Raw genomic sequence first — 143606 nt, forward strand, 5'->3', positions numbered from 1 at the left:
CATTATCTTTAATCCTAGCTTGCACCTGGCAGGCAAGTAAAAACACACACTGGGCTCCAAAACCCACACATTCAGTGCTCACAACGATACTGACTTATCCGAGTTTCCTAGAATCAAAGGTTTCTAGCTCACCAGACTTATTCATCTCTGTTCCCCCATCTCCTTCCTTCTCCCTGCACATACTCTGCACATACTGGCTCCTCACTCAGCACTCCACCATCTTGGCTGCTCCTCCTGGCCTCCTTCACTTGGCCTCTCTGCTCACCTCTCTGCTCTCTCCTCTAATGCTAATCTCAGGAACCAAGAGCACAAGCTCCTGGTCTGTCCCACTTTATAGTATAGAAATCAAAACCTTTAATCCAATATACAAAATAGGGAACTCTCTAATACACAGTCACTTATCTGAGGCATGATGGGATTGTACCAGCCCACGTCAAAAAGGGTGGGAAAGGCTTAGTCCTAAAACTAAACCCAGGCCTGACCTGTGGTGGTGCAGTGGATAAAGCATCGACCTGAAATGCTGAGGTTGCCAGTTCAAAACCCTGGGCTTGCCTGGTCAAGGCACATATGGGAGTTGATGCTTCCTGCTCCTCCCCCTTCTCTCTCTCTCTCTCTCTCCTCTAAAAAATGAATAAATAAATAAAAATAATTAAAACCAAGCCCCAGGCTACAAGGATCCTGCCTGCCCATAACCTGTCCCCAACACACATTAATATAATTACGCCCATTTCAAGCATAAGGGCAACTAATATCATCACCTGGGAGACAGGCTTCCACGTGGACAGCGCCATCTTTATTTATTTTTTATTTTTTTGTATTTTTTCTGAAGTTGGAAACGGGGAGGCAGTCAGACTCCCGCATGTGCCTGACCGGGATCCACCCGGCATGCCCACCAGGGGGCAATGCTCTGCCCATCTGGGGCATTGCTCTGTTGCAACCAGGGCCATTCTAGCACCTGAGGCAGAGGCCATGGAGCCATCCTCAGCGCCCGGGCCAACTTTTGCTCCAATGGAGCCTTAGCTGCGGGAGGGGAAGAGAGTGACAGAGAGGAAGGAGAGGGGGAGGGATGGAGAAGCAGATGGCGCTTCTCCTGTGTGCCCTGGCCGGGAATCGAACCTGGGACTCCTGCACGCCAGGCCAACGCTCTACCACTGAGCCAACCGGCCAGGGCAGGCAGCACCATCTTTAATAAAGTGAGCATAATATATTTTATTTGCCCCCCAAAAAGAAAACATCAACTTCCATATGTGCCTTGACCAGGTAAGCCCAGGGTTTCAAACCAGTGACATTAGTGATCCAGGTTGACGCTTTATCCACTGCGCCACCACGGGTCAGGCTAGAACAGAACTCTGGATCAGGGTGATGCTAGCATGGAAACCAGCTGCCATCCATGGGATGGTGGGGAACTGAGTCCTAAGGATGCTAAAGTCTGTGCCTGTTCTTTCTTTTTTTTTTTACAGAGACAGAGAGAGAGTAAGAGACAGGGATAGATAGGGACGGACAGACAGGAACGAAGAGAGATGAGAAGCATCAATCATCACTTTTTTTTTTTTTTTTCCTGAAGCTGGAAACGGGGAGAGACAGTCAGACAGACTCCCGCATGCGCCTGACCAGGATCTACCCAGCACGCCCACCAGGGGCGAAGCTCCGCCCACCAGGATGCTCTGCCCCTCCGGGGCGTCGCTCTGTCACAACCAGAGCCACTCCAGCACCTGGGGCAGAGGCCAAGGAGCCATCCCCAGCGCCCGGGCCATCTTTGCTCCAATGGAGCCTTGGCTGCAGGAGAGGAAGAGAGAGACAGAGAGGAAGGGGGGGGTGGAGAAGCAAATGGGTGCTTCTCCTATGTGCCCTGGCCGGGAATCGAACCCGGGTGCCCCGCACGCCAAGCGGACGCTCTACCGCTGAGCCAACCGGCCAGGGCCAATCATCACTTTTTTGTTATGACACCTTAGTTGTTCATTGATTGCTTTCTCATATGTGCCTTGACTGCGGGCCTTCAGCAGACCAAGTAACCCCTTGCTTGAGCCAGCGACCTTGGGTCCAAGCTGGTGAGCTTTGCTCAAACTAGATGAACCCGCACTCAAGCTGGCGACCTTGGGGGTCACGAACCTGGGTCCTTGGCATCCCAGTTCAATGCTCTATCCACTGGTCAGGCCTGTGCCTATTCTTGTGGGTATGTTTTCAAGCTATTTCCAGAGGCCTCATTGTGATAAGGTGCCAAAGAACTGTAAAACTTAGTATTAGCAATGCCATTTTAAAGAGGAAAATTCAGGCCTCTTACTTCCTCCTTTCTGTGGAGAAAGGAAAGAGAAGAATGCAGGAGCTTCCTGGCTTACAAGGGCAGCTGGGTCATCTAGTCATAGTTTAGCTAATTCCTAGAATTCTCTGAAAGGGTGCCTTAGGGCCACTTGTCATACAGAGAAAAGAAGATACAACTTATCTGAAAACCTTAGAAAACAATGTTTATGTACTTTAATCAAAAATTCCTATACTCAGACTCACCCTAAAGTCATGAGAGTAATGCAGGGGTCCCCAAACTACGGCCCGTGGGCTGCATGCGGCCCCCTGAGGCCATTTATCCGGCCCCCACCATACTTCCAGAAGAGGCACCTCTTTTCATTGGTGGTCAGTGAGAGGAGCATAGTTCCCATTGAAATACTGGTCAGTTTGTTGATTTAAATTTACTTGTTCTTTATTTTAAATCGTGTATTTGTTCCTGTTGGGCAGATAAAATGTATTATGCTCACTTTGTTAAAGATAACAGGAGGAGGCCGTCGCCCAGGTGATATTAATGTGTGTTGGAGTGGGCTAAAGGCAGGCAGAATCCTTTAGCCTGGGGCTTGGTTTTGGGATTAAGCCTTTCCTACCCTTTTTGATGTGGGGTGGTACAATCCTATCATGCCTCAGAGGGTGACTTTGTATTAGAGACTTCCCTGTTTTGTATATTGGATTAAGGGTTTGGATTTCTACACTATAAAATGGGGACGGAATGAGAGTTTGGCCTCTTGGTTCCTGAGATTATCATTAGAAGAGAGAGCAGAGGAGAGCAGAGAAAGGCCACGTGGAGGAGGCCAGGAGAAGCAGCCAAGATGGTGGAGTGCTGAGTGAGATGCCAGTTTGTGTAGAGTTTGTATCTGGGATAAGGAAGGAGATGGGGAACAGAGGAGAATAAGGCTGGTGAGCTAGAAACCTTTGATTCTAGGAAACTCGGATAAATCAGTAGCTTTGTGAGCACTGAATGTGACTGGGTTTTGGAGCCCAGTGTGTATTTTTACTTGCCCGCCGGGTGCAAGCTAGATTAAAGACTATGGCCCACCAGTTTTTGGCTCCATTGTTTCTTTACCGACTGTCCGAATCCTATGCGAACCTGCATGGGCCAGGCGGCTGCCGTGATGGTGGCCTTGGCCGTGCCTGCTGGCTTTACAGTTGCCGTTTTGTTTTTTTACTTTAAAATATGTGCAGTGTGCATAGGGATTTGTTCATAGTTTTTTTTAATGGTCTGGCCCTCCAACGGTCTGAGGGACAGTGAACTGGCCCCCTGTGTAAAAAGTTTGGGGACCCCTGGAGTAATGTATACCTCTAGACAAAGGGATCACAAGCCCCTCCTTACCACTCCAACCAGTACTTGGTTTTGTATAAAAGCAGGCTCAGAACTGTATTACGCCCTACATGATTTGGGATTGTGCCTCTTGTAGCTAGCCGGCTAATTAATAAAGCTCCTCCTAAAATTTCTTCTGTAACCTGCATTGGTGTCTCTATGTAACCTATAGATTAGATTATACTACTTTATAACATAGTAACCAGAAATCTACACAGATAAACAATTTCTAGGATGGCATGTGTAAAGCCAGTAGCCACAGCCACTATCAAAGCAGCCTGGCCCATGCAGGTTCGCATTGGATTCGGACAGTCGGTAAAGAAACAACGGAGCCACAAACTGGTGGGCCATAGTCTTTAATCCTAGCTTGCACCCAGCGGGCAAGTAAAAACACACACTAGGCTCCAAAACCCACTCACATTCAGTGCTCACAATGATACTGACTTATCCGAGTTTCCTAGAATCAAAGGTTTCTAGCTCACCAGCCTTATTCTCCTCAGTTCCCCATCTCCTTCCTTATCCCAGATACAAACTCTACACAAACTGGCATCTCACTCAGCACTCCGCCATCTTGGCTGCTTCTCCTGGCCTACTCCACGTGGCCTCCTTCTGCTCTCTGCTCTGCTCTCTCCTCTAATGATAATCTCAGGAGCCAAGAGAGCAAGCTCTCGTTCTGCCCCCATTTTATAGTATAGAAATCCAAACCTTTAATCCAATATACAAAACAGGGAAGTCTCTAATACAGACACTTCTCTGAGGTATGATTGGATTGTACCGCCCCACATCAAAACGGGTGGGAAAGGCCTCATCCCAAAACCAAGCCCCAGGCTACAGGGATTCTACCTGCCCACAGAGACACACATTAATATCACCTAGGCGATGGCCTCCTCGTGGGCAGCGCCGTCTTTAACAAAGTGAGCATAATATATTTTATCTGCCCAACAGCATGTCAACTGTGCTCTTTGCCATAAAAAGTTAGTCTTTGTAATTAATGGTTTTCTTTTTAGGCCGAAGAGATACTGAATAAATAACAACTTCAGCAAAAACTAAAGAACGGGGATATATTGTTCTTCTGGATGTTTTAGCTGATACTTTAATCTTGACTCCCTGACCTCCCAAGTCTCCTTGAGATACCCACCAATGCTGCAAGTGGGAGCAGCCAACCTCATATTTTCTCCAATGGCTAAAATCCTACCAACAAAGATGTCACACTTCTCTTTCTGTTAAGATTTAAAGAAGCAGATTTGTAATGTTGGATTGACCAATGAACAAGTGTCCTATTGTTACTAGGTAGGGACTGGGCCTGGAGCAGGTCAACTTTGGGGCTGTCAGTAGCGTATGGGGTTCTTGATTTCATGCAGGAAAGATTTTACAACCTGAGTCCAGGTAATTTTGAGAGTACGTTTATTACAGCTGGGGACAGTGTAATGAAAGAAGGGCTTAGGGTAGAAGAAACAGAAACTAGGTGGATAGGATAGATAGAAGGAGAGAAACTAGGCAGGGCTGCTTTGGCATTCTAGAAACGTTATAGGAGAGAAGTGGGCCATGCTGGGCTGCATGAACTCACTGAGAAGTAAAAGTCACAGCCCTGGCCGGTTGGCTCAGTGGTAGAGCATTGGCCTGGCGTGCAGAAGTCCCGGGTTCGATTCCCGGCCAGGGCACACAGGAGAAGCGCCCATCTGCTTCTCCACCCCTTCCCCTCTCCTTCCTCTCTGTCTCTCTCTTCCCCTCCCGCAGCAAGGCTCCATTGGAGCAAGGATGGCCCGGGCGCTGGGGATGGCTCCTTGGCCTCTGCCCCAGGTGCTATAGTGGCTCTGGTCACGACAGAGCGACGCCCCGGAGGGGCAGAGCATTGCCCCCTGGTGGGCAGAGCGTCGTCCCCTGGTGGGCGTGCCGGGTAGATCCTGGTCGGGCGCATGCGGGAGTCTGTCTGACTGTCTATCCCCGTTTCAAGCTTCAGAAAAATACAAAAAAAAAAAAAAAAAAAAAAGAAGTAAAAGTCACAGTGACAGGAGTGAGTCATGGCAGGACTGCTGTTAGTTCACTCAGAAGTCAGAGAGAAGAGGGACCTTGGAGACAGGTTCAGGGGGTTAACCCAGGATGAGCTATTGCTGCCCACTGCTCCCTGATTGCAAATCTTATGGGGACTCTTAAAAGGTTAGGAGAAAGAGAGCAGAGATACAACACTTCTAAGGGAGAAAGGCATGGGTGTGCCCTAGAGAGCATGCCCCTGGGTCCTTTGTCTTGAAGCTTTTTATCTTAGCCGCTTGGAATCCTAGTGCTCAAGCCAATGACCATTGCTTGAGCCATGGGAGGGTCTTAACAGAAAATTCATTAGCTTTCCTGATGTGTCCTTCAATATATCAATTTATCAAAATGTGCATATAGAGGAATCAGGGTTATTTTATGGTTAGTTTCATTTTTAAAGAACATGATTAAAGAGGGACAAGGACCAAGGCCAGTCTGTTTCAGGACAGTCTGGAATGTGCAAACCATTTGCTCCTAAGCGTCCTTGGTTAGAGAAGATAAAACCTGGTGATTCATTAGCTGGCTGTAAATTGCTTCAATTGTTTGGCCTTGTTTAATTATTTTGTCTCCGTTTCCCTTATTCCAGTTGTCAAGGAATTTCCTTAGCTTCTCACTATCCTGTCTCACTATGGTCATTCTAAGTGTCAGCCTTTTGATTCTGAGAAATATAAATATTATATAAAAAATGTTAGCCTTGCCCTGGCCAGATAACTTAGTTGGTTAGAGCATCATCCTGATACGAAAAGGTTGCTGGTTTGATCCCTGGTCAGGGCACATACAGCAACAGATCAATATTTCTGTTTGTCTGTCTCTTTCTACCTTCCTATCTCTCTAGAATCAATCAATCAAAATCTTAAAAACAGAAAAAGTTAGCTACATTGGGTGCTGGGACTATAGACCCATATAATCTATTTTGATTAGGTCACTGATTTGTAACTTCCCCACCTGGATTACTCTGCAGGACAGATGCTAGATCCCAGCACCTATGAAGCCGTAATTAATATAGAGGACATCACTGGCTGCTACCACATCCATTCTTCTCCTTGAAAAAACCTGATACTGTTTGAAATCCACCAAATGACTAAGGGAAGGTGACCCTGTCCTCAGATCTAGAGGTGGGCCCTGATTAGTCTAAGCTAGGGTGTCTCTATCTTGCACTCTTGACATTTTGGGCTGGATAATTCTTTGCTGTGGGGTGTCATGTGTATTATAGGATGCTGCATCACATCTCTGCCAGTAGCACCTCTGACTCAAGTTGAAACAACCAAAAATGTCTTTAGATATTGTCAAATGTCTCCTGGGAAGCAAAAGCACCCTCAACTGAGAATCACGGTGTAAGCCAACTGTGATAATCCTATTTCTCTTTCTAGATGACTGTATTAGAATGGGTATGTGACAATTTGGCTAAAGAGGGGAAAGAAGGCTGTGGGGAAGTTTAGGAAATGTTTCTTCTTTATAAGGAAGAGACCCAGAAGAAGACAGTTTCTTTTCCTTTCTCTGGATCTTGTAGCTTGTGGATGAAATCTAGACACAGTGCAGCCATCTTGCTATCAGCATGAAGATGAAGCCACCTCAGGAGCAAAGGAGGGCCAGGAGAGCCTTAGGAAAGGAGGGCCAGAGCCCTGACGCACCTAGTGTGGAGCCTGGCTCACCACTAGGCAGCTTTTTATTTGAAACAACAAATATATTTATCATCGTTAGAGCCAGATTATTCTACTCCTTGCACCTGAAACCACCTGAACTGAAGTCATCAGTCGAGAGTGGCACCAAGAGGCAGGGCTCTCACTCCTTCCTGCTAGGACAAGCACCCTCTTCATTATACGCACTGCAATACATTTCCCATCATCAAAGTATTGAAGTGACAGGAGGTTAGGAAGTTTAGCTGGGTTTTTGGCAAGTTCATAATAAGAGAACTGAGCTCCTGCTGTCGAGAGGGAAGGGAGGAGGCCACTACAAAAGATAAGGACCAGATGCTGCTGAGCCAGGAACAGATACAAAGATCAGAAAAGTGCAAGGGAATTAAGCTGGTGCTTAGCAGGAGGAAGAGTCAGATTTAGAAGCTAAGACCGACACAGGGCAATTCCCAAGACTGAAGCCAAAGCACCCGGAGTCGTACTACAGCTGTGATTTTTACCATTGAAAGCACATTGGAATTTTAAAAAAATACTTATCCCTTGGTCCCCCCCCTGAGACATATTGATGTAATCCAACTGGGTGTGGCCTGGGTATTGCTTTTTTCTTTTTTATTTCTTATGGATTCAGGTGTCTAACCCTACATCCTTTCTATTCTATTGTGTTGTGTTTATGCCAGTAATTCTTTTTTTTCTCCTCATTGATTTATTTGGGGGAGGGAAAGAAAAGGGAGAGAGAGAGAAAAAGAGAGAGAGAGAGAGAAGCATTAACTTGTTGCTCCACTTAGTTGTTCCATTTCCTTGTGCACTCATTGGTTGCTTCTTGTATGTGCCCTGATTTGGGATTGAACCCATGACCACAACGTGCCAGGACAACGCTCTGCCCACGGAGACACCCTGCCAGGGCAGCAGTCCTTTTCTTAATTGTATTCCTCTTTTTGGTGAATAGATAATACTTGTACCTGATAAAAAAAAACCCAAAAAACTACATAACAAAGTCTCTCCCACACCTGTCCCCCAGTCACCCAGTTCTTGTACCTAGAGAAAAGTTTATGACTATAAACAGGTATATGTTTGTTTTATTTTCACGTTCTTTTTGTATGCTAATGATGACTTTGTATGCACACTGTTCAATACTTTGTGTTTTTGACCTAACTGTATCTTGCAGATTATTCCATATTACTACTTAGAGAGCTTTTAAAAATATGCAGACAAGTTATTCCATTGTATAAATGTGCTTTACCCTACTTGACTAGTCTCCAGATGATAGGATTTAGGTTGGGTCCAGCTTTGCTATGACAAACTATATCCTAGTGAACAACCCTACACAACATGTGAAGGTATACCTGCAAGAAAAATGGGATTGCAGGGTCAACAGGCAGGTGCACTTGTAATTGATGGAGAGTGTTAAATTTGCCTCATGGAAGCTGTGCTCCCCCATCAACAACATGCTGGGAGAGAGTGCCTCTTTCCTCCTGGTAAGGTAAGGGGTATTATCATTATTTGATTTTTGCCAAGCTGATAAGTGAACAATAGAAGATTGGTATATTTTAAATTTTCATTTTTACTATTCTGAATGATGTTAATCATCATTTCATACATCCATCATTTATTCTTTTCCTGTGCACTCTCTGTATCCTTTACCGAAGGGTTCTTGATTTTTTTTTTTTTTTTCTGAAGCTGGAAACAGGGAGAGACAGTCAGACAGACTCCCGCATGCGCCCAACCGGGATCCACCCAGCACGCCCACCATGGGGCGACGCTCTGCCCACCAGGGGGCGATGCTCTGCCCATCCTGGGCGTCGCCATGTTGCGACCAAAGCCACTCTAGCGCCTGAGGCAGAGGCCACAGAGCCATCCCCAGCGCCCGGGCCATCTTTGCTCCAATGGAGCCTTGGCTGCAGGAGGGGAAGAGAGAGACAGAGAGGAAAGCGCGGCGGAGGGGTGGAGAAGCAAATGGGCGCTTCTCCTGTGTGCCCTGGCCAGGAATCGAACCCGGGTCCTCCGCACGCTAGGCCGATGCTCTACCGCTGAGCCAACCGGCCAGGGCTATTTTTATTTTTTAATTACTAGTAATTCAAAAAAGATCTTTAGTAAGAAAATGAGCCTTTTGTAACTGATATATGTTTTTGTCTACGTTGTCTTTTGACTTTACTTAATAGAGACTTTTTTTAATGACATTTATAATTCTAGTTTTTCTTAGTAAATGAACAAGATTATTTCCATGATTTGCAGAATTTGGGGTGGGGGAGGATAGTCTTTTTTATTTTTTTATTTTATTTATTCATTTTTAGAGAGGAGAGAGAAAGAGAGAGAGAGAGAGAGAGAGAGAGAGAAGGTGGGGAGGAGCTAGAAGCATCAACTCCCATATGTGCCTTGACCAGGCAAGCCCAGGGTTTCGAACCGGCGACCTCAGCATTTCCAGGTCAATGCTTTATCCACTGTGCCACCACAGGTCAAGCTATTTTTTTTTTTTTTTGCTTTTTTAAAATTTATTTATTTATTTATTTAGTTTGTTTGTTTGTTTTTACAGAGACAGAGAGAGGGATAGATAGGGACAGACAGACAGGAACAGAGAGAGATGAGAAGCATCAGTCATTAGTTTTTCATTGCGACACCTTAGTTGTTCATTGATTGCTTTCTCATATGTGCCTTGACCGTGGGCCTTCAGCAGACTGCATAACCCCTTGCTCAAGCCAGCAGCAACCTTGGGTCCAAGATGGTGAGCTTTTGCTCAAACCAGATGAGCCCACGCTCAAGCTGGTTACTTCGGGGTCTCGAACCTGGGTCCTCCGCATCCCAGTCCGATGCTCTATCCACTGTGCCACCACCTGGTCAGGCCTTTACTTTTTCATATGAACAGTAAAATCAGCCTCTTTTAATCCATTATTTTTAGGTGGATTACATTTAAAACTTACAGGTTTACCTAAGAGGAAATGAAATTCAGAGCACTGTCCAGCCTCTTTATTGCTCTAGTCATTTGAGTTCCTTATACATTTAAGTTCTTAGACGTGTTGTTATTTTGTTCACCATTATAATAGAAGAAAAGATACCATTTCTTGATAGTTGGTATGGTATCAGGGTTTGTAAAAGCTTTCCAGCTGATTCTAATATAGTGGATATGTAAGGGCAGGAAGGTGGGATGCAGGGAGGATCGTCAGTTCTGGTCTAGGATGGTATATTTTGTCACTGGTATTGTTTAGAATTGCCAGCCCATGGTGATAATTTAAAAAAACCAGACTGACAGGTTTTATTATTTTTTTCTAAATTCTCTACAGCAAGGCAGGCTTCATAGCCTGTACCCCAGGTCCACCATCTCCACCGCCTGGTACACTGCTTTCTGGAAGAACAGCCAAGGGTGAAGACCATTGTCTTGGAGTCTTTTCTGTCCCCACCCCTCACATCCAATCATTATCACATCCTGTTTGGGCTACCTCTTATTTTTCTCACTTCTTTCACTTCTCTGTCCTTCTGCAATAAGCCTAGTAGAAACTTTTGTTTTATGTATGTATGTATGTATGTATGTATGTATGTATTCCAGAGACAGAGAGAGAGTCAGAGAGAGGGATAGATAGGAACAGACAGACAGGAACAGAGAGAGATGAGAATCATCAATCATTAGTTTTTTGTTGTGACACCTTAGTTGTTCATTGATTGCTTTCTCATATGTGCCTTGACCGTGGGCCTTCAGCAGACTGAGTAACCCCTTGCTCAAGCCAGGGACCTTGGGTCCAAGCTGGTGAGCTTTGCTCAAACCAGATGAACCGGTGCTCAACCTGGTGACCTCGGGGTCTCGAACCTGGGTCCTTCGCATCCCAGTCCGATGCTCTATGCACTGCGCCACCACCTGGTCAGGCCTAGTAGAAACTTTTAGTAGCATCTTTCCCCGGCACTTGGTCTCAGTTCCCACCAACCTATGCTCCACATTGTATCCAGCCTAGGAGCTGAGCCTTTGAGTGCTGATGGGATTATATTACTTTCCTTTAGAGACCGAGCCTTCCCTGTCTACATGCCCAGCTTCCCTCTTGTCATTCCCCTGAAACTATCTCTCCAGACCAGAGCACTGCAGACCACTGGGAACAAACCAAGGTATTCCATGTCCCCAAGACTCTGCATTTGGTGTTCCTGACATCTGGAATTTTCTTTAACCACTGAGTTCTTATTGCATAGAAGACTTGATATAATGAGTGATATGTTCAGGAAACTGGTATTCAGGGTCTACTACATACTAGGCTCTGACCTAAAGGCTTTGCATATTCTGTCTCACAGTCTCCACTTATCAGAAGAAGATACTGAGGATCACAAAGGCCCAAGACTAAACAGTGTTCTCGTGCCAGTGTCAGCATACCACCATGCTCTTCTCAAGCAAACTATGGACCTGTGGCCCTCAGAATGACAGAAGCAGGCACACTAGTCCTCAATGACTGGAAGCGCATTGGAGGAGGGCCTCCTGGCAATATTTCATGTGGTATTTTCCTCATTTACTGTGATACTTACTACATCTGTGGGCAGGCACTGGGGTGGAGTGTGTGTGGAGAGGGTGAATCATCCAGCCCATGTCAATTCATTGATAATAAATTTTCCTGGTGTCATTTAGCCTACCAACTACTTTCTCCCTAAGTATATGTCCCATCAAGAGCAGATGTCCTGTTTTTTAATATTTTCGATATATTTTGGGATTTTAGGAAGCCAATTTGTCTAAAGGCACTTTAAACTTTATGATGCAGCATATTCAGTGACTATTGGGTGGGTGGATGTTTGTCAAGCTATGGGCCTGCTTAGTCTCTTTGAATACCTTTCTTGTATTTGTGGACTTCTCCAAATTGTGATTCCTGACTTTCTGGGCCTGCTTTCCTGCTTCCCTTGCAGCTAGGGCATGAGCATGTGGCCCAGGCTTTGGCAACAAGCTGCAAAATACCAGTTTGAAAGCAAATACCTTAATGACTGAGGTGCTGTACAGAATTCCTTCTAGCAAAGCTGCTGAGAGATAGGATCCAACTGTCAGGTGGCTGTGGCATGTCCTGACTATAAAACTATGTCCAGCATCAGGAGTGTGGGCAGAGATGCCTAAGCCCAGTGGCCACAGTAATAGTATTTCACTAGTGGAGTTTAATGGTATAATTTGGACATATTCTTAGATGACTATCCTCTGAGCCTGACTCTCTGGCTTCCCTGAATATTCTGAAAGGGACTAAATATTCTTTTTTTTTTTTTTTTTTTTTTTGTATTTTTCTGAAGCTGGAAACGGGGATGCAGTCAGACAGACTCCCACATGCGCCCGACCGGAATCCACCCGGCATGCCCACCAGGGGGCGATGTTCTGCCCATCTGGGGCATGGCTCTGTCGCGACCAGAGCCACTCTAGCGCCTGAGGCAGAGGCCACAGAGCCATCCTCAGCGCACGGGCCATCTTTGCTCCAATGGAGCCTCAGCTGCGGGAGGGGAAGAGAGAGACAGAGAAGAAGGAGAGGGGGAGGGGTGGAGAAGCAGATGGGCATCTCTCCTGTGTGCCCTAGCCGGGAATCGAACCTGGGACTTCTGCACACCAGGCCGACGCTCTACTACTGAGCCAACTGGCCAGGGCCAGGGACTAAATATTCTTTAATAAACTTTCTTTCTGCTTCAACTAGCTAGAATGGGTTCCATTTGCAAATCTGGCTGATAAAATGAGGTTGTTGTGTATTCCATGGCTTCCATTTTTCTATTTTAACTGTTTTCCAATGACTTTATTTCCCAATCTGCCAAATTCATACATTATAATTGAACTATGAAACTCAATACATTATGTAGCTCATTAGTACCCAATATTAACGATAACATCATGTGAGGAGTCCTCAGTATTTACCTTTAGGGCAGGCCCACCCTCAGTCTTCAAATCTCTATATAATCCCACATTTATAAGATGCTGCATAATTAATAAATTCTTTTTTTTTTTTTTTTTTTTTTGTATTTTTCTGAAGCTGGAAACGGGGAGAGACAGTCAGACAGACTCCTGCATGCGCCCGACCGGGATCCACCCAGCATGCCCACCAGGGGCGACGCTCTGCCCACCAGGGGGCGATGCTCTGCCCCTCTGGGGCATCGCTCTGCCGTGACCAGAGCCACTCTAGCGCCTGGGGCAGAGGCCAAGGAGCCATCCCCAGTGCCTGGGCCATCTTTGCTCCAATGGAGCCTCGCTGCGGGAGGGGAAGAGAGAGACAGAGGAAGGAGGGGGGGTGGAGAAGCAAATGGGCGCTTCTCCTATGTGCCCTGGCCGGGAATCGAACCCGGGTCCCCCGCACGCCAGGCCGACGCTCTACCACTGAGCCAACCGGCCAGGGCCATAATTAATAAATTCTAATTAGTAAAAGGAATATTTGGCAGATGAAGGTCCTTAGTAAAAAAGCCTCTTTTGCCTGGCCAGGTGGTGGCACAGTGGATAGAGTGTCAGACTGGGATGTGGAAGACCCAGGTTCGAGACCCCGAGGTCGCCAGCTTGAGCGCGGGCTCATCTGGTTTGAACAAAGCTCACCAGCTTGGACCCAAGGTCACTGGCTCAAGAAAGGGGTTACTTGGTCTGCTGAAGGCCCATGGTCAAGGCACATATGAGAAAGCAATCAATGAACAACTAAGGTGTCGCAATACACAACTAATGATTGATGCTTCTCATCTCTCCATTCCTGTCTGTCTGTCCCTGTCTATCCCTCACTCTGACTCTCTCTCTGTCTCTGTAAAAAATTAAATTAAAATAAAAAAAAAGAGTTAAAAAAAAAAAAAAAGCCTCTTCCCAGGACAGCTCCTCGAGGCCTCGTTGCCAGTCTCAGATTGGTCCTATGTGAGGCCAGACCCAGACTGGTACAAAGGCTGCCATTTGTATTGATCAGACCACCCTCAGCTGATTCTGACCTGTGGCTCTGTCTTTTCCTCCTCGAAAACTCCGGCACATCTAAAGAAACACACACGTTTGGTTCTCAGTGATAGGCTTTTCCATTCTGTAATCATTGCTTTATGTATGGATTTTATATCTCTGATTAAAAAGTTAATCCCTGAGGGGCAAGAACCACATCTTGTGTTTCTTTTGCATTTCTTACAGCACTGAGCAGACTGTCTATACACTGTGTTTGTTTAATAAACATTTGCTGATTGATTTCCCTCTTGGGGCTATGGGGTCTAAATTACACTGATGTCTTTATCACCCTTTAATGAGAGAAAGAGAGAGAGAGGGAGAGAATCAATGAAATAAACTCCAGGCATGAAGTTTGGAGTCAGAAAAGCTGAAGATACAAGTCTCAGCCTTGTGTGAGTAATCCGCATTAGTTCGTCATGCATAAATTGGAGCTAAAGCAATAGCTACTCCAACCACCTCCTAGGATTGGGAACTTTGTAAGAAATAATAAGCACTTAAAGTATTCTGTGATTATAATCTGGTCCATATGAAATGGGACCAGAGATAAAAATGGAGAAGGGACACTAAAAATTAGTGTGTAGAGAAGGGGTTATAGCTGACATGACCCATTGGGTTGGGTCTTAACTGACTGGGATCAATGGGTTTTGGAGCACTGGATTATTGGGTTTCCAAGTACAGCAGGGAGGAGAATCCCCCTCTTCATCAACCACTCCCAGCCCAAACCATCAATTCTACCTCAGACTTTAAATTACTTAAACCCATTGCCTGATGCCCTGCCACCCTTCCCTGGGTCCACACCCTGGTCCTCCCCTCCAGCTAAGCTGCTTTCTATCTCTAGTCTCTGACCTTCACCCCCACTCACACGCAGGCAGTTATTAAGAAAGCAAAGCTGATCACCTTACTCCTTTAAGCTTTGTTGTTGAATATTTAGATCTATATATCTATGGTGTTTCTATATCTATTTTTTTCTTTTTATTTATTTATTTATCTATCTATTTACTTATTTATTTACAGAGAGAGAGAGTCAGAGAGAGGGATAGACAAGGACAGACAGACAGAAACGGAGAGATGAGAAGCATCAATCATTAGTTTTTTGTTGCGCATTGCGACACCTTAGTTGTTCATTGATTGCTTTCTCATATGTGCCTTGACCACGGGCCTTCAGCAGACCGAGAAACCCCTTGCTGGAGCCAGCAACCTTAGGTCTAAGCTGGTGAGCTTGTGCTCAAACCAGATGAGCCTGCGCTCAAGCTGGCAACCTTGGGGTCTCGAACCTGGGTCCTCGGCATCCCAGTCTGTCGCTCTATCCACTGTGCCACCGCCTGGTCAGGCTATATCTAAAGGGGGAGCACAGTTATGAGGCTGTTGCAATCAAGTGAGAGATACTTGGTGTGTGAACCAGGGTAGATGGAGAGGAGGGAAAAGATTTGAGAAATGATATATAAAACTATAAACTCTTTCTTGTTAAATAAACTGTGAACCATGGTTATCTCTAAATATTTTTCTGTTCAATTATCCCACAAATATTTATTGCAAGCCTACCATGTGATAGGCACTGTTCTAAGTACTGTAGAACAGTGCCTGTCACACAGAAACAGATCCTGCCCTCTTATAGCTCACAGTCTAGTGAAAGAGAAAGAATATACAGAAAATTAATAGGAAATCTATCAGGGCCATGTGATAGTGACTTGGGGAACTATTAATACTTGAGACAAACTGGTCAGGGGAAAATCTTTTGAGGAGGTTATAATACTTAAGCTGAACCTCCATGAGGAGAAAGAGTGAGTTGGACACAGAGCTGGAGAATAATATTCCAGACAGAAGGAAAAGAAGAGTTAAGGCCCTTGAGAAAGTTTGGCATTGTTAGTCAAATAAGTTTGTAAATATGATATATATGTTTGCTCGCTTATAGTTTTCATTGGGTGTGGGAGACAGGCTGTAACCTGGCAAGGTCCTTATAAGCCTAAGGCTTAGTTTTAAGACTAAGCCTTTCCCACCCTTTTAATACTAAGATCTTTTCAACATCCTTCTAATACTAAGATCTTCTCAAAACTAAGCTTTCCCCCACACCCTTGACTATTGAATGACAGGGGGTGGTGCACTCTTCAGAGACTTCCTTATTTGTATGTTGACTCAAAGGCTTTAATTTCTACACTATAAAATGAAGCAGACTGGGGGGGGGGCGTGCTCTCTCTCGCTTAGATCCTGCCATCAGCATTGCAGAGGAGAGGCAGCCAAGATGGTAGAGTGCTGAAGGAGAAGCCAGTTTGTGCAGAGAGGGGGATGGGGATCAGAGGTGAATAAGGCTGGTGAGGTAGAAACCTTTGATTCTAGAAATACTCAAATGAGTATTCATTAAAGAGTGGCTTTGGGAGCCCTGAATGGAAAGGGAAGTGTTTTTCCACTGTGTGTATTTCTCGCCCACTGGGTGCGAGCGAGGATTAAAGGTAATGGCCCAGCCCTGGCCGGTTGGCTCAGTGGTAGAGCGTCGGCCTGGCATGCAGAGGTCCCAGGTTCGATTCCCGGTGTAAAGCCAGAAGCCAAGGCCAGAGCCACTATGACAGCAGCCCGGCCCATGCAGGTTCGCCTTGGATTCGGACAGTCGGTAAAGAAACAGCGGAGCCAAAAACTGATGGGCCATAGTCTTTAATTCTAGCTTGCACCCGGCGGGCAAGTAAAAATACACACTGGGCTCCAAAACCCAGTCAATTCAGTGCTCACAAAGCCACTGACTTATCCGAGTTTCCTAGAATCAAAGGTTTCTAGCTCACCAGCCTTATTCTCCTCAGTTCCCTACCTCCTTCCTTCTCCCTGCACAAACTCTACACAAACTGGCATCTCACTCAGCACTCCGCCATCTTGGCTGCTTCTCCTGGCCTCTTCCACGTGGCCTCCTTCCGCTGCTGGCTCTACCCTCTCTGCTCTCTCATGCTAACCTCAGGAACAAGAGCCCAAGTTCCCGCTTCGTCCCCATTTTATAGTGTAGAAATCCAAACTCTTAATCCAATATACAAAATAGGGAAGTCTCTAATACAAAGTCACTTCTCTGAGGCATGATTGGATTGTACCACCCCACATCAAAACGGGTGGGAAAGGCTTAATCCCAAAACCAAGCCCCAGGCTCCAAGGATTCTGCCTGCCTTTAGCCCACCCCAACACACATTAATATCACCTAGGCGACTGCCTCCTCGTGTTATCTTTAACAAAGTGGGCATAATACATTTTATCCGCCCAACACCCGGCCAGGGCACACAGGAGAAGCGTCCATCTACTTCTCCACCCCTCCCCCTCTCCTTCCTCTCTGTCTCTCTCTTCCCCTCCCGCAGCGAGGCTCCATTGGAGCAAGGATGGCCCGGGCGCTGGGGATGGCTCCTTGGCCTCTGCCCCAGGTGCTATAGTGGCTCTGGTCACGACAGAGCGATGCCCCGGAGGGGCAGAGCGTCGCCCCCTGGTGGGCGTGCCGGGTGGATCCTGGTCGGGCGCATGCGGGAGTCTGTCTGACTGTCTCTCCCCGTTTCCAGCTTCAGAAAAATACAAAGGGAAGAAAAAAAAAATAAAGGTAATGGCCCACCAGTTCTTGGCTTCGTTGTTTCATTACCATCTGTCCGAATCAAATGAGAACCTGCATGAGCCAGGTGGTTGTGATGGTGGCTGTGGCTACTGGCTTTACAAGCATTTTTGAGGAAAACATGCCCGTGTGAGTGCCAAAGAGAGTACGGGGAAAGTATAATAGTATGGGGTGGAGAGTGAGGAGGGAGTAATTTCTATATAAAGAAAATTTTCTATATAAATATTGTGAGGGGTTTGAATTTTCTTTTAAGATTGGAAGCCATTAGTGGCTTTGAGCCAGGGAGAACTATAGAATGGTTTATATATTAAACAGGTCACTTTGGCTCCTGGGTGGAGGAGACACTATAGGGGTCAGAGTAGATGTAGGCATGAATGAGTGTAAGGGGCAAGGTAGGACAGTATAGTATTGGCTCTGCCTGAGTGGCTGGTGACTTGACTAGGAGTTGTCCAAGGACATGGAGAAAAGTGGTCAATTACAGGATCTATTTTATGGGTCATAATGACTGCTTGCTGATGGAATGACTAGATATGAGGGTGAGTGGCAGGAAGGAATCAGTATGACTTAAGGGTAGAGGGTGATGCCATTTGCTGAGACAACTGGGAAAAGAATAGATTTGAGAAGAAAAGTTGAGTTCGTCTTCAGACAGGTTAAGTGAGAGTTGCTAGCCACTTTAGTGGAGATGACAAATGATAGCTAAAGAAATATGTCGAGCTCTGGGAGAGGTCCTCACTGTGGATTTATATGTGTGAGTCATCAGCATGTAGATGATATAACAGTCACGGGGCTGGGAGGGATTACCAGGGAGAGAGTATAACTAGATCAGAGAGGGTGGAGGACAGCCTTCCTTGCCAGTAGAAAAAAACAAGGGCTGATTTACCTGAAGAGTGAGGTTAGAAAGAAAGCAGGAGGGTGGAGCTTCCTGGGCTCCAACAGAGGAAGGTGTGTCCAGATGGGGAATGCAGTCAACTGTGCTCAACATCACTGAGAGGTGGAGTAAGACAAGGGCAGAAAAATAATGAGAAAACAGGATTTGGCAATCTGTAGGTCATTATGGTGACTATGACAAAAGCAGTTTGGAACCCAAGAATGATAAGTACTGAAAGGTAGGTGTGAAATGTATAACTTTAAAGATGTTTTGCCGAGAGGCTGGAGCATGGATGCTTTAGCCTTTCCTGTTTGGATAGTCTTATTTTCCAATGATGACCATTTATTACTTGTATAATTAAGGTGACCAACTTTTTTACAATAAAAAGGACACAAATAAATGGAAGAAAACAATACCGTAAATAAAAGAAACATTTTATTCATTGTAACAATAATACACTATAATTATGCTTACATGCCTATTAATTTTTAATGATAACTAAGAAAATATCCATTGAATGAATATTTTTTGTCAATGTATCATCTTGTAACAATATATTGGAAATACCTGAACAAGAAATATCCTTCATATTGAATTTTATGTGAATTGTGCTTACTTGTCTATGATTGAATATTCACTGAGAAAGAAATAATCGTGAGTCTACAATGTCGTATGTGCCATGTCGTGTTTCAGTAATAAGTATATAAAGCCATTTGAGCGTGCGTTATATCGTGCACTCTCTCAAGGTCTCCCGTGTGGAGCACATGCATCTCATAAATGCCTCTGGTCGCACTGTATTGATCCTTGATGAGTCATCATGTCAAATACAAATACGTCACATCACACGCAATGGATCAACTTTGCATGGATCGAATATGGACATTTACAGATTAGTCTTCCAATATCAAAAAGGAGGACATGTAGGAGGACATTTTGCGAGGGAGGACGGAACTTACAAAAGAAGGACTGTCCTCCCTAAAGGAGGACGATTGGTCACCTTAGAAGGAGAAATTCCTAGTAGAACATGGCAGACCTTCATCTTTGCTCCACTGCAACCTCTCCAACTCCAGGCTTGTTATTCTCCACAAGCACCAATCCCTTGTCTGCTGCAGTTATTATTTCATTCTTACCAGCTTCCACCAAATATATAAATTTGGGAGTCTGGTGCTAGGCATCAGCTGTGGCTGTGGCTCCCATCCTCTCAGCATCCTTTGGTTACCCATCAACTACACACCAAATTTCACCCACACATCAGTCCCACAGCTGCAGACAGTTAATTTCCTCCTGCCTTCTACTTTCCTGGCTGGTAGAATGGGGTAATAAGGAAAAGAATAGTGTCTTAAAGTCAGATGTACACTGCTCACAAAAATTAGGGGATCAGGGAACGTGCAGATACTCCAGTACTTTCAGCCTTTTGTATAGTGCATTTTCACCAATGAAATAAAAGTTGGTTTTGCATCTCATTTGCATAATCAAACTGTTTGACTTGTCCTTTGCTTTTCTGACATTAATAAAAAAATTAAATGCTTTTTTTTTTAATCACTTCACATTCATTTTGAAATATCCCCTAATTTTTGTGAGCAGTATATATGGGTTTCTTTTTCCATTTACCACTTATGGGCAGTATGACTTGTGTAAGTCTATCTGTTAACAGCTCTGTGCCTCAATTTTCTCATCTGTAAATGAGATTAGTAAAAGCCACATCCTATGAGTTTTGTAATGCCTGGAATTAAGTAAGCAGCAGCTGCAGTGTGGCTCACTTTGCATCAGCATTGGAGGATAGTTGAACCACGATATACCGCATGCTCACAAGGTGCTTCAGTTGGGACTCGCCAGTGGGGTCACTCACATTACCGCGAGAAGCCAGACGGTACCTCTCTCTCCATGAACAGGGCGTGTGCTGGTCGGGTGACCAGTCTTTCCAGTTTCCCCACACACCGGGTCTGTGATCACGCGCCCCCCACCCACAGCTGAGCCTGACGCATTAGCGGCTCATGCGCCTTTCCTCCTCAGCCTTTTGCCACGGACTACACGTCGCATCCCTGCCGCCTGGTCCCGCCTCCCCCCCTGCCGCGCCCCTCGGGCTTGCGGGCTCGGGTGTCTGAGCGGCCGCGCCCACGGACCGTGCGCGCTGACTGGCTGAACTGCGGCGGCGGGCGGCCCGGGGCGCACACACCCTCCACGCGCAGCCAATGGACGTCGGCGCGTCATTGACTGGGCGGCTCGCAAGCCGGCAGCTTCTCAATAAGCCACATTGTTGCACGAAACTCTAGTTCAGGAGTCTCCGGGCGCCACTAGCAACGTCAAGTCACTAAGCCCAGAAGATCCGCTGGTAGAGCAGTACGCGTGTGAACTGGACAGGTCCGATCATCCTAGTGGAGTCGGGCTAAGATTCTTCCTCAGTTGAGTCTTAGTGATCCTGTAGCTTAAGCTAGAGCCTTGACAGCAGGACAACCGGACACGTCGCCGGGAGTGATTTTTGGGAGGCTTCTAGCAGTTGTGACCCGTTTCTAGAGACCCGAGATCTTTCTGCTGGGCGCACCATCGCTGTTAACTTACTTTGTGGGCCGCTCAGACTCACCGGTCCCGGCTGCGCTGCCAAAGCTGTCTGACCGCGCCGCCCTACTTCCCCACACGCGCTGCAGACTTGGTTTCTCAACTCCGCGCGGTCGGGCAGTGGCAAAATGATCGCCTCGCATCTGCTCGCCTACTTCTTCACGGAGCTCAACCATGACCAAGTGCAGAAGGTAAGTAAGCGCGGGCGGGGGGAACTTACCGAAACTACCCTTCACTCTGAGGACACTGTTCTTTCCCATTTGAGGCGGAGGACGTAGATAAAGTTTGGGCGGCCGGGAAACTCCTGGACACGAGGAGCCACGTCCGTTAGACTCGGGCAGGCTTGTGCGCGCGTGCGAGGCACCGGGGCTCTCGCTCCGCACCGCTCTTCTTCCCTGCCATCCCGCGCGCGCTTGTGCTTTTTTTTTTCTCATTGAGAGGCGGGTCACCTCGTTAGTAGTCGTAGACTGATGGCCCTTGTGAGATGAGACCCTCTTTCGCAGCCGGTGTTCCGGCGAGAGCACGTGGGGAGAATCGTGGTTGGGGGAGGAGGCCCCGCCGCCGCGTGGGATTACCGGGAGGCTCCCGCGCTGAAGGACAGCGTTCTGGGGACTTGCAGTTCCCTTTAGAGTTTCACAAGGTCTTGCGGAGAGACCGACCCGAGACGGAGAGGGCAAAGAGACCGAGGAACTCCGCCCGCCGCGCCCCCCTCCCCGGAACTGAGGTGTCCGGAACTGAGCCTCCGATAGGGGCGTACAGACCCACCTACCCGATTACCCCTGCCTCGGAACCGCCCCGCCTTGGGCCCCCTCGGCCCGCCTCCAAGTAGGGGGGGCGGGTTTGGGATGTTACTTCTGGTACTCCCGTAAGTTACTCGCAGAGAACCAACTTACCCCGTCGTTCCTCCCCGCGCCCTCCCCTCCGTCTTTCTTGAGATTTTTGTGTTTCCGAAAACGAGCTTTTTCTTGCCCTTGGCCCTGACCTCTTTGTGCCCATCTCGTTCCTCCCACCTCCGCCACTACCCAGCCCGAGTTCGATCTGCGGACGGTCATTTACATAAGAAAGAGTCTCTGGCTGGGCCGCGAGCCTAGCTTTCTGTGCCTCCGGGTATGGGTTGGGGGTGGGGCCTGGCTGGGCCCAAGGCGCTCTCACTCTGGGGAGAATTGCTTCTGAAATGTTCGGGATTTCAGGATTGGCTCCTGGCCTTGGACTTCAGCTAGGATTTGAGAAAAGGGAATGGGCGGGGGCGGGGGGTGTTCAGTGCTGTGAGGAAATGACCGAGTGTTGCCCAATTACATACTTGAAGTTTTTGTGTTTTGGTGGAAACGCAGTTTTGGAGAAATATCTTGACATTATCTTTTGCTTCGGCAACCTACTCTACTCCCATTATGGGTATCCTGAGCAAAGGATAGAATGGGGGGGGGGTACCATCTTGGTGTTTTTAGAGCCGTGTCAGATGAGCCCCGAAATAAAGCATGACGTTACTCAGTCTCAAGCTGGAGTAGGGAGTAGCAGGCGTCTGTTTGAGTTGAGTTTTACTCTGCTTACCGATAGCTGTTACTAACGGATTCCTGGGATGTGGTCCTGCTCTGCACTTTAATTCAGTTTCTTTAAGAACATGTCTGTGAACTGGCAGGATCTTGGCAACTTCTTTGGGCTTCTCTGCTTAAGAAGTGAGTTAACACTTGGGAAAGACTGTCATCCCTTGGCAAGTTCTAAAATGCAAAGCTGTAGTATATTTAATCCAAACTGAAGTTCTTCTTTTACAAATTAACTCTTCCCCTATCTAGAGGAAAGAGATTAGGAAGGGCACTGTGGAGTCGTTCCACCCTCCTGGCCTGGAAGGGGGCCATCTCTTTGGTCCCAAAGTGGAAAGAGAATCAGCCAGGTTTATCTACAAATGAGTTCTAATCTCTGTTTTGTGTTATTTTTAAAACAGAGGACCCTGAGTAGGCCACTTTGCCTGTTTGGACTGTTGATTTCTTTTTGTACAATGAGAATGACAACAATGGCCTTGTCCACTCTATGGACTTGTGATGATTAAGCACAGCCATGAAAAAAAGTCTCTCTTGTGGGCTTCTCCAAGCTTGCAGCTTCCTTTTCTGCCTGTGAAGTGTCTGGGGGACATTTGAGTGTATTTCCTCTAAATTTTCCAATGGGGGCAGAATTGAGTCAGGCCTTTAACTCACCAGGTATCAGAACCTGGGATTTAGCCTCCTGACTTAGATAAGCATAGCTGTTTGATTCCAGCTATACATAGAAAGTAGGAAGAGAATCAGAGAGAATATTTTGAAAGCATCTTTTCACGTTGCTGCTGGAAGGAGGAATTAGGAGAGAAGGAAGACACTTGAGTTTAATTTTAGAGGTTTTTGAAAAGGCCTTGATTTTGACTCTTCAGAAATCCTCATCATCTAACATCTTCTGGGTTTTGTCTGAGGCATAGAAAGCTGAGATTCACCTGCCCAGAACTATTGACTTTAAAGTTTCTTGATGGACAAACCCAGAGTTTTGTGCCATTAGAAGGGGAGAAAGGGTTATTTGTTCATTTTTTGTTGAATGGCACTGAAACTCAAGAGCAACACATATTACATCTACTGTGTACCAGGAACTGTTTTAAGTTCTTTACATATGTTAGTTCATTAATATTTACAACAACGCTATGAAGTAGATAACTATTATAGTAAATCCTCACTTAATATGACTTTAAGTTAAATGATGTATTATGTAGTTAAATGAGGAATAATTTGTCACATTTGTTCAACTTGTAACTTAATACTTAGTATTAATGCTAATACTAACACTAATACTGTCCCTTCACTGCTCAGATGATAGCTGATGGTGGTAGGAATATTTTGTAGCTCCTGCTAATCATTCATTTGTTTTGTTGTCAAACTTCTATTTTAGTGAGCTCCAGGAAGCACTTTTTTCTTTACCCTTGAATGAATTAAAATTTCCTTAGAGGCTCCTCAGACAAAGCCAACATTTTTTTAAAAAACATTTTTATTTTTCTAAAGTTAAACTTTTTTTAGCACCCTGAAGAGTTTGAGGGCAGTTAGGGGGCCTTTTCCAGGAGGGATCAAAACAACACAAACTGCATCAGTTTTCTTGAAAAATCTGGCAGTCAGAGTAATGAAATCTAATGTACTAAAAGAACTTGAGAATCCCAGAAAACTGGCTTCCTTTGTTCAGATAGTTCTGGTTTAAAAGACAACTCTTGATAATGGGTTTCTCATTATCATTGTTGAGTTTTGAAGTCACAAGTTTGGTTTGTTTTCCAACACTTGATGCTGTCTGTCTTTGCCTTTCCAAAGCGATGGGGTTGGGATGGGAGTTGGCAGATCAAGTCCGTTAAGATGGACTACGTCTTAACATCACATGCCATGGACCACAGGCATATTTCCTTGCACTCAGTGGCTGTTTCTGCTACCTTCTAGAGCAGGTCTCTCCACTACAGTGCTATTGACATTTTGGGGTGGCTGATCTTACATGAGAGGCTATACCAGCCTATCTTAAATAGCAGGAATTTCACTTTACTGCAAAATATGTTTCATTTTAGTCTTCTTTTAGAATAGTAGTTTTCAACTACTAGTGATTTGCCCCCCCCTCCCCCAGTGAACTTTCTCAATGTTTGGAGACATTTTTAATTGTCACAAGGTAGGTGGGTGGTGATGTCTTGCTGTATCTAATTAGTAGAGTCAAGGGGTACAGCTAAACATCTTATAGTGCACAGAACAGCCCCTTCACAACTTCTGGCCCAAAATATGTATAGATTGAGAAACAGCATTAGAAGAACATGGTCCATCCTCCTTCAGTTTTATGGTGTTCATAAAGCTAGTTGGTAGCTTCAAGTAGGACCATAACTCTCAGCTCTCAGTGTGCCATGTCATGGATCTGTCATGGTGGAATGGCCTTTTACAAAAGGTGAATTTAAGGTGAGGCCTGCAGATGTATAGCAGTCAGTGGGTGCCCATTACCTCTGGCAGAAGGGGGCTTACTTGGATTACTATTTTTCTGTCCTCAACCAGAAGAATGTGAGCTATATACGCACTCTGGGAAGTCAATGGAGGGAAGTCTGCTCAGTTGTCCTGAGGAGAGTCTCACCCTGCTATTGCTGGGGTTTGCATGGAGGCCAGGCATCCACCAGCCTTCTGAATAAGGCAGGCATATGTGCTGGATGAGCATGAGCTCAGTCACTTCCACAGCTGGGAGCAGAGGATAGGGGCCATTGACACCCACTGAGGGCTATAGTCCAGAAGTTACTGGGGAGGCTGCATCGTGGGGTATATAACCAGGCTTCCTGGGGTTGAATCCTGGTTCACTAGGAAACCATCTGTTGCACTTAGGCTGGTTAATTTAACCTTTCTAGGCCTATTTCTTCCTCTTGTACAAGATGAAGTGTTAGTCCTGGCTGGATAGCTCAGTTGGTTAGAGCATCGTCCTGAAGTGCAGAGGCTGCCAGTTCAATCCCCGGTCAGGGCACATACAGGAACAGATCAGTGTTCCTGTCTTTCTCTTTCTGTTTCCCTTCCTCTCTCTCTCAATAAATAAAATTTAAAAACTGGAGAATGTTTGGATAACACCTTAGTAGGGTTGTTGTAAGGATTAAAAGGGAGTTAAGTATGTGAAGCTCTCAGAGCTGTGCCTGACACATGATCAATACTTTATGTGTTCATTATTAGTACATAGAGAAAGACACACTTAGATACTCTTGCTCTCCACCTGGTCAGGAGTAAAAGATATCCTACTTTTTTCCTAAGGGCTTTTAGGGCTTAGAGGTTCTGGCCCGTTTATGTTCTCTGATGTCAGATTAGAGTAGAAGACAGGGAGGGCAGAAGAGTGGGAAGTTCCTAAAGGAAAGATAGAAGGAAGCATCCTCCTTGTCCCTTCAACCTCTAAAACCTCTTTCTTGGCCAGAGGAGACCCATCTTTGAGCTCTTCCTCAAACTTGCTTTCCTTCTGGTCCTCTGGGGAGGTAGCACCCCAACGAGGGAGTCTCTGGGATGCCTTTGTCATTGGTGCACCTCAGATTGCAGCGTCCTCTTTGGGAAGCCAGGAGGGTCACAGCTGCTGAAGAATCACACCTTTAGTTCAACCCCTTTTCACTGTAGAAACCTAGTTTCTTTCTCCCTCTGGAGAGAAGCCTGGCAGGACAGAGGCTCCCGGGGCAGTTGCTGAGGCCATTTTTGCCAGAGTTGGCCAAAGAGACACTTGCTCATCCTTCATCACATCTGCCTCAGACTCTGGGCTTCCCATGGGAGAAACCGTTTGAGCTGCCCTGTGCAGTCATAGGTCCAGTCACAGTAGGTTTTAGTCTCACTGACCTCTGGGGTTTCACTGAAGGGACTGGTCATTTCCACATTCCTTTGGCAAATTGGGTGGAGGGTCCCTGGCCATTTTGGGCCTCAGCAGAGAGCTTTTTGCTCCTCATATATAGACTCTGTTCTGTCCAGTGTGACTCCTCCTGACACTAAGAAGCTTGGGGTTCTTTTTTTTACAGATACAGAGGGATAGATAGGGACAGACAGGAAGGAAGAGAGATGAGAAGCATCAATTTATAGTTGTGGTACCTTAGTTATTCATTGATTGCTTTCTCATATGTGCCTTGATGGGGACAGGGGGGCTACAGCAGAGTGAGTGACTCCTTGCTCAAGCCAGAAACCTTGGGCTCAAGCCAGTGACCTTGGGCTTCAAGCCAGCGACCATGGGGACATGTTTATGATCCCACGCTCAAGCCAGCGACCTGTGCTCAAGCTAGTGAAGCTAGTGAGCCCACACTTAAGCAAGCCTGGGGTTCTTTTTTTTTTGTGACAGAGACAAAGGGAGTCAGAGAGAGGGACAGATAGGGACAGACAGATAGGAAGGGAGAGAGATGAGAAACATCAATTCTTCATTGCGGCTCCTTAGTTGTTCATTGATTGCTTTCTCATATGTGCCTTGCCTTCAGCAGACCGAGTAACCCCTTGCTCAAGCCAGCGACTTTGGGTCCAAGCTGGTGAGCCTTGCTCAAACCAGATGAGCCCGCGCTCAAGCTGGCAACTTTGGAGTCTTGAACCTGGTCCTCCGCATCCCAGTTCGACGTTCTGTCCATTGCGCCACCGCCTGGTCAGGCAAGCCTGGGGTTCTTGACAAAGCCAACGGCACCCTCTTTGTGGAACCCAAACTATTCTCCTCATCCTTGTACAGCCTTTGTCTTGTCTAAACCCAGTGAGGTCTCTTGCCTTTGTTCCTGTGGGAACAGGAGCCAGAGAATCCTGTTGCCCCTGGAGTGCTGCCCTATATTAGTGGTGGCCATGCTTTCTGCACTTTTATCTGTATCTCTAAGCATGTCCTTGATGTTCCTTCCTTGGAGGGACTTTGATTATCTTGGAGTTAGCGAAGAGTGAATCAGGACTGAGAGCCTGGCCTGGGATCCTATGGCACCCATGCACTCACCCAGCCTTCCTGCCCCTCCTCACTCTCGCCCTCAGCTCAGCAACCCCTCCCCAGAGGCAGTCCCTGTTCTTGGGCCTGTTCCCAACCTCTTCCTTCTGGCATCTCCATATCCTCTGATAGAGGACTGAAGCCAGGTAAGCCATTGGGCAGCTTTACTTAGGGTTAAATGAGGGCATTTGAAGCTGCCACTTATCCTTTCTCCCATTTGAGGGACTTTCCCCTCCTGCTTCCTGCTTCCTCCCCAATTTCCCTGTCTCAATGCCTCCCAGCCATGTCCCATCAGTTCCTTTCTCACCTCAATTCCAAAGGTCTAAAGACAAACATTGCACTAAGTTCCAGGCCCCGTCTATGTACTTTACTATAACTCAGGCCTTATGAAGACACCCAGGCATAGAAAAGAATGGCACCTTGCTCAAGGGCAAGTCAGAATTCAAACGTAGGTAGTTTGATTCCAGAGCCCAGGTCCTAAACCCCAGCATGGGGCTCCCCAGGACAATCAGAGATGGCCATTTGTGTTTCAGTTTCATGGGGTTATGAGTCAGGCGGCAGTTGAGAAGGATGACCTTTGGGGATATCTAGTCCAAACCCATCATTTTACAGATGAGGGAAAGGGTTCCTTACTGCTGTGTATTTGGGGAGCAACCCAAGCTTGCACAGGACAAGCTCCAGAGCAAGAACCCAGTAGCTTGATCCCCATCCTCTTTCCTTTCAGCCCCATTTGCCAACGTGAGTTCTTCTCATCATTCAGGTATGGGCTCTCTTAAGAACAGAGTCATGGTTTGCTTTGTGGCCTGTACCCAGGGTGACCCTTGGATTTATTGTTCAAACTCAATCACTTTTGAGAGTGAAAGGGGGCTCGTAAAAATTAGGGGATATAGGCCCTGGCTGGTTGGTTCAGTGGTAGAGCATTGGCCCAGCGTGTGGAAGTCCTGGGTTCGATTCCCGGTCAAGGCACACAGGAGAAGCGCCCATCTGTTTCTCCACCCTTCCTCTTCTCCTTTCTCTCTGCCTCTCTCTTCCCCTCCCTCTGCCAAGGCTCCACTGGAGCAAAAATTCACCCAGGCACTCAGGACGACTCCATGGCTTCCATCTCAGGCGCTAGAATGGCCTGATCACAACAGTGGCCTGGCCACAATGGAGCAATGCCCCAGATGGGCAGAGCATTGCCCCTGGTGAGCATGCCAGGTGGATCCTGGTCCGATGCATGCGAGAGTCGGTCTGCCTCTCCACTTCTAACTTCAGAAAAATACAAAAAATAAAAATAAAAAAATAAATTAGGGGATATTTTATTGCTTCATATTCTTTTTGTGTGTGTGTGTGTGTGACAGAGAGAAGGACAGATAGGGATAGACAGACAGGAAGGGAAAGAGATGAGAAGCATCAGTTCTTTGTTGTGGCACCTTAGTTGTTCACTGATTGCGTTCTCATATGTGCCTTGACCAGGGGGCTACAGCAGAACAAGTGACCCCTTGCTCAAGCCATCAAACCAGATAAGCCCACACTCAAGCTGGCAACCTTGGGGATTCGAACCTGGGTCCTCCGCGTCCCAGTCTGGCACTCTAGCCACTGCTCCACCGCGTGGTCAGGCTGCTTCATATTCGTTTTGAAATATCCCCTAATATTTGTGAGCAGTATAGTTACACTGCTATCACAGTGTAAACTGAGATTGTCCTGGGCTAATGGACCTATGGCTGCGCTGCCTATAGTGGGCACAGTTGTGAGGTGGGCGGGCAGACTGGGAAGGTCTAGGGCTGAACATGGTGCAGAAGGACAGCCCTGAAGGGATTTGGTCCAGCAGGTGGACTGTGGGTACCAGACAGGTGTGGGGCTAAGAGAGGCAGAATCTGATTCTTAGGAGACCTGGGGTACTAGCCAGGGCTGACGGGTGTGTGGAGAGGAAATTGTGCTGCTGCCAGTTTCACGGACAGCTAGGAGCCAGGCCTGAAGACCAAGGTCAAGCTCAGATCCCCTGGGCAGTCTGGAGTAGCCAGTTCTTCCCTTTCACCCAAGTTACTACTTTCCTTGACATTCCTATGGCCCCCTGTATGTAACTAACAAATATGTCTTGAGTACCTACTGTATTTCAGTACTGAGATAGTTAGCTGCTGGCCTCACAAATATGAAATTGGGAACATGTAGTTAGTGTCTTTAGTCTTCTGGGACCAGTGAGGGTGACAGTCACAAGGCATCAAAAGTGCATTGGCATCATGGCTGGGGAATTTGGAAAGGCATTTAGGAATGGGGGCCATTTATGCTGGGCTCTGAAGGGCAAGTGGGAGTTTGTTAGGCCAGAGGAGAAGAACATTTTAGGTATGGGGTTGGCACAACACATTTCTAGCCTTTGCAAGGCAAACACTCCTCAGGATTGTATTGATGTGTGTGACTTAAATTATTATAAATCTGTATTTTATACAGGGAAAGAAACTGTCTACTCTCTTCCTTTACCTTCAGTTTGTAATTTTTTGCGGACATATTTGCCTCCCACCAATAGACTGAGCCCCTTGTAGGCAAAGACTGGGGTCTCCTTGATGCCAGTGTCCTCAGGGCCATGTACATCTGGGACACATTCCTTCTTTGCACTGCTGCCCCACACTTGGAACAAAATATTTGCAGACAGGAGGGTCCCAAGACAGGTGTCCCCAATGCTCATCTACTGGACTTCTGACAGATGCTGCTGCCCAAAGTCTGGCTGTAATTTGATGCAGCTGAGAGCAAGAACTGGAAGAACAGGAAGCCCTGTAACTCACAACGGTGCAACAGGATCCTGGAAGAAGGCCTGTCGGCCTACACTCATGCTGCCATGCCAGGCTGCGCAGTGCTGCAGAGCTGGGATCTCCCTGAGGTGGCATGGTGGGCCCTAGTCCCCAGTCAGGGTCCGCCTTGTCCCATCTGAAGCAAGTCCTGTGGCAGATCTGTGACTTTTGGTTTAACTGCATTGCAGAGGACTGGAGCCTTGAAGAATCCAGGAGCTGCTGTTTCCTTTCCTCCGCAGCTCACCTTTTCGCTGCGCTTTGCCCAGCCGTGGTCTTCTCAGGTGTCTGTGAAGGCGTTATTATTAATGAGGTCGCTGACAGCAGTTACTTGGCTTTCTTGGCCTGGGCACACCAGGTGAGGACACTCAACTGTCTACAGGTTGTGTGGGTCCTGCCAGGGACTTGGCCTGCGGTTTGAAGAAGCTTCTCCAAACTTTGGTTTCCTCATCAAAGATTTGTGGTAAGACACTGGCAAAGGAAGAATGCAAAAATGAAATTCTTTCAAAACTAAGCTGCAAGCAGGTGTGAGCACATAGTCACTGGACGGCTGTGTGTGGTTGCATTTAGATTATGGCTCTTTCCTCTAGTTTGACCTCTTTTAAAGTCTGATCTCCTTTGGCCCTCTGACCATGGTTGGTGGGGAGACTAGGTCCAATCAGTGCCTTGCCATTTTTTTTTCTTCCAATATTTTTAAATTAAAGTATGCCGGCCCTGGCTGGTTGGCTCAGTGGTAGAGCGTCGGCCTGGCGTACAGAAGTCCCGGGTTCGATTCCCGGCCAGGGCACACAGGAGAAGCACCCATCTGCTTCTCCACCTCTCCCCCTCTCCTTCCTCTCTGTCTCTCTCTTCCCCTCCTGCAGCCAAGGCTCCATTGGAGCGAAGATGGCCCGGGCGCTGGGGATGGCTCCTTGGCCTCTGCCCCAGGCGCTAGAGTGGCTCTGGTCCCGACAGAGCAACGCCCTCTGGTGGGCGTGCCGGGTGGATCCCGGTCGGGCGCATGCGGGAGTCTGTCTGACAGTCTCTCCCTGTTTCCAGCTTTAGAAAAATACAAAATAAATAAATAAATAAAGTATGATATGCACAGAAAACTTCATACACCAGGTAACCACTACCCTGATCTAGTCACAGATCAGCGCCAGCACTAACCACCACTTAGTGTAAGCGTTATGCTGACGCGTACCAGCATAGGTCTATTTCTGTACTTAGTTTAAATGGACTTAAATGCAGTGTATCTCCCATTAGGTCTGCCTTCTTCCCCCCAACTTTATTTCGTGGGATTCACCTCTGCATGTTGTTACAAGTGGTGGTAGGTGATGTGGCCCTGCCCCTTGTGTTGTAGCCGTGCTTCTATGTCCTAGGCCCTGATGCTTATATACTTGGGGAGTTGCCTTTTTTTTTTTTTATTACAGGGACAGAGAGAGAGAGTCAGAGAGAGGGATAGATAGGGACAGACAGGAGCGGATAGAGATGAGAAGCATCAAGCATCAGTTTCTCGTTGCGACACCTTAGTTGTTCATTGACTGCTCTCTCATATGTGCCTTGACCGTGGGCCTTCAGCAGATCGAGGGACCTTAGGTCCGAGCTGGTGAGCTTTTTTTTTTTTGCTCAACCCAGATGAGGTTGTGCTCAAGCTGGCAACCTAGGGGTCTCGAACCTGGGTCCTCCGCATCCCAGTCCGACGCTCTATCCACTGCGCCACCACCTGGTCAGGCGCTTTTTTTTTTTTTTTTTTTTTTTTTAAGTTGGGCTTTGACCTTTATTCCTTATAGTCAGAACTCATGCGAACCCTGACCTCTTTGCCCCAATTCTTCTGCCCTGGGCAGTACTGGGGGCTCTTGGAGAGGGTGAGGAATAAAGAGCTACCAAGACAATGTCAACAAATGCCAGGAGATCTTGGGATAGGAAGGAGATGAGAAGGAAGTAGAAACAAGGAAGCAGAAACAGGAGGTGGGTGGAGGGGGAGTTGCTTTTTATTGGACTGGGTCACTTGAGTTTATCTTTCTACCAGGAGGGTGTGTCCTATGGAAACAAACATTTGCTCCATCATGTATTTTCTGTCTGCTTACTAAAAGGATTAGGTGATATGGTTCAGCTTCCATTAAAAAAAGATTTCTAGCTCTGGCTGGATAGCTCGGTTGATTAGAGCATTGTCCTGAGGCTCAATGGTTGCTGGTTCAATCCCCCATCAGGGCACATACAGGAACAGATCAATATTCCTGTCTCTCCCTCTCCCTTCTTTCCTCTCTCTCTAAAATTAATAAAATAAAGATAAAAAAAATTAAGCCTGATCGGCAGTGGCACAGTGGATAGAGCGTTGACCTGGGATGCTGAAGTCTAGGTTTGAAGCCCCCAAGGTTGCGGGCTTATCTGGCTTGAGCATGGGCTCACCAGTTTGTGCGGTTGAGGCTTGAGCATGGGATGGATCATTGACATGATCCCGGGGTCTCTCGCTTGAGCCAGGGTCATTAGCTCATCTGGAGCCCCAGGTCAAGGCACGTATGAGAAGCAATCAAGGAACAACTGAAGTGCTACAACTACAAGTTGATGCTTCTCATTTCTCTTTCTTCTTCCTCTCTCCCTCTTTCTTGAAAAAAAAAAAAAAAGAAAGAAAGAAAAATTTCTAGAAGAGTCATCGAACAGCAGGGATGATTACCAAAAAAATTAAGACTGCCTGACCAGGTGGTGGCACAGTGGATAGAGTGTCAGACTGGGATGCGGACGACCCAGGTTCAAGACCCCAAGGTTGCCAGCTTGAGCGCAGGCTCATCTAGTTAGAGCAAAAGCTCACCAGCTTGGACCCAAGGTCACTGGCTCGAGCAAGGAGTTACTCGGTCTGCTGAAGGCCCGCGGTCAAGGCACATATGAGAAAGCAATCAATGAACAACTAAGGTATCGCAATGCACAACGAAAAACTAATGATTGATGCTTCTATCTCTCCGTTCCTGTCTGTCTGTCCCTGTCTATCCCTCTCTCTGACTCTCTGTCTCTGTAAAACAAACAAACAAACAAACAAAAACTTAAGACTAAGGGTAGTTCATTATACAGAGCTGTGGGCTTTCTGACAATCAACAAAAAGGACAGCTGTCCTTGAATCAGTCATTTCAATTTCATTGGCCTGTAGCAGGAAGCACAGCAAGTCTAGGCAGCCAGACTTTCTCTTGGCACTAACCCTATGGAGAGTTGGCTGGTGAGTGAACAACGCAGCCACCTTACACGGTGGACTGATCTTTATGATCCTTCTTTCCCATGATCCCTTGATTAAAAGCAGTAGGATTAAATCATACTAATTATGAAGGCATTGCATTTAGTAGGTAATGTTATATAATGATGATGAGTAGCTTTCTGGTTCTAGAATTCATAATCTTCTAAGATCTTGGGCTTGCCCATACCTTCTGAACCTTTTCATTTGACCTCCCTACTGTCTGTAGGCCAATATATACACTTACTTTGTATATGAATGTCCTTAGCCCAGAAGCAAGTTCCCCTGAATGCTGATCTCATAGCCCACAGCTGTTATACTTCCATGGGCTGCCTGGTATTGTGTTCGCCTTTCTTATCCACTGAGACTGATCACTTCATTCATTTCAGAGACCTTTATTGGGTCTATAATATGAGCTGAGTTCTGTGTTATTTGTGAAGTCCTAGAGAGCACAAATCTTGATTTTCTTAAAAAATTTTTTGACATTGTGTGAGTGTGTATACGTGTGCATACATGAGTGTGTTTTGTCTTTGTATAACCATTACAACTATCCATTTCCAGAACTGATTTTTTAAAAAATTATGTTCCTGTACACCATTGTGCTTTGCATAAACTAGTTTTCAATAAAGGCTATGAAGTGGGAAAAGCTGGGATTCTAGCACTGTTCAGAGACTCGGGGGTTAAACAGTATGAATCTTAAAGGTTTAGATGTTGAAATTTAAAGTTTCTTTTCCACTTCCCTTTGAAACCCCCTAAGGTATTCCAGGTAGGATTTGCAGTAATTTATATAAGAAACTGTCAAGTTGGAATAGTGTTCTCTTCTACAAATAAATAGTTTGATAAGAACAGTCTTCCCACTGGGACTCAGGAACCAGGCAGTAGCCACCAGCTGTTCAATCGGAATTGGCCTGCAGAATGACAGAGGCCCTTCTGGACTTGTAGTAGGATTGTCATTTGTTTTCGTTTTTGGCAATGGAGTAAAGTGTCTGGGGATTCAGATTCTAGTCTCAACTGTGTGGCCTCGGTCAAGACTTCTTCCTGGCATCAGTTTCTCTGAGGTCTCTTTTCATTCTTGCCTCTAGGCCATTCCCTCCAGGGCTTCTGCCCAGACCTGGCTGGGGCTGAATCTGACCCTCCCAGGCCACTGTCCACTTTGAAGTGGAGCCTCTACCTGGGTGACCTGCTCCCTCTGTTCTTTGCATCGTTACTATGGCATGATTTCCTCTCATTTTAGGGTTTGCAAGTCTGGAGGAAAATGTGGGCCCTTAAAGAGACGGGCTTCCCATGTGGGGTATTAGCCTGTTTCAGAGAGTATGGGGTTAATGTCCCTTTAGAGTCCCTCTCTCCTCTACCTGTAATTTTGTAGAAGTGGGCATGTCAGAGTGGTATGTTATGGTAAGAAAAAGAACTAACCAAAATTGTTCCATGAGGAAGGTCTAATCTCCTCAGGATTGCTAAGTAGATGCTCTCTGAAACAGTTTTCTCTTTCTCTTTAATACACACCCTTGCCAAGCGGGCAGGTGGCTTTCCATACCTCAGTCAGGCTTTGCTTCTGGCCTACCTGTTTCCCAGCCCTAAATGACCCCTTCTTTCTCTTTTTGTACCCAATAGAGATTTATAAATTTTTTAAAAAAATTTTATTTATTTTTTACAGAGAGAGTGAGTCAGAGAGAGGGATAGACAGGGACAGACAGAGAGAAATGAAGAGAGATGAGAAGCATCAATCATTAGTTTTTCATTGTGTGTTGCAACACCTTAGTTGTTCATTGATTGCTCTCTCACATGTGCCTTGACCGCGGGCCTCCAGCAGACCGAGTAACCCCTTGTTGGACCCAGCGACCTTGGGTTCAAGCTGGTGGGCTTTTGCTCTAACTAGATGAGCCCGCGCTCAAGCTGGCAACCTCGGGGTCTCGAACCTGGGTCCTCTGCATCCCAGTCCGACGCTCTATCCACTGTGCCACTGCCTGGTCAGGCCCCAATAGAGATTTAAAGAGAACGACCACCACAGAAAGGGATGGGATAATTTAGGGAAACAGCCTCTGTTTTGTTTCACTGAATGTGACTAAGTAGAGTTAAGAAATATCCTTGATCCTCCAAGGGTGCCACTTGGCAAGGGGACACTAAGAACAAGAGGAGAAAGGCGCAAAGAAAAGAGGGGTTGTAGAGCTTTACATTTGTCACCAATCTGTGCCAGTGACTCTGTTGTGTGGGGCTATTCATCCTATTTACAGGGAGGCAACAGGCTCAGGTGGAGAGCAACTCAGCCAATGTCACACAGCTGTACAAATGCTAACGCAGGATTTGAACACTTTTTCTGGTGCCACAACCTGTACGTCACTACCAGCAGCTACAAAATGAGGGTTGGCCTGAATGTTTCTGCTTTGATAATTTTCAACAAGTATAAGGCTTGTCTTTTCAATTCTCAGTATCCATGATCAACCCAGGTCAATTTCACACTTAGCCTAATATATTAACTACTGACTTTGAAACATCCCAGGCAGAAAAGTGGTAAAAATGACCTTTAAAGAATGTTGATCAGATCATAACCTACCATTATCACATTACTGGCATGGTAGATATCAGCTCAAGGGGAGGGAAAGATGTGTTAGCACCCAGACCTAAAGGTGTCAATTCGATTAATCTGGAGTGGATCTTTGGAATTCTTAATGATTTTTAAAAAACTCCTCATGTCATTTTGATGTGCAGCCAAGTTGGCAATACTTATCCCAAGTGGCAGAATGGGGACTAGACAGAGGTTATCAGAAAATAGATCTTACACTGAAGAAAAGCTTTCTAACAACTAGAGCTGACCGCCAATAGAAGCTAACCAATTTAGCAAAGTAGTGAGCCTGTCATGCTTAGAAGTATTCAAACTTAGGTTCGATGACTTCCTGGAGTGAGAGAGACAAACTAGACAAACTTGAATGCTGCTTGTGTTCAGTGGAATTAAACTGGTTTCCCAAGGGCCTTTCCTTTCTAAGAGTGAGTATTTTTTAGCCCTAGTCCTACTGTCCCAAGTACATTTGGTATCTCCTAAATGACTTTCTCCCATGACTTTGTGCCTGCTGCTGCCTCCCTCTGGCTGCACTGTGGCGGAAAGTTGGCAGGATTCTGCACAGTACATTCACTTCCTTCCCATTCTGGGAAATCTTTCTTTGTATGGAGGCTGCTTTTCGTTTCTGACTCCTGCCTCCCTTACCCCTTATCCAGCAGAACAGTGTCAGCCAAGGCTGGGTGCGCCCCAGAGGTGTGCTTAGGAAGCTGTGGCATTAGGTGATTAAACATCCCTGCCCAATTGAACCTAATAAACTCAGGGTGGTGGATACACCATCATTCTTACAAGAGGGGAAGTTTGGGCCAAGTTGCCAAAGTTGCATTTTTCACAGCTGTTCTGTACGTATCCTTTCTCTTAATCTCATGTGATAGAGAGGAAATTGAGGCCCTATGGTCATCCCAGAAACCACAAGGCAAAGAGTGTTTGTCCATGCTAAGAGGGCTCACAAGAAAGGTGAGGTTGTTGGTTCCAAGGATCTGGCTTTAGAGCCAGACACACCTCTCCTCTAGCTCTGCCCCCTCACCACCAAGTGACCTGTTACAAAAGGACAATAGAGGTCAAGGCAGTAAAGCCATAGGTTGGTGTCTTGCAGGTTAGAAACGCTTGCTAAACGTTTAGCCGCTGTAACTATCGGCATCATTTTCATCTGTCATTGAACACTGACAGATGATTATAATCAGTTGGGTAAAGAGCACTATGACTGAGTCAAGGTTGACTCTTTAACTTGTTAGTCTTTGAGGGTTAAAGATGAGAAGCATCAACTGGATTTCCAATGGGCCTTGTCACAGCTTAAACACCAAAGTTAAACTAAGAATGACCACTGTAGAATTGTGGCCACTCCACCATTGCTCTTTTGTGAATGTGACCTCACACCCCAAGGCGTGATGGTACAACCTCTTAGAAGGCAGTACAGGCTCTGCTCTCCCATGCAAGAACTCTCCTGCTTCTCGTGCAACACCCAAGGCCCTCTATGGAGTGGGGAGTGGGTAGGAGCAAGGCTACCCTCTAGCCCTCTTCTCTCTTTGGGAGAGTAGCAATGTGGGAGCTTCAACTTTGTCATATGTCAAACCCATGATAACGTCCAGAGACATGTCTGCTTCCCCTGTTCCCTCTGACTTGCCAGGCCAGCCCCATGGGCCCTGCCCTGCCACTGTTTGCCCTTCGTGTCTGCTTTGGGGAATGAAAGGAAGAGAAGATGGCTAGTTGGATGTTCTGCAATGCCATTTGGCCTCTGTAGATACTGCTGTTCTCCAAGAGAACGGGCATTTATCTAGCAGAATGGACAAGAGCACAGGTGAGCCAGGCTGCCCAGTCTAATCCTGGCTTGGCCCTTTGTATTTGTGTGACTTTGGGCACATTTCCTTCCTCTTTTGGTAGAAAGTGGTTATAACACTACTCAGCTCACAGGGCTGCTGTGAGAATTAAATAGGTTAATGGGTATAAAACCTTGAGAACAAGGTCAGAGCCATGTAAGGGTTTGCAGTTATTATGTTGCCCACAAGGGCATCCTGACTGTTCCTCGATGTGGCCTGGTGTTGGCCTCTGATCTGGTGGTCCCAGACGTTGTACATTCACACCAAGATGCGTAAGCCATGAGGCAGCGTTCTTGGACCAGCCCAGCTGTCCTTGGATCTAGAACAGGCAGGCTCTGCAGTGATTAAAATTGTCCTGAGCCCAGGGTCACCAGGGATTTGTCTCCCACTCACTGTACCAACAGAGAGAGGGGACTTGTCTGAAGCTATACCCTTTGATCTCCTGGGGAGACTCAGACAACACTGTGGGGAGTCAGGAGGCCAGGCCTCCTTAGGAGCATCCTGGCTCCTCAGTGTTAAAGGAAACTTACATCAGTGACCCAGCTTGGGCTCAGGCTGGGGCTGGTGCCCAACAGCCTGGGAGGCTGAGGCAGACAGTGGGCTCAAGGCAGGTAAGGTGCCAGGAACCTGAAATCAGACCACAGAATGGAAGGTTGGACTCTTCCTGATTCAGACAGGTAGACTTAGTCTGGGGCAGCTCTTTAGTAAAGGCTGGCAACGGGGAGTGCTGGGGAATCCTCATTTCTGCAAATTGGAAACCCAGCAGGACAAGCCTGATTCCTGCTGCTCACCCCTCCCCACCCTGTGGGAGGAGCTGTCTGCCGGTTTTGATGTATTGTAATCACGGGGCAGGAGGCAGTCGTAGAGAGGGGTGGGCCCATTCATCAGACTCCTTCCTCTTGCTTACAGCTGCTTTCAGCATTTCACTGTAGACCCTGGTCTTTCACCTCTTGGGATTTTACAAGAATGCTAAAAAATGAGTACTGCTCAGGATATTTGAAATGATCTCAGGAGGGCCGGTCTCATTATTCTACAGTGGCAGAAACAGTCCCAAAGAGAAGGACGTGCCCCAGACCGACAAGGAGTTAGGATATAGACGTGAAGAGAGACATGTAAGGAGACACAAAGGAAGACACTGGGATTGCCCTTTTCTTAACCCTTTGAGTAGTGAGTTTTTCTCATGCTTGCTGACCCCCGGGAGTGAGTTTTTTTTTTTTTTTTTTAAAGAGACAGAGAGAGGGATAGACAGGGACAGACAGACAGGAACGGAGAGATGAGAAGCATCAATCATTAGTTTTTTGTTGTGACACCTTAGTTGTTCATTGATTGCTTTCTCATATGTGCCTTGACTGCGAGCCTTCAGCAGACTGAGTAACCCCTTGCTCGAGCCAGCGACCTTGGGTCCAAGCTGATGAGCTTTTGTTCAAACCAGATGAGCCAGAGCTCAAGCTGGCGACCTCGGGGTCTCGAACCTGGGTCCTCTGCATCCCAGTCTGACGCTCTATCCACTGCGCCACTGCCTGGTCAGGCGGAGTGAGTTTTTTTTTCCAAAAAATTAATTCCAGTTATAGTTTTATTAACTTAAAATCATCTTTTTTAATAACCAATTTATGGAAACAAGAAGAACATATATTTGCCTTTAAAAAATTTTTTTTTACTATTTGCCTTTTCTAAATGTTGCCTTACACATTTTTAAAATAAAAATTTTTGTTACTTATGCAATTCTCGTGTACCTCCAGCTTGAAGTTTAAAGACATACATGTACGATTGTACTCTGGATGGTCAGGAGGCATGAGGACAAACACGAACTTTACAACTCAAAAAGAAAGGATCAGACACCTCTTGCTGTTTCTCTGGAAATCCTAGACTGCAAATTTGGTTAAAATAAAATCCAAGAAGACCTGACTCAGAGTGTTGGAAAATATCATAGGCTATAATATTAATGAGAATATATGTCTGGGAAAGGTAAAATTTATGCTCCTTTGTCAGCATTGGGTAAGGGCAAAGATAGGTGGGCGACTGGTTTTACCCACAGAAACAACAGGGGTGGTGGTCATCAGCCAAGCTTTGCCTGTGGGAATCTTGGAGTTTTGGAGCTGGAGGAGCAGGGGCCCTTTTGGTTCCATAGTTTGCTGATAGGGCTGGGAGGACCACAGTCTTCACACCTTGAGGGCACAGGGGGAGCCCAGCCCAAGGTTCCTGATTCTCTCTAGCCCTGCCTTCATGGCCAGCAGCCTCCCCTGTCATAGACACTACTGCTGAGGACAAGGATATTGTGGGAACTTGTGTGCCTTCTGGACAACTTTTGGTCTGATCTTTCCCTAGCAGGAGAAAACTGGGAATATTTATGGGCAAGGCAAATGGGTGCTTCCAAGAAGGAAACTGGCTGAGAAGGACTCCTAATGCTTCTGGTATTATATCTGGGAAAAGCTCATGTAAATTTATGTTGCAAACAAGATCAATCAGGCTGTGTGTGAGGCTCCCGGGGTTCAGGGAACAAATAGCCATGGCTCCTTTTGCCCTTGATGCTTATAATTGGACACTAATAAAAATATATTTCCAGGCCCTTGCCGGTTGGCTCAGTGGTAGAGCGTCGGCCTGGTGTGCGGGAGTCCCAGGTTCGATTCCCAGCCACGGCACACAGGAGAAGTGCCCATCTGCTTCTGCACCCCTCCCCCTCTCCTTCCTCTCTGTCTCTCTCTTCCCCTCCTGCAGCCAAGGCTCCATTGGAGCAGCGTTTGCCCGGGCGCTGAGGATGGCTCTGTGGCCTCTGCCTCAGGCGCTAGAATGGCTCTGATTGCGGCAGAGCAATGCCCCAAGATGGGCAGAGCATCGTTCCATAGTGGGCATGCCGGGTGGATCCCGGTCGGGCACATGCGGGAGTCTGTCTGACTGCCTCCCCGTTTCCAACTTCAGAGAAATACAAAAAAAAAAAAAATATATATATATATATATATATATATATATATATTCAAATTGCAGATGGTTTTGTGAAGGGAATAGTCTGAGTTCTTAGAATAATGGGAGGCCAATTTTATTGGGAGGATCAGAGAAGGCCTCCATGGAGAGAGGCTTGAAGGATTGGTAAGAGGTCAGATTGGCAGATTGGCAGTGGCAGATACAGAATTGGATAAGGAGCTGTAGGGCCCTTGTGAATAGGCTCCGAAGCAGGCAGGGAAAATTGGGTGAGTTGGGGACTGAAGCAAGGATAAGGTCTGCACAGGAGTGTAGAGGCATGCAATGAGATTAGTAGATGGGAGAGGCCAGGTCATACAGGGCCTTGGGAGGATTTCCAAGGGGTTTGGTTCTAATGGAAAGCCATGGAAAGGTTGAGGGTAGAAAATGGATGGAAGAGGAAAAGATAGTTAAAGCAGCTGGGGATTGTGTGATCCTAGAGATGGTCGCTGCTTGGCCTAGGTCGGGGGGTTGACATGACTGGCCTCGTGAGGTGTGTGTGGGGGAGAACAAGAGATGAGGGTCAGTAATGAACTCTCAGAACTCTCATTCAAGGATGTCTTAGCCATTAAGACTCAACCTTCCTGAAAAGAATGCTCCTCTTCCCTAATAGGCCTTTCCTCTAGTTTTACCATTTCCAGAAATAAAAGTAATCCTACTTTTCTAATTTTAATTTTTAGCTTAGTTGTTGTTTTTTTTTTAAAGACAAAGTCCTGTCAAATAGATTCTTGTTAAAAGGTCTTACATAACCTTCTGTATATAACAGCGTTTATTTGTTTGAAGTGCTGAGTGATGTTCCATGACCGAGATGCATACCATGATGTGTTTAACTTATAGGTCTCTACTCTTGTTTTCCCCCTTGCGCAGGTTGACCAGTATCTCTATCACATGCGTCTTTCTGATGAAACCCTTCTGGAGATCTCCAAGCGGTTTCGCAGGGAGATGGAGAAAGGGCTTGGAGCTACCACCCACCCCACTGCTTCAGTGAAAATGCTGCCCACCTTTGTGAGGTCTACTCCAGACGGGACAGGTACTGCTCAGTGGGGCATGGAGGTGGACGGGATGGCTCCAGCTGCTCCACAGCTGGTGGGAGATTTGGGTGGCTTTGCTGAGGGACCTAAAGAACTGTATGACAGTGAGTGTTCTTCCGTGTGAAGCCTCAGAAATCAACCCTGGCTCATTTAGGCATACAGAGAATTGGACGAAGTCTGTGGGAGAGATTAGACCGAAGACTGGGGAAGCTGGTGGCCTTGGCAGTCAAGGTAGAAGTACATCCTTGTCAGCCCAACCAGGGCCTCACTGCCAGGCATTTGCTTCCCTCTCATGTGCTGAGAAAGGCTGCTTGGCTCAGTTTGGGATTTTATGGTCCTGCTGGGATTGCACTCAGTGATGGTGATGAGCGACAAAGGTGCATATGATGGTCACAGCCAGGGACCATGGCAGTGTCTTGCCCACCTGACTGGCACATTCCATAATCTTGCTAGAGTAACTGGTACAGATTTTCCTAGGTCCTTGAACTCCATGAAAAAAAGAGTATTACAAGTCCAAATAAACTTGGAGAATGTGAAGAGCATATTAAGGAATTAAAGACTCTGAAGTTGTGCAATCAGAACCTGTCAAACTGTTTAATCCCCTTATTTGGATACAGAATTCCTATCTCATGGTGTCCTATCCAGCCAGTCATTGAATCAGACCAGAGAAAAGGGCCATGGTGGGGACTGAAGTGGAGGGTGGGTTGGGGCTAGATCACGGAAGGCCTTGCATGCCTACTTAAAACAGTTTCTTCAGTAGCCATTAGGGAGTCACTGGCAGGTTTTGAGGGGGGCGACAACTGTCTGGTGTAACAGGTGTCCTCAGTGTTATGCAGAGTGAAGGAGGGGTGATGGCAGTCGGCCAGTGGCCCGAGTGGACTGTGGTGAGCAGGGCTGAGAAGATTCTATGGTGATGCCAGGATGTTGTTTCTGGCTGCCTGGGGGTAGCAACAGCCTGAGAGAAGGGAATGGGGCCAAGTTGTGTCACACAGCTTGTTTCATTTAAGCCTCACAATAACCCTCCATTTTAGAGGTGAGGTATCTGTGGGGCCATGAGGGGTGAAGGGTGTGGGACAGATACCCATTCTAGAGGGGGAGAGAAAAGCCCGAGGGGCAACTGCTGGGGCAGTGGAGGAACCACCAGGGCCAAGAACCTGAGGGAGGAGAGAGTGCCAAGGAGCTGGCCACCAGCAAGGCGTCCACAGAGAAGTCCTGGGAGCGGGGTTGGGAAAGGGCACGGGACAGGGCTTGTTCACATGCCACATGCCTTCAGTATTTCCATCATACCTGTATCCTCGAGGCTTCCCTGCCAGATAGCCTCTGGGGACCTGATTTGTCTAACAAGACTTTGTACCTTTCTACGATTCCTAAAATAAGTGTGCTGAAACCTTGGGACCCAGTCTGGACTCAAGGGTGTGACCTTGTTCAGGGTTGTTCTCTCTCTGTGTGTGTGTCTCAGCCCTTCAAAGAGCTCCTGGAGGTGAGGGGCCTCCCCTAGTTCTCGAGTCTCCCTCATATGCCCTCTAGTTTATCACATTTATTGTACCTGACTCCCTCTGACTCGTGGCCATACCTGTTTCTATTGTTCCTACTTGACATTCTGATAATTTACCAGCTTTTTAAGGCCAGAGACCTTGTCTTTATTTTAGGCACTAGTACTGAGCCAGCACCCTGACTATTTACTAATGTATATTATGGGTAAGGGCTTTTCTGAGCTCCTGTGTGCACTAAATCATTTACTTTTCACCAAACCCTACAAGGAAGTAGGTACCAATTTTATCTCTACATATTTTTAGAGGAGGAGTTCAAAGCTTGGATGGTCAAATAACTTGCCTAAGGCCACATAGCTAACGAGAGGCTGAGTCAGGATTCAAACTCATCTATGCCGAAGGTCGGGCATCAGGACTGCAACGCTGCATTATGGGTGTGTGAGCACTGCCAGAGCACGCAGCACATGCTCAGCTGAGATGTTTTTGAAATCAGGTTGGGTTTGGATGTCTGGCTTATCCAGGCAGGTGACTAAGTTTGCTGGAGAGAATAGGTGTGTGATGGGCTTTTTTCCTTCTCATCACTTTCCTGACATTGGGGGCACAGGGACCTCCCTCTGTCTCTTGTACTGGTTGCCTCACTGCATGGTCACTGAGCCTCCTTCCCTGATCTCAGGGCAGAGGCCTGGGAGCCCATTTGCGTCCCACTTCTCCAGCATGGAACAGCAGGTATGCTTTTGACCTCTGTGAATGAGTTGCTGGGACTGAGGACAGGAGCCAGAGGCCGACTCCTGCAGCCTTCTCGGGCTGAAGGGTCTGGGACAGGACTTATCTGCCTGACCTCCTTTCCATGCAGAGACAGTAAGACTTTACATGACCTTTGTGAAACCCAGAGTGCCTCTTTATAATCGCACATTCTACAGTGTAAGCGGAGACTGTCTAAAAGGAATACTGTGTATTGAATGTTTTATTCACTTAAGCAGAGCAAGTGCCCATTTAAAGATGTGGAGACCAGACAGTAGGAAACCTGGCCTCTTGGTTTCTCACGTGCTGGAGGGCTGAGCTCCTTACCCCAGCTCTCTGGGACTCAGCCTTTTCTCTTTTTTAAGATGGGAGGAGGATCCAGCAGACCCAATCTGTTCTGCACATATACTAGAACGAGTGTGTTTGTGAATTTACACACAAAGTTCCTTGAAATACTATAAAGAGGGGAAAACTGAATATTCATCAGCTGGGCTCTGGTCAATTAATTTGGAAACAGTCCTGCAACCTACCCTAAAGCATGAAATAGATTTATGTGTATTTATATTCTGTAAAGTATGTATATATGTGCGTGGGCACAGGTGTAAAAAGTTCCAGGCACATATACTGAGCTACCAATACTGGTTGTCCTGGGATGTGATGTTGGCAATAACTAGTTAAGTTGAAAATGTGTGTGTATGACAACCCAGCAATTCCACTTCCAACTATACCTTGAGCAAGCTCCCATATGAACTCGAGGTGACGTGTCCAAGAATGCTCACAGTGGTGTTGCTTATAATGACAGCAGTTTGGGAACAGTTTATGAAAGAGCCATGTGATGGCACTGGTACATCAATAAACATATATAAATATGGCTACATCTAAAAAAACAATGAGTGATACATTATAGAAGAATGTGAACCTCATAGAAGTTGAATGTCAATGAAAAGAAAAACCCTTCAGAGCAATGCTATCCATTGCTCATGGCCATGCACACATCATAAGAGTATTTGACTGGGAAAGGTATACTGGATAAATGTCAGGGGTTGCTTTTGGAGAGAGAAATGGAGCTGCGGAGGGGAACATGAGAGTGTAATCGAAAGTGTCAACATCAAGTCTTTCAGTCTTACGTTTCTTAGTGGGATTCTTTGAGTTATGAAATGACAGCAAGGACCAGGGATGCTTCAGTGGATGGCGCCTATCAAAAACGAAAATTCTGAAGAGTCTTAAAGAGAGATCAAATAAAGTAGAAGTGCCTCTGGGGCTAGAGAGGGATTTTCCCTGTACCTCCCATTAATGAAGCATCGTCACTCATATCTGTTTTATATATTGGACACGATATTTAAAATAAATTCAAATTCTCATTTGTTATTGATTCCCCAGTAAAGTACTGAGAGGGGCAGAGTGTGCAGGAGCTGTTGCCTTCCCCTGGATGTGGTGACACAGCCTAGAGGGCCTTACTGGTGCATCTGCTCCCTGGCCAGGGCTGCAGTCTGGACTCTGTTGCTGTTATTGCCAATTCTCTCCTGCAGAAGGCTAGAGGCCTTTGCTCATGTGGTGTCTTCATGCTGCCCTCAGAACCTTTCTCAGCCCATTGCTTTTTAGCATTGCTTTTTTAAAAAAAATTATTTATTTTTTACAGAGACAGAGAGTGAGTCAGAGAGAGGGATAGATAGGGACAGACAGACAGGGACGGAGAGAGATGAGAAGCATCAATCATTAGTTTTTCATTGCGCGTTGTGACACCTTAGTTGTTTGTTGATTGCCTTCTCACATGTGCCCTGACCGTAGGCCTTCAGCAGACTGAGTAACCCCTTGCTGGAGCCAGCGACCTTGGGTTCAAGCTGGTGGGATTTTGCTCAAACCAGATGAGCCCGCGCCCAAGCTGGCAACCTCGGGGTCTCGAACCTGGGTCCTCTGCATCTCAGTCTGACACTCTATTCACTGCACCACCAGCTGGTCAGGCTAGCATTGCTTTTTAAATCTGGTATATTAAACCTCAGATCTAAACCTGTGATCTAGGAACCTGGTCTTTAAATCGGTGGCTTTCTAACTTTTCTGGATTGTATATTCACAGCAAGAAACACATGTATACATATTGATATACAACTGATACAAATTTCAGAGATCAACACTTATTCTTAAATGTGATGCAATCAGATCTATTACCTTCTATTCTTTCAAAAAGTTACTAATTACGGCCCCCTACATTTTTTCAGCTTGCAGTGGAATGTCACTCACTGCCTTCAGTGCCCCTCACCGAGTCTTGTACTAGATGGGCATCTGTAAAACTGGCTACTTCTTGCCAGGCATGAGAGGTGCTTTCAGGGCAGTGTGTGGTGAGAGGTAAATTATGTAATTCCAGGTTCAGATGGGGCTGAATTCAAGCCGCGTGCCCCAGAACGTTTCATTGATGCCTCGATCCTCCGCTTTCTTAGTTGTAAAACGGAAACATCAGAGGGTTGGCTACATTGAGAATTAATTGAGAATCAGATATGTGACCTGTAAACAGTCCTATGTAGCCACAACTCACCACAGCAAGAGGTGTGCCCAGCACCAGTTTCATGGAGAGAGGTCACTGAGCTTCCCAAGGTCCTTTTGGAAGGAGCAGGTCTGAGAGTTCAGCTCTATCCCCAGAGGCTCTGCAATTTGAAGTGAGGACCAGGCTTTCTTCTATACAGGTCTTAGCTATCCAATGGTTAGCAACATCCTGGTAGAAAATGTGGGAAAGATGCCAGGAAGTTTCAGGCCATTCATTTATATCATAAAGGCCTCCATGACACTGAAGAAAAATGAACCCCCATTTATGATGTGAGTTCTTGGTGGGAAGGAAGGGAATGTCAGCAGCCACTGAGTCCTGTGGGGCTTATTCTTAAATACCTGCGCTTTATAGATGTGTGGACTACTCAGTGCAATTAAACATAGTTGGTGCAGGTAAAAATGAAACATATATAAATGGTCCAAGAATATCTTACTTAGATGACTGAATTTCGGGTCAGCCGGGGTATGTATATAAAAAGTGCTCCCTATTTTTTTTCCACCAAAAAGTTAAAGAAAGGTTGAAGAACTGTGTGATGAACATTTCTATTTGGACTACTGAGATTTTACCTTGGCATTTACTAGGTTTGTTTTGTTACACTCCTCCGTCCTTCCATTCACCAGTCCGTTTTGTTTTATTTGAGGCATCGCAGAGTAAATTGTAGAAATTAGTTCCACCCTAAAACTTCAGCATGCACATAACTAACTAGAGTTCAGTGTTTTTTCTTTTGGTGCAAAATTTCATACAGTGTGATGGCAAATCTCAAGTACCATCTGAAGAATTGACATATATACGCCTGTGTAATGAAGCCCCCATTAAATAGAGAACATTACCATTGGCCCAGGAAACCCCCTCATGCCCCTTCCCAGGCAATCTCTGTCCCCAGAAGCAAGCACCATTTAAACTTATCCACATGTTCGTTTTGCTTGTCCTGGAATGTCCCACAACTACAACCATATAGTATCTTCTCTTTATGCTAGGCTTCACTTACCCATTACAATGTAGGCTTTATTCATGTTGTGTGCATCAGTAGTTTATTCCCTTTTGGGTGTTGAGTCCATGATATAATTGGAATCCTCTATGACATGGACATTGATGTCCAATTTCTGTCTAGATCGGCTATAAACATTCTTGCACGAGCATGTCCTCTTTGTGGACGCATGTTTTCATTTTCTTGGGTGAATAAGTAGGAGTGACATTTCTATGTCATAGAGTTTGGGGTGCACTTAATTTATAAGAGACTTCCAGATGTTTTCCTAAAGGGATTGAACCATTTTCCAATCCCACCAAGATGTAGGACAGATCCACCTGCCCCATATCACCAGTATTTGTTGTCTATAACTTCTCCCACCCCACCCACTGCCCTTTTGTTTTTTGGCAGTACAGAGTTGAGTAAAGAAATTGTTCCTTTGTAGCTGGTTGACTCAGTGGTAGAGTGTCGGCCCGGCATGTGGAAGTCCCACATTTGATTACTGGTCAGGGCACACAGGAAGAGTACCCATCTGCTTCTTCACCCCTCCCTCTTGTCTTCTATCTCTGTCTTTGTCTCTCTCTCTCTCTCTCTCTCTCTCTCTCTCTCTCTCTGTTTCTTTCTCTGTTTCCTGCAGCCATGGCCCTATTGGTTTGAGCAAAGTTGGCCCTGGGTGCTGAGGATGGCTTCATGGCCTCATGTTAGGTATTAAAATAGCTCGGCTGCTGAGCAGTGGAGCAATGGCCCCAGATGGGCAGAGCATTGCCTGGTAGGGAACTTGCTGGGTAGTTCCCAGTTGGGGTGCATTTGGGACTCTGTCTCTCTGCCTCCCCGCCTCTCACTTAATAATTAAAAAAAAAAAAGAAACTGTTCCTTTGTGTTTGCCTGGAACCACATCATCTTGACCTCTCTTTAGGCAGCCCTAACCTAAGCTGTGACTATGCAGGTGATTGTGGTGCCAGCCCCAGCCACAGTCCTGTTGAGGGTGGGAGGTGGGCACCACACACATCGGCAGTGACCTGGCTTTCTGAGGACAGTTTCATCTTAAGAGGAAGTGTGGGAATAATTGACACCACTAATGAGCACCCACAATATCTGTACTAGGCTATTTACATAAATAATCTGTTTTGCTCTCTATGTAAACTCTACAAGAGAAATATTCCTTATTTAAAAATGAGGCAATATTGAGGGTTGGTGTCACTTGTGGCCAGTTAGTGGCAGAGTTTGTATTTAAGCATAGGTAACCCTGACTCCATGGCCATAAAAGTCAGTTTACATGAGCTCATGTTGCTGAACAAAAGTTTCTAGAGCAAATTAGATCATTATCTTTTTAAATACATCATAGGCCCTGGCCGGTTGGCTCAGCGGTAGAGCGTCAGCCTGGCGTGCGGGGGACCCGGGTTCAATTCCCGGCCAGGGCACATAGGAGAAGCACCCATTTGCTTCTCCACCCCCCCCCCTCCTTCCTCTCTGTCTCTCTCTTCCCCTCCCGCAGCCAAGGCTCCATTGGAGCAAAGATGGCCCGGCCGCTGGGGATGGCTCGGCCACTGGGGATGGCTCCTTGGCCTCTGCCCCAGGCACTTGAGTGGCTCTGGTTGCGGCAGAGCGATGCCCCGGAGGGGCAGAGCATCGCCCCCTGGTGGGCAGAGCATAGCCCCTGGTGGGCGTGCCAGGTGGATCCCGGTGGGGCGCATGTGGGAGTCTGTCTGACTGTCTCTCCCCATTTCCAGCTTCAGAAAAATACAAAGAAAAAATAATAATAATAAATAAATAAATACATCATAAATATGGGTTGGCTTTGTTCCATTTTAATAAGAAGCTCAAGTAAAACCCAACTGAAAATCTTTAAATAGTTCACTGTGTGTTCCAAATTAGAAATAAATTATTTTTGTAGTGTTTTTATCCCCCCTATCTTGGCCTGACCTGTTGTACCACAGTGGATAAAGCATTGACTTGGAACACTGAGGTTGCTGGTTCGAAACCCTGGGCTTGCCTGGTCAAGGCACATATGGGAGTTGATGCTTCCTTTTCCTCCCTTCTCTCTCTTTCTCTCTCCATCCTCTCTAAAATGAATAAAACTATATCCCCCTTGTCTTGACATTTAAATATAACAATATCTTACAGGCAGAGTGGGATGAAAGCTTTGCTGTATCCATCATTTGATGCTTCCCTACTTCTCTGAATTATGAATTATTTTCACTTATAAGTGTATCTCCACCCGTTAGCCAGACTTAACCCCTTAGGGAGCAGGGAATGATAATGGTGATGATGATAATGATGACAATGAAAAATTGTAGGCCTTTAAAATGCAAGGTACTGTGGGAAGTGATGTATATGAGCTATTTAATTCTCACAGTGACCCAGTGCTAGGCACTTTGAACCCCATTTTACAAAAAAGACTAGATTTAGAGAGATTAGGCAACTTGCCCAAAGTCACATAGTGAGCAAGTGGAAGAAGTATTGGGATTTGAACCTAGCTAGCTGTGTGCCAGTGCCTGGGCCCTTAGCCACACCATTAGTGGTGCATTTTATGCTTATCTACTTCCCCACCTCCCACTGCTAACACATTGCATTGATTTTTCTATTAGGGACTCAGACCTAGCTGTTCAGTTTGTTCAATAGAGACCCCTGTGAGGCTGGTCCTCTGGTTGGCAGCAGTGTGCTGAGCTGCCCTGTGTCCTGACTGCCTTTGAAGATGGAAAGCTCCTGAGAGATAAGGCTTACACAGATGAAATAATTACAGAACAATATGGGTCATATAATGCAAGCACATGCTATGATAAAGAGACTAGGCTGGCGACTGATTGCACGTAGGCTGGTAAAACTCTGAAAAGAGCCCTTATCTTGGTTGCTCAGCATATCAATAGCCAGACAGTGGAGACAGATCAGTAGTACACACGGAAGTTAATAAGTGGATTTACATGGTGCCTACAATATAAACTGAAGATTGTATTGACAAATGACCTTCATACAGTAGTAGGTAGAGTTTATCAAACATTTACATGCACCAGGCATTGTGCCAAACACCTTATTCCTTCTTTGCATTGAATTTTTTTCTTTCTTAAATTTAAAACAATTTTTTAATTTTAAGTGAGAGGAGGGGAGACAGAGAGACAGAATCCCACATTCATCCCATGGGGATCCACCTGGCAAGCTCCCTACCAGGCAATGCTCTGCCCATCTTGGGCTCTTTTTTGGCAACTGAGCTATTTTTAGTGCCTGAGGTACATGTTCAGATGACATTTGAACCCAGGACTGCCTGCCTGAAAATTGTAACACAGCTCCCAGGCCAAGTCTCTCCAATCAATTGAGCCATGGCTGTGGGAGGGGAAGAGAGAGAGGCAGGGGGAACAGGAGGGGTGGTGGAGATGCAGATGGTCGCCTCTCCTGTGTGCCCAGACTGGTAATCAAACCTGGAACATCCACACGCTGAGACAATGCTCTACCACTGAACCAACCAGCCAGGGTTGTATTGAATCTTGACCAAAGATTGTGTGTTTATGTGTTTCCCTGTGTCCTGGGAGTTTGGGGGAGGTACTGACTAGACAGACAGTTATTACTTTCTCATTTTAGCAGGTGATGAAATCTAAGTATCAAATTTTTAATAATTTACCTAATCATATGGTTAATACATGTTCAGATAACATTTGAACCCAGGTCTGCCTGCCTGAAAATCTTAACACACTCAGCACCTACACAATATTAAAATGTAATCATGTTTTAATCCTTTAAAGCATGGCTTCACGCCTGGGGAGCTAATGAAGAGCCTCCCAGTGACTGGCGCATATTTTGAGCTTAGGAAATATTTCCTGATATAAAAGCACCAGGATGGTGCATTCCGATGAGGTTCTGGATGCTTTGTGGGGGCACTTAGAAAATGTTTATGTGCTCCAGGCCCCTTCCTTCAATCAGAGCTGTGCAATTTTTTTCTATCTCTAAATTTTGGCATTTGGCATCCTGTTGCTTAAAATAGTTTGCAAACCAGTGACGTAGAAGATCAAATTTCCCCTGGCAGACATCAGCATTAACTGATTGTGTGATTTGATACCTTTAATAACATGGAATTGCTTTATTTCTTAACTGTCGAGTGGAGACCGGCACTGTATTATAATGAAGTAGCTGGGACCTCTGAGTTTAAATGAAGCTGCCAGATGCAGTGCTGGCCATGTGGCTCCAGGTACGTGGGAAACGTATGACTTAAAACCTGTGTCTGGCAAAGTTAGTTTTGCTCGATTACCTACCCAGGACCTGGAGATTTATCTTTTTGTTCTCCTCTTATTTGGAATCCATACTGTACATTCTTAGAGCAGTCCATTAATTTTCCAGTAACCTAAGGATAAACAAGGTCTCCCTCAACTCAGGAAGATCAGAACATTCAGTGCAGTCACTTGGAGCCCCTTTTGCAGGGTGGTAGGAGCAGGCCCCTTTGGGAACACTGAATTATTACAGAGTCACTTCAGGAACTCGATGTAAAAGGATGGCTGTGTGTCTTTGCCCTACCTCAAAGTTCAGGCTGCATGCCTGGGGCAGCGCATGACCGGAAGGGCTGATGCCCCAGTGGTTGGATCTAACACGTCTCTCAGGTGTCCAGCCATCCTGATTTACCCAGGACTTTTCTAGTTTTAGCACTGAAAGTCCTATGTCATTCCATTGCCCACCAGAGTGGTTGACCCCTCTTGGTGGCTCTGGAACCCAGGCCTTCATCCTGGTTGGCTCGACTAGTTCGCAGCAGTCCACCCACCAGCCCACTAGACCTAGCATCTGCAGTGCCACTGGAGTCTGCTTGAAAACACAATCTGACCTTCTGCTTAAAAACCAAAGTCCTTGTCATTTATTGCATTCTTTTTTTTGAGAGAGGCAGGGAAAGAGAGACATAGGAACACTGAGCCTCTCCTGTCTGTGCCCTGACCTGGGAATCAAACCAGCAACCTCCACGCTCCAGGATGATACTCAGCCAACAGGCTATCTGTCTGGGGCTTAATTCTTTTTCTTTTTTTATTGATTGATTTTTAGAGAGACAGAGAAAGGAAGGGGGGGGGAAGAGAAGTGTTAATTTGTTGTTCCACTCAGTCGTGCATTCATTAGTTGCTTCCTGTGTGTGTCCTGACCAGGGATCAAATCCACAACCTTGTTGTTTTGGGATGACACTCTAAGCCAACTGAGCTAACTGGCCGGGGCCATTTACTGTGTTCTTGTAGCCATGTCATAGGAGCCCTAAGGTGTAGCCATCCTGGATGTGGCATTCCTAGAGCATGCCATGAAGTCCTAACATTGCTTCCATAGAAGCCTTCCTTATCCAAGCAGAAGCAGTCCTTTCTTCTGTAACACTCCTGTCCTTGTACCCGCCACAGTGCTTCTAACTGCTCCCTGTCTCCCTGTCCAGTCAGGAACTGGGTTGCATACAGGCAGCTTAAGAAGCTTTTAGTAACTGTCTACAGTGCTCAGTGTCAATAGCTAATCAGAATGGGAAATATTTGGTTGGTAGGTCCTAGAACAGATTCTGTGTTTGACTCTCAAAACAGTGATTTAAAAAACATTTTTAAAATAGTGGGCCCCACTTTTAACAATTTTTTTTTATGTTAAATGCCATCTGTAAGATAGTTAAGAATAGGGAAAAGAAATAAAATTGGGAGTAAAGAGGTGGGAGATGAGGCTGTGCCTTAATTGGCCAAACTTAACCCTCCCCAAGACAGACCCTGCCACCTTTTTTTTTCCATGTCCACAGCTAGACTTATCCCCAGGTCCCAGGGCAGGAACCCAGAGCCCATGAGTGGTGGAGCTTGCTGTGGCAGCCATCTGGGCCACCCCTGCTATGGGGGAGCAGGGGCTGAGTTTGAATTTGACTTGCCTGCCACCTTTAAGAATCCCCAGAACTCTGGGAACTCTACGTAAAAGTTACTTGTTTAAAAGAAGGCTTCTGGAGCCTGTGGTTCTGAAGAAGTCTATTTAATCCCCTAAAGCAGCCGTGGGGTGAGAGAGGGGGCTCTGGCTCCAGCTGTAGCCAGGCAGAGCCTGACACTTGTGAGCATAGTTGCCTCTGACAAAAGGGCACTCACTGCCACTTACAGATGCAAAACCAAACGGAACCTGGTTGCAAGTCACTCTTAGAGCTCTGGCTGGCACACTGCTCCAAGTGCCTGATGAGAGGAACAGGTGGAAGTCTATTTTAATTAGTGACAAGTACCTAATGATTGAAAATAGACCCTATTGGAAAAATTCAACTGGCCTTGTCCCTCACTCCTCCAAAATTGCATGGACATTGTCAGGTACCAAGCTACGCGTTAGTGTGTGATATTAAGAGTACTGGAGTTATGGCCTGCTCAAATTCATTACTGAGGTTGTATCAACTACGATGACAGTGACTGTCATGCTCAGGCAGTTAATCAAGTGCCATTTGAGTCCTCCTCAGAGACAGGTGTGTTCCCAGGAGAAATTGAAACCCCTTTATCTTGCTGACCTTATGTATTTGATAAGAGCTGCACTGAAAGTGGGCAGAATGGTAATTCAGGATGGGAAATGAGTCAGCAAAGTGACTAACAACCTGAATCTTAACTGTTGGGCACTTTGATGGAGGGCGGCATGACCTAATACTCCTGTTGCTCGTTCCTCTCTTTTTTCTGTGTGTGTGACAGAGAGAGACAGAGAGAGGGACAGATAGGAAGAAAGAGAGATGAGAAGCATCAATTCTTTGTTGTGGCACCTTAGTTGTTCATTGATTGCTTCTCCTATGTGCTTTGACCAGGGGGCTCCAGCAGAGCCAGTGACCCCTTGCTCAAGCCAGCGACCTTGGGCTCAAGCTGGTGAGCCTTACTCGAACCAGATGAGCCCGTGCTCAAGCTGGCGACCTTGGGGTTTCAAACCTGGGTCCTCCACGTCCCAGTCTGATGATACCCTATCCACCGCTCCACTGCCTGGTCAGGCTTGCCTGTCCCTCTTAATGGTGGGCCAGCATCACTTCTCTGATTGCAGTTTTCTTTTCATAGTGGATTGGTACCTTTTTTCTCATATGTTTTTGGAGGTGTATTCTTTTCATTAGAAGGACCTTCACCTGAGAGGGCTTGGAGAGTGAGTATCCAATGAGGCAGGAACAGTAGTTTGGTATAATTGTATGAGATGACACTTATTTGTGGCTGCAAAAAAAGCCTGCTTTAGTAAGTCATGGGTTTCTCTGGGGAGAAGGATATGTCACCTCCCCCTTGAGTCTAGGAAAGTTTGGCTGTCCAGTAGGCCCAGGGCAATGGGCCACAGTTGCTGATAAATGGTAGGGTATCTTTGCTTTCTTTTTCACCACTTTATGGCTTAGTTGCTTCCATCCCGGATTCTGTATTAAGTCATCCTCAGCTTCCAGGAACCAGGGCCATGGAGATGTGGGTGTGGTGTAGGCATGGGGTCAGGCTTTGGGGTCAGCCAGTAGTCATTGACCCCTGCATGATCTTAACTTAATGACTCAACTTGTGAACCACAGTGTCACTTCCTCTGCCACCTAGGCAGCTCGTAACCTTTCAGTTTTACGCTCTTGGCATTGCCAGTGAGGAATCCTATATTCCAGGACCACAGCTTTCCCTTGAGCAGTCTCCTTATGCATCTCAATGGATAGCTTTGCTGGAGAGCCAGACTTGCATTTTAAAATTGGTTTTCCATAAAATTAGGAGTATAATGCCCAACAGGGTTGTTGAGGTTTAATGAGATATTTATTTTAAACTTTTTTTTTACAGAGGCAGAGAGAGAGTCAGAGAGAGGGATAGATAGGGACAGACAGGAATGGAGAGATGAGAAATATCAATCATTAGGTTTTCGTTGCGCATTGTGACACCTTAGTTGTTCATTGATTGCTTTCTCATATCCGAGTGACCCCTTGCTCGAGCCAGCGACCTTAGGTAACCATCACTTAACAAATGCTAGTTTCTCTTCCATTAAGAACATCTGCCTGATGAATTAAATTGCCCTCACACCATTGTTTTATCTTCCCCTGTCTTCCATTGTTTTATCACAATAATGCAGATGTCAGTGAAAAAGTCTGAATTCTGTCCTAGAGATGAGAGAGACGAAGACAGAGTTCTGAGTTTCATTTTTCAAAACAGTCATATAAAGTTAAAGATAAATTTGATCCTTAAAACACACCTATGGTGAAACCTTTCTTTCTGCCTTTATTTTAGTGATGGTGGTGACCCCATGAGGAGGACTCCGATTTAGAAAAAGTGGTGAACTAATGTAATCTTCAAAATTTCTTGGGACACAACATAAAATCCAGAAACCAGAAATATTTTGACAACATAAAAATTAAACATTTCTGCATGACTGAAATACCACAAACAAAATAAAAAGACAACTATCACTGGGAAAAAATAATTGCAAATATATAGTCAATCAAACTATTTTCCCTAATATTCAAAGAGCTACGTAAGGTTATTAAGAAAATAATATTTTTTAAAAAGGCAAAACATAAGAATAGAAAATTCACAGGGAAAGAAATTCAAAACTCCAGTCAATAATTCAAAATGTCTAACTTCACAAAAAAGAAAGAAACCAAGTTTTAAAAAGATACCACATTGACCAAGGGGGTTGGCAAAGGTTACTTGCGGCATACCTGGGACACAGGTAAGAATGAGTCTTACCTGTGGTTTGTGTGCAAACTGGTGAGAACTTTTAGGAAGATAATTTGGCAATATCTTCCAAATTAAAAACACATTCTCAGAACCAGAGGTTCAAACCCTTTTTTTTTGGAATATATCCGTTTATAGCCTTCCCTGTCTTGATAAAATAAATGTATTTAAGGACACTCTACAAACATTAATTGTGGTTACTGTCTAGGTGTTGAGAAGAAAAGAGATGTTTGCTTTTCAGTTTTCCACTTTTGTCCCATTTGAACTTAACAGATGTTTGTATTTTATAATTTTTAAAAAGTTAAAATTGAGGTGAACACATGTGGTGTCCAGAGATGTGTTGTAAAATTAGGCACCTGAAACCTGTATAATTATGTTAACTAGTGTCACCCTAATACAGTAAAAAAAGAAGTTAAAATTGTTTCTCAGACACAACAGCATGCTTAACAATAAAAGAAACCTTACCTCTGACCTTTGGGTTTCATATAGTAAATCCTATAGTAGACACTTAAAAATTTTATTTAACAATGACCAAAAGAGATGCTTTCTTTTTAGAGAATACTAATTGTAATCAGTCAGCAGCACGATCTCTCTGGACCTCATTGGGTCCTCCACACGTGACCATGTACCTTCTTAAGAAACCTGCGATTGACATGTTTTCCTGCTCCAGAGACTTGCTCCTTCTCATCCAGACGTGACTGTCCCGCGCCTGGAGATGTGATCCTCCTTCACACCCCGTCATACATGCACTGTCTGCTCTGGGCTTCTGAGTATCCCGGGAGGGTCACAGTGGAGTAGAAATAGATGTAGGTAGGGATCGAAGGGGTTGAGAAGAACTAGGAAGGGAGCTACATAGTCACACAAAGGAATAATAATGATGATGGTTGGTGACAACTTACTCTGTACTATATATTCACATATAATATGTTCTGTATTACATGGAAGCTTCACAGCCTCCAGGAGAAGTTAGTATTATGAGTCCCGTTCTACAGGTGAGGTGACAATGCTCAGAGAGGCCACACAGGTAGGGAAGCAGCTGAGCAGGAATTCAAAACAGAACCTGCCTACCAGTCTTTAAGGTTCAGCTTTTAGCTGCTGTTCCATGCATGGCGTGGAGGTGAGCAGTGGGAGAGGGTTCTCTTCACTGTCCCAAAGAGTTGCCTTAAGACTTATCTCCATCAATCATGGTGCTGGGCCTGCCTCAGAGATTCTGGGCTTTGGAAAGAATATAGCCCTTGACTAGTAGTCATGCTCTGCGTTTGTAGAGGTGGAGCTGGGGAGGATGGATGCAGAAGATGGCTGTTCCAGCCAAGTCTGGAAAGCAAGCAAAGCTGACATTCCATCCTGGGAATGGAATTACCAGCAGTACTTTATTCTGTGATTTTCCTTCAGTCCATCAGAAAACACGACTGCGAAACCGCCATTCTTTTTTTTTTTTTTTTTTTACAGGAACAGAGAGAGAGATAGGGACAGACAGACAGGAACAGAGAGAGATGAGAAGCATCAATCATTAGTTCCTCGTTGCAACACCTTAGTTGTTCACCGATTGCCCTCTCATATGTGCCTTGACCGTGGGCCTTCAGCAGACTGAGTAACCCCTTGCTCGAGCCAGCGACTTTGCTGGTGAGCCTTTTGCTCAAGCCGGATGAGCCCACACTCAAGCTGGCAACCTCGGGGCCTCGAACCTGGGTCCTCCGCATCCCAGTCCGACGCTCTATCTGCTGCGCCACCGCCTGGTCAGGCTAAAACTGCCATTCTTGATGGAGCTGGTAGTGAATTAAGCTGGGCTGGCCTGCATCCTGATCAACCAGTGGCAGCCTCACTGCCTGAGTCCTCCGCGGTTGCTGATTCAGCGGATTGCTGGTGTCCTGGGCTGCAGAATGCTGATGCAGGCAGTTCATCTGTGATTTTCTTTTTTATCTTTATCCCTCATGACAACTGCCAAATAGCTTTACCTACCATCTGGCTAAGGTCCCACTGCCTGGGGAGGCTCAGAACTAGAGTGCCTGAAAGAATGGCCCATGGCCACAGGGGAGCAGAGTCTCCCCAGGTGGGGCTGAGGTTGTTTCAGCTCCCTAACAACTGTAGCTATTAAAGCAGGTAGGGAAGCAGCTGAACTGGAATTCAAGCCTCCAGATGCCTGAGAAGGTCCAGATTGTTGGTACCCCTGTGGAGGAATGATGAAATCACTGGAGCAGATTCTGGTGGCTTTTCATAGGCAGGACTCTTCAGTCTCTTCCTGCAGTGCTGAAGTTGCTTTTCAGTCTGGGAGGAAGCCCTAACACTGGGCCGGAGGGCTCAGATAAGAGTGACTGACCGGCAGTGTTTGCCAGGAGCCTGGATGGAAAATTACTTAATGAGCGTGTCCTAAGTTCTTGGCACTGTGCTGGGTACCCAAGGCACATTTTCTAGTTTTCCCCCTCATGATGTATGACACTCCCATTTTAGAGATGGGGCTGTGGAGGCTCAGGGGCTCAGGAACTTGCCATGGCCAAAGAGTGGCCAGCATTCTGAGCTAGGTAACAGGGCTCCAGTTCAGACATTCTCTGTGTATTGAGCCACCAGACCCTGGTTGTGCGGTGCCAAGTCCCAGTGGAATCTTGGGTGGATGAGGTCTGCCCTAAGTTGCCCCTCTGGACTGTCGGGGATGTACGGGGTGCCCTTGGGAGTGGGACAGACATGGCTTTCTCATGGCCTGAGGGTGAGCTGCTGAGGCAATCTGGCACAGAGTAAACCCTGGCTGATAAGAGCCTTTCCCTGAGCCCTTGGCCCTTTCCACCTCCCCTCAGGGCAGTTTCCCACCGGGGGAGAGGGCTGTGTTAACAAACATGCCAATAACTGAATCCCCAATGAAATAACCCTGTGTCCTTTGATAAAGTGTGATGTAGCTGGGCAGGAGAAGACTGGAGTAGCCATTACTGGTTGAGGCGGCTGCGGAGGCGCGAGCCTACCTGCTTCCCCAGTCCTGGCTCTGGCCTCAGCCCCTCGTAGCACTTTGCTGTGCTACGAGGGGCTGCAGGGACAGTGGAGCATGTCCCTGCAGCCGGTGTATTACCATCTGGAAGTGTGCTGTCTGCATGACCTGTTTCCTGGGGGGCAGGGGCCTGAAGATCTTGATTCACTGTGTCTGTGAGGAGCCCCTCTCCCCTTTCCGCCCCAGCTCTGTGGCTTGACTGAATGGAATAGCCGGCTGGCCTGACTATTGTTTTATATGCTCTCATATTTTTTTTTTGAGTACCTACTTAGCTTATTTGCTAGGCCCCTTAATTTATAGCCATTTGGACCCTAGTCCACCCATCGCACGGCCCTATTATACATTGTTATCACTACAGGGGTAGTCAAACTTTTTATACCTACCGCCTACTTTTGTATCTCTGTCAGTAGTAAAATTTTCTAACCGCTCACTGGTTCCACAGTAATGGTGATTTATAAAGTAGGGAAGTAACTTTACTTTATAAAATTTATAAAGCAGAGTTACAACAAGTTAAAACATATAATAATAATTACTTACCAAGTATTTTATATCGGATTTTCACTAAGTTTGGCAGAATAAATCTTTATAAAACAACTTACTATAGTTAAATCTTTCTTTTTATTTATACTTTGGTTGGTCTGCTACCGCCCACCATGAAAGCTAGAACGCCCACTAGTGGGCGGTAGGAACCAGGGTGACTACCACTGCTGTAGGAGAACATGGAGAGTAAATTTTGTACAAGGATCAGTTTGGCAGAGGCCCAGGGGCCCTCAGGCCTGTCACAGCGTGCTGGATGTCTTGGGGGTATGAAGAACAAAGCAGGCAGGGACTCCTGGTGCAGGGCTGGAGGGGCCCCATCAGCCTGAGGGGGACTTGGCTGGAAGCCCCTGGGACAGAGCTCTGTGAGGGGGTAGGTGCCCATTATTGGATGTGAAACTGTCTCATTGTTTATATGAATTCTAAAAGTAATATAAAAGTGCTGAGCATTAAGAAAAAGAACCAGATAATACATATATATGTGTAGAAAAAGTTAAGACCCACTGGACATCCTATTACCAGAGATGGCCAGTATTTATGGCCTCATGGGTTTTAAGGACTCTTGTTTATGGCAGGACTCATGGATTTTAAGTCTAGGCCTCTGTGAAGCTCGTTGATCTTGTCTTTCCCTAATTAACAGTGCCCCTTCCTGTCTGCAGAACACGGAGAGTTTCTGGCTCTGGACCTTGGAGGGACCAACTTTCGAGTGCTTCGGGTGAAAGTAACAGACAATGGGCTACAGAAGGTTGAGATGGAGAACCAGATCTACGCCATCCCTGAGGACATCATGCGAGGCAGTGGCACTCAGGTTCGAACCTTCTCTCAGAGTGGCCATCGGGGCTCTGGGCCCCACAGGAGCTGATGCTGCTCCTCCTCTGTCATTTGGAGGGAGGAGATCCTGCCAGAAGCTTGGGTAGCCTGACTTCTCTGCATGGTACTCCCCCTCCATGCCTGGAAGCTGAGTGGCGGGCCTCCATCAGGAGAGATGCACACGGGCCGGAGAGCAGCGAGCATGTGCATGAGGCTCTGGAGTCTGGATGTGTTGTGGCAGGAGGTGTTCCTCTTTGCCCTCTCTTTTGAGGTCTGCTTGCACGTGTTGATTATAGAGGAAAGCCTGTTGTCTGGAGGCTGGGCCTGTACTCCTGCCACCTGGTTGTTAGTGGTGTTGCTGAATGGCGAGTCAGCAGAATACACGATTGTGGTTTCACACTGCCACCTGCCACTGTGGTCACTCTGCAGCCCTTTTAGCTCACAGTTGTTATCATAGCACTGCATGAAAATGGAACCTGCCCCTTTGCCTTTGTGGTTATTTGCTTAGAATACCCCCCCCCCCCCCCCCCCCCGCTGCCCAAAAAAAAGCCCATTAATTTTTTTTTTTTTTAAAGAGAGAGAGAGGCAGACAAGAGGGAGATAGATGAGAAACATCAGTTCATAAGTGTGGCACCTTAGTTGTTCATTGATTGCTTTCTCATACATGCTTTGACAGTGGCAAGGAAAGGGGTTCCAGCCAAGCCAGCAACCTTTGGGCTCAAGCCTGAGACCATGGGATCATGTCTATGATCCTAAACTCAAGCTGGCAGCCTTGGGGTTTCGGACCTGGGACAGCATCAGTCGTCAATGCTCTATCTACTGCACCACCACTGATCAGGCAGAAAGCAGTAATGTGTTGAAGGGGATGAGTAACCATCATTACATTAGGAGGAGGAGCTGATACATGATGACCTATTGTGTGTCAGGCTAAGCAAAATCACATTTATGAATCTTCTCATTCTATTCTGACATGAGCCCTATGAGGCTGGGTGGTCCTGTTATCTCCACTTTATAGGTGTGGGATTGGGCTTTGAAAGATTAAGTGACTTGGCTTTAGATCACAGAAGTGGGAGGGGCCAGAGGCAAGCCACAAAGCTAGATCTATGTGACAAGAGCCTGAGTGTGCTCAACTTTGGGGGGGGGGGGTAGAGAGGGGTCTGTCTACGTTATAGGCCACGTGATGTGGTCACACGAGTTGTGCTCCCTGGAATTAGGCAATGTGGTGGTCCTGGGTCCTGGCTACCTGCCCTTGCTTCCAAGGTAGGAGATACACCCCAAAAGAGCTGGTGCTCCTGCAGACATGAGATCCTGTGAGGCAGGCTTTTTGGGGTTCTGCCTCTCAAGAGTTCCCCCAGGAGAGCCCTCCTACAAAGTGGACACTCACTGCCCCCACATCAGATGTATCTGGGCAGTTGGTAGGTGACAGCCACAGGTCCAGCCGTTATTCTCTGCCCTTGAGTGTCCAGGAAACCAGAACCTATCCCCTCTCTTCTGCTGTACTGAATCTTGCCTTGGGGTGTTCTTTCTGCTCCTCCTCCAGCTGCTCTCAGTCCATGGATAGATTCCACCGAAGACACCCCTGGATGCTGGCACAGCTATCGGGATCACTCTCGGCTCTAGCACTGGCTGTTGTTGCCATATTTTATGCCCAGCCTGTTCTCAGTAAAGAGTGAATGGGGGGGATGAAACACAGGGCTCGGGAGAGGCGGAGCCCCTCCTACCTTTGTTCTGTTTCCCCCACACAGGCCGCCTCCTGGGAAAGGAATTGTGGGCCATGAGTAGAACATGTTGGAAAGATATTTTAGACCTTTAATGTGTCCTTGGGGGCCATGACCTGAGGGCACACTTGTTCTAGTGTTAATGCTGGGGTTAGAGAAGGGGGCTGAGTTCCTGGAGCTGTGAAAATTTTCGCTCCTTTGCAGTTGTCGCTATCTCCAGTATACATGGTCTACATCAGTGGTCCTCAACCTTTTTTGGGCCACGGACCGATTTAATGTCAGAAAATATTTTCACAGACCAGCCATTAGCATTAGGGTGGGACGGACAAATGAATCATGTGACCGAGACAAGCGTCAAGAGTGAGTCTTAGGCCTTACCTGTGGTGGCGCAGTGGATAAAGCGTCAACCTGGAAACGCTGAGGTTGCTAGTTCAAAACCCTGGGCTTACCTGGTCAAGGCACATATGGGAGTTGATGCTTCCTGCTCCTCCCTCCCCTTCTCTCTCTCTCTCTCTCTCTCTCTCTCCTCTCTATAATGAATAAATAAAATCTTAAAAAAAGAGTGAGTACTCAGCCATAAGAAATGATGACATCGGATCATTTACAATAGCATGGATGGACCTTGATAACATTATACGGAGTGAAATAAGTAAATCAGAAAAAAAACTGAGATGAATCCATACATAGAAGGGACATAAAAATGAGACTCAGAGACATGAACAAGAATGTGATGGCAACAGGGGCGGGGGGGTTGGGGGAGGGGGGAGGGGGTGAAGAAGGAGAGAGGGGTTAGGGGAGGGGAGGGGCACAAAGAAAACCAGATAGAAGGTGACAGAAGACAATTTAACTTTGCGGGAGGGGTATACAGCACAATCAAATGTCAAAATAATCTAGAGATATTTTCTCTCAACATATGTACCCTGATTTATCATTGTCACTGCATTAAATTTAATAAAAAAATATTAATATAAAAAAAAAAAGAGTGAGTCTTAGACGGATGTAACAGAGGGAATCTGGTCATTTTTAAAAAATAAGACATTGTTCAGACTTAAATATAAATAAAGCAGAAATAATGTAAGTTATTCTTTCTCTGCAGACCGGTACCAAATGGCCCACGGACTGGTACCAGTCCGTGGCCCGGGGGTTGGGGACCACTGGTCTAAATGTTTTAGTCTAAATTTAAAAAAAAGTCTATGAGACCCACCTAGAAAACACTGTGAAGCTATTATGGCATTAAAATGTTTTTAATAAAGGAGGAAATGCTAAATAAAAATGAAACAAAGACAAGAAGAAAATATAGGTGTTTATTTAACTCTAAGGAAAGGAAGTAATAAATGTCTAAAAGCAGCAGAAAACAACATGGTAAAAAGATGGGAAGGACATTCACAGTGGTGGAATTACTGGTGCCCTTTTCTCTATTTCAGGCATTAATTTTTTTAACTGGAGGAAAACAAATGGATTTTAAAAATAAAAATTTAAATTTTATTAGTCAAAACCAACATGGAATAAATCACCAACCCCAAAACTTGCAAAGGTTTTTGAAGATCTGTGAATCTGGGCAATGTGGGTTCCTGGATAAAACCTGTTTTCTGGGGTCCCTGGTGCATGAACTTCCCCTTGAGAGCAGTGAATCACACATCGTAATATCAGCCACTTCCGATTTTTTAAAGTGTGTGTTATGGAGGCCCTGGCCGGTTGGCTCAGCGGTAGAGCGTCGGCCTAGCGTGTGGAGGACCCGGGTTCGATTCCCGGCCAGGGCACATAGGAGAAGCGCCCATTTGCTTCTCCACCCCTCCACCGTGCCTTCCTCTCTGTCTCTCTCTTCCCCTCCCGCAGCCAAGGCTCCATTGGAGCAAAGATGGCCCGGGCGCTGGGGATGGCTCTGTGGCCTCTGCCCCAGGCGCTAGAGTGGCTCTGGTCGCAACATGGCGACGCCCAGGATGGGCAGAGCATCGCCCCCTGGTGGGTGTGCCGGGTGGATCCCGGTCGGGCGCATGCGGGAGTCTGTCTGACTGTCTCTCCCTGTTTCCAGCTTCAGAAAAATGCAAAAACAAAAACAAAAACAAAATAAAATGTGTGTTATGGGAAGGGAAGTAAGCAGATTCTCAGACCAATAAGGAAAAGGAAACCTTTCTGACTTCATAAAATGATGCCCTTTGAGCCTTTTTTATAGCAGGAAGGTGTTAGCTCTTTCTCCTAGCATCTTACCTTCAGATCATCAGCTAACAAACTGGAGATAGTCTTCTAATTAAAGAAGCAGATGGTCTCCTCTTCCACGGTTTTTAAAAGCCTGGTTTCTTCTAACCCAGCACTGTTTAACAGAATAGTGGAACTCTTCCTTATCAGCCTGTGCTGCAATATGGTAGCCACGAGCCACCTGTGACATTGAGCACTTGAAATATGGCTAGTATGACTGAGGAAGTGAGGTTTTAATTTTTGAAATTCTAATTAATTGAAATAGCCACAGATGGTTAGTGACTCCTATATCGGGCAACACGTTATCTAATGCCTTCTTACTGCCTCCCCTTGTCAGGGCAGTTGGAAAGGAGCAGTGATCAGGGCTGGGTGAGGGGAAACCATTCTCCTTTCCCCTCTTCTAAAGCCCTTCCTCCCCCACCTCTAATGATTGGCCTTGTCTGCACAGCTTCAGTCACCTCCTTTTTTGGATAAAGACTATTTGTATTAAAGATCATTTTGACTAGAGTACCAGGAAGAAGGTGCTGGGACTTGGTTTAACCATATCATAAATTCTGTCTCCGATCCACTTTCCAACAGAAGACCAGAACTTTCTGACTAGCTATCTAGAAACCCTATTTACATATTAAATCCTTGACCTCTGCTTGAGGGAGTTAGCTCTTGTGCATAGGTGAACCTCTTAGTGAGAAGGCCCTGTCTTTGCTCTTGGAGGTTGCTTTGGTTTAGAGATTGATTTTAGAATCAGCTGAAGTGACTATTGCTGGTGATCAGAGGGACAGGATTGATACAAGAAGTTTGGTTAAAGTTGACTACGTGCTAGATGGGGTGGCCTTGTCTTCCTGGACCCCCCCCCCCCCCACTGAAATATCCGAGTCATCTAGGGAGCCAGTGGGCCTCTCAGCCGAGCCTGCCACTCACAATCTCTCAGTTCCTTTATCAATGCAAATACTTTTGGTGGTTAATAGCAGTGGTTCTCTAACCACTGCTTTGGGATCAGCGGGGGCCTTTTCTGATGCAGCAGGTTTGGATTTGGGCCCTAGAATTTGCATTGGTGGTGATACTGTTGGTTCAGAACCACACTTCGGAATCTTCCACACCTCTACCTGGAGAGGAAAATAAATGTTTTTCTCCTTTCCCCCTTTGGCTTTTAGATTTTGCCATCTGGTCAACCAGGCTCTTGGAATCAGCTCAATCTATTGTCCTCTGCTTACTTTTTGTACCAGAATGCCCCACTCTAAGCATCTGGAGAGGTCACCAACTGTTTTTGAGGATGCCTAGTGGGCAAGAAGGAAGCCATGGAACTGTGTGGGCTTTGGGGCTGATTGAAAACCTGGGCAATTACGAATACAGTTTTTTCTTAGGTTTAGAATTTTTCCAGTGCGCTGCAGGCCTGCTAAATGGTCATGATCATGAGGCTGCCCACCCACAAAATCCTGTGTATTCTCCAGTGCTTTTCATTAATTCTCTGAGTGTTCCATTTTAAATTTAGAAAGCAAAGATAATTCCTTTACATTGCCCTCAAGAAATTAGTTTTCTAGAATGGAGGAAAAATATGTTAGTTATTTTTAAAATTTATTTATTTATTTATTTATTTATTCATTTTAGAGAGGAGAGGGAGAGACAGAGAGAGAGAAGGGGGGGGGAGGAGCTGGAAGCATCAACTCCCATGTGTGCCTTGACCAGGCAAGCCCAGGGTTTCGAACCGGCGACCTCAGCATTTCCAGGTCGACACTTTATCCACTGCGCCACCACAGGTCAGGCCATATTAAGTCCCATCATAGAACGCCAACAGAAAATGTCCCAGCCACTCTCACCAATCACAGGAGAAAAGAATGTTAAAGTACTTCCTGACACTGAGATGGGCTCCCCTTTCTGGTAAGACATTCAGCTGTGCATTAATGTCAGGGGGAGTGGTTCTGGCAAGGACACCAAAGGATGTTCTGTTTCTAGGGCATGCAGTGACTTTCTCATTAGCTGTGGTTATAGTTTTCCCTGCCTCATAGGATTATTTTGATAGTGATATGGATAAATGGTTTAAGTGGAACACAGTATTTAATTAGCATAAACTAATATTAAGCCGTTATATGTACTGACTCATTTAATCCTTTTGTAACTCTGAAGTTCAGTACAATTATCATCCCCATGTTCTAGAGTGGGCAATAAAGACTTCACAGGGGCTACATACCTGGCATGAATTCAGCTAGTTCCATTCAGAGCCCAAAATTCATGCTCTTAATCACTATGCTCTTCTTCCTGTGTTGTGTGCCCTTAGCTGTTTGACCACATTGCCGAATGCCTGGCTAACTTCATGGATAAGCTGCAAATCAAAGACAAGAAGCTCCCCTTGGGCTTTACATTCTCTTTCCCCTGCATCCAAACGAAACTAGATGAGGTAAGTAAGATAAGTTCTTCAGAAACTTCTGTTGTTTTATTGTTTGGGCTGAGAGGATGAGGAAGAACTCTGAGCCACCTGCTGCAGTGGTGATGTACGTGGCTCTGATGCTTGTGTGGGTGATGTTTGAATATTGAGAGTTCTGTGTTTCTGGGTGAGTGTGTGTGAGTATGGGGGATGATGAGGACATAATGGAGGAGGGGTAGTCTTATCACCTGCTCCTCAAAGGACAATGCCCAACTCTACATATATTGTACATTATCCTTATCCCTCTTAGGGAAACAGGCACGAGAAATTAGTCAGGAAATCCTTTCATCCAAAGTGTTGTGATAAAGGTCTTTGGCAGAAAGATACCTGAGGAGTTATGATGAGAGGTTACAAGTATCTTATTTTGGCGGTTCTGTAGCCTGCCCTTTTCACTTTTGGGGTCAGTTGATCAAGAAGAAATCATTCCATTTCCTTTCTGGGTCTTTGATGGGGCTCGGACTTATCTTAGCTAGTTAGGAAGCAATATACAGATTCAAGCATGGCTTTAGTTTAGTTAGCCCCACTGCAGATGGCTCCACACTAATGGTTGTTTGAGGAATGTGGTCTTGGTTTCGTGAAAATTAATGTTCAATCATTGGTCATTTTCTAGAGTTTCCTGGTCTCATGGACTAAAGGATTCAAGTCCAGTGGTGTGGAAGGCAAAGACGTAGTTACTCTGATTCGGAAGGCCATCCAGAGGAGAGGGGTGAGTAGGGTGGCAGGGACAGGGCAGCAGGCACTTGGGGTTTGAGGCTCTTTTGGGTCTACTCTGAAGTCTTCCCCAGCCTGTCCTCAACCTTCTGGGATTCTTAAGGTGAGGTTATTTTTTTCTTCTTCTTCCCTGAGATGTTTATCGAATAACATTTTTTTAAACCAGTTTTATTGAAATATAATTGACACAGAGCTCTGTATCAGTTTAAGATATACCATATAATGATTTAACATTTATTGTAAAATGATTACCTTGCCAAGAATCTTATAAATGACCAGATACCTTCAGGGTCTCAGATGATCGTGATAGATAAATAATCAGCTGGGATGCAAAAACAACCCTTTCATTCTTAACCTGAAAAAGACTTGAATATCATTTTCAAGTATGAAAGCTGAGATGATGTTGGTATTAGGGTAGAATGGGGCAGAGAGAAGACAAGGTAAAGGTCACAGAAGGATAAGACTTTCTGAGAGGGAAAGACAAAGAAAAGAAGAAGAAAGAGAGATGACAATGATGACAAGACAGGCTGTTCGTAGTGCAGTGATGGCTATCAACTAGATTGCGGGGCTGGTGTCCAAAAGTCCCCCATGATGAGGGCAGGCAGGGTGGGGAGTGAGGTGCAGCTGTTAGAGTGGACCTGGGCCCAAGCTCCAGCTATAACCTTTTTTGGTTTTGAGTAGGATGCTGCAGGAGGCAGCTCTGTTACTGCCTCATCCTACTGCCTCTGAGCTGTGTGTCTTACTCTTGCTCTCTAGTTTCACATCTGTGACCTTTCTGTGATGGTGAAGGTCAGATCTCTCTTATTATGCCTGCAGGACTTTGATATTGATATTGTGGCCGTGGTGAATGACACAGTTGGGACCATGATGACCTGTGGCTATGATGACCAGAACTGCGAGATTGGTCTCATTGTGGGTGTGTGAGCACTGGGTGTGAGGCCTGGTGTTGGCCAATGGATGGGGGTGAGGGCTGGAAAGGGAGGAGGGGTCAATGGCCTGGATGTTCCTTTGTACTTCATATTGAAAGATAACTGTATGGTCACTTGGCAGGGCCACGCCGGTAGTTGGAGGTGTTAGCAGAGTGGACCATATTTGGGATGCCCCAAAAGTCTGCTCTGAGAAATCCCAGCCACCCTGAGCAGTGTCAGGATGGTGGGGTAGGGTCATGATGGGTACTGGGGAGAAGACAGTGTGGCTTCGTGCTGAGCAGTCCCTTGTTTCGGCCAGGCACGGGCAGCAATGCCTGCTACATGGAAGAGATGCGCCACATTGACATGGTGGAGGGCGACGAGGGGCGGATGTGCATCAACATGGAGTGGGGTGCCTTTGGGGACGACGGCGTGCTCGATGACATCCGCACTGAGTTTGACCAGGAGATCGACATGGGCTCCCTGAACCCCGGGAAGCAACTGTGAGCAGAGGGCTTGGGGAGTGGACTCAGGGGTTGAGTAGGGGGCTAGCCAGTGCAGGGGGTGGTTCTCATTTTTGCTTTACAGTCTGTGTTCCCCAAAGGTTGCCAAGGCGCACATGGGTTATGGGACTTTGTGCTCATTACACACATTATGACTATAAATTCCTGAGAGGGCTCTAAAAGAAGAGAGCAAGTGGACATACCAGGTAATAATGGTTTGTCCTTCAGAACAGTAGTTTTAGAAAGTCACAGTCTGAGTCTGTGTGGCCCTGCTCTTTCTTCCCATCTGCAAGTTGTAGGTTGCCTTTAGAAACAGTTTTTGAGCCACATAGCAAAGTGTTGAGGCTGCCAAGATTTGGGTCTCTGAAAGCTGCTTTTCTAGCTCCCACCCCTGTCTCTGCCCAGATGACGACGAGGCTATGATAGATGACTCCTAATTACTGGCCGAGGCTGTGACTCAGAGTCCGGTAGCATTGCTTGTGAGCTAGGCTGGACCCCACAGAGTGCCAGGCCTCCCACCCCAGCAGTATCCAGACCCATGGCCTGTGCAAAAGTTGGCTAAGGTGCCTCCTCGGCCGCTTTCCCTGGACCTGTGGCCCAGCCGGGGCCCTGGGGTGAACTGGAGGAAGGGCTCCAACATTTGGACCCTGATTATTATACTTTCCAGCCTGGTCAGACTTGGTATCCAGTGACTTTTGACTCTTACAAAATATTATTTCACTCTCACAAATGTTTGCCACATGTCCCTTAAAGATCTTGAAATAGGGATTGCAGCAAGCTTTGAAGGCAATTACAAAATGTTTTTGAGCAATCCAGACCCTCTGTGGTCTCATTGCCGGGACTGTGGCAGGAAGGTTTGTAGTGCTGACCTCTGGATGGAGAGGAGAATCCAACCCTTTAAACCAACTCAGCGCTGGGAGCCTTCTTTACAGGGAGACTCCTTATTCCTCAAGGACGCGTGGTTTATTTAAGTCACAAGCTTTCTCACATGTTGAAGCGAAAGTCTGTTTACATATAACTTTCATAGGAGCACACTGGCTATGTCCAAGGCTGGTGAGGAATTTATGGACTGAAAGGCACTCACTCCGATGCCTGCCTGTCAGCGAGGCACACCCACACCACTCCAAGGAGCCTCCCAAGGAGCCACATGCCCCTGAAGTGTCAGAAGACAGCATTGCCAGCCTGGCCTTGGCAACCCACCACTGCCTTAGCCTTAAACAAATCAAATCCAGGTGGCCCCAAAGTCATTCTTGGGCCCCAGCAGGAACTTTTTTTGACTTTTTGTATATTTCTAAATAAATATTTTCCAAGAGTTGACAGAAACAAAGTGTTGTTAAAACCTGGAATGAAGACTTTCAGAGCCGCCCACACCTCAGAGCTCCCCTGGACCCCCTCCGACCTCCACAGGACCACCATGCTGCTGAGGCAGGCACACGGGTTCTTTGTTGAAACCAGTCCGCCTCCCGGGCCACTGGCCGTGCTGGCTCTGACGTGGGGTGGTGAGCACAGTGCAGTGTACAGAGGATGTATTATAGAATTGTACACCTGAAACTTGTATCATTCTATTAACCAGTGCCGCCCCAGTAAATTCAATGGGGGAAAAAACCCATTTCAAATGCACTCTTCGCTTAAGTAGTTTAGCCAGCACTTCACTTAGCTCCAATTCTGTCATACCTGACTCTGGGTCTTGAGCAAGTCACTTCCTGAGGGCCCACTTCCTCTCTAGTAGAATGTACCAGGAGACATCTGAGTCCTTACCCATCCCTGCTGTGGGCCCCCTTGGTGAAGCCTGACCTAGTTAATGCCCACAGGCCCTGGGGGCCTCTTCTCCCTAGGACTCAGATCCTTTCTGAGATATCAAGAAAGGGCCTTTGACAAAAAGAATTGTAAGGGCTTGGTTTCTTCCCTCACCAAGTCTGAGACAGAAACAGTCATCTAAAGAAAACAGTGCCATCTAGTGTTGAAGAAATAAATTACCCGACTGCCCTCAGCGTGGGGCGGGCCTTAGTGGTTCTTAAACATGCCTTTGTTTGTCTTATCACCTGCCTGCCCAGAAACATCCAGCGTATCTCACTCCCCTATTCCAGAGAGACATTGTGGCATTTTGGTCTTTTCTCCACTGTCCCAACCTGCTTTTCTAATCTTGCCCCACCCCCACTCCTCCCCCACCACCCCTGGTGGTTTTCACACTTTTCTTAGGAATTCCCAAACCTCCAAGGGGGCAGGGCCAATGTGAGATGATGAGTTGCTGGGTTTGTTCTCCCCCCCCCCCCCAATTGAATCAGATTGACCTTTTTCTCTTGTAAATAAAGATTGAAGTTTCTTCTACATTAGGCTTCATTTTCAAAAATCACTTCCTTGCTAGAAAAAAAATTTTTTTTAACTCACTACCTTACATGTAATTTACCTAGCTTAAAATTCAGGCTATTCCAGAATGTCCCATATTCCATGGATGTTTTATGTGCCTTTTAAGGGCCCGTCCTTCTCCATAGTTCAAGGTCCACCTGCCTGCAGGGACAGCGAAGCTCCTAGCTCCTCCAGGCTTGCCCGGAGCTGCCATCCATACAACCCGTTCCCCGTCAGTGCCACACGAGTCAACGCTTCATTGTGCATCAGCCTCTAACACTTGTTGAAGTTTCATGCGTGTGCATGTTGCCTTCACAGGCATGCTTTTGAGTTCACGCCTAGAAACAGCAGGTACTTTATTTGTTTTCTGATTTATATCTTTCTGCAGATTTGAGAAGATGATCAGTGGGATGTACATGGGGGAACTGGTGAGGCTGATCCTGGTGAAGATGGCCAAGGAGGAGCTGCTCTTCCGGGGGAAGCTCAGCCCTGAACTCCTCGCCAAGGGCCGCTTTGAGACCAAAGATGTTTCTGATATTGAAGGGTAAGCTTTCAGGTCCCTCTCTTTTCACTGAAAAGTGGACAAGGAAGTTGGAAAGCGAGGAAGAGGCACTGGTTCTTGACCCCTCAAAGGTGGACAGCAGGAGGGTCTCGCCCAACATGGGCCGTGGTGGGTCTGTGGCTGGATATCACTGACCAGAAAGTCTCCACTCTCGCCCATTTTGAGCACGCTGACAACCGGAGTGACTCGCGGTGCTGGGACTGGCTGGCCTCCAAATGCAGAGATGTCACACTTGCTTTCCCGCTTGGCATGGGTTGAGGGTGGGGCTCTTGGCTTAATGAAGGAAGCTGCCCATGGACCCCTTAGCAGTTCCTTTTCATCTATTTCCTTTCACTTCTGCTGAAGCTCTGACATTTCATTCTCTGTTGGGGATTATCAAAAAGGCCTCCATTCTGACCCCTGCTTCATACAGAAAAACCGGTCCTTGATGGCCCTGAGAGACACTCATTCAGTTCCAGTAGGTAGAGCCGAGGCTGCATTTTCATGGGGCAGCAGAGCTGGAGTGAGGATGGCCTGATTTTTGCTTTTCATTGGCAATATCCAGAGTTGGGCCTTCTTTTCTGCTCTTGAGGCTTCCACTTGAGGTTTGAGGAGGCCCTGTAGCTTTGGGGACCAGATGGTGGAAAGGAGGTGATTTTGGTGTAAAGAGAATGGTAAAACAGTTCAAATGACTTGAAATAGAAACTCCTGTAGGAGCTGTGCCTACTTGTTAAACACTGGGGAGGAAAGTGCTCAGATTTGTGAGGCACTCAGTTCCCCTAAGAAGACTGCTGCTCTCGTAGTACCAGTCCTCAGCCTGTCTTAGCACAAGTTAAAGCAGTGCTCACTCCATTGTGAAGTGCAATAGATTCTGACTGCTTTATAGAAATTAGGGCTCCACAACTGAGATCACACAAAGGTGGTGACTAGTAGGAACATCCTTCCCTCTACCTCACGACACAAGGAAATGTACCAACTCACACACACAACTCGGTGTATAAAGCCCTGAGAACAGGGCCTTTTCCTTACATAGTGTGTGCGTAAGAAATATTAGTTTTCTCATCAGATGGGGAAAGAGAGGTGCCTATGGTACCAGTATGTGTGTGTGTGTGTGTGTGTGTATCTGTCTGTCTGTCTCTCTGGGAGAAGCACCTTAGTTGTGTTTCTCCTCCTTGTCAACACCCCATTGGTGGGCAGAGCAGTGGTGTCTGCCCTCTCTGGGAGACAGTGTTTGCTGAGCTGAGGGGTTTCTCCTCAGCCCGCACACCCCGCTCCCACTGGCCACAGTGGGTTGATCATGTGCCCACACACCTTCTTTCTGTTCTCCCAGGGAGAAGGATGGGATCCGGAAGGCCCACGAGATCCTGGTGCGGCTGGGTATAGACCCGACACAGGAGGACTGCGTGGCCACTCACCGGGTCTGCCAGGTTGTGTCCACACGCTCAGCCAACCTGTGCGCGGCCACCCTGGCGGCTGTGCTCTGGCGGATCAAGGAGAACAAGGGCGTGGAGCGGCTGCGCTCTACCATTGGGGTTGACGGCTCTGTCTACAAGAAACATCCTCAGTGAGTCAATGTTGCTACCTCTAGTGATGGAGCTCTGAGAGCCCTTGGAGATCCCTGACAGGCTGGAGAGAGAAACCAGCGACTGATTCCAGGGGCCAACTCTTTCTGCATTCTGGGGTGGTGGAGATGGACTGTGGAGTTGAGGGTCTTTGTAGACAAAAAGTTCCCAGCTGGGTAAGTGGGAGCTGAGAAAGTGGCATTTGTGGTGTGGGTGGAGGCAATTTCTGAAGGCTGCTGACAATTGGAGTGGGGGAGGGGACCTACTCAGAGCTCTCCTGCCACTTGGGGCTCTTGTTGCTATCCTTTTGTTTAGTCGTTAATGTTTTTCTTACTTGTTTCTTTGACTCTCTCTTGATTCTTGCTGGTCCCTTTAGGTGCTGTGTCCTCTGCCAGGGGCCCCCCCAGCCCAGTGGGTTATCAGCCTCTCTGGCCAACCTGGGTATTAAATTGATCCTGCCCTGCCCTTCATGTTTGGTCCCGTAGGTCATAAGTGCCAAAATATGAAAATTTCAGTTGGGACATAGAAGATTGTACCCACTTATCCCATCATGTTCACCTATTATGAGTGCCAGGTCAATGGACCTTCCTTGACTGAACTGGTTGATGCTGAAGTCTTAGCCCCACCATTTCCTGGCCTCCGAGTCCAGTGCTTCAAAAACTAAAGTGCATACAAATCCCTTAGGGATCTTGCTAAGAGGCTGATTCAGGTTCAGAAGTTCTGGGTTCAGCCTGACCTGTGGTGGCGCAGTGGATGGGGCGTCGACCTAGAAACGCTGAGGTCGCCGGTTCAGAACCCTGGGCTTGCCTGGTCAAGGCACATACGGGAGTTGATGCTTCCAGCTCCTCCCCCCTTCTCTCTCTCTCTCTCTCTCTCTCTCTCCCTCTCTCTCTCTCCCCCCTCTCTATAATGAATAAATAAAATCTTAAAAAAAAAAAAGAAAAAGAAGTTCTGGGTTCAGCCCCGCGATGCTGCAGGCCCACAGAGCACACCTAGAGTGCTGAGGTCCTGGAGACCATGGCTCAAAGCAGCCACCACCCAAGATTTCTTGCTGTACGTACCTGTTCAGACATCTTTGGAATCTCTGGCAGAAATTGGCCGAAGAGAGGCCAAAATCCAGAAGAGCGTTTTAACATTTTTTGGTTTGGGTCTTTCCCAGACAACATCTAATGACATGAGTGATGAAATATGAATAGTAGTTGGTGTCAGAATCACCTGATTCCATTGGGCTGCTCCGGCAAAGAGGCTGATACATGGGCAGAGGAGCTGTGGCCTGTGGGTCGAGGAGGTCTGTGTCAGTGTTTTCCAATCACTGGTCCGCGGACTGGTGGTTGGAAACCACTGAATGGCCTGCAGGGGATAGTGGCTTCCTTGAACGGTCTTTTCCTTTCAGCAGGCGTTCAACCCAACCAGGGTGGGCACAGTTGAATATCTGAGCTTTGATCCAGTTGGGAAAAGAGTGGGGAGGGGATGTTCAGGGCAGCATCTGCTTCTGCAGGTGCCTTTTGGCATTTGCGCCTAGGTGGTGAGCTAAGGCCCTAGCCATTAGCACCACTGACCCTAGCTGTGGACACCCATCTTTTCCCCTGTCTCGGTGACTGCAGTTTTGCCAAGCGTCTTCACAAGACCGTGCGGCGCCTGGTGCCTGACTGCGATGTCCGCTTCCTGCGCTCTGAGGATGGCAGTGGCAAGGGGGCAGCCATGGTGACAGCAGTGGCCTACCGGCTGGCCGACCAACACCGCGCTCGCCAGAAGATCTTGGAGCCCCTGAAGCTGAGCCGCGAGCAGCTTCTGGAAATCAAGAGGAGGATGAAAGTAGAAATGGAGCGAGGTCTGCGCAAGGAGACTCATGCCATTGCCCCTGTCAAGATGCTGCCCACCTACGTGTGCGCCACCCCTGATGGCACAGGTACCTGGCAGGGCTGCCACCCAGCTCACCAGGGTGCATCTTTGTCCTGGAGTTGACACTCTGTGAGGATTCCTTAGCTTTAGCATTGGATGTTTAGACCAGAACATGTTTCTCCAAATGTCAACAATAAATCCATCATAAGTAGAAATGCATTTAATACACCTAACCCACCAAACATCACAGCATAGCCTAGCCTACATTAAATGTGCTCAGAACACATACATATACATTAGTCAACAGTTGGGCAAAATCGTGTGACACAGTGACTACACCAAGGAGTGCTGCTTGTTTGCCCCGGTGATCACGCGGCTCACTAGGAGCGGTGGCTTGCTGCTGCTGCCCAACCTCACAAGAGTGTTGTACCTCATATCACGAGCCCAGAAAAAGATCAAACTTTGAAGTATGGATTCTACTGAATGCCAATTGCTTTCACACCATTGTAAAATAAAAACATCATTAAGGGCCCTAGCCGGTTGGCTCAGTGGTAGAGCGTTGGCCTGGCGTGCGGGAGTCCCAGGTTCGATTCCCGGCCAGGGCACACAGGAGGAGCGCCCATCTGCTTCTCCACCCCTCCCCCTCTCCTTCCTCTCTGTCTCTCTCTTCCCCTCCCTCAGCCGAGGTTCCATTGGAGCAAAGATGGCCCGGGCGCTGGGGATGGCTCCTTGGCCTCTGCCCCAGGCGCTGGAGTGGCTCTAGTCACAGCAGAGCGACGCCCCGGAGGGGCAGAGCATCGCCCCCTGGTGGGCAGAGCGTCGCCCCTTGGTGGGCGTGCCGGGTGGATCCCGGTCGGGCGCATGCGGGAGTCTGTCTGACTATCTCTCCCCGTTTCCAGCTTTTTTAAAAAAGAAAAAAAAAAACAAAAACAAAAACATCATTAAGTCCAACTGTCTTATGCTGGGGACTGTCTGTACTAGGAAATTTTAGTGTTCAGTAAGCTCGATCAAGGCTTCCTCTGCTAAAATTTGAACAGTGATGAGTAGTTACTATGTGCCAAGCACTTCTCTAAGCACTTAATACCTCAAGTCATTTAATCTTTACCTGTTAACAGAGATTGGTTGTTAATTTTGTTTATTAACAGACTTATGTTTAGCACAGAACTAAGGCACAGAGAAATGAAGAAACTTGCCCAAGTTCAGACAGCTGGGAAACAGCAGAGCTGGGATTCAAACCCAGGGATTTTTGGTTCCAGGGCCAGCTGTTGTAAGCCCTCAGTGAGGGGTTGGCATAGTAAGGCCCACAGACTAAACCTGGCCCACCATCTATTTTTGTAAATAAAGTTTTATTAGTACACAGTCATGCCCATTTGTCTACATACTGTTTATGGCTGCTTTGCATTGCTGTGGCAAAGCTGTGTGCTTGCAACGGAGACTAGATTACAAGGCCTAAAATGTTGACTGCCCAGCACTTTACAGAAAAATATCACAGATCCTTGATTTATCTCTCACAACCAAAGAAACGGCAGTTTTTTCTCAATTCTTGGAAAATGATCATTGAGCAGGCCTTTGTAGCACAACTGGTACACATTCCAGAGGTAGGGACTGGGACGTGGCCCTTGCTCTACCCTCTTCTGGCCGTGTGGCCCTGGGCACGTGACTCAACCTATCTCAGCCAGGTCTCGCTCCCTCAGAGGGGAGCTCAGTCCTTGGCTCTCTGGGCTGCCCGAGGGTCGCATGAGCACTGTGTGAGGCGTGAAACACAGGGTGACTGCCCAACAGAGGGGGGTGTTTGGCTCTGCCATTCCTTCTCTGTTCCAGAACCTAACATAAGGTGGCTTTTGATTTAGCATGGATGGCATGTTGAGATTTTTTTTATTATTTAAAAAAAAACAAACAATATCTCAGGGGGAGTTTATGCGTGATACAGACTCCACTGTGCAGGCCGTGCGGCCGAGAGTCTGTCCCTCTGGACAGATTTTTGTGGTAACCAAAAACACAGAGATATTTTTGAGAGGTGACACGGTGGGCTGTGTCACCCTTTCCCTTGTTCTGCATACCTTGTTGAGACTGGGGCCTTGCTGCTTGAAGTCGTTGGAAACCGCTAAGCCAGCAGGTCTCTGGTCCTGGGGTCATATTTTCCTGACCGAGGGCTTATTACCCCTTAGGTTATTCAAGGTCCCCCTGGGAGAGCTGCCCTTTAGAGGAGGGTCCTTTGGACCCTGTCTCTGCTGTGGTCAAGTGGTGATGCCCCACTCATTATCTTCCCGGGTTTATTTTCCAGAGAAAGGTGATTTCCTGGCCTTGGACCTCGGGGGTACCAATTTCCGGGTCTTGCTGGTGCGCGTGAGGAACGGGAAGCGGCGCGGAGTGGAGATGCACAACAAGATCTACTCCATCCCGCAGGAGGTCATGCATGGCACAGGGGACGAGGTGAGGCGGGGGCATCTCCGAGAGGGGGCCCTGGGAGACACCCGCTTGCCTGGGAGGGCAGTGCTTTCTCTGCTCATTATGGTCCCAGGGAGGGCTATGTGGGCCAGGGCTGGCCTTACTCAGGATTACACCTGACCTTGCATTCCTCTTGGATGGAGGCCTCACTCGTGCTCCAGCCTTACTAGGGGAAGCCTGCCCTGGCCAGGGCCCCCTCCCCTCCCTTAGAGCCCAGCTTCTCCCTGCAGCTCTTCGACCATATCGTCCAGTGCATCGCGGACTTCCTCGAGTACATGGGCATGAAGGGCGTGTCCTTGCCCCTGGGCTTCACCTTCTCCTTCCCGTGCCAGCAGAACAGCCTGGATGAGGTAACGGCCTTCCTGAGGGCTCTCCTGTGGGCTCACTGACTCTACACCAGCCAGAGTTAGGAGCAGGCCAGAAAGTTGGGCTTAGAGGAGAAAAAGAAGGGCATGAGTGACCACTTGTGAACAGGGGCCTGTTGGTGGAAATGAGTAAGTCAGAGCCAGTGGTGGTTAAATAGGTTAGCTCAACTGTAACAATCTTTGGGATGACAATGAAGATGCTAATCAAAATATTAACAACTAACAGTTTTTTTTTCTTTTTCTTTTTTTTTTTTTGGTGAGAGAGAGAAAGGGATAGAGAGGGACAGACAGACAGGAAGGGAGAGAGATGAGAAGCATCTATTCTTCATTGTGACACCTTAGTTGTTCATTGATTGCTTTCTCGTATGTGCCTTGACCTGGGGGCTACAGTAGACCAAGTGATCCCTTACTCAAGCCATTGACCTTGGGCTCAAGCCAGTGACCCTGGGGTCATGTCTATGATCCCATGCTTGAGCCAGTGACCTTATACTCAAGCTGATGAGCCCGTGCTCAAGCCGGCAATGTTGGGGTTTCGAACCTGGGTTCTCTGTGTCCCAGGCTGATGTGTCACTGCCTGGTCACGCAACAACTAACATTTTTTTTTTCTTTTTTTTTTTTCATTTTTCTGAAGCTGGAAACAGGGAGAGACAGTCAGACAGACTCCCGCATGCGCCCGACCGGGATACACCCGGCACGCCCACCAGGGGCGACGCTCTGCCCACCAGGGGGCGATGCTCTGCCCATCCTGGGCGTCGCCATGTTGCGACCAGAGCCACTCTAGCGCCTGGGGCAGAGGCCACAGAGCCATCCCCAGCGCCCGGGCCATCTTTGCTCCAATGGAGCCTTGGCTGCGGGAGGGGACGAGAGGAAAGCGTGGCGGAGGGGTGGAGAAGCAAATGGGCGCTTCTCCTGTGTGCCCTGGCCGGGAATCAAACCTGGGTCCTCCACACGCTAGGCCGACGCTCTACCGCTGAGCCAACCGGCCAGGGCCACAACTAACATTTTTTAAAGCACTTTATGCTAGTTACTCTGCCAGGCTTTCTACACGTGTTATCTCAATTAACCATCATGGCAACATACAAGATAACTGTTTGTATACCCATTTTGCAGAAAGGAAAATAAGGTGTATAGAGATACCAGATATCAAAACCTGCTGTTTCTTAGATTGCAAGACCTTGACCAGGTCAGATAGCTTGGGAATGTCCAGGTCATGATTGAATTCCAGCTTCCTGGCACCTAAGCCCATGCTCTCAATTAAGCTCAGCTGCTCCTGAAGGGGGTGAATCCTGCTCCTCATCTCCAAGCTGCAGTCCTTGGGCGAGTTCCTGTGGTACCATGGTTACCTATACAATGGGCATGGTAATGATCAATATTTCACAGGGTTTTTGTGAGGATTAAGTGCTGTGTAACACACGAGATGTACTTAGCCCACTACCTGGTACCTTGCAGGCACCGAGTGCATCCAAATCAGTGAAGCCAGTTTAGAGTCATTGGTGGGTGAGGCGATTGGTGACTAAAGGGACTCTGTGTAACCTGTATAAAGGAATGACCCGGAAGTCCTTCTCTGATACCCCAATTACTGCTCCCGGGTAATTTTTAGAGCATCCTCCTCAAGTGGACTAAAGGCTTCAAGGCGTCCGGCTGTGAGGGTGAGGATGTGGTCACCTTGCTGAAGGAAGCCATCCACCGGCGAGAGGTGAGAGATGGCTCAGGGCCTGAAATGACCTGTGTTCAGGAAGTGGGGGGAATGTTGAGTGCGGTGGAATTGGTCAGGGGGAGAATTAAGTTGGTCTCTCAGCGATCTGTGAGTGTCTGCTTTGTGTCAAGCCCTGCTCTTGGCGCTGGAGACTTAGGAGTGGCGGCAGCAAAGCCTTGGTACTATGAGCAAACCCATGAGCTAAATGTCAGTGCTATGGAGCTAAGAAGAAAACTGAAGTTAGGTGAGTGGACCAGGGAAGGGGCACTCATAAATAGTAAAACCAGGGAAGGTCTATGAGCAGGTGACATTTGAGCAGAGACCTGAATGAAAAGAGAGTATGAGCCATGCCATATATGTTTTATATACACGCAAATCTCCTTCCAAGTGTCTGAAAGGAGAATACAGTGTTGTGCTTCATTTGTGGACTGGGGATCTGCTTTTGCCCTCTCAGGAGTTTGACCTGGACGTGGTCGCCGTGGTGAATGACACAGTCGGGACTATGATGACCTGTGGCTATGAAGACCCTCACTGTGAAGTTGGCCTCATTGTGGGTAAGGACCTAGGCTGTCCTTCCCCCGTGGGGACACACAGCCTTGCTGGTGGGAGACGATCCTGAGTGTGGCCCTGTTGTCTCCGTGATTGGCAGGCACGGGCAGTAACGCCTGCTACATGGAGGAGATGCGGAACGTGGAGCTGGTGGACGGGGAAGAGGGGCGGATGTGTGTCAACATGGAGTGGGGAGCCTTCGGGGACAATGGATGCCTCAGTGACCTCCACACAGAGTTTGATGTGGCTGTGGATGAGCTTTCCCTCAACCCTGGTAAACAGAGGTAGGGACCCATGGCGTGAGGTTCTGGCACGTGCATCCCAGTACTGGATCGTGACAAGAGATCAGATCCTCGCCAACAGCAAATCCCACGATGTTCTTCCTCTAGAGATGTTAATGGAAAGGATTTGCTTGGAAAGGGTTTCTTGTCCAATCCATCTAGAAAGTTCTGGGTGAGGTCCTTTTCCCCAAAGCCCAGATGGGAAAACAATCACAACAATATATTGCAAGGGGAATTTCACATAGGGATCAGTCACACAGCTTTTAGAGGGATGAGAAGACAAAGCGGGACCCTGAGGGGACAGAGTTAGTACATGTGGGAAGCAGTTGCCACCCCAGAACTGTGAGAACAGCTGGGGGAGAAGTGTTGAGACCTAGACCCAGGACGGTGGGAAAAACAAATGATGGTTGAACCACCTGATGCTACTAGGGTGAGAAGCAGAAGCCCTGCTGCGGTGAGGCAGACAGGGTCAAGAGGCAAACGGGAGCAGACCTCGTCACCCTCCTCCCTCCAGCCAGCATGCAGTGCCCTCTACGGCCAGGACTGGACAAGGGGCCAGCCCCAGCAGCACAAGATCCCCAGTGTGGTAGGGGGAATCCAAGCTGAGAGACAACGATGTGAGACCCAGCATGCTTCCCATTAGGAGGAGGATGTGGTGTTTCCTAACTAGATTAATCAGTGACCAAGAGACTGCATAATATGCTTTGCAAAACATTTGTGTAGAATAGAGGTCACAGACCACATTAATGAGGGACACAGGCCAGGGTAAAGCAAGACGGATTAGCATTAGGGTCTTGGTTGAAACTGGAACCTCAGCTTTTTAAAGACACTATTTATCCAGAAGACCCTCAGCCACTGAGTAGTCAGATTCACTTTTGTTATCCAGGACGGGGCATCTCCAACTAGCCCTAGTTACATAAGTGATAATGATTAGGTATAAGAGAAAACATGCTGAATGCCTAATGAGGTTAAGGAATAAGACTCTGACTCTTCTCTTGGAAGTATGGTAGCTTTTGGTGTGTATTCCTTCTTGAGGAGGCAGGAATAAGCCTTGGAAGAGAAATGAGCCCAAAGGTGGGATCAATTCCAGTGAGCTCTACAGATCTTGGGCACTGTAGCCAGCTTCACCCAACACCAGGAATCCTGCCCAAGTGAATCAAGGAGTGTTTCCTTTCCCTCCAAGGGGACTCTGCATGCCCTTCGCTTTCACATGTGCTGGGGGTGACTGACTTGGTGTTGTGTGTCGATACAGCCCCCACCACCTTCCTACTTAGTCTTTATGTGTGTCACCCACATTGCAGGTTTGAGAAAATGATCAGTGGAATGTACTTGGGTGAGATTGTCCGAAACATCCTCATTGATTTCACCAAGCGTGGGCTGCTCTTCCGTGGCCGCATCTCAGAGCGGCTCAAGACAAGGGGAATCTTTGAAACCAAGTTCCTGTCTCAGATTGAGAGGTGAGAATTTAAGTCCTGGAGTAGGGTAGGACCATGTCCTTCTCAAGGACAGACAAGCTGAAAGATTTCTACAGCTTAAGTCACGTCAGGGCATGGCTTACCTAAGGTCAGTTTAGTTGCTGACACGTTCAAACCTATAGTGTACATCTCGAGTATCTTTTTTTATTTTTATTTTTTAAAATTTTTCTTAAGTGAGAAGTGGGGAGGCACGGAGACAGACTCCCTCATGTGCCCCGACCTCATCCACCTGGCAAACCCCCTACCAAGTGATGCTCTGCCCATCTGGGGCTGTGTTCCGTTGCTCAGTAACCTAGCTATTTTAGTGCCTGAGGCAAGGTCATGGAGTCATCCTCAGTGCCCAGGGCCAACTTGCTCCAACTGAGACATGGCTGCGGGAAGGGAAGAGAAAGATAGAAGGGGAGTGGGGTCGGGAAGCAGATGGTCACTTCTCCTGTGGGCCCTGACTGGGAATTGAACCTGGGATGTCCATATGCCAGGCCAACGCTCTACCATTGAGCCAACTGGCCAGGGCCTATTTTAAGTATCTACTGACAGTTGGCATTTTTTTTTTTTTTTGTATTTTTCTGAAGCTGGAAATGGAGAGAGACAGTCAGACAGACTCCCACATGCGCCCGACCGGGATCCACCTGGCACGCCCACCAGGGGCGATGCTCTGCCCACCAGGGGGCGATGCTCTGCCCCTCCAGGGCGTCGCTCTGCTGTGACCAGAGCCACTCTAGTGCCTGGGGCAGAGGCCAAGGAGCCATCCCCAGCTCCCGGGCCATCTTTGCTCCAATGGAACCTTGGCTGCGGGAGGGGAAGAGAGAGACAGAGAGGAAGGGGGGGGGGGTTGGAGAAGCAAATGGGCGCTTCTCCTATGTGCCCTGGCCGGGAATCAAACCCGGGTCCCCTGCACGCCAGGCCGACGCTCTACCGCTGAGCCAACTGGCCAGGGCCGACAGTTGGCATTTTAAGGAAAGCATCTAACAAACATTCTCATGAAAAACCATGCAAAGTAATACTGGGTTTTAAATACCTACTCGTAAGATGCAAATTGGAATGCATAGAGGAAGATAACCTATTAATTAAAAGCACTTATGCTTGGCCTGAGGGCTCTTCCTAACCACTGGCTGCCATAATAAGACACTGAGACTGAGTGATGGTGGCCTTTCAGGCAAAGCAGGAGAATGCTATGTGGCAGCTCATTAAAGCAAAGCCTCCCCTCTCCAGTCCAAATTAGAACGGTGAATTTCAGAGCCCTTTAAAAATTAATGCTGTGTCATTACTCTCAGATGTAGAGAGAAACAGAAATGACATGAGTGGGTCCCGACGCTGTCTGCACCAGTGAATAGAAAGGGCATCTGCGTGTCTGTTTATGTGCAAGAAGGGGGTTCCAGGAGTCTCAAGTAGTCTCCTCTATATAATAGGGTTTGTTTTCTTTCTACAGTTTTATTTACATTTGGTTCTTAAATAGTAGTGCACAAGTAGATTTCAGCCCACCCGGGGTGGGGGAGTAGAAGTAGAATATGTATCTGGCGATGCTTATCCTGCAGACCCATAAGGGAATGGGTGTGAGAGCTTTGACTAACAGCTGCCACATATGGGCGTTATCTTGTTAAATTATTTCCAAATGAGTGGAACACCTAGACAGTGACTCTCCTTATGTTTTTAGTGTCAGTTCTGTTGCTGGTCCACATCTGGCCAAAGTGGGACAGGGGCTGTTGCGATGGCCTTCACAGCTCCCGAATGGCCAGGGTCCTAGAGTGACAGGCCACTGGCCCCTCTTGGCACATGACTGACCACTTGCTGTCTCCCTCTCACCCAGTGACTGCCTGGCGCTGCTGCAGGTCCGAGCCATCCTGAACCACTTGGGGCTTGAGAGCACCTGTGATGACAGCATCATTGTCAAGGAGGTGTGCGCTGTGGTATCGCGGCGGGCAGCGCAGCTCTGTGGCGCAGGCATGGCCGCTGTGGTGGAAAAAATACGAGAAAACCGTGGGCTGGACACTCTGAAAGTGACAGTGGGTGTGGATGGAACCCTCTACAAGCTACATCCTCAGTGAGTGTCCTCCACACTCCCTGTTCATCTCTCTCACTCTCTCTCTCTCTCTGTTCTTTCCTTGCTTTTCCTTAGAGCAAATAATTACTCCAAACAGTATATATAATGTATACATTATAGATTAAAAGCTAATAAATGGAAGCGGGCCACGTTTCCCCACCTAAGTGCCCTGTGAGCCCCTCCCCAGCTGCACTGGCCACTGCCCCCTGACTGGGGTCTGTGCTGTGATGACTTAGTCCCTGGCTTCCTGTTGCCCATGTACGTACCTATGTATGCATCTACATGGTCTTACTGAATTTTGGACCTGTCATAGGGGAACCATATGGCATCTCTTCTTCTTTTTTTTTTTTTTCTGAAGCTGGAAACGGGGAGAGACAGTCAGACAGACTCCCGCATGCGCCCGACTGGGATCCACCCGGCATGCCCACCAGGGGCTACGCTCTGCCCACCAGGGGGCGATGCTCTGTCGCGACCAGAGCCACTCTAGCGCCTGGGGCAGAGGCCAAGGAGCCATCCCCAGCGCCCGGGCCATCTTTGCTCCAGTGGAGCCTCGGCTGCGGGAAGGGAAGAGAGAGACAGAGAGGAAGGGAGGGGGTGGAGAAGCAAATGGGCGCTTCTCCTATGTGCCCTGGCCGGGAATCGAACCCAGGTCTCCTGCACGCCAGGCCGACACTCTACCGCTGAGCCAACCGGCCAGGGCCGGCATCTCTTCTTTTCTGACTGACTTCTCCCACACAGCAATTAGGGTTTGGACATGTGTCCACATTGAAGTATACATTTGTAGCTCTTTAATTTTCAGGGCTGTGTAGCGCACCTTTGTTATTCTGTTGCTGTAATAGGTATTGGGTTATTTCTAGGTATTGTCTATTGCAAACAGTGCTCCTGTGAACATTTTAGTAAATGTATGCTGAAACATACATTTCTGGAGCACGATCTTTCTACAGACTAAAGCAGGGCCTAGCAGACTACGGCCACGACTTTTTGTAAATAAAGTTTTGAAACACGGTCACACCCATTCATTTGTGTCACCTGTGGCTACTTTTAGCTACCATGTCCACTATCTGGCCTTTATAGAAAGGTTTCCTAATACACACCCTCCCAGTATAGAAGTACTTCTTTTTATTCTTTCTCCTGTCTTTCTCCATCTCTTCCTTTATCAACTCTGCTCACCATTTCTCTTCTCCCTTCTTCACTCATTTGCATATCTCTTGAATAAATTATTTCAAAGTCAGGGAATGCCCTAGTCCTTCTCTCCTAGAAGTTTTTCAGCTAAAAGTTAAAATAATAGAGCTGTGCTGTGCCCTTGGCCTGGGCAGTAGGTGGGATGGAGTGACGATGGAGAGAAGTGTCAATTGAATTGTTACCTGCTGTCACCAGGGTTGCTGCAAAGAGTTGAGAGATTTGTCCAGGTTTTACACAGCTTGTGAAAAGAATGACCCTTAAGAAGTTCTGAATCCCTTTTATTGATGTTCATTGTCACTGTGAAAATAAGAGCTGTAGTTCCAGATGAGGGTTGGGAAGAGGATGGAAACCCAGCCACCAGCACAGGGGGTGGGGGGGGGGGTGGTGTTAGGAGCCTCTGTCTCTGCCTTTACAGCTGAGGGATGGCAGCTCTCTGTGATGTCCCATAGCAACACCCTAAGCCTGATCCTTTTACCTTTAAGGGTATTGCTCTAAGGCAGAATGTAGTCTCACCTCCAATTCTTCTGAGCGATGGGCAATACCCCCTACTTTCAGATTGCCAAGTGAGAAGACCCACAGTACACTTTCCATTTGAAAGCTGGCCATTAAATGCCTCTAATGACATTTTGGACACAGTTGGGTCTGATGTGAGTGGGTACCTCTGAAAAATAGAATTAGAATGTGCAGGCTTGGTATTTCCCTCCAGAGTTTATGACCAGCTTATGCACTTCTGCGAGGCACAGTAGTGGCATCCATGACTGTTGAACTTCTTTACTGATTAGTTTAAGAACATAGCTTGCAAGGATCTCAGACATTTGCATCTTAGCTCTCCACTCTCCCGCTGATGGGCATTTTGCTAGTGGCTCCAACCCTCTGTTTTCTGCTATGTATTATGGAGTAAGTCATTCTTTTCTTCATCTTAATTGATCCTGGGTTTCCAGCATCACTTCATAGAGTCTCATCTCTGAGAACAAAAAAAACAACCATGACTAAGTTTTTTTTTCCTGTGTCTTCCTCCCAATTTTTCCAGCTTTGCCAAAGTCATGCATGCAACAGTGAAGGACCTGGCTCCAAAATGTGATGTGTCCTTCCTGGAGTCAGAGGACGGCAGTGGGAAGGGGGCGGCTCTCATCACTGCTGTGGCCTGTCGCGTCCGTGAAGCCGGACAGCGATAGAGTCCCTGAAGTCGGAAGGGACTCCCTCTTGTTCCCCCCTTCCCTGCTCTAAATGCTGAGATGTCATCCCCTGTGTCGGAGACAGACTCCTCGGCTCTCCCTTGGCAGAGAGGACCCTGCCAGACTGCGTTTTGTCTCTGTGTCTCCTCACTGTAGAGTTCAGTGCCCAAGACTTGGCCCTCCCGAGATAAATACAACTGGAAGCAAGGACTTATTCACACTCATCACAACTATTCACCTTGGTTCTCTTAATACTTAAAAATGAATTTTAACCTGTAGTAATCCCCCTGGCCAAATTCCATGTCCCTGTATGGAGATACTAATGAAAAGATACAGTTGCTTCACTTGAACCCTGGCTGCTTCACCTTGGACCCCAAACATGACGTTTCTAGGTGGAGAGCACCCCCCCCCCCCAGGTTGATACTGTTTTCTCAGAGGCCCCGGCTGACTCTCCCATGGGCAGAATGTGGAGGAGGAGGAGTCCGGGTGCCATGGAGGTAGCCCCCTTCAACCCCATCTACAAGAATTGCCTGGTGGGCTGCTGTTCCTGGAATTAAAGCCTCCAGCATCCAAACATGTAATACCAAAGCCACAAGCTGACACATCGCGCGGGCGGACTTGTCACATCTCCCTGTGGGTTCACGAGTCATCCGTGAGCAATGGACATTTAGAGGAGGGCGGGGAACTCTTTGGTCTGTTTTTTTAAAAAACTTTTCCTGAAGTGTAAACACTGTATTTTCATTTTAACTTATGTATGAAATTTATTTAGTTCCCGAAGTACCTGTGCTCTTTCATCTGGATACTGTACATAGTGATCAGTTGTATGTAATGTATTTATACGTTAGTCCATCATGTATGTAGTTACACAGGGTCTCCTTAGACCTGGCCTTATTGGGAGATTGGGTAGTTAAGGATGGAAGGTGAGGGGACTGACTGGTTACTAGAAATACCTCATTCACCTGTGAGAAGGGAGGGGGAAGCCTCTCCATGGTGAGTGAATGGCCAAGCAGCCCCTTTCTCCTCTCCCTGCACGCTGAAATGTGGAAAGCATGGGGGAGAGAGAAGGAGGCTTGGCCCACGATGGGAGAAACCGCAGCCATTGGCGCTCTGTGTAGAGGCTTTCCTGGGCACTTGACCCGGATGTTAACCAAAGCACTCAGGCTCATTGCTTAGGCATCTTCCTTCTCAAGACAGTCAGTAGAATTTTAAAATTCTCGAACAAGACTTTTTAAAAAGCCGCCAAAAACATTTTAAAAATTGTGTCTGACTGTTAATAACAAACCAAAATAATGAAACAAACAAAAGAATGAAGCCTCAGGGACAACACTTTGGAGGATTTGTGTCCTTCTAGCAAAATTGGTTTTGTAAATGTTGCTTGTGGAGGGCTTCTCTAGCCTGAGCTATTTTTATGCATAGTATTTATTTCAAACTGCTGTGGGGAGGGGGAGAGTGGCAGAAACCCTTTCATACTCTACTTTTAAGGAGTGAAGTTAATTATGAATCCTTAAGCCCACTTTATCTCTAAAATATGACGCTCACACACATTACACCTGAATACTAAATTAGAAAGAAGAAAGTAGCCTTGTCACACCACTGAGTAGGATACAAGGGTCAAAACAGAAAGATGGAAAGGCATGATTCAATAGCACCCAACTTGCACAATTATCAAGTGTACTGAGAACAGTGTCTTGATTAGTGTATAACTAAAGGATGCCTAAGAAATAGAGGTGACCTTTAACTTTCAAACTTGACAATTAGGCTTCTTCTATAAAATCGCTCCTTTTTTTTTTTTTTTTAAGTTCTGTGTGTAGCTATGAAAGATGTGTTGTTGGTTTCCATAAAGGAACACTCACAAATGCATTTTGAATGTTCATGTTCCCACAGTTAGGTGACAGTTCCTTGCCGAGGCTGCTTTGCCTGGTGTAAATGCAGTGACTCTCCGTCTTGGGCAGGGACGTGCTGAATGGCAGATTGTCTCAAATCCTGGAGCACTCAGTCTAGTGAAGATGTTGTCATGTACAATAATGAGCTAGTTGCTGTAACTGTGATGTTAGCTATTGTTAATAAATTTTAACCTTTTCCAAAATATTCTGCCTGTGATTCATAAGTATTTTCAAGAGTGCAGTCATGTTTTGGGCCTATTAGTACTTCTGGCTAGTGTGAATAATTTATTGGTGTCATGATTTTGACTGTATGTGCTTTGACAGGTGTAAAAATGAATCAAGAGGCTTCACTAGAATTAAATGACAAAGTTTTATTCAGAGGCCTTAGGTAAATTGCAATTCAGAAAACTGACCAGCAAAAACCCAAAATGTTCTGAAGAAAAGGAAAAGTTGAGAGTTTTTATAGTTAAAAAAGCACATTCTTGAGAAGAATCAGTTATGTATATTCTCCACTCTGGATTGTCCAGGGTGGTTATCTTCCAGATATCCAGTGTTCTGGATAATGAATAATGAAATAATCTTTCCTTTTTTTTTTTCTTAAGTGAGAAGCAGGGAAGCAGAGACAGACTCTCGCATGCGCCCAACTGGGATCCACCTGGCATGCCCACAAAGGGGCGATGCTCTTCCCGTAGGGCATTCCTCTATTGCAATAGGAGCCATTTTAGCACCTTGGGCCAACTTGCTCCAGTGGAGCCTTGGCTGTGGGAGGAGAAGAGATAGAGAAAGGAGAGGTGAAAGGGTGGAGAAGCAGATGGTCATTTCTCCTGTGTTCCCTGACTGGGAATCGAACCTAGGACATCCACACGCCGGGCCAATGCTCTACCACTGAGCCAACCAACCAGGGCTGAAATATCTTTTTGAGGGCAAGAGAAATTACTTTTATTTTTTTAATTAAAAATTTTTTTCATTACAATTTACATATAAAATTATATATATTGCTTTCAGATGTACAACATAGTGATTAGACATTTATATAACTTATGAAATGACCAGCCTGATAAGTCCAGTACCCATCTGACACCATACCTAGTAATCACAATTTTTTCTTTGCTTAATCCCTTTACCTTTTCATCTAGCCCTACTGGATAATAAAATACAGTGTGTCCGTAAAGTCATGGTGCACTTTTGACTGGTCACAGGAAAGCAACAAAAGATAATAGAAATGTGAAATCTGCACCAAATAAAAGGAAAACTCTCCCAGTTTCATATCTATTCAGTGCAGTTCAATGTGGGCTCACGCACAGATTTTTTAGGGCTCCTTAGGTAGCTATCCTGTATAACCTCTACAGACTCGTCACTGACTGATGGCCTACCAGAACGGGGTTTCTCCACCAAACTGCCGGTTTCCTTCAACTGTTTATCCCACCGAGTAATGTTATTCCTATGTGGTGGCACTTCGTTATAAACGCGCCGATATTCACGTTGCACTTTGGTGACGGATTCTAATTGAACGAGCCACAGAACACACTGAACTTTCCTCTGTACCGTCTGCATCTAGACTGGCATGGCTGTGGGCTGCTCCGCTGTATACACGGTGTTATGTCATCATCTGCACATGCGCACATGCTGCCACATCATCCCACAGAAACTGGGAGAGTTTTCCTTTTATTTGGTGCAGATTTCACATTCGTCTTTTGTTGCTTTCCTGTGATCGGTCAAAAGTGCACCATGACTTTACGGACACACTGTATTCTTAACTTCTTCAGAAGGTTATGAAGATTTATGTACATTCAGATATTGATGCACAAATAAATGTTCCAAAGTTTAAGTTCGCAGGCTTAATTAGGATAAAATTGATTTCTCATGTTTCAGCCCACTCTGATTTAAGTGGTTTTGTTAGCTTGACTATAGTGACTTCATTTTATTTCTTCCCTCTTTCCTCATAGGTGTGTGGCCAAGACTTGGCCTTGACTCCAGATATTTCTCTTTCTAGAAACTCAGTACTGCAACTGGAAGACGACTCTTCCTCGGGACATATTAAACCCTTGGGTTCCAAACACCAATGAGGAACCAGCTCTGTCCCTGCAGTGTACTGTCTCAGCAGTTTTGTTGAGAGGTAGCAGAACCCTCAGGGGTGCTGGCTGGCTTCTGCAGGCATATGTGATTCACACTCGGGATGCAAAGCCCTCACATGAATATCTAAAAAGCGCTTGCCTTTGCACACTCCCTACCAATCTTTCCCCTTTCCCTAATGTGCAAAACACAAACCTGGGAAATGAATTCTTTTCAAGTCCCTTCTGATACCCACTGACACTGTCATGGCCCTGCTTGGTCGTGACAATAAGGGGGAAGCTGACCAAGGGTAACAGGATGGTAGAGATAACTGAGACAAACTCTACCTCGCTAATGGTGAAAGAAATTAAAATTAGACCTTATTTTTCCAACTTCAACTTGGAGAGATTATGAGAGCATTCTCATCATTGAGGGGAGTGGAAATTAGTACAACCATTGAAGAGGCAAAAAGAAAATATACAATATGTTTTGGCTAGTTTTCTAGAAATTTATGCAGAGGAAATGCACATAATTGGGGACTCAGATTGAGCTTTAAGAGTATTGCCTACCATATGGCTTATAAGAGCAAAAACGGCACTCTATGCAATGGGTCTGCCCACCTTGTATCAGGGTCCAGTCAAGGAGACAATCCACTCAGTTACCTCAAACACTTTAAAATGGGAACTTGGTTAAACAGGTGATGAAAGTGTTGGGGAAGCCAAACACCAGAGAAACAGCCCAGAGGTTAGCAATATCCAAAAAGCCACTTCTATCTCACTAGTCCAAAAGGAGGGGACAGGGCGCAGGAGCTGGAGCCAAAAAGCAGGAAGCAGGGTGGTTAGGATTGCTCTGGCTTCTCCAGCTCACCCTCTGGTTTTCTGCAGGTTCTTCTATGGGCTGAACCTGGCGGGAAGCTGACTGGCAAAGGGAGACTGAGAGGGGAGGGAGGGGCCTGGGGCTGAGCAATGAGTAACAGGAATGTGTGCTATTGTTACAGAAGAGTATTTGGTATCATAGAAAATGTCAACCAGGCCCTGGCCAGTTGGCTCAGTGGTAGAGCGTTAGCCTGGTGTGCAAGAGTCCTGGGTTCGATTCCCGGCCAGGGCACACAGGAGAAGCGCCCATCTGCTTCTCCACCCCTCCCCCTATCCTTCCGCTCTGTCTCTCTCTTCCCCTCCCGCAGCCAAGGCTCCATTGGAGCAAAGTTGGCCCCGGGCGCTGAGGATGGCTCCAAGGCCTATGCCTCAGGTGCTAGAATGGCTCTGGTTGCAACAGAGCAGTGCCCCATATAGGTGGAGCATCGCCCCCTGGTTGGCATGCCGGGTGGATCCTGGTCGGGTGCGTGTGGGAGTCTGTCTGACTGCCTCCCCGTTTCCAACTTCAGAAAAATGCAAAAAAAAAAAAAAAAAAAAAGAAAAGAAAATGTCAACCAAACATGCTTCATGCCTAAAGTATGTTACAGAACAATATCTTATAATCCTGTTTTTTTTTATTTTAATGAAAATATATGGTACATGAGGTATAACGTTTTCTTGAATGTCTCCTCTGCTTCGCTGGACTGTGGCATGAATAAGGCCACATTACCTTGGTGATAATGGCCTCAGCCCCATTTCTCGGCAGCTGCCTTTTGGATTTCCCTTCTCTGGGCATTGGGCATCCCCCCGTGGGGCTCTGGAGCACCCAGCTCCTCTTGGCCTGCCGGCCTCGGTCAAAGGCTGCTCAGGGCAGTTTGGTAGCACCTGCTCAGGTCACTGCTGCCACCACCTCAGGGTCTTGGGGAAGAGCTGCTCTCCCACGCTCACTGGGGCTTCCTGGTGGACATAGCCCCTTATGTTTACAAAATAAAAAGAATTCATTTTTCCAGTGCTAGCAGAACCAAACACTGACAACCTGCAGAGGAGAAATACTGGCTATTTTACTGATGAATGGCACCATCCAGGAAAACAGGAAGTTAATGCTTAAAAGTCCGAACTCCCTGGTGACTGTAGGTTACAGATTATATAGGTCAACATGACAAGACACGAGGTGGTTAGGAGTTCTGGGTCCTGCTGGGAGTTGTTGGAAGTGGGTAGGTAATGACTCATTTCTTTAGGTCTTGAGGACAGCACTGACATATTTTCTAGCATTCCTGTCTCACCTCATGGAAAAGTAGCCAGGGAGTGGTTCTACCTTAGGGCTCAGAAACTGAAACATAACTTAAGTCAAGATGTTATCTAGCCTGCCAGAGGTCCGGACCCTGGCCCATTAATTCCATTAATTTAGTTTGGGCTACTGTCTTCTGTTTATTTGGGGTGGGAAGGACTAGGTCTGACAGAGAGAGAGAGGTGCTTCCTAGGGATAGGATTTAAAACTAAATGTAATCAAAATCATAAGGACCCTGGTTTCACTTAATGCCCCACAGGCTATAATATTGGACAAGATATCCCCAGGGGTGGGGGAGGGGGAGGGTATTGCCACGTATGACTTAAACTGAGTTTCTGCACTAAAGACCCTCAAAGCCCTTTGCTCATGGGTTCCCTGGGGCTGTCTCCCTGCCCAGTCTTCACCTCCTCCGTGGGTCCCTCACCACTACGTAGATACCTTTCCTTCAAACCAGTGGACAGCCTGCACCCAAGTTGCCTGCAGCCTGGAAACAGCTTTTCTGGTGTCTGCCAAGCCCATACAGCTCTTTTTGGTCTTTGTTTTCTTTGGTTTGGGGCGGAGGTACAGAAGGCTAAATTAGTCATACTCCTCCCCAGTTTGGGGCATTTTCTCAGTTTTTTGTTTGTTTGTTTGTTTTGTTTTTTTACAGAGACAGAGAGAGAATCTATCTCAGAGAGAGGGACAGATAAGGACAGACAGACAGGAATGGGAGAGAGATGAGACTCATCAATCATTAGTTTTTCATTGAGACACCTTAGTTGTTCATTGATTGCTTTCTCATATGTGCCTTGACCGTGGGGCTATAGCAGACCAAGTAACCCCTTGCTCGAGCCAGTGACCTTGGGTCAAGCTGGTGAGCCTTGTTCAAACCAGATGAGCCCGCACTCAAGCTGGCGACCTCCGGGGTCTCGAACCTGGGTCCTCCGCATCCCAGTCTGACACTCTAGCCACTGCGCCAATGCCTGGTCAGGCCATTTTCTCGTTTTTGCAAGACTTTTCTTGCTTTTTAATTTTCTCCTTGCTTTTTGTTCTCATTCTTCTTTCCCCTGCTCCACTCACAATTCACAACCAGGTTTCTGTGTTGATGTGCAATTTATTTGTATCTTTGTGAGGCATATATTGTTTTGTGTACACGTTTTATAAACTTGACAAAATGCTATTGGCTAGATGTCTCCGCCCCTCCCCCTGTTAAGCATTATGCTTTGAGACTCACAGATGGTGCTGTGCACACATACAACACATCATTTGTAGTTGCTGCCGAATGTGTGCATGCACTGGTTTCCTGCTCCCATTGATGGACAGGTGGATTGACTTGGCTCCAGCTACACATACATAGTCTCAAGAGCATCTTTGCACATGTCTCCTTAATCCTTTTTGAGATAATCTCGCTGAGCAAGTACAGTACTCAGGAGCAGAGGAGCTGGATCACAGACTGGGCATTGCTTAATCTGATCCCTCCCCCTCCTGCCAGATCCACTCTCCTGATAGGCTGCCCATCCCTCCAGCCTGCTTGGCATCGTCCAGGGTTCCAATTTTGATTGATGTCCTGAGTGTAAATCATGGTTGTATGATTGTTTTAATCTGCACTTCTCTATGAGTTTGAGCATCTCTTTTTTATATGTCTTAGCCTTTTAAGTTTTCTTCAGTTAATTGCCTGGTAATATTTGCTGGTTTTTCAACGAGTTCTTTCTTTTTCTTTGTTGACTTGCCGGACTCCCTTGTTTAATCTAGATATCAGCCCTTTGCTGGCTTTCCATATTGCATGTTGCTTCTCTCAATCTGTTAATTTTGTCCACAGTGTCCTCTGTGGACTAGGAATCCTTTCGTTTAGTGTAATCAAACTCACCAATCCCTTTTGCTTTGTGGTTTGTACTTTTGACCTTTTTTACTCTTAGGCCACTAATATTGTCTTCTACTAATTTTATCTATAGTTTTACTTTGTACTTTAAAGGGTTAATGTAAAACCTTTAAGGAATCCATTTTATTTTTATGTAACATCAGGTAGGGTCCGGTGTTTTTGTTTTTGTTTCCATGCCATTAGTTAGTCTTCCCTTGCCCACCGATTCATGACAGCTTTTCTGAAACACAATGTTCAGTTTGCAAGGGTCTGGTCCGAGTTCTCCTTTCTATGCCGTTCACCTCTTTTGTTTGATTTGGAACTGGTAACAGACTGTTTCTATTACAACAACTTTCTAAAATGCCTTAATATTTAACAGGGCCAGTCTTCCCATTTTTTCCCCTCAAATTTGATGTCCCAGTCATCACCCTTTATTCCTTTATGTAAATTGTAGAATATGTTTATTAAATCTCTGAAAGAAATCAGCTTAAATTTTGATTAAAGCTGATAAATTTACCAATTTTGGGAGTTGGACTGATCTTTTGTGTGTTTATAAGAATGTCTCTCTGGGTAGTCATATCATCTGTTCTGCCCTTTCTCAGAGTTTCAGAGTTTTCTCTGTGCATAGAGGGGTTGTGAATTTTTTGTTAAGTCAGTCCCCTGACAGTGTATACTTGTTGTCCATGGTCCTTGATTTTCATTATATTGTCTGGTTGGTTATTGAAGAGTATTTCAGCTTTTGCACTATTACCATTTGGGATGCAGTAGTCCTTTGTTGAGGGGGCTGTCCCTGGCTCACACTCCTCAGCTCTCAGCAACACCGCTTCCCAGTTGTGACAAAAAAGTCTGAGACACTGCCAAATTTCCCCTGGGGGTGGGGTTGCCACATAAATATAGACATCTGGTATTTTGTCCCAAATATTGCACGGGACATGTTTTACTAAATAATTATTTATTGTTTATCTGAGACTCAAATTTAACTGGGCATCTCTTTAAATTTTATTTGTTAAGATTATCAATCCTACCTGAGAGGCAAAATCATTCTTGGTTGAGAACCACTGGTGTAGAGAAATGTTAGAAATTTGTGTAAGTTGATCTTATTTTATTTATTGTAATAGGGTTCTTATTCAGTTGGTTTTCTATGTAGATGATCACATTTTAAATAAATAATTGCAGTTTTATCTTTCCCTTCAAATTGCTAAATCTTTTTCTTTCTTTTTTTACTACACTGGTTAGGATCTCCAGCACTGTTATACCGTAGCAATAATAGCATATTTTTGTCTTGTTCCCAATCTTGAAAGGAATGTGCGTAAATTTTCTCCATTAAAAAAAAAAAATGCTTGGCCCTGGCCAGTTGGCTCAGTGGTAGAGCGTCAGGCTGGCATGTGGATGTTCCGGGTTCAATTTCCAGTCAGGGCATAAAGGAGAAGTGACCTTCTGCTTCTCCACCCCTCCTACTCTCCCTTCTCTCTCTCTTTCTATCCCTCTTCCTCTCCTGCAGCCATGGCACAGTTGAAGCAAGTTGGTCCTGGGCACTGACGATGGCTCTATGGCCTCGTCTCAGGCGCTAAAGTAGCTCAGGTGTCAAGCAACGGAGCAACGGCCTCAGATGGGCAGAGTATTGCCCCCTAGGGAGATTGCCAGGTGGATCCCAATGGGGGCACATGTGGGAGTCTGTCTTTCTGCCTTCCCACTTCTCACTTAAGAAAAATAAAACAATGTAAGTTTTTGGGTACAATTTAAGGCACTTCTTTTTTCTATTCCTAGTTTCCTAGGATTTTAAATGATAAAATCTTAAATAGATATCATACTACATGAAATGCTTTTATTGCATCTGTTGAAAACGATACATTGTTTTTTCTAATTTAGTCTTTACTGTGATGAATAACATCGATCCATTCTCTAATAAGACTTCTTTTATTGCTGGAATAAACTATATCTTTTGTACTTTGATCTAAACTCTCAAGAAGATGTAGATTTGGTAGTTTTAGCAAGGCTACTTCAGAGGGGTTGCTGTATTATTCTTTGGTTTTTGTTATGTCTGTAATTGTTCCCCGACCCTCTTGTCCTTGAGTATTTGTATATTTCAGTGTGTACTTTCTTTTTTTTCTTTTTTCTTTTTGTATTTTTCTGAAGTTGGAAACGGAAAGGCAGTCAGACAGACTCCTGCATGCGCCCGACCAGGATCTACCCGGCATGCTCACCAGGGGGCGATGCTCTGCCCATCCGGGGCGTTGCTCTGTTGCAACCAGAGCCATTCTAGCACCTGAGGCAGAGGTCACAGAGCCATCCTCAGTGCCCAGGCCAACTTTGCTCCAATGGAGCCTTGGCTGCGGGAGGGGAAGAGAGAGACAGAGAGGAAGGAGAGGAGGAGGGGTGGAGAAGCAGATGGGCACCTCTCCTGTGTGCCCTGGCCAGGAATCAAACCCGGGACTCCTGCATGCCAGGCCAACGCTCTACCACTGAGCCAACCAGCCAGGGCCTAACATCTTATTCATTCATCTACTGATGGACACATATCTTGGCCATTTTAAATAATGCTGAAATAAACATGTGGATGCATATCATATGTATTTTTGAATTAGTATTTTGGATTTCTTTGGATAAATACTGTACCCAGAAGTGGAATTGCTGGGTCATATGGTAGTTTTATTTTTAATTTTTTGTGGAACCTTCATACTGTGGTCCATAGTAGCTTCACCAATTTTTAATCTCACAAGGGACCTTTATTTTCTTTTTCTTGGACAGCAGTTGTTTATCTATGTTTTCAAGTGTTCTTGAAATTGACATCACATGGTATCCACTGCCCATGTGGTGGATAAGTGGTGGATAAGAATACTGATATGGATCAAATGGGTGACACACTCACCCTTCCTGGCCTGCCAACCTGCTTTGTAAAATGATGGGATTTAAGCTTTAGCCCAGCTCGAACATTTATGTTCTGTTATTTCTATGTAAACTCCACCAACTGCAGGCATGGTTACCTGAAAATCCTGGTTTCATGGGCCATGGTCCAGGCTCTAGTGCCAGCCAACATGGCAGAAAACCTCATAAATCTGGCCCTCCAGGGAGTACATGATCCCAGCCATCGGGGTAGGGGGAGGAAGATGAAGTCTTCCTCACTGCATTATCGGGAGATGATGTGGCCTTTCCCCTTCTCCCATTCAGTGATAGCCACGTTTCCTTCTCCCATCATGCTGTCTGTTCTCCAGGCGGCAAGCCCATTTCCAGGGAAAACGGACACAAATGGCTCCAACTGGAACATCAAAACAAACAGGAAACAGTACCCTTGGCAGTGCCAGGACTTCAGACCCATTGAGAGACAAATGAGTGCTCTCTGCTTTATTAAATGTTCTTCTTAATAGCGCAGTGGATAACGCTAGAACCATCTGCAGCCACCTGCGGACCCTGGGGACTGGGGAGGGTGTGCAGTGGGCCTCGCAACTTCTGTTTTCCAGTTGCTCAGTCATGCCAGGAATGTCCTCACCTAAAGGCTCCGGCATCGCCCCAAGGGATCAGCTTTCCGTTCTATGCGGGCAAGACCAAATGACCCATTCCTTGACAATTTTCTACACATTTCTAAGCCCCAGATGTATCCGTATGGCCATTTCTCCATGCCCCATAGGGTTAAAATATCGGGAAAACAGCGCTTTGTGCACGTGTATCATTCAGTTTATATACCTAATGCATGAAGTGAGTATGAATTTGCCTTACAACACTTGTTGCAAGAAATGTCACAGTCCTGAATCTAGCTCCGAGCTTTCCCTCACCAAGATGATGAGATGTCTAATATCTGGTATTATTGGAGTGCTTATCCCCTTCCTAGGACAGAGTGGGAGTCCCTGGAGGCGACACAAATCCAGAGGCACCTGAGAAAAGGCCTTCTGTCCTTCAGGGCATCGTGGTCCCCCTGTTTTTCTGTTGGATAGCCCCAGGTGCCTGCCAGCCTTCCACTGCCCGGCAGCAGGTATCCACCTCACCTGGCACCAGCCACTGGCCCAGGAGATGGCGCCCCTGGAGGCTGCACTGACATCCTATTTGTTCAATAACCAACCATTCTTGTGCTGTCGGCAGCTCTGCCTCAGCGCGCCCTCGTGTGGCTATTTATGGGAACTGTTCTTCATGCAGGAACCTTCCGAGCTTTTGTGTCCTGATTCACCCTAAACACTGGAGGCTGCTCCAGTCTTAGATAGTGAATGGTTATTTTTTATTTAGAGTCTCCCAAAGAATATCAGTTTAAAATCAAGTGTATTTCCTTTGTTTCCTTTTTTTTTTGTATTTTTCTGAAGTTGGACACGAGGAGGCAGTCAGACAGACTCCTGCATGCACCTGACCGGGGTCCACCCGGCCTGCCCACCAGGGGACAATGCTCTGCCCATCTGGGGCATCGCTCTGTTGCAACCAGAGTCATTCTAGCGCCTGAGGCAGAGGCCATGGAGCCATCCTCAGCACCCGGGCCAACTTTGCTCCAATGGAGCCTTAGCTGCGGGAGGGTAAGAGAGAGACAGAGAGGAAGGAGAGGGGAGGGGTGGAGAAGCAGGTGGGCGCTTCTCCTGTGTGCCCTGGCCGGGAATCAAACCCGGGACTCCTGCACGCCAGGCCGACGCTCCACTACTGAGCTGTTTCCTATTTTATCGGCAATATTTCATAGGAGGAGGAGAAGGGAAAGGAGAGGAGGGAGAAGTTGCTAAGAAAGCTTGAACACTCCAGAGGAGGAGTTGAGAAGCAGGGGTGAGAGTGGCGAGGCGCAGGGAGAACCGGTAGGGGCCTTCGGCTGGCGTGTGTGTTCAGGGCACTGTTCATCGTGACCTTACTCCTCTGTCTGGCACTCCTGGTATCTCTCAGCCCCCATCCTGCAGGTCCCCTTCCTGCATAGGTGTCTTCAAATGTACGACTGCACCACTAGAGCAAGCCAATTGTATTAAAGAGATGGCCAGACTTGCCAAGGCAAGTGGTCTATCCTGGACAGTCTGAAAGAAAAGTCACAGTTAGTTACTGCAAATCAATAATGTAATAAACCAGTAATCAGGTAAGTTTATTATAAATCAATACTTTAAATTTCCCACTTGAATTATGTGGTGGGAACCGAGTGCAGGCTGGTTGTGCAGATATGCTCTCTTGTGACACACGCACCTGGACAGCCCCAGGCCTCTGGCTGGGACACGTGCCAGGGCCTCGCTGAGCTTTGTTTGGTATCGAACAGAACACAGAGACTTCTGGGTGCTCTGGCTCTCTTGTGTCTATGGAAACGCAGGAGTGTTTAATTTTCTCCTGCTCATATTATTTTTTTCTTCTTTATATCATTGTCCCTTTCAGCGCTCTGCAACACATTTTCTAGCTATGGTTCGAGGCTGAATCCTGACTTGTCTATTTACTGAGTGAGGGATAGTTTTGTACAAGAGCAGTAAGGGGCATTTTAGACAGAGTGTGGGACAGGGGAGAGCTCTATGATATTTCCCATTGGCAACACCTTACCAGGTAGAGTGAGGTCAGGGATCTACACCACCCCGACCAAAGGCTAAAGGACCGGTCTCCAGGCCCCTCACTGCACAAGCCGGATGCCCAAAGTCCACTGTCACTGGGCAGACACCACCCTAAAAAGGCAGAGCCAAATCTTTCCCTTACGTCCAGCATCTGCCCTGGCGGACACAGATAAGAGGATGGTTGGAAGCCAGATCACGTATAAGGCCTTACAAACCTTAGTGAGTCTTTGGAATTTGCTCCAAATAAAATGAGAAGTCAGTGGAAATGGTTTTGAGAAAAGTAATGCCAATGCCTTTCTTTCACCACTGATTTTGAGCAAGAGAGAAAAGAGGGGGAGGGAGAGAGAGAAACATCAATTCGTTGTTCCACTTAGTTGTGATCCCATGGATTGCTCCTCATATGTGCCCTGACTTGGACTCGAACTGGCAACGAGGTTGAACTGGACACTCTATCCATTGTGCCACTGGGCAGGCCCCACTGAGTTATGCTTTTAATTTATTGATTTTAGCCAGAGAAGAAAGGAAAGAGAGACAGGACTATTGATCCATTCCTGTATGTGTCCTGACTGGGAATTGAACCAGCAACCTCAGTGCTTTGGGCTGATGCTCTAACCCAGGGGTTGGGAACCTATGGCTCACGAGTCAGATGTGGTTCTTTTGATGGCTGCATCTGGCTCGCAGACAAATCTTTAATAAAAAAATAATAACGTTAAAAATATAAAACATTCTCATGTATTACAATCCATTCATTTCCTACCGCTCATGTTCATGGTTGCGGGTGGCTGGAGCCAATCACAGCTGTCCTTTGGGACAACACCAAATTTTTATTGGATAATACATAACATACACAGGTTGTTGTATGGCTCTCATGGAATTACATTTAAAATATGTGGCGTTCATGGCTCTCTCAGCCAAAAAGGTTCCCAACCCCTGCTCTAACTAAACAAGCTATCTGGACAGGGCTGAGTTATGTTTTTAAAAAGAGCACTTTAGCTGCCATGTAGAAGATGGGCAGGCACAGAAAAACCAGTCATGAAGCTATTGCAATAAACCAGGCGAGAGAAGACAGACCGGGTAGGTAGTGATGCCAAGGGTGAAAAGCTATCAGTCCGGACATGTTTTCAAGATGAAATTCACAGACTTGCTAATGGAATGGATAGAAAGCGTGAAGGAAGAAGACCAAAGCTGATGCCAAGGTTTTTGGCCCGAGTAACCGGAAAAATGGAATTGTCACCTGCTCAGATGGAGAGCACTGGGAGAGGGGCAGGTTTTCAGGAGAAAATCAAGAGCTCTATTTTGAACCACCTCAGAACACCCCAGCACCCAGACTGTAGCCTTGAAATGCCATGTCCCAGGCTTGCTGATCCCAGGTTTGGGATAGGATGCATCAGATGACTCCAGAGCATCATGAAACACCAGATAGCAAGAATGCTGTCAAAGAAAATGGGGGCCTATCAAAAGACTAAACTCCATAAGAAAGATGGGAAAACATGGGCATCACCAAGGATAAAATTTCAATGTAATGAAACATCATCAGATATGTTTAAATGCATGAATTTAGGATGATACTAAAATTGGTCTTTTAATTGCCCTCTGTTGGAGAATGATAGGGAACCAACTTAGTGCTTTGAAAACTGGTTAATAGAGGGAAAGAAACAAACATATATCCTGCCTTTCCTATACCTCAGAATGACTCAGTAGATAAAGGGATATTTCTCTTTATAGATGTGTTTCAGGGATTAGATGAAGAAGAATGATAGATTTGAATGCCATCATTTGGCAGTCTTAATGAGGTATTGGGCCCAGCCAGTGAGCATAAACTGCTCTGAATATGACAGAAAGAGAGGGAAGCACCATCATCTCTAGAATCCAAATGGCGATTTGTAGGTAACTCAGGAGGATGAGATGTGTTCAATTATACTATGGGGTGCATTCAGCAAAATCCAAAATGAGAAAAACTCTATAGGACAAATGGCTTTGTTTTAACAAATAAGTTGAAGAGAAAAAAAGAGCCTGACCTGTGGTGGCACAGTCAACCTAGAATGCTGAGGTTGCTGGTTTGAAACCCCAGGCTTGCCCGGTCAAGTTATTTATATACGAGAGGCAACTATGAGTTGATGCTTCCTGCTCTCCACCCTTCACTTTTCTCTTTCTTTCTCTCCTCTCTCTAAAAATCAGTACATAAAATCTTTAAAAAAGAGAGACTTAAAAGATAGATCAAATAATCACACTTTGTGGATCTTATTTGGATCCTGATTCAAACAAATACACTTACCCAAAATAACAAGACAGTTAAAAATTCTGGCTATTTGATGATATTAAGAAATTGTTATTTTCTGAGTGCAATAATGGTATGATGACCTTGTTTAAAACTGGACCTTATGTTTTAGAAACATACGCTGGAATAGTCACAGATGAAACAGTGCAACCTCTATGTCTAGAATGGGCTTCAAAATAACAGAGGGTTGGGGTGACGAGAAATAAGATCGGCCATGAGTTCGTGGTTGTTGACCTTGTGTGATGGGCACATGGGGATTCATGACATCAGTTTGTCCATTTACTTTTATGGATGTTGCAATTCTTCATTATAAGTTAAAAAAGAGAAAAGATAATAAGAAAAAAAAGAAAAAAGTGAGAAAAAGAGAAAGGAACATAGGGAAGAAGGGAGGAGGGAGAGGGTAAGGAAAGCAAGAAGACAAGTTTTGTTTTGGGAATGTCATGTTTGAGCTACTAATCTAACATCCAGACACAGATGTTCAGTCGGTCATTGAGCATGTGGAACTGAAGGTCAGGACAGTGCCAACGTGCTGGATGACAGCACCTTAAAATAAGTATAAATAAGAGAAAAGAGATGTTACAGATTGACTCTTAAAGGTTCTCAAATTGAGAGGTCTGTAAGCTGAGGCAGGAGAGGGCTGCATTTGGCGGAAGGAGACCACTGCTGACCTGAACAGAGCAGGTCAGGGGAGGGCGGGGGTGGGTTCCGGAAGGCGGGAGGATGTCAGAGGCAGTGAGCATGGCCTAGAGGAGTTTTACAAGAGTAGCAGAGAAATGAGACAGGTGTGAGTGAGGTACGGGGCTGACAGGTTATTTTTCAAGAAGGGAAGAATAATAGCCTGTTTTCATTTTGATGGGAATGACCCAGTATATATATAGAGAAAATAAATGATAATGGGGAACAGAGCTGAAATTTCTAGCTGGATGTCCTGGATCACCCATGTGGTCCTGAACCAGGTTCACGATCAGGTTAAACACGACACATTTGGTGTTATGACACACATTTCACAGTCAGAGGCCTGGATATCGGCCCTGTGGTCTTCCCGGGGATCCTGTGAGAGTGCCTATGTTGCTTTGATGCTCATACGGCCGTTATGAAGCTGTGTCCACTGCAAAGCAATTGGTGACTTCTGATTCCATCACTGTGTGACCAGTTTCCAGCAGCATCTGATACTCAGTGTGTGCACTTGTAGCTGTCCGTGATCAGGGACACAATGACAAGCTATAGTCAGGCCACACAGACCACATGCTGGGGAAGGACCTGGGGAGACAGCTGGTCGCATGAGGGTCCACACTGAGGCCAGGCTCTGCCAGGGCAGAAAGTCTAGGAGCTCTTTCTGGGCCTGAGGAGGAGGCCAGATGTGAGGCTGGAGCTGGGACCAGAGAAGCAGCTGGGGATGAAGCAGTCTGAGGAGCTGAGGCCCCTATGTTTTATGATTGGCATGCCCTCTTTCCCCATAAACAGTTGCCTATATCACATCTCATTTTATTTCCTTTATGTGACTGATAAGAAGTCCGGTAGACCCTCGGGTACCAACCGCCGCTGATTGACTCAGCCTCCCCGGCTGTCGGCATGTGTTCCCTCTACACAGAAGCCCCGCTGCCTGCAGTAGAGCTCAGAGTGGCTTCCTCCGGCCATTGCGCACACCTACTGCCCACAGGGAGGGCTCCTAGTGCAGTGTCCTCTAATTTCCTGTACCTTGGTGTTAGCTCTGGTTGGATAAGTGGTAGCTCTTTATTTCTCCAAGCAAGTTTGGACCCTAATATGGCCTTTTGAGCTGTTTCGTGGTATACTGGGAAGAGCCCTGGTCAGAAGGCCCGGAGAGCTATAGTTTATTTGAAGCTCTACGTTGACCAGCTTTGAGTCTCACTTTCTCAAGTTTAACACATTTTATGTTTCAGGCACTGGACATGCAGCAGTGACCAAACAAAATTTCTGACGCAAAAAACATACATTTTTAGTTGAGGATAAAGATATTTGTCAGACTAAACCAAATAGAGAACATGCCAGGTAGTGACAAGTTCTATAAAGAGAAATAAGGCAGGCGGTGGGGTGGGGAGTGTTGCTGCTGATGTGTGTGTGTGTGTGTGTGTGTGTGTGTGTGTGTGTGATTTTAAAGGTGGTCAGGGAAGGCTTTTATGAAGAGGAGATATTTGAGTAGAGATCTGAAGGAGAAAGACACATATTTACCTGGTGAGGACATTCCAGGCAGAAGGAAGAGCAGGTGCGAAGGGTGAAGCTGAACGTGCTTGGTATCCCGTAGGGCCCTGGGGCCCAGTGAGAGTGGTCTGTCATGACAAAGGAGAAGAAGGTAGGAGATTAGCTTTGAGAAGTAAGGATATGGTTGGCAGGCTATGTAGCCTCATGATAACTCTAAGACTCTGGCTATTAGTCTCACTCACATGGGAAACATGGGAGGGATGTGAGGAGAGAAGTGACCCCATCTGAAAGAATCACTCAGGTGCTGGGTGGAGAATGGATTCTGGGGGTGGAAGCAGAAAGCCCAGAAAGAAGCTGTTGCAGTTCTCCAGGTGAATAACGTCGGTACTTTTGTGGAGGTGTGAGAAAAGGTCAGACTTTGGGTTGTTTTGGAAAGTAAGACAAGGTGTGCTGGTGGATTGCACGTGCAATAGAGGGGAAGAGAGGGGTTGAGGACTATGTGGTTATAATCATTAGCACTGTCCACAATATATTTTTTTTCTGAGCACATAGGAGGTTTGCATTTCCTTTTCTCCTTTAGGTTAGGTGTGGCCATATAACTTGTTTTGAATAACAAAATATGCGCAGAAGAGAAGTGTATGCATTTAAGTGTGCATGCAGGACCCTGCAACATGCCCCTTCTTCCATCTCAGAGAAAGCAGCAATATTTGGTCCCGTCCCCATTGAACATGGTGGGTAGAGCTCCTGCCAGCTCAGTGTGAACACAAACAACAAAATAAACATTTGTGTTATGCCTCTGAGATTTCAGGTCTGGTGCTACTGCAGCATAACTGTATTAATCCTGATAGACACAGATAGCAGGAAGAGAGGGTTTATTCTGAGCAACCTGAAGACTGGGATTTTCATTTCTTGAGACAGGAGAAATATGGGAGAAGTTTTGGGGGGAGGAGTAGCAGCTTGTCTTTAGACACCTAAAATTTGAGATGTTTCTTAGGCATACAAGCACAGATGTTGAGTCAGCAGTTGGATACATGAATCTGCATTTCAGGGGGAAAGTCAGGCTGCAAATATGTACAACAGGGAGTTGTAAGCCTGAGGCCAGGTGAGATCACTAGGACATGGGTACAAGAGAAGAGTGTCAACAGTCTTAAGGCATCGAGTGAAGAGACTCAACTGTGCTGAATGCTGCTGACAGGTCACTGAGGATGAGAATTCACAACTGGCTTGTGATTGCAATGCGGAGTGGTGCATGACCTTGCCAAGAGCGATTTGGAGTTGTGAGGATAAAACTGATTGAAACGGGCTCAGGAAAGAATGAGGAGAAATGGTGTAGTCTGAGTATGATTAACTCGTTTGAATAGAATAGTGATGATTGGCAGAGAATTGGGGTCAAGAAAGTTTTCTCTTTTTTTGTTTTGAGAGAAAGGGTAAGGGAAAGAGAGAGAGAAGCATCAACTCATTGTTACATTAAGTTATGCACCCATTGATTACTTCTCATACTGTGCCCTCACTGGGGCTTGAAATGGAGACCTCTGGGTCCAGTGCATGACCCTGGGATTAAATTAGCAATCTCTGAATTCTGGGCGATGCTCTGGCGAGGGCTTTTTTGTTTGTTTGTTTTTTAATTAAAAAAAATTATTTTTAAATTTTAGGTGAGAGAATTAGAGCATACAAGTATGTTTTGAATGATTCAGGGCCCTGGTATGTTGGCTCAGTGGACAGAACGCCCACCCAGCATGCAGACATCCCAGGTTCAATACCCCATCAGGGCACACATGAGAAGTGACTATCTGCTTCTCTTCCCTTCCTTTCCCCACCCCCTTCTCTCTTCCCATTTCGCAGACTGTGGTTCAGTTGGTTCCAGCATCAGCCTCAGGTGCTGAGGATAGCTCCATTGATTCAGGCATCAGCCCCAGATGAGGGTTGCTGGGTGGATCCCGGTAGGGGTGCAAGCGGGAGTCTTTCTATCTCCCCTCTTCTTGCTTAAAAAATGATTCAGTAGAAAGAGTAATAGTAAATTGTTCACATAGTGTGAGAGGGGCCAATGGATGAAGTTGTGTTTGTGAGTAGGCAAAGGATGAGATCCAGGATTGGCCTGTGCTCGGGGACATGCAGCCTAGTCCTTCCAGCAAGGGGGAAAGGCAGAATTGAGGGCACAGATACATGTGAGTTGTTGTGGTGCCAGGGCTTGTTCTAGTGGGATAGATTCTTTTGTTTTTTTAGATCTGAAGTTTTATCTTAGAAATGAACTTTTCATTGTAATTTTTTTGTCAGCTCTTTCCTGTCCAATGTCTTGCAGATCCAGACTATCAGTGCCGTTGATTTCACCCACTTAGCGGGCGTGGCTCTAGCGCCCTCCCTGGCCAACCATAGCGTCACCCCTGCCCAGTAGGATTGCTCTGTTCAGTCCTAGGAGAGCTCAGGCCTGGCACCCGGCAGACTGGAGTTGGAGTCTAGCTTGAATCTAGCTGGCACTTGATGGCTGCCTGTTTTTCCCATTGGTAAAATCGGAATAATAATAATAGTACTTACGTCATAGGCCCTTGTAGAGGACTGAAATAAACAGTGGGTGCCAAGCACTCAGCCCATCCCTGACACACACGTGTTTGATTATCACCTGTCTTCACTCCGGCGTTTCAGGTGACGTTCTGAAGCGCAGGTTTCTGCTTTAGAACCTCCAATGCTCTCTCCGTGCTGTCCTCGGATCAGGTGCGAACTTCTTAACTGGCCACACCCCGCCCTTCCCCTCTGGCCCCCTCTCCTTTCCCAGCCCCCTGTCTCTGCACTCCAGCAATTCTCTGTTTCAGGCACAGAAACCTGCCACTCTCCAACCCATATCCTTTCTTTTCACCTCAGGCTTTACAAGACACCACCCACCTACCAATTTAGAGAAATCCTGACCATTCTTTTTTTTTTTCCTTTTTACTAAACTCATTGGGGTGACACTGGTAACAAACTTATACAGGTTTCAGGTGCATAGCTCTACAACACATCATCTGTATCGTGTGTTCACCACTCCAAATTTCCATCCATCACCATGTACCCTCCCTGTAGCCTCCTCTTCCTACCCCTGCCCCCCCCTCAACCCTGGCAATTCTTCAAGATTTAATTTAAGTAACGAGTTTTTCTGGACACCTCTGATCCGGGCTGTCCCCTTCTTAGCTTTGTCCCCTATCTCTAAGTTTGCCTGGCTGTTCTCCCCTCTATGTGCTCCTTGCAAGCAGGAGTGCCATTTTGTTCCCTTTCTATTTTTAGTGCCTTGGACAGTGACTGGCACCAATAAACTCCTTGGGGAATGACTGCGTTGATTATTCCCTCCTTTGTATCTATCTGTTTCCTATTCCTTCGTGTTGCACATTGAATTATTTGTTCAGGGTCTATCTTCTCCATCACGCCATGAATGAATGTCCTGGGAGATGAGACGTTATCTTTATACCTAGCCATGCCACAAGAACCAAACACAGAGCAGTTGCTTAATAAATGTTGCAGTGGTAGTCAATCTGGTCCCTACCACCCACTAGTGGGCATTCCAGCTTTCATGGTGGGTGGTAGCGGACCAACCAAAGTATAAATAAAAAAGATAGATTTAACTATAGCAAGTTGTTTTATAAAGATTTATTCTGCCAAACTTAGCAAAAATCCGACATAAAGTACTTGGTAAGTAATTATTATTATATGGTTTAACTTGCTGTAACTCTGCTTTATAAATTTTATAAAGTAAAGTTACTTCCCTACTTTATAAATCACCATTACTGTAGAACCAGTGGGCAGTTAGGAAATTTTACTGCTAACAGAGATACAAAAGTGGGCGGTAGGTATAAAAAGGTTGACTACCCCTGGTCAAAGGATAAAATAGAATGAAAGAACCTGCCACCTTTCCAAACACACCTGGCATCTCCTCAGATCTCAAGGTGGCCTCCAGGTGGCGCCCCCAGCTTGGAGGTGCGGGCGCCGGGGGCGCAGTTTAGGCGGCACCAGCTCAGGGAGCTGGGCGGGAGTGGTCACACCGCCTCTCCGCTGCACACACGCAGCCTGCGTCAGGAGTGCGTCACCTTCCGGGGCTCTGGCGCTTCTTCGCAAATATTTTAGGAATGTTAATTGGAGAGGGGCGTAAAGGCTGCCGCCTTCCAGTGCGTCTCAGGCCCGCGCTATCTGAATTTATAGTGCCAGTAAGTGAAGAAGTCACAGCTCTCCTGGCGCCTAACAGTTGCAACAGGCATGCACACACACACTTGTCATAATAATAACAGCAAGTGCGTAGTTTGTCCAGCGCATTTACTAGTTGTCAAACATTGTTTTAAGTGCTTTATGTACATTAACTCAAAGGTACATAATAAGATGATAAAAAATAAAAGTCCCTATTTTATAGTGAGGAAACAGACATTAAGTAACTTGGCCAAGATTGCCCATTCAGCTGGAAGAGGTAGGGTTAGAACCTGAGTTAGAACCTAGACCAGGGGTCCCCAAACTTTTTAGACAGGGGGCCAGTTCACTGTCCCTCAGACCATTGGAGGGCCGGACTATAAAAAAAACTATGAACAAATCCCTATGCACACTGCACAGATCTTATTTTAAAGTAAAAAAACAAACAAAACGGGAACAAATACAATATTTAAAATAAAGAACAAGTAAATTTAAATCAACCAACTGACCAGTATTTCAATGGGAACTATGCTCCTCTCACTGACCACCAATGAAAGAGGTGCCCCTTCCAGAAGTGCGGCGGGGGCTGGATAAATGGCCTCAGGGGGCCGCCATAGTTTGGGGACCCCTGACCTAGACAGTCTGGTGCCAGAGTGCCCAGGCTCTCCGCTCTGCAGCCCTGCTTCCCTCTGGTGAGCTGAGTGGCCATCTAGCTGCGCCGGGCCAGCCAGACTACATTTATCAAGCAGCTGCTTTGTACCACGTACCTTGCTTTGTGTTGAGATGAGCAGGTGAAGGAGAGAAAGTGTCTCCATTTCAGGATCCTCCTGGAGGTTAAGGGAGACAGAAGTGTGGGGAGAGGGATGTTTCAAGTAGGTGCCCAGGACAGGAGCAGCGGGAAAGGAGATGCCAGCTTCTCACTAACCCTCCCAGGGAGCCCCTTAGCTTGTGTGTGTGTGTGTGTGTGTGTGTGTGTGTGCGCGCGCGCGCACGTGCACGCGCCCTGCTCTAGTTATTGGCCTTTTTTTTTTTCCCCTCCATCAGTGTTCCAGTCTTGGTGCTGGGAACTTGTTGGGGCTCAATCATCCCACACCTGTCCTCCAGTCTTGTCCTGGAACACCTGCACAGTGCCAGAACCCTTGTCCTTTCTGACCAACTTCCCCAGTGCTGCCACTGCCTAGATTTCTGAATATCAAGGGCTGTGCTCCACTTGATTAGACAAACAGCTGGCACATTGACTCCACAGTCCCCACTCTTTCCCATGACCATCCTAGCTGCATCATTGACGGCTGCAGCAGGCCTGATCCTCCCCAAAACTCTGCTTCCCAAGGCCCAGTCCTTACCTTCTACTCTACCTCTGAGCTCTTCAAGCTCCAGCACCCTATCCTTCTGGCTCAGTCACGCTTCTACTTCCAACTAATGGTGTCCGTAAGACCTGCAGATTCTAGACTGTTTTCTTTTCTTCTAGTACATCAGCCCCCTATTGGCTTTGCTTTCTCCTCCCCCATTCGAGATGCCCTGGTTAATCATGTGAACCACTTTGTCGCTGCCCCTCAACTTCTCTGTCTCCTTGTTAACACCTGTTCTGGACCTACTCCTTCACCCCGATGCCCATGGATGATGCAGGAATGCTTACAGTTGGTGCCATGTAGGACAGGCTATATAATTTGTGGGGCCCAGTGCAGAATGAATATGGAGCTTCCTTCTTTAAAATTTTAAGGATTTCAAGATAGTAACAGTAGAGCTTTAAACCAAGTGCAGGGCCCTTCTGAGACCCTGTATGACTGCACAGGCCGCATCCCCACGAAATCTCAGTGCCAGGTCATAAACATGGCTTCAATCTGCACAGAGCTTCCGGGGCTATCTGCTCATTCTGACGTCTCAGACCTGCTGGCTCCCAAGCCCTCTCCATTGGCCAGCTGCCATTGCTAACCTCAGCTATTCCCTCACATTCCAGTCCCAGGCAGCATCCCTCCGGCCTCACCTGCGTTCTGGAAGACTTTCTTGAGTGAAGGAGAAAGCCTGGAGCTTCCACCAGTGTGAAAACCACCTGGACCACATGGCATGGTAGACAAAGGCAGAGAATCTCTGTCATAGTGACCCCCTTCAGAGGCTGGTCTCCTCGGGTGCCTGTGTAACTGGATTTAGATGACAAGGGAAAAGACAGAGGGTGGGGAGGGCCCAGCGGGCTGCTGAGCTGTCTCTCTGGCTGAGCATTGATGAAGCATTTCACATGTGTTCCTGGGGCTGTATCTTCAGGAGGCTTTTACTTTCCCTGTTTTATAATTTTAGAGATGAGGGAACAGGCTCAGAAAGGTTAAGCGGCTTGTTCAAGGTCACACAGCTAGTAACTGGCAGTGGCAGGCTTTAAGACCAGGTTGGTGCGAGAGTAGTCACACCTTTCCCTTTCTATCCTCCTTTCCAAAGGGACAGGGTGAGGTCTCGACACTTACTAACCAAATCCAGTGTCTGTCTGTCTCATTTTCTCTCCCATCCCTATCACGCTATCTTCTGAGGAAATTCAATCTCACCCTCAGAACCTGCCAAGGTGACACTTATTTCAATGACTGTCAAAATTACCCAGCATTCAAAGAAATTCACTTGGCTGTTCTCTGACAATTTCTTCTTAGTCGAACTTCCCTTTTCCATCTGGCTGGAAAGAAATGGGAGAGGATCTGTCACCCTCTGCTCAGCGCTTTCCCGGGTGTGGTAAACTATTGAGGTTATACTTATATATCTATTTAAAGATTTTATTTATTGATTTTTAGAAAGAGAAGAGAGGGAGAGAAAGAGAGAAGGGAAGAGTGGGAAACATCCTCTCATAGTTGCTTCTCATATGTGTTTTGACCAGGCAAGCTCAGGGTTTACTAACTGGTGACCTCAGCATTCCAGGTCGATGTTTCATGCACTGTGCCACCACAGGTCAGGCGAGGTTATATTTTTCAAAGAATCATTTTTAGAGATATACCCTGAAATAATAATTGATGAAACCAAATGATATTTGGGATTTCTGCAAAATAATTGGTGGGGTAGGAGGAGAGAAATAGGTGGGAATTTGGATAGAGCAAGACTGAACGGCAGCTGAGTATTGCTAAATGTTGGTGAGTTGTTGTACTCTTTGGGTCTACTTTTGCCTTTGTCTGAACTTCTTCATAGAAAAAAGTTATAAAAAATACATTAGGCATGAAAATGAAGAGGAACAAATGCAAGAACTGTGTGTTTCTGAGTGTGCAGTTGGTGGTGGGCAGAACTGGGAAAGGAGCTTAATCTGCCAAGTGCAACAGGTGAAGAAACGTCATGTTTCTGCTTCTCTAGAATTAATTTGTAACCAGCTATTGTTTCACTGCCACCCCATCCTTCCCATCAGCCACGGCAGGACGGGGCCAGTGTCCATGTCTGGGGAGCCCACCTTCCTCTCGCCTCTCGCTGGGGTGCGGGGCCTCTGTGGGACTGTGTGCAGCTCCCCAGGCTTCCATCAAAGCAAGCGGCACCCTGGCCAGCCTGCGTGCCTGGGGCTACTCTTGCCCTCTCTGCCGTAAATGCTGCTGTTGAGAGCTGGCCTCTTACCTTGACTTCTTTGATTCTTGCCCAGGCGGAGGGCTGCGTTTCTGGGTGCAAGGCTGGCTGCAACTTACCCCCTCTGGGCCCCCACTTTGCCCAGGCCTCCTCTTCTGTTCTCTCGGCCGCTGTCCTGAGCCATGGTTTCAGGAGACCAGCTCTAGGCCTGGTGGGGGCCAACTCCTTCCGATAAGATGAGAAATCCCCTGGCCAAGTCTGTGCCAACCAACGTCAGTCCCCCTTTAGACTATGTTTGGGTACCTGGAATCAAAATTCTTTGCCCAAATGCCAAGCCTCTTCCAGGGCCGCACAAGCATCCTCCTCATGTCCTGTCTGTGAAGGCTCACTTGTGTCAGGGAGAGCTGAGGGCAGCTGTTCATTGCAGAGCTGCAGGTGGGACTTAAATATGTCAGTGCAGTGTTTGTTCCATACTGCTGGGTGGAGCTGGGGTGGGAGAGAAGGCCGGAGTGCCAGACAACTGCCTCCATTTATACAGGGTGGGGAAGGAGGGTTCCAGTCGTTCGTATGGAAAATAATACAATAATAAATAATAATACAAATGAAATTATAAATTAATTAATAAATAATGCAATAAATAATATCAATAATACAATAATATATTAAATGATATACTCTTTTACAAGTGTTAGGTAGTGGCAGGTGTGGGTCTGGGGTCCATTTGGAAAAGGAAAAATGCTTTTTCTTCCTCCTGAGTCTCCCCTTTCCCTACCCTTCTCTTCCTCCAGGGTGGATTAAAGGGCTTCTTGCAGGAAAACACACCAACCAATAAATGAACTAAAGCAATACTTCAAGCTATACCTACATGCAGATAGAAACAACCCAAGCACTCAGCAGGCCACCCACCAACATGCCTTTGAAGAGATAGATACTCTAAAGAAGTTTTGGAAGGGTTAATCTCTGAAGGGACAGACAGGGTCTGATATCTGCCTCAGGCTGGAAGGGACAGAGGGCATCTCAGAGGAGGAGACCACTGGATGTGAGCCCTGTTGGCACACGTGGCAGCCAGCAGGTTGGAGGCTTCTCTTTCTGGGTAAAGTGAAGGGTTTCCAAGAAGTTGCTCCTGAAGAAGGTCCTCTTCCGTTGTGAGCTGACATGGAAGCCCAGTCGGAGAATGAATGCTGTGGAGCTCTATCAGCTGAAACAGGGTTGTGGGACAGGGTAACTGTCATGTTTGGTGACCAACCTCCTGCTCCTGAGGAACAAGTTGGAAACTTGCAGATCTACATGAGGGAAGCATAGGTCAGGCTGTGCGAGGCTGTTCCAGGTCCCGGAGCAGAGCTCAGAGGCGAGGCAGGAGCAAGGGGACCAGTGCTGGACACTGGGACCACCTCCCATTCTCCTCAGTGCCAGAACATGCAGGGAACTGTCCCATGTTACCATTATCTGCCTTTAAAGAGGATAATGGAAGAAGCTCTCTATAATGTGTAAAGAACTAAGTAAACGTCAGGTGATGCCCACCAGTAAAAGGGTAGGTGTGGGTGTTCCTGGTCTGGTGTTCTAGCTTGTCATCCATTGTGATCATCTTGATCAGGGTCCCTGTGCTGGTTGTGAAGGTGCTGTTTCACCTCAGACCCTATCTTCTTTACTCTGTGATGTTGGGGCTGGGACTCTGCAAACATGATTTTCTGTGGCCAGCTGGCCCCGGCTAAGCTCTGCCAACAAGGTGGACTGCAAGGGTGGTGGAGGGAGCAGGGACTTGCTCCTTCCTCCTTGCTGCTTGTCCTTGCGAGCATCATCCCAGCAACGGCTCCTCGCCTTGTGAGAGTGTGACAGTTCCTTTCAGGAGCAGTGTGTTCCAATTTCCAGTGTTTTTCTGCACTCCTAGCACCAGCCTCAGAGATGCCAGCTCTGTAGGGCCCCTTTTTTTACTTCTTTTTTTTATTTTTAAAAAGATTTTATTTACTGATTTTAGAGAGGGGGGGGGAGAGAGAGAAGAGGGATAGGATCAGGAAGCATCAATTAATAATAGTTGCTTCTTGTATGTGCCTTGCTTAACCCGGCAAGCCCAGGGTTTCAAACTGGCAACCTCAGAGTTCCAGGTCAAATGCTTTATCCACTGCGCCACCACAGGTCAGGCTCCTTTGGCTTCTAAGTGATTAGCACCCCTTGTCCTCTTTCTGCTCTCCCATTCCAGAGGTGGGGCTATCTCCTGCAGTTACTGCCTCTGTGTTTATCTTGACATCCCCTTTTTACCTTTTCAGCCTCCAATAGCTGCTTTGCCTGTAGCCTAAGCTAAATTCTCGCTGTTAAAATGACTGGTGTGGTTTCTGTTTTCCTATTGGAATCTGACTGGTGCACGCCCCTCAGAGACATTGCCTGGGAAGCAGAGCAGGGTGTAGGCTTACCAGGCTGGGCTGCTTTGAGGAGCCTGACCTCAGAAATCTCACCATCAACTCCGACAAATCAACCTCTATGGTAAAAGAGCTCCCTCATCACAGGAAAAGTCCCCTCATCTAATGCAACCTTTATAAACAAACTCACTCCAGGAGGGAGGGTTTAATTTGAGAAAGCCAGAGGGACCCTAAATCTTTTCATCCCAATAAAAACTGTCAAAGCCAGTTAGTATCAGAGCTAGTCAGGTGGCCCCAAAGCCACTGTCCACCAGGCAGCCATCCTGTCACCAAGGAAACCACATGTCAGAGTAGAGAGCCATGAACAAGGCCCCCAGGAACCAGCCTGAAACTCAATTGTCTGACATGCTTGTCATTTTCAACTCTGCCAAAGTGCAGCATCACTTGCAAGAGTGATTCTTTGAAACTTTTCCTGTCTCAATTCTTCCTGTCTTCTCTTTCCTGAATCAGGAATATGCCCACCTCTAATAAAGACATGTGCTGGCAGGCATGACAGAACAGAGAGAGTCACTTCCTCAACAACAGAGAAGGAAGGCTGCCTGCTGCATTCTAACCAGGACTGCTGTCTTTGGGGCGCTCCCACCTGCCTTCCCAGGCCCCTGTGTCTGGTCATCGAGGACCCTGACTGGTGCGTCTCAAGTCTGCCCGCCCTCTCCATACAGCTCCCCTGGTGAGGAGTGCATGCTCCTACCTTTTCCTCAATCTGAACTGATGTTTGACATCACTCCCCTACAGATGATCACAAAAACCTCCATTTAATCAATAACTGGTAACTTCAAATGTGACTAGAGGATTTCTCCATTTATTGAATCATTCCACCTATATTCACTGAGCCTCTCCTGTGCGCCAGGCACTGGGCTGTTCATTGAAGATGGAGCCAGTGGACACTTAGGATAACCAGGGAGGGAAGTTTTGAGAAAGAGACATACCAGCTGAAGTCTGGGTATCTATTACTATGTAACAAAGCACCCCAAAACTTAGTGGCTTAAAATCATGACAGCAATTATTTTCTCCATGAATCTGAAATTTAGGCAGGTCTAGGAGGGGATGATGTGGGAGACAGGCTGTAAACTGACAAAATCCTTATAGCCTAGGGCTTAGTTTAAGACTAAGCTCTTCTCCAGCCTTCTAATACTAAGATCTTCCACACACCCTTTTAAGACTAAGATCCCCAGCACTCTTCTAATACTAAGATCTTCCACACACCCTTATAATACTAAGATCTTCTCAACACCCTTCTCAAAACTAAGCTTTTCCCCACACCATTGACTGCTGCATGATATGGGGTGGTGCACTCTTATGAGGAATCTCATTTATGCCTCAGATAAGTGGCTTTGTATCAGAGACTTCCTTATTTGTATAATATATTGGCTTAAAGGCTTTAATTGTCTATGTTATATAACAAAGCAAGACCAGGGGCTTTCTCTCTCTGATCTTGCCACCAGCATTGCAGAGGCCTCTTGATCCCATCCTCTTTTCTCGGTGACTCTATTTTCTTAATTCCATGCTATTCTCCCTCAGGACCTGAAATTACTAGCTGCACTGGTTCGTGGCAGGATGACATGTCTCTGTTTTATCTAGCATCAGCTGGGGATGAAGACTTGGAGGCTGGGACTGGACTCATCCTTTATTTACATATCTAGTGATTGATTCTGGTTGTTTCCAGGGACCTCAGCTGGGGCTATCAACAGAGATGCCTGCTTGTGGCCTCTTTGTGTGGCTGCTTGCCTCTGTCATAGCATGGTATTTGGGTTCTATGGGTGAGCCTCAAGAAAGAGAACCAGGTTGGAAGTTGCATCACCTTTTTTGACCTAGTCTTTGAAGCTACACATAGTCACTTCTGCAGCATTTTATTCATTAGAAGCAAGTCGATAAGGCCAGTCCATAATCAAGGGGAGGGGAGGAGTTACAGTCCATCTTTTGACAGACTGAAGTCAAAAGAATCTATGGATGTGTTTAGAACCACAACAAGCTGTGACCTAAAGAAGAAACTTGTGGAAGAGCATTCCAGAAAAAAGTCTTAGTATCTAATGGCCCTGAGTGTGGAAAAAGCCTGGTGTGTTCAAGGCAACAAAAGGCCAGCAAGGCTGGAGCACAGTGAACAAGGGAGATATATGAGATGAGGTTAGAGGATATGGAAGTCATATGAAGCAGTCACAGGAGGTTGGATGTTATTCTGGGTGCAGTGGGAGCCACTGGAAGATTTAAGGTTTATGTTCACAACCTGAAAGGCCTCCCCTGTTGCTCTGTAGAGAATGGGTTGAGGTGATGCAGGTATAGGGAAAACTGATTAGGACACTACTGGAGTGGTCTGGAGGAGAGATGATGATGGCTGGGACAAGGATGGTGGCACCAGAGGTGAAGAGAAGTAGATGCACTTGAGAAATGATGGGAAGAATGAAAAGAATTTATTAGCAGACTGGATGTGAGAGTGATGGAAAGAAAGGTAGGTAAGAAGATGGACTCTCAGGTTTCAGGCATCTGTGTGGATAGTGGAGCCATTTTATATGATTGGAAGATTAGGAGAGGAACTCATTGATATGAGTGAAAGGTACAATCCAGAGTCCATTTCTATTTTTTTCAAACATTTCCATTTAATTTTTAAAAATGGACTCATTATACATTTGACAAATTACAGAGATAATTTCTGATGGCAAGGAAAAAAACCCAAAACTTTTTCTTGTGAGAATCACTATAAAGTTAAAATGTAAATACATTTGTGAACGTGAAAAGGTGTAACATTTCCTTTCTAGACAACTTGTCGTTGATCCATCATGTAATGGCAAATGCACCTATGATCCCTCAAGGTAAGCATGATGATTCTTCCGAGGGAGAAGAGCGAGACCAAACATATCACTAAGGACAAACATGCACGCTGGACTGTGCAGTCTACTGAGGACAAAGGCCATGGCTTGACATAATTTTTAGTTCCCCAGTTCCTGATGGGGTTCTCAGAATATAGCTTCTCAGTTGATAAGCAGCAAATCGATTTACTGGTTAAATTAGCAACTATGGAGTTAGAGATATCAGTTATTCTGAGAACAGTATAAAATCAATGAATAATTCACCAGAACCTGGCTTCTAGATTTCAATTTTAATGACCCTGAAACTACATAATTTATTACCAAATGTTTAAACACCCATTCCAATTGCTAAGCTGTGAAGTCGGCATTATTTGTATCTGATCAGCTATACAAAACTTTTTCTTGTGAAAAAGGCAGTAGAGATCCCAAAGAGTAAGGGAGAGACTACTAATTACAGGTTACATTTACTAATCTAGCACCATAACTCCAGTCTTAGGACAGCCTCCAACTGGCTAGGAGGAGGAAGGGTGAGGTGAGGGTGCTGGAAAAGTAAGGACAGCTCTTAACTCATAGCCCCATTCGTGCCCGAACGCACTGCGGGATCTAGCAAGGGCTGAGACTGGAGATTAAGACAAGCGTTTGGTTTGGATGGAAAGGAGACCCACGGGAAGAACGAAATCGGGATCCCTGGAGGAAGTACTGGAGGTGGCCTCACGAGCTAGGGGTTTCTTCTCGGCATCCAAGTCCTTTTTAATATCTTCAAGTTTTTTTAGCCAGGTTGGGTATGTCATAATTCTGAGCCAGATACATTCCAACCAGGTTGCCTAAAGTAAATCCAAGGGCCACGCTCATTTACCCCTAACGGGGTACTTTGGAAACAGGCCCTGGAGGCCAGGGGCTGACCCCTGGCAGCAGCCAGCCCTCAGGGAGTCCAGAGGCTGGGACAGACCCAACTGGGGTGACCGGGGCTTCTGACTCCGCCTCTTTTTTTTTTTCCAGAGTCCATTTCTAAACACAAAAAGTTTGAGACATTTGTGACATAGATGAGAGGCAAGGAATAGATGGTTGGATAAAGGAGCTTGAAACATGGAAGAGTGTGGAATGGAGATATAAATTTGGGAATCATCAGTATATGGATGGTATTTAATGTCATGGTCCTGGATGAGATGACCTGTAAGAATAGTGAGCAGAAGAGCATGAAGGTTGAGCCTAGGAAAGAACAGCTTGCAAAGTAGACTGAGAAAAAGTGGCCAGAGAGCTAGGAAGGAGACTAGACATTGATGTTATAGAACTGAGAAAGGCGATTCAGAAAGAGGGGATTCAGAAAGAAAAGAATTGGTCTGAATGACTCTAAAGCTCCACCAGATCTGAATTTTCATGATTTTATGAATGTCTCAAATTCCTTTAAGATGGCAAATTCTGTGACTCTATTGTATCTTTGGAAAACATGCTTCCTGATGAATCATTGGGTTTCTCCAAAGACTATAAAAATGAGTTCTTGGCAATGCAGAATTTTGTATCTGGGTCTGAAAGTGATCATAGGTAAGGTCAAGCCCAGAACAAAACTGAGGACCCCTGGAGAGAAGCTCAGGCAACCATGTTAGTGGCAAAATGTAAATGGGGTTATTTGAGCTCCATTTCCAGTAGGGCAGGCTTAGACATGGGGATTGGAGACAAACAAAAAACCCAATCTCCAAATCATACTGTTTTCATGCAAACACATTTTGAAGAGTATTGACATTGTGAGCTGTAATAGTGTTCCTGCCTTTTTCTCACTGCCAGAGGTACAATATTATTAGCCAAAGGAGCAGGAAGAGATGTTTCTTGGATCTGAACAGAAATACTTGGTACCTGGCTCTCTGAAGAACCTTCATGTGTGGTGATAGAAAAATGAACAAATATGTAAATGCCTCTTTGCTACTGAAAATTATAAATCTTCATCGATAAATATCAACACCAAATTCCTCAAGAGTCAAATAAGTCTTTACTATTCTTGTGGTTCTATCTTACTTTATTTTAAAAAATATTTGAGGACACTTGTCAGAGACTCTTTGTCCCATCTTTGTACTGTTAAATTACTTTCTCCATTTGTAGATAATCTTCATCTTAATTACCACTTACTGATTCTTTTAATTGGCTAAGTAATGCTTCCTGAGGCACAAGATTACATAAGGATAGTGCAAATGGCAATAATGAGACAGAAGGCATTTCTTTCCATAATGGTAAAACCCTGTTCAAGTCAACTTTAAGTAAATAGAGCCACCAAAAATTGTACTTTTTGGTAAACATTTGGCTGAGTTTTTTTTTTCCACCAAAAGGTTAGTTTGCTGCTTGATGGTTTTAAGGGGCTTTATACCAAGGTTCTTCTTTACCTTTTTGGTGATACTCTAGCTTTGAACATCCTTCCACCCAAATCTTACCTATTGTCCAAATCCTGGCTCTCCATCCTGAAACTCTCTGACCTCCACCTTCAGTCACCATCTCACCCTTCTCTGGATCTTTACAGTCTTTAGAGTTTTTCCTCTTGTGTCTTCCTTGCCATCTGGCTTGGCCGGAATAGCCAGTGTCCCCTCAATGCATCAACTTGATCCTGCATGGGTCCTGGAAAATGCTGAAGTAAGGAATGCTGAAGCCCGTGGAGCTACTCAGAACCTTTGTTCAAAGGATGAACTTTAACCAAAGTTTTGAAAGCTTGAGAAAAAAATCTGTTCCTAGGAAATTCATACTTTTCTCTAGAGCATGTAGGACCATCATGTTTTGCTAAAATAGGTAGACATGGAAGCTTGCCACTAAAGTGTTCTTCAAAAGCTCTCAGATGATATGGAAACCATAGAATGTTAGAACTGAAACTAGGAACTACTGCATTTGTTCTTTTCTATAAACAATGGCTTATAAGGGTAAACAACTGTTATTTCACTACTTTTTAACTTTATAATTTAAATTTTTATGGTAAAAATAGAAAAAAATTATGTAATATAGGGTTTGTAAATATAAATTGTAAAAGGGTTGAATAAAAACTAGAACTTCAGAACCTAGGAGATAACTGCCTGTTGGAAAGTTGAGTAATTCTTTAACCTCCTTAGGCTTCTGCTTTTTCACTTCAAATGGGGTGGGGGGGTTAACTTTAAAATAATTGAGTTCTAAATTAATTAATCGAAGACCAACCAACCAGTAAGCACCTATTAAGCAACTACTTTGAAACCATCTGTTAGGTGCTGTGGAGAGGACAAAAGTAGGACTTCAACTCTGCCTCAAGGGACTTAGTGTTTTGGGAAGGACCTAAGTGGTTATACACACACACAAAAAAATCAAGGAACAACCTAGGACCTTGTAGTCCTCTAGGATTTACAAAAAGAGAAAGAGTCACTTGGCTAAAAGCTTATGGAAAAGATAAAGTTAAGAGCAACTCATTCCATTTATGATCATCGGTTTTTGACTTGAGTGCTTATCTTTAATTATATTTGTCTGATTTCTCTTATCAGTGTCTGACTCTCCTAGAAAAGTAGGACAGTAGGGGAGGGCAGAGGGGATGGATATAAGAGGGGAAGGAACTCAGGTAGGGCAAAGGTTTAGTCAGCTATGTCTTCTGGTACACAGTGGTTGTCTGGACTGAACTTTGACACTGTCTGTGGACTATTTTATAGAGATGATATTTAGGATGAGAGAAAACACAGGGGATATCAAGCTCCTTGATGCTGGTACTACATCAAACTTAAAAGTTTTTGAATAGCAAAGGAATCAATCAATAAAATAAAAAGGCAACTTATAGAATAAGATAAAATATTTGTAAACCATGTATCTGATAAGAGATTAACATCCAAAATATGTAAAGAACTCATATAACTCAATAACAAAAAACCCAGATGCAATTTAAAAATAGCAAAGGACTTGAAAAAACATTTTTCAGAGAAGACATACAAGTAACCAACAAGAATATAACAAGGTATTAATCATCAGGGAATGCAAATCAAAACCACAATGAGATATCACCTCACAACTATTAGAATGGCTGTCATAAAAAAATCAAAAGACAACAGGTGTTGGCAAGGATGTGGAGGAAAGGGCACTGTTAGTAGGAATGTAAATTTGTAGTGCCATAATGAACAACAGTATGAAGGTTCCTCAAAAATTAAAAATAGAACTACCATATGACCCAGCAAGTCTACTCCTGGGTAAATACTCAAAGGAAATAAAATCAGTATCTTAAAGAGATATCTGCACTCTCATGTTCATTGTAGCATTGTTCACAGTAGCCAGGATATGTAAACAGCTTAAGTGTCCATCAACAGATGAATTTTAAAATGTGGCAAAAATATACAACAGAATATTCTTCTTCCTTAAAAAAGAAAATCCTGTTATTTGTGACAACATGACTGAATCTGGAAGACATTATGCTCAAGTGAAATGAACCAGACACAGAAAGACAAATTTTATCACAGGATCTCACTTTTATGTGGGATCTAAGGAAAAAAGTCAAACTCACAGTAACAGAAAGTAGAATGGTGGTTACTAGAGGCTGGGGGTTGGAGGAAAAGGGAAGATATTGATCACTGAATACAAACTTTCAGATATAAGATGAATAAGTTCTGGAGACTTAACATAACATGGTGATTACAGTTAATGATGTATTGTATATTTGAAATTTGCTAAGAGAGTAGATCTCAAGTATTCTCAAGATACCGTCACATAAAGGTACCTGTGGAAGATGATGGATATGTAAACTAGTTTGATTGTGATAATAATTTCAGAATGTATACACCTCAAAATGCGCTGTATACCTTAAATGCACACAATTTTTATTCATTAAAAATATAAATTAGTGCCCGTGGAATTCTTATTTCAATATATTTATCAGTCACCAAGTTTTTCTTACACGCATACACAAGCAAGCACTCACACACTAGCATATTGACAAATCCATTCAGTTTTGCTGGCTCTGGTGTTAGAGAAGTGTGGGACATCTCCTAACATGGCAGAGTTAACCTCTGACATATTTTATTCTGAGTTCTCTAAAGTAAAAGGAGTTTGCTCTGACCTCCCCCTGCAGAAGTAATTCTCTTTTCATTCATGTCTGGCTGGGTAAGGCTAGTTTGCTCTTGAAGTGATGATTGGAACTATTAACATCCTGCAGGACCTGATCAGGTCTGGAAGAAGGGATGTGTTTTATCTTAGTGATCTTAATGATCTGGGTGGGTATATTTATTCATGAGGTATGTCTTCCGGTACATAATGCAAATTCATCCTCTTAACCCCTCTTTGTAAACCACTTCTTCTTTCTTTGTGTCTTATTATGATGGAATTTTTTCCTTTCTTTTAAATGTTATAATTTTTTAAATAACAAGAATAACATATATTCATTGTAACTAGAAAGAGAATGCTGAGATCTGTAGAGAAAAACTATTTCAATCAAAGTTAAGTGGAAAAGATTGGGAACCACTGCCTAAACAATTTCTTTAAACATTGAATTAAGTGTAGACTTTTTTCTTTGTTTTTAAGATCTATCTTTTTAGGACTTAAAAAACTTTTCCTTTTGTTTTCCCTTTTCTTTTTCTGCATATGCTTTCCCTTTCTGATGATTTGACTTTTAAGTAACTAAGCTATCCCTGCATCCCAAGGTTTCATGATACTTTATTTTTCCCTTTTTAAACAGTACTATGGATTATTTATTTTTTAACCTTAGCATGCCCTGTTAGTTCTTTGATTTATTTAACATTTGACCCTACAAATATGTATAGGTCTCTATATATCAATACATACATATATATATATATATGTGTGTGTGTATATATATATATATATATATATATATATAGAGAGAGAGAGAGAGAGAGAGAGAGAGAGAGAAATATATCTCTCTATATATGTACATATGTTAAAGTAATCAGATTAGGGCCAAGATGGAGTCACTCGTGCTAAGCCCCATGTCAGCAAATCAAAATGTAACTAATGCTCTGCTTTCTATGCTCGGCTCTTCAAGAAAGGAAAGGCGGCCTAGATTAATCAATCAATGCTGGTCTGCTCAGCACAAGTTATCTAACTGGTTCTAAGACTTCCGTTTGCTCCATATAAGTAACCCTGCTTTAAACAATCAGTAAATGCCCAGTATAACATTCTCATTGCTGTTCACTTTGGTCTATAAAAATCTCCTGCCTTGTACAGCTTTTCAGAGCTGGTTTCCCTGCCTGATTCATGAATCACTAAATAAAGCTAATGAGTTCTTTAAAATTTACTCAAAATAAATCCTCTCTGGAAAACTGCTGCCTCTGGGTTTGACTTTTCAGTTGTGCAGCTGGCAATAAACCCAGTTACATGGATTGGTTACATTACAAAAAGTTTTGACTTCATGGACCCTTAAACATGGTCTCTCGGAACACACATACCCATGTTGGTCCCCACACCACAATTTGTGATCTGTTGGTGTAGATGAAGAGTTGATATTTGCAATAACAGGTTTAATCTAAGTCAATTCTGTTTTAATAGCTCTCATTTTTAAAGCACTTACTACATGCATGGTTTGAAGTACTTTACATTAGGTATGTTATACTGACTTACATCATTTTCGTAATACCCTATTTGAAGTACACAATCTTTTAACCTTTACAGTTGAGAAAATTGAGACACAGATGGTTAATTCACTGAGGAGTAGAGTGAAGAAATAAAATGGAGTCACTATAGTCAAGTTGATAAATTATTAAAATCAAGCAGGTTCAGGTATGAGGAAACTATTTTATTAGTTTTAACTAGCCTGGGAACTAAACTTTTGAACTTTGCAATCCTGCATCAATTCCTGGATAAACATCAAACCTCCAGACAACCTTCTGATCACCCCCTGAAGGACTAAGGAAAGAATACTCATGTATCCATACTCCCTGATATCCATTACCAAACCGTCTGACATCCATTATCCATACCACTAGTCATTTGGATTACCATCTTGACCAATCCAGAGGCTAAGAATGCAGAACTGATTCTTCTCAAGAATGTCGTTTCTGTTGTAAGAACTCTGTTTTTTCATCTTCTTTGGAACACTCTGAGTATTACCTAATTGTGTTTACAGTTTGCAAATCCAAAGACCCTTGAATAAATCTTTATAATTTATTTCTAGCCAAAGCCTCCTGATTTCATTTATGTTTGATCAATGTCACCCACAGGGGAATGTGGTAAAGCAAGATGAAGTTGAATTAGATAACATGTGAAATCACTCTCCATTCCAAATGATATAGTAATCTCAATTGATTCAATTAGCAGAGACTCCACTAAAGTAGAAGAGGTTTAGCTGAGATTGCAATCTTCAGGAGTCTTTGTCACTGAAGATTTCACTACAGCCTCCTGAGTCCATCTTTAGATTACATTTGTAGATACTCCTGTACCTGGAAAGCTCTACACAAAATTTACAAAAGCATGGCCAGATTCTTGTCACCTTGTAGTAAAACACTTCTTGGAGCAATATTTCAGCTATGTCAAAGTAGATTAAGTGCTAATAGTGGCCTAAATTCTGAGTTAACACAATAAGAGTTGACCACTGTGTGGGCAGGATTCATTAAAACTTTCTGGGTTCTAAATCAAATTGGTTTTCAGACTATTTCTCTCTCTCTCTCTCTCTCTCTCTCTCTCTTTTTAGGTGAGAGGAGGGGAGATAGTGAGACAGGGTCCTGCATGTGCCCTGACTGGGATCCTCCTGGCAATCCCTGACTACGGCCAATGCTCAATTCAACTGAGCTATTCTCAGTGCCTGAGGCTAACACGCTTGTACCAACCCACCTATCCTTGGTGCTTGGGGCTGATGCCTGAACCATGAACCACTGGCTACAGGAAGTAAAAAGAGAAAGAGAAGGGGGAGAGGGATAGGAAGAGAAGCAGATGTGTCACTTCTATATCACTTCAGTTCCTAACCAGGAACCGAAACTGGGACATCCATGTGCTGGACCAATATTCTATCTACTGAGTCACTGGCCAGGCTGCAGCATTCTCTCTTTAACCTCCCCTTCTTCCTGGTTTTCTCATTTATTCCCATCTTTCCTTTCTTCCATTTTATCCTCTTCTGCTCCCTTTTCTCCCCACAATGCCTATTTTGCTCATCACATATTTTATCACTTACCCTAGACCCATACTCTTTTCCCTAGTTTTACTATATGACTTAACAGAAAGAGGTTTATATTGACCACACAGAATTCTCTGATCAGGAGTATTGAAAGGCCCTACATCGTGTTAAAAGAGGGAATTGTGTTTTACTGTCTATGAACATCAGTGGCAAAAAAAGCAGAGCAAATAAAGATGGTCAAAAAAGCCACACAGAAAATATTTTTGCATATCAATCCATATAGAATGAAAGGCTAAAATGATCTTTAAAGGCTACAAGGAGAAAATGCAAAAAGGAAATGTCACGTGAAACATTTTATATAATAAACTAATGGTTAAAAACAACTTATCAATACCCTCCTGGGATAAGAGTTCTATTCAGAAGATGTGTACTCAAAGGAAACCAGAAATACTTTATTTCTGAATTATTTTAAAAAATAATTATATGTGTTGTGTGTTGTTAAAAAATGTCAACTGAATATGTTTTCAAGATGTGTAGGCCTGGGGCCGGTAGCTCAGTTGGTTACAGCTGCCGTGCCCAATACACCAAGGCTGCGGGTTCCATCCCAGGTCAGGCCTATAGAAGAGTTAACCAATGAATGTATAAATAAGTAGAACAAATCAATGTTTCTCTCTTTTGTTCTTCCTCCATCTAAAATCAATAGAAAAGAAAGGAAGGACTGAGGGAGGGAGGGAGAGAGGAAGGGATGGATCTGAATGGCTTTATTTACCAATTTATTAACTGGGCAGCAGATAGAAAGGAGCTCAAAGAGCTACACAAAATGCGGTTGTTATAGGCAGAAGGAGCAGGAACATTAAAGTTGTATTAGGCATAAAAATGAGGTTGGTTATTGCAGTTACGTTCCTGCAGTGGTCCCCAAACTTTTTACAAGGGGCCAGTTCACTGTCCCTCAGACCGTTGGAAGGCCGCCACCTACAGTGCTCCTCTCACTGACCACCAATGAAAGAGGTGCCCCTTCCGGAAGTGCTGCGGGAGCGGATAAATGGCCTCAGGGGGCCGCATGCTTGCTTGGGGGATGACAGGAGTCTCTTGGGCAGATTACTTAACTAGTGCTGATAAGGCAATTCCTGATTGACTAATTAATTTAAGGTTCCATTTCTGGGAAAGCTAAAATTGTCTCAGTTGGTGATGTTGGACTTACCATAACTGACTACATTTTGGGCCTGTTGTCTTATTTTTAAAGTGTTATAGGACAAAATTCAATAAACTCGAAGAGTGTAAAGGGATTCTGTGAACAGTTTTAGAAGCAATGCTGTGATGTAACTCATGATTAACATGGACGCCTTATGGCCTTGTGATCGCCATAACATCATGTTTTACAGCCTCTACGCCGTTTTCTCGTGGTTTCCTGTCTGTATTGACCTTTTTCCATTGCTCCCTGCCAAAGTCCTACCCCTTGGTTAAGAGCTTCTTGCTCTGACGCTGGTCCAAATTGCAAGCCTTCTTCACAACCCTTCCTTCGGGGGAACGTCCGACGCTCGCTCTTCTCAGCCTCGTGTATCAATCAACCTGCGTGACCAAGACTCTTGTGGGCAGGGTCTGGGTTTCTCCAGATCTGAGTGCTCCTCTCGGCACCAGTACGTTCCAGCCACACTTACCAACTTAGGGGCAGTGCCCCGGCTCAACTAGACCGGACGGCACCGGAGGGTCACCGGGAACCAAAGAGAAAGCACCAGTAGTAGTGAGTTGCGACTGGACCTACAAAGCCACCGAACACAACACGGGAGTCCAACACTACGGGATCCCCAGGAGCGCCGAACTGCGTAGGGGCGGGGCCTACGCACGCAAAGGGGCGTGGCCCCCATCGCGCGCGGGAAAGGGGTTGGCGCCGCATGCACGCGCAGTTGACGGCCGCGCGCAGCACGCTCGGGGGCCGGATGGCGGCGGCTGCTGGGAGCGGGACGCCCCGCGAAGAGGAGGGATCCAGTGGGGAGGCCGCGGCCCCGCAGCCGCAAGCTCCGACGAGTGCGCCCGGGGCCCGTCTCTCCAGGCTGCCTCTGGCGCGAGTGAAGGCCTTGGTTAAGGCAGACCCAGACGTGACGCTCGCGGGACAGGAAGCCATCTTCATTCTGGCGCGAGCCGCGGTGCGGCGGGAGCGCGAGGGGCTCAAGGACGGGGCCGGGGGGCGTGGCGAGGGGCGGGCCTTAGCGGCGGCGTGGGCGGGAGTTGTGGGGGTGGAGGAGGCGGAAGAGGAGGGCCCGGGCGGGGCGTGTTGAAGACCGGAAGTGAGGTGTTGGGGCCGAATGGGGAGGTGTGAGTGTAGGAGCTGAAGACAGGGAAAGGATCGTGTACATTATTATTAGTCATTACACCTGTCTCATCCTGAGGGTGTGGATGACGACTTTTACTTCCATCTCCAGTGTCTACCACAGAATCTTTAGGAATCTCAAGTGAATAAGTGGGGTGGATTTACAAGTGAGGAATGAGGGACGTGGTATGGGCTACCTCGGGAGGGGAATGGGAATAGATCCTTGTGAAGTTAAGGACAACCTTCAGTTTCCCTGAAAACCTACCCAAACATCTGAGCTCCCTTACACTCTTCCCCCTACTCACAAATAGGAGCACTCACAAAAGTGAGTCTGGTAATACAGCAGGCAAAGTGAGAATATGATATACAAAAGCTTACCGTTCATACAGTAGATCCTCAAATAACTTCGTTTTTGTTCAGCATCACTTCCATATAATGTTGATGAGATGCGAAAGGGGCTTAACTGTTGTTTATATCACCTAACTGTGGTAAAATTGTTCCGGTCATATGGCGTTTTGTTGAAGGTCTTATTAGAACATCAAGTGAGAGCTTACTGTGCACATCTCCTGTTTGCTTCACAGGAACTGTTTGTGGAGACTATTGCAAAAGATGCCTACTGCTGTGCTCAACAAGGAAAGAGGAAAACGCTTCAGAGGAGAGATTTGGGTAGAGTGTCACTGCGGTATTGGGGGTGGACCTGGGAGGCTGAGTGAAGTTTTTCTTCGTACTGGTTAAGAATCACTATAACATGAAATGTGCCACAGGGTCTCTCTCTCTCTGGTGTTTTCTGCTGGACTACCACAGTGCTGGAAAACCCTACCTTTAGAGTCTCTCTGCTTTGGATGGCTGGAGGGATGTTGGTGCACAATGTTAGAGTCTAGCTGTCACCAAAGCTGACTAGACCGCTTTCTGCTGTGTTGTACCAGGCCAATGTGTACATTTCTTTTTCCCCTATAAACTGGGGGTTTGGTTTCTGACTCTTCTTTCTGGAATGGTAACTGTCATACATGTGTAAGCTTTTGTATATCATATTCTCACTTTGCCTGCTGTATTACCAGACTCTTCTCTGATGACACTCAGAGCAAAGAGGTTCCCTTCATTGAACAATATTTTCCCAGGCTGTTGTTACTCTTGTAGAGGGAGAGCTGATAGGTAAGACTTGGTGGTGGAATAGAAACGTATCTCAGGATAACAATGGAGCAGATTTTATAAATTCCTGATTTGCATAAAGCCTTTGATCCCTTCAGAGTGTGGGTTGTGCTTTTTGGGAGCTGATGTCCAAATAACCACAGGTAGTCAGGTGTCTCTTCACCTTGTGTTTCAGATAATGCAATAGAAGCTGTGGATGAATTTGCTTTTCTGGAAGGTAAGTTCTCTATCAGTGTTTTCAGCTGTCTTCCATACTAATAATCTGAGTTCAAAACCTTGTATAAAGTAAATGCATCATTTTTCCTTGTTTGTGTAGGGATAATTCTTCCGAATTCCTGTTAAAATAGGGAAAACTAACTTGCTAAATCTGATGAGATTTAGGAATTCCAATTCCCCTGGGGAATTAGAGCTTCTACCTGAGAATGGCTAATTATAAAGAAATGGGAGTGAAATTAAGACTCCAGTGGAATTAGTTGGATTCCACAGTTTAATTCCTACATTTATCTCCCCCAGCTTTAAATCTTCCTTCTCCTAATGCTAGAAACCAGAAACAGTTGTCAACATTCAAAGGGTTGTTTCTTGTTTCTTTTCCTTCAACAATCTGTGTTAAATGCTTATTTTCTGTATTGAGAGATTCTGTATTGTCTGTATCTATTTGTTCTTTGGCATTTTAGATGAACTAAATGTGTATTAACTAAATCGTGTTATTGAAACAGCAAATACCTCATTTTAGCTACCTTCTCTCAGAACTGTTTCTACACTTAATTCCTAAATCTGATCAGGTTCCTCTTCCTCACATGAATTCTGATTGAATGGTTTTGTGAAAGCCATGTACTTTCGCTATACTAAAGTGTCCTCTGTACCTCTTTCAAGCCTCATTACCTTCCAAAATCTTTTCTTGATTTACTTATTTCATTATATTTACCTTTGTTTTGCATCTTAATGTCAACCTAGACCCGTAGCCCTTTGGATATATTCTTTTCAATGTCTTTAAAGATAAATTCCCATGATCAGCTTCAACTGTTGTCTTAATTTATAGAATTTTCTTAAGGCTCTCTGTTTATTTACTCATTATTCTTAAAAAGAACCTGTTGCCTAAGGCAGGCAACTTTTTGTGACTAACTTCCTATAATTTTTCTAATAACAAATGTTTGAAGCCTATTTTACCTGCTGCTCATTTTTAATTACCAGCTCTTCAGAGATGAATAATATGATCAGATTTGTATTTTAAAGATGTAACAGTAGTGCCCTGTGGCTAATAAATTAATTGAAGGGTGCCTGGAATAGAATTGGAGAGATTTTTTTTTTTTTTTTACAGAGACATAGAGTCAGAGATAGGGATAGGTAGGGACAGACAGACAGGAACGGAGAGAGATGAGAAGCATCAATCATCAGTTTTTCGTTGCAACACCTTAGTGGTTCATTGATTGCTTTCTCATATGTGCCTTGACCGTGGGCCTTCAGCAGAACGAGTAACCCCTTGCTGAAGCCAGTGACCTTGGGTCCAAGCTGGTGAGCCTTGCTCAAACCAGATGAGCCAGCGCTCAAGCTGGCGACCTCGGGGTCTCTAACCTGGGTCCTCCTCATCCCAGTCCGACGCTCCATCCACTGCGCCACCGCCTGGTCAGGCAGAATTGGAGAGATTTTATGCAGTTTTCCATCCTAGCCTATCCCATGGCATAGTGCTTATCTTGGATTTTTGATAAATGTCACGTACTGAGTGGTAGATGTGTTTATTTTCATGTTCTGATCCAATAATTTCAGTAATTGAATCTTCTGTCTTAACAGGATTATATTAACAGATTGGAATTTTGGCCATTTTAGTGCCTGTGGATTTAGTCAGTATTATATTATTTTGTACCAGGTAAAATAAATATTCTTTTTTTTTTTTTTTGTATTTTTCTGAAGCTAGAAACGGGGAGAGACAGTCAGACTCCCGCATGCACCCGACCGGGATCCACCCGGCACGCCCACCAGGGGGCGACGCTCTGCCCCTCCGGGGCGTCGTTCTGCTGCAACCAGAGCCACTCCAGCGCCTGGGGCAGAGGCCAAGGAGCCATCCCCAGCGCCCGGGCCATCTTTGCTCCAGTGGAGCCTTGGCTGCGGGAGGGGAAGAGAGAGTCAGAGAGGAAGGAGACGGGGAGGGATGGAGTAGCAGATGGGCGCCTCTCCTGTGTGCCCTGGCCGGGAATTGAACCCGGGACTCCTGCACACCAGGCCGACGCTCTACCACTGAGCCAACTGGCCAGGGCTGAATTTCTCTTTTCATCTTATTTCATCAATTTTTGAGAGTTGTGTATTAATGTGTACTATGATTGTGGACTATTTCTATGATATTTCTGGTTTGGTTTTTTAAAAAATATATATTATAAAACCATGAGAGTAGGTATATATACATTTTAATATTGTACTATATTATTAGTATTTAAGTCTTTATAAATTGACCATTATATTTCTGGTAGTGTTTTTTGTCTTAAAGTCTATTCTATTTAATGTTATTAAAGCTTACCAGCTTGGTTTTTTGTTTTTTATTATTTACATTGTATATATTTTCTATTTTTAAGTGTTTTTATTTATTTATTAATTTTTTTTTTTTTTTACAGAGACAGAGAGAGAGTCAGAGAGGATAGACAGGGACAGACAGACAGGAACAGAATGATGAGAAGCATCAATCATTAGTTTTTCGTCACGCGTTGCAACACCTTAGTTTTCATTGATTGCTTTCTCACATGTGCCTTGACCGCGGGTCTTCAGCAGACTGAGTAACCCCTTGCTTGAGCCAGCGACCTTGGGTTGAAGCTGGTGAGCTTTTGTTCAAACCAGATGAGCCTGTGCTCAAGCTGGTGACCTCGGGGTCTCGAATCTGGGTTCTCTGCATCTCAGTCTGACGCTCTATCACTGTGCCACCACCTGGTCAGGCTGTTTTCTATTTTTTATTTATATTTTTACCTTTCCATGTCTTTGAAAATAGTATATAATTGTATTATTTTTTTAAAATTCAGACTAACAGTCTTTTTTTGTGTGTGTGTGACAGAAACAGAGAACGGGACAGCTAGGGATGACAGACAGAAAGGAAAGAGACGAGAAGCGTCAATTCTTTTTATTTTTTATTTTTTTATTTTTATTTTTTTTATTGATTCATTTTAGAGAGGAGAGAGAGAGAGAGAAGGGAGGAGCAGGAAGCATCAACTCCCATATGTGCCATGACCAGACAAGTGCAGGTTTCGAACCAGCGACCTCAGCATTCCAGGTCGACACTTTATCCACTGCGAAGCGTCAATTCTTTGTTGCAGCTCCTTAGTTGTTCATTAATTGCTTTCTCGTATGTGTCTTAACTGGAGGGCTACAGCAGAGCGAATAACCCCTTGCTCAAGCCAGCAACCCTGGGCTTCAAGCCAGTGACCATGGGGTCATGTATATCAGTGATTTTCAACCTTTTTGAGCCGCGACACATTTTTTACATTTACAAAATCCTGGGGTACACCACCTACAAAAATGACACAAAATGACGCTCTAACACAGTACATATTATACATATAGTTAATAATATAGTTTCTAAATGTATTTATCTTCACTTAGTGTGAAACTGGGCCTGTTCGATGAACACAAAAGGGATATCCTGGCAGAAATGGTAGAAAGACACACACGAAACTCTTCCTCAACAGTTCTCAGTCTTTCTCTGTTTTTAGTTTTTATCACAGTCAAGCTTGAGAAGCTAAGCTCACATAGATATGTGGTTGAAAACAGGAGCAATGTCAAAATAGCTTCGTTGGCCAGAATGGGGAACTCCTTGGGAACAGATAACCAAAAACTGTCCAAAGGAAGATTAGCAAACTTTAGCTTTAAAGTTAGATAACATTGTGATGCTTGGTGGGGGCCTCTTTTAAAAAGAAAAAGGTCAAATATCTATATACACCATCAGGATAGACATAACCAGCTGAGGCTAAGGCTTCATCTAGTGGTGGCAACATTTACCTCCAGTCCTGACCAGAATTAGAAATCGGGACCATGGGGAGGAGTAGCAGCTTCAACTGCTTGCCACGGCCGGCTGCACAATGACAAGTGCGTGGCAGCCCGAGCGGGGACCTTCCTGGGTGTGGATGAGAGGCAGCCTACTATTGGTTCATCGCTAGTGGTTGGGATGAATCCTAGAAGGTGATTGGTCAGTGAGCGTTCCCTGTGCCTCCACTCTTCCTGTCCGCTGATAGCTGGAGGGATTGTGAGGGGAATCTTTATGTTCTGATGGAGGTGGCTGGCGGCGGGCTGGATAAATAGCCTCTGCGGGCCGTATCCAGCACGCAGGCTGTAGTTTGGGGGCCCATGTTTAATTTTCCCACGGCATACCTGACCATGTCTCATGGCACACTGGTTGAAAAACACTGATGTATATGATCCCACGCTCAAGCCAGCAACCTCGTGCTCAAGCTGGTAAGCTTGTCTCAAGCCAGATGAGCCCACACTCAAGCCGACGACCTTGGGGTTTCAAACCTGGGTTCTCTGTGTCCCGGCCTGACACTCTATCCACTGTGCCATTGCCTGGTCAGGAGGGACTAACAGTCTTTAATTGGCACACACTTAGGTAATTTGTATTTGATGTAATTAGTGATGTATATGGGTGTAAGCCTACTATCTCGTTTTGTGCAATTTGTCTTGTCTGTGTTTTATTTTTCATCTCCATTTTTTGCCCCCTTAAAAAAATTATTTTTAGAACTTGATGGATTTTAGAGAGAGGAGAGGGAGAGAAAGGGTGGGGAGGAGCAGGAAACATCAACTCATAGTAGTTGTTTCTCATATGTGCCTTGACCAGGCAAGCCCCAGGTTTCAAACCAAGAACCTCAGCATTCTAGATTGATGCTTTATCCACTGTGCCACCACAGGTCAGGCTGCCCCCCCCCCTTTTTTTGCATTTTTCCGAAGCTGGAAATGGGGATGCAGTCAGACTCCCGCATGTGCCCGATCAGGATCCACCCGGCATGCCCACCAGGAGGCGATGCTGTGCCCATCTGGGGTGTTGCTCTGTTGCATCCAGAGCCACTCAAGTGCCTGAGGCAGAGGCCACAGAGCCATCCCCAGGGCCTGGGCCATCCCCACTCCAGTGGAGCCTCGGCTGCGGGAGGGGAAGAGAGACAGAGAGGAAGGAGAGGGGGAGGGGTGGAGAAGCAGATGGGTGCTTCTCCTGTGTGCCCTGGCGGGGAATCGAACCCGGGACTCCTGCACGCCAGGCCGACGCTCTACCACTGAGCCAACCGGCCAGGGCTACATTTGGTTTTTTTGTAGTTTTACTTTGGGACATCTAGGTGTAGATTTCTTATATAGTCTGATTAGAGTTGTTAAATCTGTGATCTGTCCTGGAGAATTCTTAGTCAATAACTGTTGAAATATTGGCTCTGCTTTGTTTTTTCTATCTCCTTTCTCTTTGGGATTCCCACTAAACAGATGTTAAGCTCAACCATAATTTTGCCTTTCTGGGATGTAATCTGTGTAATTTTTCTGACCTTCCAGTTTGTTCTTTCTATAGTAGTCTTATCTCCTTCAAACTTTTCTGTTGATTTATTTTAGTTTCAGGGTTGTTGTTTTTTATATTTTCAGTTCTGTAAATTTTATTTTATTTATTTATTTACAGAGAGAGAGAGTCAGAGAGAGGGATAGATAGGGACAGACAGACAGGAACGGAGAGAGATGAGAAGCATCAATCATCAGTTTTTCGTTGTGACACCTTAGTTGCTCATTGATTGCTTTCTAATATGTGCCTTGCTTGACTGCAGGCCTTCAGCAGACCAAGTAACCCCTTGCTCGAGCCAGCGACCTTGGGTCCAAGCTGGTGAGCTTTGCTCAAACCAGATGAGCCTGCGCTCAAGCTGGTGACCTCGGGGTCTCGAACCTGGGTCCTCCGCATCCCAGTCCGATGCTGTATCCACTGCGCCACCACCAAGTCAGGCTATTTGGTTATTTTTTAAGTGTATTTTGTCACTTTATATTGGTGATATTTTCTGCATGGGTTTTGAAGCCTGTATTTTATTTATTTAAACATAGTAACACAATTGTTTTATAGTTTGTATCCAATCCAATTTCCCAGCCTTTTGAAGCATTTTTGCAATTTTACTTTATTTTTTATTTAGTTTTAGAGAGACAGGAAGGGGGAGAGAGGGAGAGAGAGAGAAACATTGATTTGTACCACTTATTTATGCATTCATTGTTTGATTCTTGTATGTGCCCAGGCTGGGGGTCGCACCTGCCACTTTGGCGTGTGGGGATAGCACTCAAATCAACTGAGCTAACAGGCCAGGGCTCATAAAACATTTTTGTTTGTGTTTGTTTATTGTTTCTATTGGTAATATCTCGTGGGCTGTTTTCTCTGTATATCTAGTTATATAACTATATTGCTCATTGGACTTGAAAAAATCATTTGTTAGATAATTTAAGGCCTGTATGATGATTTTTTTTACCTGGAGACTTTATTTTACTGTGAGCACGAGTGGGACTAGATGTTATGGTGGGATTCCCCTAAAGGCCAGAATGCGTAAAGCTTCACTGTGGGGAGCTGGCTTTTTCAGGAGCTCCTCTAGTTCTGCAGATACTTCCTTCAGTTCTTTGGAAGAGAGCCCTCTGGTATTTTCCTGTTAAGTTAGGTTTAAATTCTTGTTTTCTGGTAGCGCTTCATTCAGGGACATTTGCGGGGAGAAGGACAAGCTTTTTCTGTTTCTTTCCGTCATTCCTGGGTGAGTCTGCAGCCGCCCCATGGTCTCCTAGGCAGAGGGCCCCCACCTCTGCCGCAGCTCTGTGTTCATTCTAGGCCCATTTTCCCTCTACACCATTTATAAACATACTGAAGTCAGATTCCTGTTACTCAGCTTTTTGTGGAAAGTTCTTAAATGCTGATGGAGGGACCCCCCTCTTGTTTGTTGTAGATTTATATATTTTTTTAAGACTTTTTTTTAAAGACTTTATTCATTTTAGACAGGAGAGAGAGAGAATGAGAGAGAGAGAGAGAGAGAATGAGAGAGAGAGAGAGAGAGAGAGAGAGAGAGAGAAGGGAGGAGCAGAAAGCCATCAACTCCCATATGTGCCTTGACCAGGCAAGCCCAGGGTTTTGAACCAGCGACCTCAGCATTCCAGGTCGATGCTTTATCCACTGCACCACCACAGGTCAGGCAAGACTTTTTTTTTTTAATGGAATCCTAGATAGGAGGGCATAGAAACTTGTGGGCTCAGCATCACATCATGAACTGGAACTTTCTCAAAAAATAGTAAACTCTTTGCTTAGAGAACTTATGTATTTTGTATCACTCATTCTTTGTATGGTCTCCACAAATGTTCGTTAACTAACACAACAACTTGTTGGGTCTATTCCCACCTCTAATTCTAAGTCTCAGACTAGAATGTTTAATTCCCAACCGCCCGCCCTCTGTACTGACATGTTTTCCCCAAAATCTTTTGGATGTACACTCTTCAAAACAAGTATTTTGGTCACTGAGAACTGCCAGCCCCAGAACAGCCTCCACCTTCACCTGGCCTGTTTGTTACCCTCACCCGGCTCTCGAGACCCTTGCTTTATACACTGCTCTTTGTCGTTTTAGGTACTTTGGATTGATTGCGGTGCCAGCCCCTCTGAGCATTCACCTGTCCTCCAGCCAGCCCTCTCCAGACCTCAGCTTTGAAGAACAGAGTCCCTGAAAGTCACACCTACATACTGTTTCTGCTCTAACTTCATCTAAGCCAGGATAAATGGAGATCTCACCTGTTAGCTTTTCTACACAAGGTCTTCCACTGCTGTGTCTTCCATTTCCAGTCTGGGTGTAGCTGCTGCTGCTTGAGGCAGAGACAAAGAAAATGATGTGTGTAGGTTGCTTGATGAGTGGTAGGGAACCAGAATAAAGGCCTCTGATCAACTGCAAGCTAGTGTATTTCATAGCCTTGCCATTCTCCCACGATGACCAGAGCTACTGTGCCCAGTGACAGACCTTCCTGATCTTCTGTGCCGGCACTCAGCCCTGTCTTTTCATTTGTTTGTTCTTCATTTCTCCATCATGTCACCAGAATCTGGTTCCAAAATTTACTGGACACCATTTAAGATCTTCATAAGTTCAGATAAATGTGATCCAAGATTTAAAACTAATTAAAACAGCTTTGTTTGGATATAATTCACATACCATTACAATTCACCCATTTTAAGTATATATAAAATATTTCAGTAGTTTTTTTGTATATTTACAAATATGTACAACTATTACCAGACTTTTAGAACATTTTCATGAGTGGAATCTGGTATTTTGTGTCTGGCTTCTTTCATATAATGTTTTCAAGGTTTATGTGATAGCATGTATCAGTACCAATTCCTTTATTTTAGTTTTTAATTATATACATAACAAAATTCACCATTTAAACCATTTTTAAGTGTACGGTTTTGTGGCATTAAGTACATTCAGTGTTGTGCAGCCATTACCATCATTCATCTCTGGAACTTCTTGTCTTTGCAAATTGAAACTGTACCCATTAAATAATAACTTCCCACTCTCCCCTTCTCCAGTCTCTGGCTAAATTCTGTCTTTTTGAGGGGAAAGTATGGGTGACATGGCAGGAAGGAGGTAGAATGTTTAGGATGTCCTGGTTAAGTAAAGCAGCAGAAAGCCCTGCACAGTGGGTCTTAAATGTTTTGGATCGTGGACTGAAGATACAGAGTTTGTAGGTATCCCTAGGGAAAGGCACAGATGGTCCCGTAATGTTTCGTAAATCAACTATTTTGTGATAATACTAGATTTACAACAAAGTTGCAGAGATAGTGCTGAGTTCTTGTATATTCCTCATATAGTTCCCTGTTAACCTCTTACATTGCCTGGTATGTTTGTTAAAACTAAGAAACTGACGTTTACATGTTACTATTATTTTTTTTTTAGATTTTATTTATTGATTTTTAGGAGAAGAGAGAGAGAAAGGGAGAGAAGGAAAGAGGGTAGAGAAAGGGAGCAGCAGGAAGCATCAACTTATAGTAGTTGCTTCCTATACGTGCCTTGACCAGGCAAGCCCAGGGTTTCAAACTGGAAACCTCAGTGTTCCAGGTGGACACTTGGTCCATTGTGCCACCACAGGTCAGGCTTATGTGTTACTATTAACTAAACTCCAGACTTTGGCTTTTTTCAATTCTCCCATTGATATGTTTTTTGTTCCAAGATCCAGTTTAAGCTACTTCATTTTATTCACTTGTCATGTCTCTCCAGTCTCCTCTGACCTGTGACAATTTCTCATTCTTTCCTCATTTTTGTGACTTGCCCTGGTGATCCTGTAGAATGTCCCCAACATGAGTATTTCCCATGATTAGTCTCATAACTTTTCATATAATTTCAGGGGTTACATAGACCTCTGAGGCCTCCTACACTATTGCAAATGGGAATATAAAAGGGCATGCTGGCCTTTTAAAAAGATAAATTAGGTTGCAGCCCATTAGTAGGACATGAAATTGATGTAGCATATTGCCACTGGCATTTTAACGTAACAAACAAAGCATCAGAGTGTTGGGTAAGGATAAGTAGTAAATTTTTGCTTCATTTATATGTGTACACTAGGCTACTGTGTAAAATGTATGTGGTGGGCAGACTTGGCCTCCATTGCCTTCCCCCTGGTATCATACCTGTGAATGTGTCATGTTACGTGGCAAAGGGGATGTTGCCAGTGTACAGGCATACCTCGGATACTGCGGGTTCAGTTCCTAACCACTGCAATAAAGCAGATACTGCAATAAAGGGAGTCACATGAGTTACTTGGTTTCACAGTGCATATAGAAGTTATGTTTACACTATACTGTAGTCTTTTTATTTGCGACAGAGATGGAGAAAGGGACAGATAGAGATGAGAAGCATCAGGTCTTCGTCGCAGCACCTTAGTTGTTCACTGATTGTTTTCTGATACGTGCCTTGACCGGGGGACTACAGCAGAGCAAGTGACCCATTGCTCAAGGCAGCAATCCCGAGCTCAAGCCAGCGACCTTGGGGTTTCAAACCTGGGTCCATCTGATGCTCTATCCACTGCATCACCACCTTGTCAGGCTATACTGTAGTCTCTTAAATGTGCAATAACAGTATATCTAAAAAAATAATGTACATATTTTCATTTAAAAATATTGCTAAAATATGCTAACCACATCTGAGCCTTCAGCAAATCCTAATCTTTGCTGGTGGAGAGTCCTGCATGTTGATGGCTGCTGACCAAGCGGGGTAGTGGTTGCCAAAGGTTGGGGTGGCTGTGACAATTTTTTATTTTTTATTAAGTGAGAGGCCAAGAGGCAGAGAGACAGACTTCTACATGTACCCTGACCAGAACCCACCAGCAATCCCCATATGGAGGGGATGCTCTGACCATCTGGGGCCACTGCCCCATTGCTTGGTAACCAAGCTATTTTTAGTACCTGATATGAGGCCATGGTGACATCCTCAGCACCCTGAGGCCAACTTGTTCATTCAAGCTGTGGGAGGGAAAAAGAGAGAAGGGGAAGGGGTGGAGAAGCAGATGGTTGCTTCTGTGTGACCTGACTGGGAATCAAACATGGGACTTCCACATGCTGGGCCAATGCTCTACCACTGAGCCAACTGGCCAGGGAGACAATTTCTTAAAGACGATAAGGACGCTTGCTGCATTCTCCCTTTCGTGAACGATTTCTCTGTAGCATGCAAATCTGTTTGATAGCATTTTAACCACAGTAGGACTTTCAGAATTGAAATCTTGCTTCTGCTTTACAACTAAATTTATGTAATTTTCTAAATCCTTTGTTGTTATTTTAAGAACTTTCACAGCATCTTCACCAAGAGTAAATTCTATTTCAAGAAACCTTTTGCTCATCCATAAGCAACTCCATCGGTTTAAGATTGATCATGAGATTGCAGCAATCAGTCACATATTTAGTCTCCACACCTAATTTTGGTTCTCGTGTGATTTCTACTATGTCTGTGATTGCTTTTTCCACTGAAGTCTTGAAGTTACTATAACAAATATAATAAGAATGAAAAAGTTTAAAATATTGTGAGAATTACTAAAATGTTGCACAAAGCCATGAAGTGGGCAAATGCTGTTGGAAAAACAGAGCCCATAGGCTTGCTCCACGCAGGGGTTGTCACAAACTTTCAATTTGTAAAAGCTCAATATCTGTGAAGCACAATGAAGTGAAAAGCAATAAAACTAGGAATCCCTGTAATTAAGGTTACTAATCTGTTGACTTTAAAATAGATTATCCTAGATTATCTTGGCAGGCTCAAAGTAATCACAGAAGCCCTTAAAAGCAGAGCTTTCTCCTGGGTGAGGGTATAAAAGGAAGAATAGAGATGTGGTAGAAGAGATTGTCAGATTCAAAGCATAAAAGATTTGACCCATTCTTGCTGGCTTCGAAGATGGAGAAGGCCATAAGCCAAGGAATGTGGGAAGCCTTTAGAAGCTGAGGAAAACCTTCAGCTGACAGTGAGCAAAGACTTCAGTCCCACAGCTGCCTCGAACTGAATTCTGCCAGTAACATGGTATTGGAAATGGATTATTCCCTAGAGCCTCCAGATAGAGCCAGGCCAGTTGAAGCTTTCTTTCACTTGGACCTTGTGAGACCGTGAGCACAGAATCCAGCCACACTGTCAGATCATGACCTGCAGAACTGAGAAAATAAATGAGTGTTGTCTTAATCTGCTGAGTTTGTGATAATGATGTATTTCTTACTGTGTAGTAAGGTAAAAAAACAAACTGGAAAATAACCGCTGTAGTGGTAAGGATCCTGGATGGGGGTCAAGAGGTCGATTTCCATCTAGCCACGCCCACTACCTTAGATCACACTGTTAATTACCATAGTTCCCATGTATAAGATGCACCTTAATTTTAGGGCTTGAAAGTTGAAAAAAAATGTATTACATAAAATTATTGAACTCAAGTTTTATTCATAAAATTCATACAACTCCTCATCACTGCCAAAACTTCTATCCATTAGCTTGTCTTCATCTGTGTCTGATGATAAATCACTGTCTTCAACTATGAGTGCAAAAACAAGCGCAAAAAAGTGGGAAATGCAAGTAAAAAAAAAATCTATAACCACCCAGTTTTTAGACCCCAAAGTCTTTGGAAAAAGTGTGTCTTATACATGGGGAAATACGGTACTTACCCTTCTCATATTTTGTCTCTTGTCAATTGAGTGGGTTATTCTAAATAAAGTTTCTTCCACATGATGTGTTTTTCTTTTATGAAAAAAAATTTTTTTTTTTTACCCTGGCAAAATTTACCTCTTTAGTGTATAGTTCTATGAGCTTTGGTAAATGCATAAAATCACCATGTTAATCAAAGTATAGAACAGTTGTATCATCAGAAAAATTCCTTCATGCTAGTCCTCTCCTACCCTCCTAGTGCCCCAGCCCCTGGCAACCACTGATCTGTTGAAAGCACCTTGTTGTTTGCCTTTATGAATGGAATCAGACAGTATGTAGAGTTTTGAATCTGACTTCTTTAATTTAGCATAATGCATTTGAAATTCACTATGTTATTATGTATCAGTAGTTCCTTTTCATTACTGAGTAGTGTTCCATTGTATAATATATATATATATATATATATATATATATATATATATATATATATATACCATTGTTCTGTTGATCCATTTCCCAATCGAGGGATATTTGGGTCGTATCTAGGTTTTGGTAATTATTAATAAAGCCATTATAAACATTTTGTAAAGGTTTTGGTGTGAATGTAAGTTTTCATTTTTCTTGAGTAATTACATAGGTGTAGGAATGCTGGATCTTATTGTAAATAGATGTTTAAATTTTAAAGAAATTGCTCAAATGTTTTCCAAAGTGGCTGTACATTTTGCATTTATAGCAGAAGTTTTTGAGAATTCCAGGTACTCTGCTAGCAGTTGTAATTAACTTGAAAAATTGTTTTTTAAAAAACACTCTAATAGATATGTATACTTCATCTAATTGTGGTTTTAATTTGTATTTCTCTAATGACTAGTATGCTGAGCATTTTTTCATATACATATTTGTCATTATATTGCTTTTTTGGTGAAGTGGCTGGCCTCATCTTTTTTTTTAGAGAGAGGGGAGAGAGAGAGAAGGGGGAGGAGCAGGAAGCATCAACTCCCATATGTGCCTTGACCAGGCAAGCCCAGGGTTTCGAACCGGCAACCTCAGTGTTCCAGGTCGACGCTTTATCCCACTGCGCCACCACAGGTCAGGCCTCATCTTTTTCCTATTTTTAAAATTGGTTTGATTTTTTTTTTTTGAGTTTTGAGAGTTCTTTATACGTTCTGGATGTAAGCCCTTTATCAGATATGTGCTATGCATGTATTTTCTCAGCCCCACCTGACATTGTTATTTTTAATCCTATAAATAAGTCTAAACTGTGCCCACTTCTGTTGGGGAAATCACTTAGATAAGGCTCCTGTGGCTTCCCTTGCTTTTTAAATTTCTGTGTATAAGGCCTGTGGAGGAGCTGGGCTTCTTTCACAGTCAGCAACTCCCATGCTGTCTGTCTCCTTCCTTGTTCCTTGTCTGTCAGTCATGGGCCAGGGAGTCAGAGAAGGAAGCTGCGTTTCTAGTTCCTGGTGTCTTATTTACATACACTTGGGTTGGGGAAAGGAAAATGAGACTGTACTAGGTATTAATTAGGCCTAAAGCTACCAAAAGCTGCTGTTAACAGTATGAAGGCACAGTATCCAAAAAGAATAAGAACAAATCATGCTAAAAAGCAGAAAAATTAAAAATGTGTTCCTGCTCTTTCTCCGTGTCTGAGCCAGGGATCTGACATTACTAAGTCAAAGCTAAATAGCTATAAACAGTCCAGTGCTTAGAGCATTTTTTTTTTATTTCTCCAACTAATTGGTTCAGAATATTCTACCTCATCTTGGATATATTTTTACTTTTTAGGGTTTTATATTTGTCCTTTCCCATAGGAACCATATTTCTCCTATCAGATCTATAAAATTTAGGTAACTTGGAATCTTCAAGAAACAATGAATGCTAAACTATAGTTATGCATATTTGATCCAGGATGGCAGAGTGAATATAACTTACAGTGTCTCCCTTCTCTAATACCAACCTAATTAAAGAAGTGAATAATCACCCCAGCCCCAAATCCATATAAATTAGCAAAATATTTTACCTCAATCAAACAATGAGCCTGACCTGTGGTGGCGCAGTGGATAAAGCGTCAACCTGGAAACACTGAGGTTGCCGGTTCAAAACCCTGGCTTGCCTGGTCAAGGCACATATGGGAGTTGATGCTTCCTGCTCCTCCCCCTTCTCTCTCTCTCTCTCTCTCTCTCTCTCTCCCTCTCCCTCCCTCCTCTCTAAAATGAATAAGTAAAAAATAGCCCTGGCCGGTTGGCTCAGCGGTAGAGCGTCGGCCTAGCGTGCGGAGGACCCGGGTTCGATTCCCAGCCAGGGCACACAGGAGAAGCGCCCATTTGCTTCTCCACCCCTCCGCCGCGCTTTCCTCTCTGTCTCTCTCTTCCCCTCCCGCAGCCAAGGCTCCATTGGAGCAAAGATGGCCCGGGCGCTGGGGATGGCTCTGTGGCCTCTACCTCAGGCGCTAGAGTGGCTCTGGTCGCAACATGGCAACGCCCAGGATGGGCAGAGCATCACCCCCTGGTGGGCAGAGCGTCGCCCCTGGTGGGCGTGCCGGGTGGATCCCGGTCGGGCGCATGCGGGAGTCTGTCTGACTGTCTCTCCCCGTTTCCAGCTTCAGAAAAATGAAAAAAAAAAAAAATAAATGAATAAGTAAAAAATAAAAAAAAAAAATAAAAAAAATCAAACAATGAGGCCCTGGCCGGTTGGCTCCGTGGTAGAGCATTGGCTTGGCGTGCGGAAGTCCCGGGTTCGATTCTGGGCCAGGGCACACAGGAGAGGCGCCCATCTGCTTCTCCACCCCTCTCCCTCTCCTTCC

The 143606-nt window shown here is 45.7% G+C and overlaps 2 protein-coding genes, 1 non-coding gene and 1 pseudogene across 3 annotated transcripts; 2 read left to right on the forward strand and 2 right to left on the reverse strand.

Annotated features, from left to right (window-relative positions):
* Positions 1-20795: 20795 nt before the first annotated feature.
* Positions 20796-87727, forward strand: HK2 (hexokinase 2). The gene is made up of 18 exons (XM_066267481.1): positions 20796-21326; positions 41710-41872; positions 60384-60532; positions 66721-66840; positions 67478-67573; positions 68395-68494; positions 68806-68989; positions 71724-71879; positions 73207-73440; positions 75043-75347; positions 77565-77713; positions 77959-78078; positions 79694-79789; positions 80244-80343; positions 80439-80622; positions 81921-82076; positions 83902-84135; positions 86348-87727. The coding sequence occupies exons 1-18, from the start codon at positions 21264-21266 to the stop codon at positions 86490-86492; spliced, it is 2754 nt and encodes a 917-aa protein (XP_066123578.1). The 5' UTR covers positions 20796-21263; the 3' UTR covers positions 86493-87727.
* Positions 53324-53463, reverse strand: LOC136332848 (small nucleolar RNA SNORA5). Its single transcript, XR_010730977.1, has one exon. It is a non-coding gene; the product is annotated as a small nucleolar RNA SNORA5 (small nucleolar RNA).
* Positions 87728-117830: 30103 nt separating the features above from the next.
* Positions 117831-118056, reverse strand: LOC136329874 (short transmembrane mitochondrial protein 1-like; annotated as a pseudogene).
* A 9079-nt stretch (positions 118057-127135) lies between these two features.
* On the forward strand, positions 127136-137224 carry POLE4 (DNA polymerase epsilon 4, accessory subunit). The gene is made up of 4 exons (XM_066267482.1): positions 127136-127389; positions 128135-128219; positions 128878-128919; positions 136280-137224. The coding sequence occupies exons 1-4, from the start codon at positions 127138-127140 to the stop codon at positions 136291-136293; spliced, it is 393 nt and encodes a 130-aa protein (XP_066123579.1). The 5' UTR covers positions 127136-127137; the 3' UTR covers positions 136294-137224.
* Positions 137225-143606: the final 6382 nt, after the last annotated feature.

Source organism: Saccopteryx bilineata, chromosome 3, assembly GCF_036850765.1.
Source record: "Saccopteryx bilineata isolate mSacBil1 chromosome 3, mSacBil1_pri_phased_curated, whole genome shotgun sequence".
NCBI lineage: Eukaryota > Metazoa > Chordata > Mammalia > Chiroptera > Emballonuridae > Saccopteryx > Saccopteryx bilineata.

Bases quoted from the DNA above. Each gene is read 5' to 3' on its own strand.
- POLE4 (XM_066267482.1), top strand. From the start codon at position 127,138: ATGCACGCGCAGTTGACGGCCGCGCGCAGCACGCTCGGGGGCCGGATG. The intron at 127,390-128,134 runs GTGCGGCGGGAG...TTTGCTTCACAG, and splicing joins TCATTCTGGCGCGAGCCGCG to GAACTGTTTGTGGAGACTAT. The intron at 128,220-128,877 runs GTAGAGTGTCAC...CTTGTGTTTCAG, and splicing joins GCTTCAGAGGAGAGATTTGG to ATAATGCAATAGAAGCTGTG.
- HK2 (XM_066267481.1), top strand. From the start codon at position 21,264: ATGATCGCCTCGCATCTGCTCGCCTACTTCTTCACGGAGCTCAACCAT. The intron at 68,495-68,805 runs GTGTGTGAGCAC...TGTTTCGGCCAG, and splicing joins CGAGATTGGTCTCATTGTGG to GCACGGGCAGCAATGCCTGC. The intron at 75,348-77,564 runs GTACCTGGCAGG...TTTATTTTCCAG, and splicing joins CGCCACCCCTGATGGCACAG to AGAAAGGTGATTTCCTGGCC.